Source organism: Rattus rattus, chromosome 1 (assembly GCF_011064425.1).
Source record: "Rattus rattus isolate New Zealand chromosome 1, Rrattus_CSIRO_v1, whole genome shotgun sequence".
NCBI lineage: Eukaryota > Metazoa > Chordata > Mammalia > Rodentia > Muridae > Rattus > Rattus rattus.
In genome coordinates this window covers 201,511,472-201,648,574 of record NC_046154.1, presented here as the reverse complement: position 1 = coordinate 201,648,574, position 137,103 = coordinate 201,511,472, and the positions used below count along the sequence as shown (strand labels likewise).

The 137,103-nt window shown below is 39.6% G+C and overlaps 1 protein-coding gene and 1 non-coding gene across 5 annotated transcripts; one reads left to right on the top strand and one right to left on the bottom strand.

Moving 5' to 3' along the window:
- Positions 1 to 43,715: 43,715 nt before the first annotated feature.
- On the top strand, positions 43,716 to 135,719 carry Usp15 (ubiquitin specific peptidase 15). 4 transcript variants are annotated; one of them, XM_032913272.1, is made up of 22 exons: positions 43,719 to 43,855; positions 59,066 to 59,193; positions 64,982 to 65,112; positions 70,067 to 70,193; positions 72,820 to 72,965; positions 77,626 to 77,687; positions 88,256 to 88,342; positions 94,457 to 94,601; positions 115,063 to 115,236; positions 116,722 to 116,880; positions 116,965 to 117,189; positions 119,996 to 120,079; positions 120,169 to 120,263; positions 120,357 to 120,548; positions 121,997 to 122,112; positions 122,285 to 122,557; positions 122,898 to 122,968; positions 123,314 to 123,429; positions 123,840 to 123,989; positions 126,176 to 126,279; positions 128,725 to 128,813; positions 133,754 to 135,719. In XM_032913272.1, the coding sequence occupies exons 1-22, from the start codon at positions 43,767 to 43,769 to the stop codon at positions 133,934 to 133,936; spliced, it is 2,946 nt and encodes a 981-aa protein (XP_032769163.1). In that variant the 5' UTR covers positions 43,719 to 43,766; the 3' UTR covers positions 133,937 to 135,719. The 4 variants fall into 4 exon arrangements, with proteins under 4 accessions (XP_032769187.1, XP_032769163.1, XP_032769172.1 ...); XM_032913281.1 differs by lacking the exon at positions 88,256 to 88,342 and having other exon boundaries at positions 43,720 to 43,855; XM_032913287.1 differs by lacking the exons at positions 43,719 to 43,855; positions 59,066 to 59,193; positions 64,982 to 65,112; ... (3 more) ...; positions 88,256 to 88,342; positions 94,457 to 94,601 and adding an exon at positions 107,298 to 107,401.
- Positions 111,596 to 111,721, bottom strand: LOC116890477. The gene has a single exon (XR_004386666.1). It is a non-coding gene; the product is annotated as a small nucleolar RNA SNORA19 (small nucleolar RNA).
- Positions 135,720 to 137,103: the final 1,384 nt, after the last annotated feature.

The following is a 137,103-nucleotide window of genomic DNA, read 5'->3' as shown; positions in this document are numbered from 1 at the left end:
TCAATTGTGCTTCGTTCCCAGTTGCATGTGCTTCTTTGAGCATGACTACTAGAAACCACAGCTCTCCTTGAATGCTCAGCCACCACCAGCCCTGCCTATTTGTGCCTGGCATTTATATGCCACTCTAGTCCCCCAGAACTCCCAAATGTCACTGAGAAACTATACTGCAGCTGGCAAGTAGGCAATCAGCTGCTGCAATCTGAAAGCTTAACCCCATATCCCTACACCTGGTTAAAACAAAAACATGCTTTTGCAATATTTTCCGTGTTTTAAGAGATCCAAAATTCCAAAATCTCTTTCTAAACCTCCATTAGACTTGTTGGTCCAAGAATTAAAAAGTGACTCCCCCAAAACAATGTAGACTTTGGCTGTTGCCCTTATTTGCCTCGGAATTGAAGGTTAAGTTCACAACAGCTGAAGACAGTGCACTGGAAACAGAACTCCAATTTTTAGCTGGCTTTCTAATCTCGCCTCGCTTTCTGTGGTCTGGCTGTTAATAACGGCAGAAAATGGAGCACTATGCCAGAAGTTGCCAAGGGAGAGGATCAACAGTGTGATACAGTAATTCCTAACCTAAGCGGGAAGTGCTGGAGAATGTCCCTAGAGGCGGCAATAACTTGGCAGTAGCTAATATGGCTATCTAATGGGACTTTCAGCACCTCAGCAGGAAACCATAGCTGGTAGTAAAAACCTACCCAGAATTACTGGGTCTGAATCTTAGAAGAGGCTACTGTATCACTGCTTTAATAGATGAGCATAATACTTTCAGTACATTCTTACCTTATATCCACAGACAGTGAGCACCCACCCCTCATAGAAAGAACATCAGAAAACCACCACAGGTTATAATGTCCAGATCAACAAGATTAAATGGAACCTGGTCATAACGGATAATATGTTGACCACGGCTCCCTCTACCTCAGGCTCAGTAACATCTCAGAGTGGGAGAAGAGCCAAAGGACCAATCTGATCTGTGATTGTGTCTCTAGCAATGACGAGGAAGCTGCTGACCCCATCAACAATGTGTCGACTAAGCTTGACCTGAGCAGGTGATATGCCAATAGACATTAACAAGGGAGAAGTCCCTCAGGATGGCTCAGACCAAGGGACTTACTGACTGCGAGACAGTCTGTCCCAGGATAGGCACCCTCATTGACTGGAGTCAGCAGGCTGTCCATATGCATTTGTTTCATGCAAGCTAATCCAGTGGAGCCATTGATTGGGGGCATGGAAGGGGTTTTAGAAGAAGATTATGAAAGGAGCCGCAGGGAGGAGGAGAGGAGAAAAGTGAAGCAATTAGTTGCAATTAAATTTTATTCTTCTTCCAAAAGTGGAAGTAAAAAAAAAAAAGACAACTGAGAAGGCTGAGGCCTAAAAGTATCTAAGAATGTCAATAAATAAGCACAATTATGCTACAGAATCATACACAGTTGGAACGTTGAGATACCAGATTTGATCCTTCAGCCCTTGTTTTTTAAACCTGCTCACCTACTAACAGTTGTTTGTAAATTCTCAAACTCACACAGTATTTTGGTCATTTGTGAACTTGTCCATACAGTATCAGAAAATTAGGGTTATGATGCAAACATTTTCAGCTAAGAGCCAAACTAGAACTTAGGCTTCCTCTGATTGTTAGCCACTGTAGCCACAAGCATCCTTTTGTGATCCCATTTAGCCCCCATCTTGCCCTTTTGTTTTTCTGTAACAATTTCTACTGGCTATACTACTTTGGGTAATACATGCATTTAATTAACACCAGCTGCCAAGTCTATGGGATGTGTCTGAGAATCAGCGTATTACTAAGCTTCACCCAGACAGCGAGTTGGTGTTTATGCATGACTTGAGTTCAATGTTGACAAATCAATAGCCCTCTACAAATAAGGCAATTTTTAAGGGAAACACACTCAAAACTGGGTTATACATTATTTAAGTGATGGAGATATCATGCAAGAACTAAAGTAATTCCCAAATTGAGAGCATTCATCTGTAGATTGGAAGGTCCCACTGTCCCTAGCATAGAAAGTAAAAACAAATCTACCTTAGGTGAAAACAAACCAGCACTGATAAGTGGCACAATAGCCCCAAATGCTTGGGTACCCTAGTTGCCTAGAACAAATGAAACTCAAGACGGATGATCAAAATGTGAAGGCTTCACTCCTTCTTTAAAAGGGGAACAAGAATACCCTTGGCAGGGAAGAGAGAGGCAAAGATTAAAACTGAGACTGAAGGAACTTACATTCAGAGCCTGCCCCCATGTGGCCCCATACATATAGAGAGCCACCCATTGGACAAGATGGATAAACAAAGTGCAGACCGACAGGAGCAGGATGTGGAATCGATCCTGAAGACACAGCCAGAATACAACAAATACAGGCGAATGCCAGCAGCAAACCACTGAACTGGGCGGGACCCCCCCGTTGAAAGGAATCAGAGAATGAACTGGAAGAGCTTGAAGGGGCTTGAGACCCCATATGTACAACAATGCCAAGCAACCAGAGCTTCCAGGGACTAAGCCACTACCTAAAGACCATACATGGACTGACCCTGGACTCTGACCTCGTAGGTAGCAATGAATATCCTAGTAGAGCACCAGTGGAGGAAGCCCTGGGTCCTGCACTAAGACTGAAATTTTAGTGAACTAGACTGTATGGGAAGGCGACAGTAAGGAGGGTGGGAGAGACACCCACTTAAGGAAGGGGGAGAGGGATGTTTGCCGAGCCGGGGAAAAGGGAATAACACTCGAAATGTACATAAAAAATACTCAAGTTTGTTAATATAATTAAAGTCCTGTTAATTTAAATTGAATATATTTACTTGCATGAGAACTTCGTAGTGAAATGCCTATTTTATAAACGCTTCTGAAATATCAGCTCATTATTTTTATCCTTGTATTGCTGTAATATTTGAGACTAAATACTTACGTTTATATGCAATAAAATCTTTGTCAATTTCAAAATAATAATAAATAGAATTGTTATTCATTGTCAATAAAAAAAATACTCAGAAGTTAATATACTTAAAAAGAAAAGCAAACAAGCCCAGAAGAACCCAACTCCTATATTTCCAGAAAATAGTTAGTATTTAAATTCAATGTAAACTCTACTAAAAGAAATGACTTTAAGTGCTGGCTCATCAGAAATAACAATTGATTTGGGGGGAAATGAAGATATAAATTATTGATTGAAAATCTACAGAAAGGGGTTGAAGTTGCTCAGTGGTAGAGAAGCGCTTGTAGCAACCACAAGGCCCTGGGTTCGGTCCCCAGCTCCGAAAAAAAGGAAAAAAAGAAAAAGAAAAGAAAGAAAACCTACAGAAAAAAAAAAAAGACTACTAGAATTTTCCAACTCTCTATAAAGTTAAACTGATTGAATTTCCCCAACATACTTTATGCTTGTTGTATGGAACAAGTATTTTCGTTATAAAGACCAGCCTGACCCATAGGAGAATAATAAAGGCCATACTTACCTGAAAAGGAGAGCAATGTGCCAAGGGATCCAGCTCAGTTCCCGGGGACTGAAGGACCAATTAACTGGATCAGCTCCTGCTGTTTCTAGTATAACCCCATGAGAATAAATCCCCATGAACAAAACTTGGAAGGGCTGAGACTATGAACAACAATACGACCAACCAGCCAAGGCTTCCAGGGACTACGCCACTACCCAAAGACTATCGCCATGGACAGCCCTGGGCTCCGACCTGCATGGGTAACAATGAATAGCCCTAAGCTAAGAGCACTGCCAGTGGAAGGAGGCCCTTGGCTCCTGCCAAAGACTGAACCCCAGTGACGTGATTGTTGGAGGCGGAAATGAGAGGGAGAGGAGTTGAGAGAACACCCATAGAAGGAAAGAGGGAGGGAGGGGTCTACAGGGGATGTTGAAAGCGGGGAAGGCAGCGGGAGAAATAACAATCAAAATGTAAATAAGAAATACTCAAGTTAATAAAGATGGAGAGAACAAAAGAATCGTATTTGGGGTACAAGATAAATAGAAAAAGGAGGAAAACTCTCAAATCAGCCATGAGGATGGCCTCAACAGACGTTTCAAAGGGCAAACAGAAGCTGAAACAACCAAAGAAGAAGTGCATTTTCTATGCTCAGGAAAACTTCTCCTCAGACATTTACCCATCTGAAGGTTAAATTGAATTTCAAACATAAGAAGGCTTACAAAATGTTTTTTGCAACAATTTTATTGAAATGTTTACAGAATCTAAATATACTGAAGGAAAAGGAAGGCTCTTGCTAGTGGAGAGAAAATACCAAGAATGGTGAGGCAAGGAAATGGCAACAATTGAGACCAAGTAAAATCATCTCTACGGACAAGTGACAGACAGGCTCAAACAGAAATTGGCTCAACACATAGAAGAAAAATAAAAGATGGCAGGTACTGAAACTGGAAAAAGCCTTTGCTGGTCGCAATGAGAAAACTTGGAGAAGGATTAGTGCTAATAGTAAAAAGCCATGATAAAACCATGTGCTGAAGACACTTGACTGAAGCTGAAAACCTTACTGAGACCTACACATTGAAGACGGCAACTGATTCCCCACAAGTCATCTTCCGGTAGCACACCCACATGCACTAAGAATTTTAAATAAATATATTGCAAAATTAAGAGAAACAGTAAATTGAAGTTTATCATTCCGAAAAAAGAAAAGGAAAACTATATATTTTACGGTTGTTGTGTGAAGCTCGGTATGAATAACCCACATAGTGATCACAGTTACAACACTGAGAGACTCAAGCAAAATTGTAGAGGAGTAACTATACTGTGAAAATTGACCCTTAGGAGAGAGAGAGAGAGAGAGAGAGAGAGAGAGAGAGAGAGGAGTGGGGAGAAGGAGAGAGGAAGAGAGAGCTGTGCATAGGATTACCAAAGAGGGTTCTTTGTTCAATGAGGGTTTTATTAAAACATTTATTATTTAATAATTCTATACATGTATAAAAACATTCTTTCCTCCATTTTTTTTCCTGTTAGGAGTTAATATAATAAAATTACAATATTAGGTATGAAGGGAGATAGGCCTTGCATACCTTCCCTGGCAGTGAAGCAGGAAGGATCCTGAGGTTCAAAGCCAGCCTATGCTGTCAGTGAGGATCTTATCTGAGAACAGCGAGGGCGGTGTGGCAGAGTGGCTGAGGACATACCTGTCGACATGCATGGGGTCAATTAAACCTCCACCCTCAAACTAGGTGCAGTGGTGTTCTTTGGGGGAGTCTGAGAATAGATGGGCACGTCTCTGTTCCTGGGAGTGTCACTCTTGGTCTGATTCACAAACCCTCTGCCAGGAAGGAACACATGGAGCAGGGGTACGGGTAACCCAGGATTTAAGCGGGATCTTTGTTTTGGATTTCTTTTTACTGTTTACTGGAAAGGCTTTCAAAGAGAGAGGAGATCAGGCTCTAGCAACTGAACAACAAGTTGACAGATTAATAAGAGGTTTCTGAGAATGGTCACATGAATTGGAAGCCGCTGATGCAGAATTCTACTTTTAGACTTTACTAAAAATGAATAATGATGGAGCTTCTGAGCCACCGCCTGAGGTTAGCTATATGAGATGACTAACAAAACAAAAAGAAAGAAACAGAAAACCAACCCAAACAGAAGGTGGAGAGATGGACCAGAAGTTGGTATAGATGGCTGCCCTTCAAGACACCTGGGCTTTGAACTGGCTCCCAAAACCCTTCAGGTAGCTCACCCTGCCTGCAATTCCAGCTCAGGGAGTACCCTGGGCCCTTCCACTGCTGCCTCCTCAGCACCTCCACACACACAGTGCAGCATACATACTTGGTACCACCCCACCACACACACTGTGCTAAATCTGTTTCTAAAAATAAAAAATATGTAATGTAAAGAAGAAAAAAGGGGCTCATGGACTTCCCTGACTTAACCTGTAACCAGGAGTTGTGAGCTAAAAAACCCCTTGCGTTGGTTCTTTGTTGTAATGGTATTTAAGTCAGAACAAGGGAAATGAAACTTCTACTACAGCAAGGCAATCTAGGGTTAGGATGTTGCTTAACACTAAAAAAAATGGTGAAGGGGAGAAATGTGACATATCGGATGAATGCGTTAATATCTAAAAGATATGCGGGCTATGAGACTACACACAAAACTCCAAATGGTCAAACAATCAATAGCACAACGAGGTAATTATCAAAGAAGAGATACTAACCATATTAAACACTGGAAAGGTTTTAACATCCAGTGATCATCAAGGAAATAAATTAATCTGCTCAGAGTATTAACTATCATCAAGAAAACAAATGACAAATGCTGACCAGAGGTATGGGGAGAGAAACCTTTCTCACTGCTATGTGAAATATAATTTATTATAACCACATGAGAAAAAATCAATGTAACTTGTTCAAGAGCGAAAATAGAATCATCTTCAAACCCTCATAGCAAGATAACACACATCCCGTATTCTGGGTTATATGAAACCACTATGCTTTGAAAGGAGCAGATCTATGTCCATCAACAAACATGAATGGATAAAAGAAAATGCTGAAACATATTCACAAAGTAATGTTCTGTGGCCAGAAAGAAAAATCAGACCAGTATATATCTGGGAGAAAATGGGCATACTGGAATTCATGTTAATCAAAACAAACCAGACTCAGAAAGACAAATGCTGTATTGGTTTGCTCATACTCAGAACCTATATTTGAAGTGTGTGTGTGTGTGTGTGTGTGTGTGTGTGTGTGTGTGTGTGTGTGTGAGAGAGAGAGAGAGAGAGAGAGAGAGAGAGAGAGAGAGAGAAAGAGTGAAGAAAGGGAGACCAAGAGGGGGAGGAGCTCTTAGGGGAGCTGGGAGAATGGGGAAGGGGGTATTGGGGAGCAGAAGAGGGACCGATCAGAGGGAAGAAAGGAAGCACTGCTGAGGAAGAGGGCATGGGAAAACACTTGAGGTACTTTGAGAGAATGAGGGAGAACAAGCTGTACCAGCACATATGTGCGAAGATGTATAATAAAACCCAAACTCCTGTTGATAACCTGAAACAATGGTTTAAAAAACCAACCAGCTGGATCCTGCGTGCCATCCCTTTTCCTACAAGGTCTAGTCTGCCAGATCCTCCCCATACTTCAGGCTTGGACCAGCATGAACATCCTGCACCAACAGTCCTCCTATTCCACCCTGACTTCATTCAAACGTGAAGGCCCACGTCCCAGGCTGGGCGGTGTGCCCATGTAACCTCTCTTCTGCCCAGCCTGCTCTATCCCACATCAGACACAGAACCATAAAGGGGTTCACAGGTGTAGAGATCACTGCAAAAATATAAACAATATGAAAACTCAAGTCGGTCCACTCACTCTCACTTAACCTACCGGGCCCTTAATGGAAATGTTGTCAATGAGGTGACCGAGATGAGCCCTGGGATACCAAATTTAAGAACTTCTCATGAGCTTCATCAAGAAGTCAAAAGGGATTAGAAACCCATGACACAAAGAAGTAGCTCAATAGGTAAAGACCAGAACTGAAGAGAACAAGCCGGAGTGATACCCAAGACAACACACACACAAGATGGGCTGATGCATGGAGCGTGAAGAAAGGCAAACCACGACTTTCTAGCAATTTTAAATAGAAGTACAAATACTGAAGAAGGACTCAGGCTAAAAATGAACATAGAACTGGAAGTCAATGACTGAGCTAACTTACCCGAAAGGAAAAACCTTACGAAGACGGAGAACAGCACTCAAGGATCAATATCCATTTCTAAAATAAGCGATTACAACAGAATTTAAAAATGAAAGAAAGGAACATACAATAATGTGGGCGCCACAGAAAAGAACCAAACCTTCAAAATGCGTGCGGGCGAGGAGGAGAATTCTAAGATCTTTAAGATGCGTGAGAAGAAACTTCTCCAATCTAAGGAAACACATCAAAACAGGAGGCATCCAGAGCGCCGAATGGACAAGGCCAGAAGAGAAAATCTCTGGCATACCATAATCCAAAAATACCAAAGGAAGACCTTTTAAAACGTGTATTGACAGCTGCAAGATTAAAAAGCTACAAAAGCTCATACCAGAGAAAACTCAAGGAATAACCAGCAGTTTCTTAATGGGCTTTGAAAGAGCCTGGAACATTACATTCCAGTCTAAAGGTCACATGGAAAACAGCCTGAACTGTACACTCCAGCAAAACTATCACCATGGTGGAAGGGAGAAAGGAAGAACTTCCCATGAGGATAAAGTCTTAGTAAAATTATATCAACTTACCAATTCTAAAGAAAATACAGAAAACGATATTTTAGGCTGAGAAAAGGAGCAAGAAACAGCCAAGAGACTGTGGGGAAAATACAGGGTGATATTTATTAAAACAATTACCACTAAACCTAAAACAATCCACCAAGTCCAGCAACGTGATTACAAATTAACACACATTTCAACAATACTTTAAGGTATAGCACTTACTTTTCCCCATCAGCAGCAGCTAGACGGATCAGAAACAAAGCTGTAAATCTCTAAAAATACGCACTGTAGCCTTAGAATAGGAAGTGCTCAAGAAAATGGGATCAGGAAGCAGGAGGCATTTCCCTCTCTGTCTGACAAAAACAGACTTCAGACTAAAACTATGAACCAAATGAGTCATTCTTAACCGGGGGACAGCTAGCTGAAAGTTACTGCAATTATAATAGTGTGCCAAGCTCAGTAGAACCAACTACCAACTGGCTGTTGGTTTAAAGACAGATTAACTTGTCACCCCACATTGTTGGTAGGTTTCAATGCGACACCGTCTCCAATAGTGGGCCATCAGGACAAAAATGAGCATCGAGGCGTCATTTGTGCCACACACCAAATGGGCTTAACAATCATGTGTACGGAATAGCCAATACTTACAAGGAGCCAAATACACATTCTGCTCAGCCAAACACTGAAGCTTTTTTAAAGGGACTGTCTGGGACACCAAAACAAATGCTACTGCGGATTCAACACGGTGTGATGGGTGAAACTTAAAATAAACAGCAAGTAAATCTCTAGTAAATACACCCAGGTCATGGAAGTTAAACAGTATGTTGGCACGAATGGATCAAGAAAAATCAAGAAAATAAAAATCTCTAGAACTATAAATAAAGAAATAGAGGGCAGACAGATCAAACAGTCCTACAAGAGAAATTTAATAAAAAAATCAAACTCAAAGAAATAACTTACTGAAGTAGAGCTCAAACTTTGTAAAAAATAAGAACAAACCAAATCCAAACCCGATGAGTGGTAAGAAATCATAAAAATCAAACAGAAATTATTAAACAAAACACTACAAAAGAATCAACAATCAAAAAGATTAGGCAGGATGGAACAGACCATTGGCCCAACTAACCAACAGGATCAGAAATGAACAAGAAAACATCATGACAGACACCAAAGAAACTCCGAATATTGTAGCCAAAATACTTTAAAACCTAAAAATAAATGGATAAATTTCTAGATTGAGCAAACTATCAAAAATTAAACCAAGGAAGGAGGCCAACGGCAGGACCCTGACAAGGGAGGAGGACTGAAACAGTAATGAAAAGTCTTCGGCTACATGGTCAGAACTACATGGAGAAGCAGAACTCACAATTCTACTTTCTGGTTCAAAAAGAAAGCCACAGCGAATACTTTTAGCTCACTGCCACACACACACACACACACACACACACACACACGTATATACACAGAGAGAGACAGAGGACAGAGAACCGAGGAGAGCAGAGGCAGGAGGACAGAGACACAGGAGAAGAAACCAGGAGAAGGACACTCCAAACTCCTATAAAGTCAGTATTGCTATGCCAAAATGAGTAAAGATGATACAGAAAGAAAAAAAAAACTATAGGTTGACATCTCTGATAAACAGTTTTCAAATGTACTCAATCAAATACTTACCAAACAAAATACAGACACACAACAAAGAAACATCTGCCATTACCAGGTTGAGCTTTATTCTTGAAATGGGATGATTCACCATACACAAGATCAATCCAGTAACTAATGACTGTATAAATGGACTTCCGTCACAGGATCATTCAATAGATGGAGGAAAAAAGCCTTTGCCAATCAGCATATGATGTGATGGGGGTCCTAGAGAATACAGAGTCCTACCAGCATAATAAAAGCTGTATATGAAAATTCACAGCCTACACTGTGGAAATGGAGAAAGAGTCTGAAGCCATCCCACTGAGTAGGAACAAGACAGGAGTGTTACTATCGACTTTAATATTATTGCTGGAAGTAATAAGGCAAGAAGATGGCAAGGAATAAAATTTAAAAAGAAAGACATTAAACTATCCCTACTTGCAGATGACATTATATATTAGAGATCCTCAAAAATCTGCCAAAAATACTAAAACTTGATAAGAAAAATTCAGCGAAATGAGAAACTGCAAAGACCAACACCCATACTAACGCACCGCTTTCTATATGAACAACAGATATTCAGAGGACATTATGGTCCACTTTCCATTTACAACAGACCCAAAAGGAAAAACATAATATAAGTGTTGAAACCTAGCCAAGGGCAAAAAAACCTCTACAATGAAGAGAAAAGAGCAAAGACACTGAAAATGGGAAAGACACCAATGCTAATGGATTGGCAGAATTAATATTGGGAAAATGATCATTTTACCAAAAGCTACTTACAGATTCAAGGTGATCCCAATCAAATCCTTCTCATTTCTTTCCCGGAAAAAAAAATACCTGCCTAAATTACGGAACCACAAGACTGCAGAAAAGCGAAAACAATTCTGACCAAACAAAAACAGCAGCTGAGCAGCCGCAGGTTTAAGATACTACTGGGAAGCCCGCGGTTATACAAACATGACACTAACTTCTAAAACAGACATTAGACAGTGGAACAACAGAGCTTATATTTACTCTAACTTCAGCCATGTAGTGACCATACCAGATACCAAGCGTCGCTGAGAGAAGTCATCCTCACTGGCCGTGCTACAAGAAAAATGGAGGCAGCCACAGGAAACACTCAGATAAACCATCATCTATCACTTTTGCACCACTAACTCCCACATGGATCAAAAGAACCTGCAGATGTGAGAACCCGGGACACACCAATGGTGCTCGGGAGACACACCGACGGCGCACACAGAAGAAACCTGAGGAGGGAGGGCTGTCTGATCAAGCAAACAACTAACTTCAAGTGGAACCCTCCTCACTGAAAAACTTCTGCACACCAAATAAACCTAATTGGGAGAGGGAGAGCCCACAGAATGGGGGATACTATCTTTCCCAGCTACACGTGACGTTAATATGCAGAATATATAAAGAACTACCTTTAATCCCAGCACTTGCCAGGAGGCAGGAGGCGGGCAGGTCTCTATCTACAAAGGCCAGTCTGTTTCTCACTTCCAGGTTGAGTTTCTCAGGACGCAGATCACCACACGACTCTGTCTCCACAAACACTTACGGTCCCAGCTCGGAAACCACCCAAAGCAGAGTATCAAAGATTCCTATCGATAGGAAATACAAATCAAAGACAGCTTAACTGAGATTTTATTTACCCACAGTCGAGAATGACAAAGTCAGACAATGGACAACACATGCTGGAGGGTTTGAGGAAAGAGACCCTCATTTGCTGTGAGTGGGATTACTGCCTTTGAGTGCAGCCATAATCAATGGAAGAATTCTCACACTTACAAATTTCCACTAAACAACAGACTAGCCATAGCTAAAGGGATAAAAGGATTAATCAGATACTGCAAATTATTAGACACTGATCAATTTAATAGCCTTGGGAATGAATGTAGCTGCTATCTCATGACCTTCTGATGAGTAACATTTCCTGAGATGAGATAGATCCTGGCCTGATTTTAAAACATAAATCTTTTAACTTAGATATTCCATGCCTCACATGAGCAGTTTCACCATAGAACTATTTTCAAGAATCCAACTGTCCTGTTTCGCCTAGAGGGAGCTCATGCAGACTGATCTACAGAACACAAATGCAGACTTCACTAATTCATCCAGAAAAGCTGCATGCAAGGTTGTAATTCCACTACAAAGGCCGTGCAATGGGCAGTCGCTCTGCTGGGGTTTCTGAGACATTTCCCTTACAACAGAATTGACATAGTTGTATACTGCCAGGGAGTACCATGAGATCCCGTTACCTTATCATGTCAGAAAGCGAAATGTAGCCTTTATCACGATTTCCTAGCAAACCCTTCAGAGCTTGTTTTAAGCCTTTGCCTCATTAATTACTCTAAAATGTTTCGCTCAAAACAAGTGGAAAAGTTATCTGCTCTTTCCCGTAATTATGCCTTTCTAGTACCAAAATGTACCCATTATCCTGGCTGAAAAGAAGCTACAAAGACCCTGGACACAGACAAAAGTCTATGGCATGCCTCCTCGGTATTTGTGAGTATGATGGTCACCGAGATGGTGCAGGCAGTAGAGCTTATTCCAATGGTTCTTGGGTTTGTTGGGCCTACCTCTCAGTTCTACTGCTCTAGTGCTTTGACCACACTGCCAGCCTCCTTTCTCCCTCTCTTTCCAAGCACTACTATGTCCAGGAAAGTCAAAACAAGCATGCCACTCCAACTTGAAGAGAGGTAACTTCCTGTGTGCTCCTGTACATGACAGGCCAATCAATGAGCAGTTCGTTGGAATAGAAGCAGTTGTCTCCTGCAAATCAGATGGCAATCTTTCATATTCAAATGTATGCATTTCATAGAAACTCATGTTCTAAACTTTTTAAAATGTACATTTTCCCTCAAGTCTGATCATCCTGACTACTCTTAGAGGCTCACGTGTTTGGCTGGGTTTCGGACCTAGAAGCTCTCAACCTGACAGACGGCTGAGTGAGCATGACAATCTCTTCGGCCATTTTCCTTCTGCTTCCCTTTAACTTTGATCAGCATGCAAAATTTTGATCAACATATCAGACTTACTCCCTGCTGAAAAGGTGGCTCATCCTGAGTTTGACTGAAGTCTCTGACACTCAAAAATCATGTTAATCCTCTATACATCACACCCAGGAAAGAATTTGAGTCTAGCATGCCGTGGAATACTGCTGCTTTCAGTCACTCCTGCAGCACTTCCATTTCCTCCTATGCTAATCTTTTACTTACAAGGGATGCCCCTGTCACTTACATAATCACCTAGCTCTTCTTGGGTCTCTTTGCATGTTTTAACTTATCGAAATTGTATTATTGCTAACTGAAATTCTAATTTGGTTTGGTTTTGGGACAGAGTCTCAAAGGCCATGAGAACCCTAGTTAGCCTAGAACTCAAAGATTCAGAAGTGTTGAGAATTGAGAGCCTGCAGTGCCCTCTAAGCCAGATTACCCTAGAGAATTCTCCAGTTGTGGACAGGACTATATTTTCCTTTTCTTAGCTGACATTCCTATCTCTATGTCTGGTTTTCTTGGAGATCAAGTGAAACCTGTCTAAAGTTGTCCTGGGTACACTTACCATTTTTGTCTTAAGTTTTCCATTTGCTGGCGAAGAGAGCACCATGACCAGGCAGCTCTTATGAGGAGAAACCTCTAAAGTGAAAGTTTGCAGGTTCAGAATCCATTAGCATCATGATGGGTAGCACTGCAGTGTCCAGACAGACTTGGTGCTGGAGAAGGAACCAGAGTTCCATCTCGTTGATCCTGAAGGCAGCAAAGGGAGCTACTAAGCTGCTGCAGGCATCAACTTCCCCCACTTGTCAGAGCGCAGGCTCGAAGCAGACCCTCAAAGCACTGACAGTGACACACTTTCTCCAATAAAGCCACACTGCCTAGCAGTGCAGCTTTCATGGGGCTGATCATCACACCACATTCATATTTGTAACTCTTACATCATGATTATGCTAGTCTCAGGTTGTAGGCTTCCTTCTCTGGCCACAGCCTTTCTCTGTTGCGATTCTCTCCTGGAACAAAGGGTGGAACTGCACCAACAACTCGAGGTTTAATTTTAGCTTGAGTGCAAGAAAATTTGGCACAATCTACAACTATTTACTGTGCGTGCATGCCTTAAGTTTGACGCGATAACGCTACACAGCCCTTCTTGGCAAGGCTTAGATTCTCAGCATGAAGATAATGTGCATGTGTGCTCCAGTCTCGCATGTGTTTAACCAGGGAACCTTCAGAGTACTGGCTCTATGCAGGGGTGCCTCAGCATCTCAAAAAGGTTCACGTGAACAGCCTGGCAGTCTGGCACTACAATGGTGAGACAATGGTTTTTAGGATGGCCTGATAGAGTCTTGGGTGATTTCAAGCATGTCGCTATAGATTCTGGCTCCCTCCTCCCACTTTTCCTCCACACCCATAGAATCAGATAAGCATGGCTTTTACCACACAGCAGTGATATGCTGTCTCAACCCACTGTAAAGCCTGCAAGATGCCGATTGATAATGGAGCAGAAACCTCCAATAAGTATAGACTGCCCCTAATAAACCTTGCCTCTTTATAAACTGACTGTCGCAGATACTTGCGACAGGATGGAAAGCTAAGCACAAAGCAGCTGCAGACATGGAAGGAGAATACACGTGCACATGTGTGCGTGCATGTGGAGGCTGGAATGGATGCTGTGCCATCTTCCTCATTTGCATCTCACCTGTTACGAAAGGTCTCTTTGCTGAGACTCTCCAGGCCAAGCTGAGACCCGGCAAACTCCAGCAAACCTGAATCCTGCATCAGCCACCAAGTGGCATACCATGAGAGGCTTCACCACACAACATGTCCACATCCCATCTCTTTAAAATAGCAGGTTCCTAAGATCAAACTCAAGGTCCTCAAGCTGCTTTGACATAGCAAGCACGTTTACCAACAGAATCAACTCACTAGCACATGGACCTATTCTGGTGCGGTAACAGATGATTGAACATGGGGGTAACATTTTGTGTTAACAGATGTCATTAACTAGACACCCTAGATAGCTTTCAGAGTGAAAGGTCCATTTATTTTGATTTTGGGTGAGGGAGGGCATGGGACGTGTTGTCTCCTTGAACTTTATTAGCTCTGGGACTAGAGGTGATCTTAAAGCTTTAAGAGTCATCCAACTTTTTACCCTTTCGAGTGCTGGCTTTTGAACAATGGTGGTTCTTATATTGTGCTGAGTAGTGAGATACAGGAACTTTATGAATGACAGATGATCTCTAAAGTCTACATCCAGTGCTTCAGATTATTTGATTTCTTTGAGAAAGGGTCTAACTAGGTAACTAAGACTGGCCTCAGAGTTACATGATGCTTCAGCAAGATTTCTGAGACACTGGGACTCAGGTATAGAACATGATGCGTGGCTTTAGAATCATATTTCACTGACACTGTTATTTTAAATGTAACCTAAGGGTACACATAAATTCAGACACAAAATTAGATTAGAGCAAATTAGAGCTAACTCTAAAGTACCAGAGGAAATAACACAATAGTGTGTGTTATTATTTATTAAAGAAAGTAGAGGACACAATGCAAAAGACTTGGGTTTTTAGCTTAATCTTTCCTCCATCATCACTTTATTAACTTGGGTATTTCTTATTTTACGCATTTCAGTTGCTATTCCCTATCCTGGTTTTCACAGCCAGCATCCCCCTAACCCCCCCCTTCAAGTTCTTCCAGTTCTTTCTCTGATTCCTTCAACGGGGGTCCTGTTCTCAGTTCAGTGATTTGCTGCTGGTATTCGCCTCTGTATTTGCTGTATTCTGGCTGTGTCTCTCAGGAGAGATCTACATCCGGCTCCTGTCTGCCTGCACTTCATTGCTTCATACATCTTGTCTAATTGGGTGGCTGTATATTTATGGGCCACATGTGGGGCAGGCTCTGAATGGGTGTTCCTTCTGTCTCTGTTTTAATCTTTGCCTCTCTATTCCCTGCCAAAGGTATTCTTGTTCCCCTTTTAAAGAAGGAGTGAAGCATTCACATTTTGATCATCCGTCTTGAGTTTCATGTGTTCTAGGCATCTAGGGTAATTCAAGCATTTGGGCTAATAGCCACTTATCAATGAGTGCATACCATGTGTGTTTTTCTGTGATTGGGTTACCTCACTCAGGATGATATTTTCCAGTTCCAACCATTTGCCTATGAATTTCATAAAGTCATTGTTTTTGATAGCTGAGTAATATTCCACTGTGTAGATGTACCACATTTTCTGTATCCATTCCTCTGTTGAAGGGCATCTGGGTTCTTTCCAGCTTCTGGCTATTATAAATGAGGCTGCTATGAACATAGTGGAGCACGTGTCTTTTTTATATGTTGGGGCATCTTTTGGGTATATGCCCAAGAGAGGTATAGCTGGATCCTCAGGTAGTTCAATGTCCAATTTTCTGAGGAACCTCCAGACTGATTTCCAGAATGGTTTTACCAGTCTGCAATCCCAACAACAATGGAAGAGTGTTCCTCTTTCTCCACATCCTCGCCAGCATTTGCTGTCACCTGAGTTTTTTAACTTAGCCCTTCTAACTGGTGTGAGGTGATATCTCAGGGTTGTTTTGATTTGCATTTCCCTTATGACTAAAGATGTTGAACATTTCTCTAGGTATTTCTCAGCCATTCAGCATTCCTCAGCTGTGAATTCTTTGTTTAGCTCTGAACCCAATTTTTTAATAGGGTTATTTGTCTCCCTGCAGTCTAACTTCTTGAGTCCTTTGTATATTTTGGATATAAGCCCTCTATCTGTTGTAGGATTGGTAAAGATCTTTTTCCCAATCTGTTGGTTGCCGTTTTGTCCCAACCACAGTGTCCTTTGCCTTACAGAAGCTTTTGCAGTTTTATGAGATCCCATTTGTTTCGATTCTTGATCTTAGAGCATAAGCCATTGGTGTTTTGTTCAGGAAATTTTTCCAGTGCCCATGTGTTTAGATGCTGCCCTAGTTTTTCTTCTATTAGTTTGAGTGTATCTGGTTTGATGTGGAGGTCCTTGATCCACTTGGACTTAAGCTTTGTACAGGGTGATAAGCATGGATCGATCTGCATTCTTCTACATGTTGACCTCCAGTTGAACCAGCACCATTTGCTGAAAATGCTATCTTTTTTTTTCCATTGGATGGTTTTGGCTCCTTTGTCAAAAAATCAAGTGTCCATAGGTGTGTGGGTTCATTTCTGGGTCTTCAATTCTGTTCCATTGGTCTGTCTGTCTCTGTACCAATACCATGCAGTTTTTATCACTATTGCTCTGTAATACTGCTTGAGTTCAGGGATAGTGATTCCACCTGAAGCCCTTTTATTATTGAGGATAGTTTTAGCTATCCTGGGTTTTTTGTTATTCCAGATGAATTTGCAAATTGTTCTGTCTAATTCTTTGAAGAAATGGATTGGTATTTTGATGGGGATTGCATTGAATCTGTAGATCGCTTTTGGTAAAATGGCTGTTTTTAATATATCAATCCTGCCAATCCATGAGCATGGGAGATCTTTCCATCTTCTGAGGTCTTGTTCAATTTCTTTCTTCAGAGTCTTGAAGTTCTTGTTGTACAAATCTTTTACTTGCTTGGTTAAAGTCACACCGAGGTACTTTATATTATTTGGGTCTATTATGAAGGTGTTGTTTCCTAATTTCTTTCTCGGCTTGTTTCTCTTTTGTGTAGAGGAAGGCTACTGATTTATTTGAGTTAATTTTATACCCAGCCACTTTGCTGAAGTTGTTTATCAGCTTTAGTAGTTCTCTGGTGGAACTTTTGGGATCACTTAAATATACTATCATATCATCTGCAAATAGTGATATTTTGACTTCTTCTTTCCTGATCTGTATCCCCTTGACCTCCTTTTGTTGTCTGATTGCTCTGGCTAGAACTTCAAGAACTATATTGAATAAGTAGGGAGAGAGTGGGCAGCCTTGTCTAGTCCCTGATTTTAGTGGGATTGCTTCAAGTTTCTCTCCATTTAGTTTAATGTTAGCAACTGGTTTGCTGTATATGGCTTTTACTATGTTTAGGTATGGGCCTTGAATTCCTATTCTTTCCAGGACTTTTATCATGAAGGGGTGTTGAATTTTGTCAAATGCTTTCTCAGCATCTAATGAAATGATCATGTGGTTTTGTTCTTTCAGTTTGTTTATATAATGGATCACGTTGATGGTTTTCCGTATATTGGACCATCCCTGCATGCCTGGGATGAAGCCTACTTGATCATGGTAGATGATTGTTTTGATGTGCTCTTGGATTCGGTTTGCCAGAATTTTATTGAGTATTTTTGTGTCGATATTCATAAGGGAAATTGGTCTGAAGTTCTCTTTCTTTGTTGGGTCTTTGTGTGGTTTAGGTATAAGAGTAATTGTGGCTTCATAAAAGGAATTCGGTAGTGCTCCATCTGTTTCAATTTTGTGAAATAGTTTGGATAGTATTGGTATGAGGTCTTCTATGAAGGTCTGATAGAATTCTGCACTAAACCCGTCTGGACCTGGGCTCTTTTTGGTTGGGAGACCTTTCATGACTGCTTCTATTTCCTTAGGAGTTATGGGGTTGTTTAACTGGTTTATCTGTTCCTGATTTAACTTCGGTACCTGGTATCTGTGTAGGAAATTGTCCATTTCCTGCAGATTTTCAAGTTTTGTTCAATATAGGCTTTTATAGTAAGATCTGATGATTTTTTGAATTTCCTCTGAATCTGTAGTTATGTCTCCCTTCTCATTTCTCACTTTGTTAATTTGGACACACTCTCTGTGTCCTCTCGTTAGTCTGGCTAAGGGTTTATCTATCTTGTTGATTTTCTCAAAGAACCAACTTTTGGTTCTGTTGATTCTTTCTATGGTCCTTTTTGTTTCTACTTGGCTGATTTCAGCTCTGAGTTTGATTATTTTCTGTCTTCTACTCCTCCTGGGTGTATTTGCTTCTGTTTGTTCTAGAGCTTTTAGGTGTGCTGTCAAGCTGCTGACATATGCTCTTTCCTGTTTCTTTCTGCAGGCACTCAGCGCTACGAGTTTTCCTCTTAGCACAGCTTTCATTCTGTCCCATAAGTTTGGGTATGTTGTACCTTCATTTTCATTAAATTCTAAAAAGTCTTTAATTTCTTTCCTTATTTCTTCCTTGACCAGGTTATCGTTGAGTAGAGCATTGTTCAACTTCCACGTATATGTGGGCGTTCTTCCCTTATTGTTATTGAAGACCAGCTTTAGGCCATGGTGGTCTGATAGCATGCATGGGATTATTTCTATCTTTCTGTATCTGTTGAGGCCTGTTTTTTGACCAATTATATGGTCAATTTTGGAGAAAGTACCATGAGGAGCTGAGAAGAATGTATATCCTTTTGCTTTAGGATAGAATGTTCTATAAATATCTGTTAAGTCCATTTGGTTCATGACTTCTCTTAGTCTGTCTACGTCTCTGTTTAATTTCTGTTTCCATGATCTGTCCATTGATGAGAGTGGGGTGTTGAAATCTCCTACTATTATTGTGTGAGGCGCAATGTGTGTTTTGAGCTTTAGTAAGGTTTCTTTTATGCATGTAGGTGCCCTTGTATTTGGGGCATAGATATTTAGGATTGAGAGTTCATCTTGGTGGATTTTTCCTTTGATGAATATGAAGTGTCCTTCCTTATCTTCTTTGATGACTTTTAGTTGAAAATTTATTTTATTTGATATTAGAATGGCTACTCCAGCTTGCTTCTTCTGACCATTTGCTTGGAAAGTTGTTTTCCAGCCTTTCACTCTGAGGTAGTGTCTGTCTTTGTCTCTGAGGTGTGTTTCCTGTAGGCAGCAGAATGCAGGGTCCTGGTTGCGTATCCAGTTTGTTAGTCCATGTCTTTTTATTGGGAGTTGAGACCATTGATGTTGAGAGATATTAAGGAATAGTGATTATTGCTTCCTGTTATATTCATATTTGGGTATGAGGTTATGTTTGTGTGCTTTTCTTCTCTTTGTTTTGTTGCCAAGACGATTAGTTTCTTGCTTTTTCTAGGGTGTAGCTTGCCTCCTTATGTTGGGCTTTACCATTTATTATCCTTTGTAGTGCTGGATTTGTAGAAAGATATTGTGTAAATTTGGTTTTGTCATGGAATATCTTGGTTTCTCCATCTATGTTAATTGAGAGTTTTGCAGGATACAGTAGCCTGGGCTGGCATTTGTGTTCTCTTAGGGTCTGTATGACATCAGTCCAGGATCTTCTGGCCTTCATAGTTTCTGGCGAAAAGTCTGGTGTGATTCTGATTGGTCTGCCTTTATATTTTACTTGACCTTTTTCCCTTACTGCTTTTAATATTCTTTCTTTATTTTGTGCGTTTGGTGTTTTGACTATTATGTGACGGGAGGAGTTTCTTTTCTGGTCCAATCTATTTGGAGTTCTGTAGGCTTCTTGTATGCCTATGGGTATCTCTTTTTTTAGGTTAGGGAAGTTTTCTTCTATGATTTTGTTGAAGATATTTACTGGTCCTTTGAGCTGGGAGTCTTCACTCTCTTCTATACCTATTATCCTTAGGTTTGATCTTCTCATTGAGTCCTGGATTTCCTGTATGTTTTGGACCAGTAGCTTTTTCTGCTTTACATTATCTTTGACAGTTGTGTCGATGATTTCTATGGAATCTTCTGCTCCTGAGATTCTCTCTTCTATCTCTTGTATTCTTTTGGTGATGCTTGTATCTACGGCTCCTTGTTTCTTCCTTTGGTTTTCTGTATCTAGGGTTGTTTCCTTGTGTTCTTTCTTGATTGCTTGTATTTCCATTTTTAATTCCTTCAACTGTTTGATTGTGTTTTCCTGGAATTCTTTCAGGGATTTTTGTGACTCCTCTCTATGGGCTTCTACTTGTTTATTTATGTTTTCCTGGAATTCTTTCAGGATTTTTTGCGATTCCTCTCTGTATGCTTCTACTGGTTCTCTAAGGGAGCTTTTCATGTCTTTCTTGAAGTCCTCCAGCATCATGATCAAATATGATTTTGAAACTAGATCTTGCTTTTCTGGTGTGTTTGGATATTCCGTGTTTGCTTTGGTGGGAGAATTGGGCTCCGATGATGCCATGTAGTCTTGGTTTCTGTTGCATGGGTTCCTGTGCTTGCCTCTCGCCATCAGATTATCTCTAGTGTTACTTTGTTCTGCTATTTCTGACAGTGGCTAGACTGTCCTATAAGCCTGTGTGTCAGGAGTGCTGTAGACCTGTTTTCCTGTTTTCTTTCTGCCAGTAATGGGGACAGAGTGTTCTGCTTTCGGGCGTGTAGTTTTTCCTATCTACAGGTCTTCAGCTGTTCCTGTGGGCCTGTGTCTTGAGTTCACTAGGCAGGTCGCTTGGAGCAGGAAGGTTGGTCTTACCTGTGGTCCTGAGGCTCAAGTTTGCTCGTGAGATGTTGCTTATGAGCTCTCCCGGGGGCAGCAACCAGGAAGATCTGCACAGCCCTTTCTGGGAGCTTCCATGCACCAGGGTTCCAGATGGCATTTGGTGTTTACCTCTGGAGTCAGAGATGTGGGTGGCGTGTAGTCTCTTCTGGTTTCCCAGAGATGTCTGCCTCTCTGAAGGTTTAGCTCTCCCTCCCATGGGATTTGGGTGCAGAGAACTGTTTATCCGGTCTGCCCCTTCAGGTTCTGGCGGTGTCTCAGACGCAGCGGACTTGCTGCTCCTGTGCCCTTATCCAAGGGAACCCAGAGGCCGTATACAGTTTCCTCTTGGGCCAGGGATGTGGGCAGGGGTGGGCAGTGTTGGTGGTCTCTTCTGCTCTGCAGTCTCAGGAGTGCCCACCTGTCCTGGCTCTCTCTCCCACGGGGTGTGGTAGCAGTGAGCTGGAGGCAGGGAGCGCGATATTGGGACTCCCGCTAAAAACCAGAAGTGTCCGGTCCTAGAGGAATTTTGCCTCTGTGTGTCCCAAGGCCCCCAGGCAGGTCGCTTGCAGCAGAAAAGTTGGTCTTACCTGTGGTCCCGAGGCTCAAGTTTGCTCGTGGGGTGTTGCTTATGAGCTCTCCGCGGGGGCAGCAACCAGGAACCCTTATGTCTATTTATGTGCTGAGTGACACTACTTGTGGTGGTTTGACTACGTTTGGGCCAGGGAGTGGCACTACTAGGAGGTGTAGCCTTGGAGTGGGTGTGGCCTTGCTGGAGTAGGTGTGTCAGGGTGAGCATGAGTTTTAATACTCTCATCCATGCCTGGAAGTGAGTCTTCTCTTAAACTCCTTCAGGTGAAGATGTTGAGCTCTCAGCTCTGTCTGCACCATACCTGCCTGGATGCTGCCATGCTCCCACCTTGATGATAATGGACCGAACCTAACTAAATGTCATCCTTATAAGAATTGCCTTGGTGAGAGTGGGTGAGTGGGTGGAGGCTCACCCTCATAGAGGCGAAGGGGAGGGGGAGGAAGAGGGATGGGATGGGGGCTTGTGGAGGGGTAACCAGGAAGGGGGATGTCTTTTGAAATGTAAACAAATAAAATGATTTAAAGAAACAGAGGTGCCTTGGTCAGGGCGTTTGTTCACAGCAGTAAAACCCTAACAAAGACACTTGTGTATGCTGAAAAAACTTGCATGCTTGAGATGAAGTCGATTTGAACATGCTGTTTGATCTTTATATGTTCTTCAATTCAGGTTGACAGAATTTTAAAAAGAATTTTTTGTCTATGTATTCACCAAGGATCTATAATTGTTACTGCTGCTGCTGTTGTTGCTGCTGCTGTTGCTGTTGTTGCTGTTGCTGTTGCTGTTGCTGCTGTTGTTGCTGCTGCTGCTGTTGCTGTTGCTGCTGTTGTTGCTGCTGCTCCTGTTGCTGCTATTGTTGCTGCTGCTGTTGCTGTTGTTGTTGCTGCTGCTGCTGTTGTTGTTGTTGTTGTTGTTGTTGTTGTTGTTATTGTTGGATCCTTATCTAATTTTGGTGGTAAGGTGATGCTGACTTCATAGATTAATATGGTAGTGTTCCTTCCTTTCTATTTGTGTAAGTGCATGAGTTTATGTGTTTGTATGTGCATGTGGGGGTGCAAACACATATATTCATTTGCAAGGGGAAGCAATAGGTTGACCCTGGATTTCTTGCTCCACTACTTATTTTTGAGAGAATATCTCACTAAACCTATACTTCATCTGCCATGTAGACTAAGTGGACAGTGAACCCTAGGAGTCATTCTGTCTCCACACACAGGGTTCACTTTGAAAGGAGAGATGTGTGTAGGTTGATATCATTATGCAGGAAGGCAGGTATAGGATAGAACGAGGCCTGTCATTGGACGAGAAAGAAGGATGGGCAGGAGAAAAGTTTTAGAGAGGAGAAAGGGAAAGGAGCTGAGAGAACATGGTGGCAGATATTAAGATTCCTCTCTGCACATAGAATCAGGTTGTTATGACTATTTTTAAAGGATGGGTGTGTACAGGATTTTGTGCTGTCTAGATGGGCAAATTATATCTTACCAATGGTGTGGTATGTTCTTTCATGTGGTGACTTAATTGAGTTCACAGTAGAAGAGCCACAAGATAGGTGATCTCTGTATGAAACTGGCATGGCAGTGACGTGCCTTGGGAACCAGATGGGTAGAGAGATTGATGCCAGGCTCAGAGAATAGCCGAGGGATGGAGCTGTGAGTGAGGGCTGGGTGCCACGCTGGAATGGCTCTCGGACTGCCCTTGTCAGAGGGAGCCTGGGAGAGAAGGTGTAGAGCGGTATGAGCAGGAACTGATCCTGTGCCTTTTTTATTTTTTACCACAACAGATGTGTAATCTGTTTTCTGTCTAGAGTGGATGCAGTGAATAGGTCAGTGATCTTTGCATTAGCTGTGTGTCCAAGCTATACCAGACACTTGTCATAAGCTTGTTTATCTTAAGCCTATTCTCAGTTAATCTATAGAACCTGTTTTAATGGGTGATATCACTTGTATTTTACAGAGAATTTCAAGGTAATTAGGTCATAAGCTTTACTGTGCACATAGGATTTAGTTAGTTATCACCAGGAAACTTTTGTCCAAATAGTGCTGTGCTTATTAAAGTTAACCACTCAAGGTCAGATTCTCAAAGTTTGAACCATGCAGACTGCTGAGTCACCTTGACCTAAACTATCTTTTCTCTTGTAGAGCTACTTTCTTAGCTCTTGCCGATCCTGACTCTGCTGGCCATGGTGGTTGGGGAGTCCCTCCTAGTCCAGTGCTAGTGCTACACTCATAGACCCATGACACACACCGGTCTTTTTTTTTTCTTTGTGTGTGTATGTGTTTTGACTGTTTTTTTTCTTTTTTTTTTTTTTTTTTTTTTGGATTTTTAAATTTACATTTCAAATGATATCCCCTTTCCCAGCTTCCCCAACAGAAGCCTGCTATCTCCCCCTGATTCTATGAGGGTGCTCCCCTGCCCATCCACTCCATCCCCCCTCCCTGCCCTGACATTCCCCTACACTGGGGCATCAAGCCCTCACAGAACCAAGAGCTTCTCCTCCCATTGATGCCCAAAAACGGCCATCCTCTGCAGCTAGAGTCATAGGTCCATCCCTGTATACTCTTGGGATGGTGGTTTAGTTCCTGGGAGCTCTGAGGGGGTCTGGTTGGTTGATATTGTTCTTCTTCTTATAAGATTGCAAACCCCTTCAGCTCCTTCAATCCTTTCTCTAACTCCTCCATTGGGGACCCTGTTCTCAGTTCAATGGTTGGCTGAGAGCATCCACCTCTGTATTTGTCAGGCTCTGGCAGAGCCTCTCAGGAAACAGCTATATCAGGCTCCTGTCAACATGCACTTCTTGGCATCCACAATATTGTCTGGACTTGGTGGCTGTATATGTCATGGATCCCCAGGTGGGGCGGTCTCTGGATGGCCATCCCTTCAGTCTCTGCTCCACACTTTGTCTCCATATTTTCCCCTGTGGTATTTTCCTTCCCCCTCTCTCTAACGTGAGTAATATGGATGGAAATCAGGTCCCCCCCCCATGAATTTGACCAACGGAGCCATCTTCTCAGCCTCCCCCTTTCTATTTTATGAGCATTTGATGAGAATTTATGGCAGTTCTTCTTCAAGGGTTTGGTAGAACGTGGTCCTTGGTTCTTTTAACCATAGTTGTTTTAGGGGGATGTAAAGTTCACAGATGTGTCTTCATACAATTTAGAACTAGTTCTTCCAACCGTGTTTACCCCACATTGGTGTTCTGTATGGTGCTATAAAAGGTAACATCCAGAGCAAATTGAGTCAGCACAGTAGGCAAGAGGCAGCACTGTACACAAGTCTGCTTCTCATTCAGTTTCACCTAAGAGCCATGACTGGCAGAACATTGTAAAACAGTTGCCTCTGTTGTGTTTCATAGAAAATCTCATTGGGCTCTCCTACATTATCCTGCACTAGAAATCAAGTGTCATAAGATAGAAAACCACATTTTTCCTCCTTTTGGGGATAAAATAAACAGGGGATTTTCAGTTGTGACCTGGACTGTAGTAATTTAAAAGGTTAGTTAGTTTCATCAAGATACTCAACTCCTTGTTGCAGAAGATTTTTGGGTGTTTTTCTGCCCCTCCAATCCTGTTATGTTTGTGTATTTTAAAGCTGGTTCACCATTCACCCTGTACTAAAACTGTAGTTCTTGGTTTTTTTGTTGTTGGGGTTTTTTTGTGTGCAGTGGCGGGTGGGGAGGATAAAAGCTTGAGGCATGTAAATTTTTTTTTCTTTTCTTTTTTTTTCGGAGCTGGGGATCGAACCCAGGGCCTTGTGCTTGCTAGGCAAGTGCTCTACTGTTGAGCCAAATCCCTAACCCCTTGAGGCATGTAAATTTTTATTAGTAACAGTAGTTTGTAACGAAGTCAAAGATCTCTGTAACCTAGGTTTTGTTTTTGCAGAACACATCTCTTTGAATGTTGAAGAGTAAAATAAACTGGTCTAGGCGCTTTAAAAAAAAGAGAGACAATTCTAACAGTCATTATGTCATTATGTCAGCTGTGACCCAACACTCACATTCTAAAATTGATTAGGCTTATGGAAGAACACATAAAATCTTCTAAGAACCGAGGTTACACTTTGGATGCATTCCCAAATAGCCTGATCAAGCAGAGGACATGGTCATTTTATGTTTGATGTTCAATGGTGAGTCTCTTGCATGACTTCTTCGTAGGCTAGAATTTGAGGTCTTGAGACAACAGCATCTTACCAAAAAAATCACTGCCTTTTCAGCACACTTGCAAAGTGTAATCAACTTTCAGTACTAGTGTTTGCTGTTGCAGTGGTCCTTACATCCAATGTGATCATTAATACTGATTGTCAATTTGACACAATCTAAAACCACCTAGGAGACAAGCTGCTAGGTATGTTATGGTTTGAATATGCTTGGCTCAGAGAGTGGCACTATTTGGAGGTGTGGCCCTGTTGGAATAGGTTTGTCACTGTGGGCATGGGCTTTAAGAAGACCTTCATCCTAGCTGCCTGGAAGTCAGTCTTCCACTAGCAGCCTTCAGATGAAGATGTAGAACTCTCAGCTCCTCCTGCACCATGCCTGCCTGGATGCTGCCATGCTCCTGCCTTGATAATGGACTGAACCTCTGACCCTGTAAGCCAGCCTCAATTAAACATTGTCCTTGTAAGACTTCCCTTGATTATGGTGTCTGTTCACAGCAGTAAAACCTTACCTAAGACAGTCTGGCTGTGAGAGGTTGTCTAGATCAAGGCTCAGTAAGGTGACAAGGCCCTCCTTAGATGTGAACAGCATCATCCCACAGAAGGGAGAAACGAGCTGGGCATCCGACTCCTTGTTCTCTCTACCTCCTGACTATGTAATGTGACCAGCCTGTCACACATGCCTGCCACCCTGACCTGCCTGTCATGATGGTTCATACCCTTCAATTGTGAAGCAAAATGAAGCCTGGCTCTTCTTTCAGCAGCTTTTATCTAGTATTTCCCCTTACCTAAGTATAAAGGAACTACGTATAGCAACTGTCCTGGGTTTTGGCTTTTTTTTTTTTTTATTAAAAACGACACCACAGAGAGTCTCTTGAGAAGAGGGAGATTTAATGGAGGAACTGCCTCCATCAATTGGCCTGTGGTCATGTCTGTGAGGGATCTATGATTGATTAGGAGGGCTCCGCCCAGTGGAGACAGCTCCATCCATGAACATTTAGGCCTGGGTGTACAAAGAAAGTAGTTAAATGTACTAGAGAAGATCCAGCAAACAGTATTTCCCCATGGTTTCTGCTTGAAATATCTACCTTGAGGTCTAGTCTTGACTCCCATCAGTGATGGTTTGTGACCAGGAAGTATAATCTTATTTGTTGAGACTGGGACCTCAAAAAAAGAAAAAGAAAAAAGAAAGAAATGTGACTAGGTAGTAAAATAAATTCTTTCTTCTCCATGTTGCTTTAGGTCAGAATGTTTTATCATAGCAACAGAAAGCAAGACAAACAAGTAAATAGGGCTATGGTCCTAAAAAAGCTTTAGTACTTACAAGATTTTGACATAGAAAACCCACTCTGTGACACATTTACATCAAAAGCAGATTAAAGGAGATGCTATACAAGCATTTTATCCTTTCCGTTTAAATATTAACCTTTGTTGTAAATGCCTGTGTGTTTCATGTTGCGTGGCTGCAGGGATTGAGCTAACTGAGGCAGTTAGGGAATGAAGAAAGGACGGACACACTGACACTGACAGACAACCTGGGTGGGGGCGGATTGGGCTCTTAAAGGGCAAGCGGCCCATCCAGGGAGCTTGGTGTGTTTATTATGTGCAGTTGAACAGGGTGGCTGGGTTATTGCACACAGCTGAACGAGGACGCAGAGTTATTGCAGACACCTGAAGGGAGATGCAGGGTCGCTAACCTCAGCAGGAGCAGTCTCTGTAGAGGACCAGTCTTCAGGCTGTAAGCATCTGCAGGGAGAAAACTGTGGTGGACGTTTTCTGCACACACTGTCACTATTCACGATCAGAGCAGAAGAGGGCTTTGCCATCTCTGTGAGTCTCCCCTAAGGAAGGCTTTGCCATGTCGATGGGGATGAGGTATTGGGGTCTTTGACATGGCTGTGTCCATACAACAATGTACATTCACTCAGGAGTTCGCTCCCTCCCTACACTCGTGTGCTATACAAAATTCATTGTCTATACTTGTGTAGCATTTATATTTAATCGGTTATTAGCAAGCTTTAAATTAGATATTTTATACAAAATACATCTCTTTCAACAAAATATTACCTTCACACTTTATTTACTAAAAATATTTATCATCACACAATTCTTAGCAATTACTGTGTCTCAACTCAAATAGCTACGGGTGCTGAGCAGACGGCTCAGGTGATAAAGTCTTTACCTACTGTGGAAACATGCAGACCTGAGTTTTGGATCCCCAGGATTCACATAAAGACCAGGTATGACAATATGTACCTGAAATCCCAGCACTGGAGCAGAGAAAGGCTGATTTCCAGCACTTGATGGACAAGCAGTCCAGCCAATCAATGAGCTTCAGGTTCAGTGAGTGACCCAGGACCAACAAATAAGATTAGAGGAAGATACTCAATATCACCATCTGGCCTCTTCACACAAACCTACAGTTTCTCTCTCTTCTCTCTCTCTCTCTCTCTCTCTCTCTCTCTCTCTCTCTCTCTCACACACACACACACACACACACACACACACACACACACACAGACAGAGAGAGATAGACAGAGACAGAGACACAGAGAGAGACAGACAGGGAGAGAGAGAGACAGGGAGAGACTGAGTTACTAAGAAAAGTTGCTAGAAGGCTGTTTAGCATGGATTTGTTTCTTCCTCCACGTAGCAGGAATGGTGGGGCCATCTCTATTAAAACGCTGGGGGCCATGTAGCCACAAAAGCATCACCTGCTCCCAGAGTCTATGCCGTTGACTCTGCACCACCTTGCCTCCAACCCCAAAGGGCAGGTAGGGTTGGGCGGCTAGTAGTCCAGGGCATGGGCAGCACCTCCAGACATGACATGTTTATCCAGTTGCCATCTTGGAATAGATACAACGGTAGCCTGGTAGGGACAATGATTGTTACATACGTGCAAATGTAACGGTGCATGGGGTGGAGAGAGGGTCGGTGGTTAAAAGTGAACACAGCCCTGGCAGAAGACTGAGTTCATTTCCCAGAACCCATGTCGGGTATTTCACAACCACCTTTAATTCCAGCTCCAGGGAATCTCATGGTTTCTTCTGTGGGCACCTGAACAAAGGGTACACACACACAAACACACACACACACACACACACACAAACACACAGACAGATACACGCATATACATAACTAAGAATAAAGTACGTCTTTTAAAAGGTGATGGAAATGTTAACACTCCATAGTAGAAGGGGTAGGAAGAGTGTCACTGGACCCTCACTTGGCACTCCAGCTCTTATCTCCCCCACCTTACCTATTTGCCAGATGCACATGATTTGGGGATATGTTGAGTAGATGAGACGTAGAAGATTGTCTAAAAGCTGAAATTTATGATATTACTCCTATGTCATCATCCACCAAGGGAAAGGACTTTGTAATCATGTAGCTATTTGGGGATAGGGAGTTCATATTATACAGATTGACCTAAGTTGTATTTATATATATTTATAAATATAATATACAGTCATGAATTTGAGAGTGACTGATAAGAGTATACATGGGAGAAGCTGGAGGAAGGAAAGGGGTTGGTGGTGTAATTATTTCATACTCTAAAAAGTTTTAATATAATAAATAGTAATGAGGAAGAGGAGGAGGAGGAGGAGAATTTCACTCCTTGGGTGCATTTCTTCCTGGTCTAAGGGCTTTTGTTTTACTCTTGAGGCACTCCAAAGTTTACTTTATGGTGTCCAGGTGTAATCTTAAATAGTAAACACTGTTTTTACTTGACCTACACAGTCACTTGCTTTTTACTTCACATAAATTTTCTTTTACATCATGATAATAAATATGTAATAAGTGAAAGTTTGTAAGTTCCCTTAAGTGAATCTTTCTGTACTTGAAGCTCATATACTTTCTTTAACAGAGTGCTGCTGCTGCTGCTCTCTTCAGAATTACCAAAACTTGGAGTCAGTCTAGACAGTTCTGGATAAAGAGAATGTGGTACATTAATACAATGGAGCAGTCTCCAGCCATTAAAAAATTAAATTGTGAAATTCACGGCTAGATGGATGGAGCTAGAATATATCCTCAGGGAGGTATACCAGAAAGACAAGTATGGGATGTGTTCACTTACATGTGGATGTTGGCTGGAAAGTCAGTGATAACCAAACTACAATTCACAGAACCACAGAGGTTATGTATAGAATATGAAAGGGGTGGAGAGATCTTGCTACAAAAGGGAAACAGAATAAGTAGTTATAGATGAATATGGGGGGCCTGGAGTGGAGGGTCAAGTGAAGAGGTGAAGAGAAGAGACAAATGAGAAAAAGAACATGGGGGGAAACAGCTTAAATTAAATTAAAGGGCAATATAAAAACAAACAGTGGAAACTTCCTAAGATATAGACATACACAAAGGTGATCTAATTGAAATTATCAAATAATGGGGGAAACAGAGCCCCCAACTGCCCATCTCTTGTCACTAAATGAAGCTTCTGGTCCCTGAATTGGATCACATTTAATTGAGTTGCTTGCCTAATGGCTCCCATAGGGATCCCCAACTAACCCTGGTTGTTGCCAAGACCGTGGGTTGCTCTCCACAAACTGACAGTGAGGCCCCATTATGGAAGACAACCGACGTAAAACTCACTGAAGACAGAGAGGTCAAGCCGGTGCCTACATTTACCTTTGGGTTCTAGTGTCTTTGGTACAGGAAGGTACTCTGCAGGCTACCATAAGAGACATGTAACCTTTGATCTCCAATGCTCTCCTGCCTGCGAGATGTTCTAGAGCAATGGTGGTGCAAAGCTTGTGGGAGTGACCAACAGTGTCTGATTTGACTTAAGGCTCATCATTGAGGTGTATCCCATACCTGACACTGCTTGGGTGATCCAGAGCCTGAGGCTAAATAGCCCAGGGAGCTAGGGTAAAACCAAATACTACTATCCTTAAAAACAAAAGCAAATAAAAAGTAGCAATAAAATGGCGCCTAATGACTTTCTCCTATACCCGTAGGTCAGTGTCTTTCTCAGCCGCCATCAGAGAAGCTTCTTCCTGCAGTAGATGGGAAAGAATATGGAGGCCCACAGTCAGATATTAGGCATTGGGTGAGAGACGTTGGGACACTCAGCCCATAAACAGTGTCTTATCAAATTCCCCCTTGTCGGGGCAGGAGTGTAAGAGCCCAAGGAGATGGAGGACACCAGAATAACAAAGCTCTCTAAACCAACATGATCAAAGCTCTCATGAACTCTCAGAGACTGGAGCAGCATGCACAGGGCCTGCACTGGTCAGTACCAGGTACCCTGTGTAAATATTATGGCTTCCAGTTTACTGTTTTCATGGGATTCCTGAGTGTGAGGATAAGTGGGTCTTTGTTTCTTGTGCCTTCTCTTGAGCTCTTTTCCTTTTCCTTTGGTTTGTCCTGTCCAAACCCAGTGTGTTCATTTTTATTATATTATATTATTATTTTGTCATAGTCCCCTAGAAGCCTATTTGTTTTCTAATGAGAGACAGGAAGGGAGTGGATCCAGGTAGAAGGGGAGATGAGGAGGAACTGGGGTTAGAGGAAGAGGAACTGGTCATTAGGCTACATTTTGTGAGGGAGGAAAACCATTTTCAATAAAAAGGAAAACAAAACAAAAGAGCATTAAACTTTTTTCAAACCTGAAAGACAAATGTATTATTTATTGAACTTACTGTATCTGCGCCTGCACCCCATTCATAGGAGCCCAGCTCCACACTCTTCTGAGAAGGAAGACACTACTGTTCATAGCATCTGAGGCTTCTGACTCACGGAAAGAACTCTGGAAGACTCTCACTGCTCCAGTCTCCAGGACTCACCAGAGGCAGCAGGCAGGGGGACCCCTTCACACTGCAGCCACCAAGCCCCTACGCTTGGGTGAAACGCGATCGTTCTGCAACTGCATGCTGCCTCTTAAGACTTGCAACTCCAGAGACCTCCCAGAGAAAGGAGTCCCACAGCTCCTGGACTCTTCAGAAACCTGTTTTCTGCAAACTTCATCTGCAAAGAATCTCTCGGTTGGCACCCAAGGCCCTCAGAGAGCAGAAACACCCACTGTTTACCCCCTTACCTGGCACCCTGAAGCCTGCCGAGAGCTCAGGGCCATCATGCTCACAACTTCTCTTGGTTGGCTCTCTACTACCACACAGGGGTTCAGAGTTTCTGTTTTCCCATTTGAACTTTCACTTCCTTGAAGCAAATAACGTTCCCTCCTTTCACTCTCCACCCACTCTGTTTTTGAAAGGAGGGTAAGAGTGCTAGGTGGGACCATGGGCATTTTGAAACAGACTCCCACTACATACCCTTGTGGGCCAGCCTGGAATCCTCTGTGAAGACTAAGGTGGCTTCAACCTTGTGTTGGTCTTGCTCTGCCTCCCCAGGGCAGAGATTACAAGCCACCAAGTCCAATTCTTGTTTCTTTTCAGAATTGTTTCAACAACCTGAAATTAGTGTTTTCAACCACGGACCACATTAACAGTAGAAAATTTGGGAGGTGTCTATTCATTCTGAAAGTCTGACAGCTCTTCCCTGTCTTAATTTTGCAGTTTGATAGTCGTCTCGTGAAAAAAAAAAAAAAAAAAAGCTTAGCAGTTGTTTTTCTCTCCAAGGACCTAGAGAAGCTCATTGTACGGCATCACTTAGAGAAGACATTCAAAAACAGGGGGAACGCTACGGTCTAAACCTGCGGTTCTCAACCTGTGGGTCAAATGACCCTTTCACGGGGGTGGCATATCGGATATCCCGCATATCAAGAACTACATTACAATTCGTAACAGTAGCCAGCGCAGTTATGAAGTGGCGATGAAAATAACTTTATGGTCGGGGGTCAGCACAACATGAGGAACTGAATTGAAGGGTCGTGCAGGGTTAGGATGGTTGAGAAACAACTGATCTAAAGGGTGTTTTACCTCAATCATTGCTCTAGTCAAAACACAGGGATTTTGGTGCTGCTCTTTTTTTCTTATGTTGTATAGCAATTTCCTCCAAACTGAAATATTTCCTCCTGGAGGAAGCTCATTACAACTCAAGAAGTCCTAAAAGATTCAGGAAGTAAATATCCTTAAGTCTCAAGAACTCGCTGAAACTTACCAGACACCCAAGCTCTCTCTTCCACCAAGGTTTTGTGAGCAATACAGACTGTTGAAGTGAGGATGCTCCTCACTTGTAGAGCTGCCCATGTGATGTGCAGAGAGCTCATCTTTCGCACGCACATCGTCAGCCGTGCTGGAGTGGGCCTTTGCTGACTCAGCACCCCTGAGCCACCCGTGCTCCAATGAGCAACCTCTTACCTCTGCTCGGTACGTACCGCACAGATATTTGTTCCCTGACCTGGTCGTTAGTGGTATCGGAGCTCTGCTTTGCTGTCAGTTCTCCATCTAGAGACGGTCTTTGCTCAAGCTTCTATAGGAGAGTCAGATAATACTTCGATCAGATTCTCCATTTGAGCACGTTAAGTGGTCGGTAGACCTAGAATTAACTTCCCTGCAGAGTCAATCACTCAATAAGGGCTCACCAAGAAACCACTGTCCATACGCAATTGTTATCAAATGCCTTTGGAGGTAGAGAGGTTTAAGAGGAGGAACGGAGGGGAGAGAATGAGAGGAGAAAATGGTACTGTTATACACCGACATCGATTCCTAACCTCCTTTTTCTAAAGTGGCGTGATATCCTGGTCTATGTGTATTTATGGATTCTGCTCTCATAAGTCACCTGGCTGAGTTTTCTCCGACTATAATGCGCAACTGTGATGGTCAACTTAAGGGCTAATTGACTGTGCTAGAAGTCCTCGAGGTTAGTAAAAGTTATCTCTGGACATGTCTTTGCAGATGTTCCAAGAATAGATTAGCATTTGAATCTACAGGCTGAGTAAAAATTACACTCACCGATGAGGGCAGACAGCATCTGAAACTCTAAGGGACAGGCAAGAACTAAAAGGTGGAGGAGGTGATAAGTCTCTCTGCTTGAAATAGGCTATCCATCTTCCCTTGTCTTCAAGGCTTAGCTCTCCAAGTACTTGAGCCTTCAGATTTAAACTGGGAGTTAACGTTACTGGTTTCTACAGCTGTCAGGGCTATGAGCTTGAAAAGAACTTGCAGTTTCCTCATTTCCAGTTTAGGGACGGTAGAATATGGACTTCTAAATTGCCAATCTTCCATAATAAATGTCTTTCTCTGCCTTTCTATATTTCTATACCGTCTATGCCTATGACCTGTTGATTCTTTTCTCCTGGCAAACACTAATACAATGAGGTTCATGGGGTTCTAACTCCCTTGGCCTGCTTCAGAGACTCGACTGAATTCTTAGAATTCAGAATTTCTTGTGCGCGGTGCATCGTCCATTGTGCTGTGGAAGCTCATCTAGAAACTCTTTGGCTATCAGCTGTTATTTATCCTTGGCTTCTGCCGCCCAGCTGAAATACACTCAGCATGATTTATAAGCTCTAGGCGTTCCTTGTTAAGGGCCACTTACTAATATTTGATGCTAGGAATTCGATGGCATTGCCTCTGAACGTTAAAATAATCCCATAATCACCAGAGTCTTGTGTGTGCCGTAGCTCTCCACATTGTCCTTTTCAGAGCTCATTGCTAAAAAGAAATGTCTTCCATATTTTTTTCGACTTGTAACCCAGGGAATATCAATCCAGTTTCTTCTTAGTTTTTGTCTACGATACGTCGCATATCTGTTTAGTACTATGATAAGTGCGTACAGTGACTAATCTCAAACCTGACTAGATCTTGCTTTGTTTTTGTTTCCCTGAGGTACTCTGTTGTGCAGTTTATTAGTTTTCTACTGCTGCAACGATGAACTGCCAAACGCCTCCTGACTAGAGATTGTAGCAGAGCACTGTCACTTAGGCTTCTGACGCAAATTTAATGAGGCTAAAATCACAGTATTGGCGAGACTGTGCTCCTCACTGGTGAATTTGAAAGGGAATTCATATTGCCTGGCCCTTTCCAGCTTCTAAAAGGGCATCGGCCTCAGTAGCTCATTGGCTCTTTTCTCCCTTCTTCTAAGCTACTTCCTCATGTTCTTCTCGACTTATAAGCACAAGTGAAAATATTTCATTTTCTTTTGTGGTTAGCCTGGACTCAATGGGATAACTCCTCATTTCAAGGTCTGTACCCTTAACCACATCTACAAAGTTCCTTTGACTCTACCACACTCACTAGTTCTGAGATTAGAACATGGAGATCATTGCAGATTCACTATTCCACCTTCCAGGCAATCAATCCAAGGTAAAATCATGTCTTTTATCTGTCATGCTATGGCTTAATTGGAGAATATTCATAAACGTATAGAATATGCTTTATCCTGTCCCCATTATCTGCTTCTAAGGGCATTGTTTTATCCATGAGAATTCTTCATACAGACTTCGAGTTGTAGCACAGGTTTTAATCCCAACACTCAATAAGTGGAAGACAGTCGACGGGCTACATGGCACATTCCTGCCATGCTGGCCTGATGCCAAGACCGTGTCTCATAAAAACAAAAACAAGGCAAAACAAGAATCACACAAAAAATCATTTTGAGTAAAGTTATACTTACTATCCATTTTAACACTTTCAATAGCTGGATGTCTTTGATATGGTCTATTAGTTTTCTACCTGATATTAACTAAACTGTTTGCTATTATGTAAGAATTTTGTGATCTTAATGAATATAAGTTTGTTCAAACATTTTCATTTAGTAGCAATCTAGCAGTGTATACTGAGGTCTTCAAGTAACTTCCTATTCAGTACTGAATTCAGGTATTGAACAAATATGAAGTTATTTTTCATTTAAAACAAATCAAGCCAAATCTTCCAGTATTTTAGTACTAGTATGCAGAAGGGGAAATGTATATGATTAAGGAAGTTGGATTTTCTATAGAAATATACAATCATTTCTTGCCCTTCTCATGACTCTTTGGTTGGAGAAGCTCTGTCTAGTAGCAGATTGTAGCAGTCTTGGACCATCACAAGTTTATAAAAACATAATTAACATAATCCAAGAGATTATAATCCAATTAACAATGAGAAATATTTTTATAATATCACCAAGTCTGCTGTATGTTTAGTAGTGTCTGTTGTAGGATACACGATCACTCCATGACCCCCGAGACCATGTTATTTACTGAAAAAACTTGTTTCTTGTTGTGGTGTGGGTCAGCCCTTAGAACACAACTTTAGTCCCAAACAATGAAGATAAAGTTAGTTTGCAGAATGAGGTACCCATGTTTGAAAGTGATGTCTAATTGAGTGGCAGACAAAGTGAGGAATCAGACAAAGATTGGACAGAATAGGAGATGCCCAGCTCTCACAAGAAGAAAGAGGAGAAGGGAGCTACTTAAGGGTCTGCGCAGAGAAGGAAGGAGGCCGTTTAACTGGAGACGTTATAAAGAGACAAGTTGCAGAGAGAGAACAAGCTAGACACAGGTGAAGACAGAACGAGCCAGAGAGTGAGAAGGAGCCAGAAGATTAGAACAGATGGCCAGACTTAGTTTGAGACCAAGCAGAGCAATTCAGTTAGAGGCTGAGAGAGAAGTCAGCTCGAATCCATCAGCTCAGAGAAGAGTTTGAGCCAGAATTCTGAGCTGGGTTGACCAGCCAGCCAGAGTTCAGAAAAACCTAAAAAGGGTGAGCTTATTCAGCAGTAATCCTCAGAGGCTGGAGACATTCTAGGCCTGGATAAGATTATATGGAGGCTAGAAGCTTCCAGGATTAGGCCTAGGTTACCTGACCGAGGCAGTAAGCCTCAGAGATGACAATTACACCAGGTGAACAAAAGTGACTTTTACAAGTGTCCGCTGCTGAGTGTCAATGGGAAGGCAGTATTGTGAAAAGCGCCTTTTCAATGTTCCAAAAGTATTGGATCACACATAACTTTAATAATTACTGTTATATTCATCTAAAACTCTCTGTAAGCAGTTTACATCTTTCCGATCCTCCAGCCAAATGAAGAGAAGGACTGTCCAAACAGAAAAGCTGAATAATTCAGCCCTCTCTTGGGAGAAAAACAATGCTAATCTCTCTGGAATCTGAACATTTGCTGAATCAGTGCATCGTTAGTGTCTCTACTTCGCTTTGGTAGTTTGGGTTTCATGGTTTCGCCCGCACAGGAATGCTGTCAGACTCTTGGAGGAGATGATAAAAGTACAAAAGATGAAGTACAAAAGGTCAAAGTCATGGACTGTTCAAATGTAAACGCTCAAACGCTCGAGGTTAGCATCTCCTAAATCACTTAGCTCTCTGTGCCCTGTCCACTGAGTGAGGCTTGGGAAAGAAGCCAGAGGCTGCTACTTAAACATTTCTAGTTTATCATTGTTATTGTTGTTATTGTTATTAATTATTATTATATAATTCTTAACAACCTTAAAGTCTATCCATTAAGGTAAATAACAAAATACATACAATAGAGGTTGGAGAGGTGGTTCAGCACCTAAGAGCACCCGCTGCTCAATTCCCAGCATCCACCTGGTAAGTCACATGACCATTTGTAACTTCACTTCCAAAGGGTCTGACACCCTCTTCTGACCCTCACAGGTACCAGGCATGCACATGGTGCACACATACATGTACGTATACAGAGAGACAACACTCACACAGGAAGTAAAATAAGAACATTTTTTAATTAAAAAGTTTACTTTTCTATTACCAGCTTTGATTTGGTTTACATCGCTCTTGGTTGGACAGTGTAACTTATTTCCTTTTTGGAAAAGTTACCCGCCGTAGGCCAATATTTCACCTAAAATATATAGAACCCAGAGACTATAATCTCTATTAAAATTCTTTTGCTATTGATTTAAACCTATCAGGCTAGATCTAATTTATTGATTGAAAATCAGCCTGGTTTTCTCATCATTTGGCAAGACGTATAGGAATTCTGCTGCCTACATTTAGGTGAAGTGTAACCTCCCAAGTCATTCTGTGTGTGCTTTGGGGAACGCGGGTACAAGTAGCAGCCAACACCAGTCTGTAGGACTTAGGCTCGTGTCAAAATTCAACTTCCCAGCTCTTATAGAACAGGAGATATTTTCTCGGTTCCGGTTCTATTTAATACCTTTAGCAGGGCACGTAGCTCAGTGGAGTCCCCAGACTCCACGCTCCCTCAATGTGAGGTTGCCTCATCCCTTTATATGAGGCATTATCTGAACTCTGCAAGCACTTGCGCCTTAGCCGATGCTTTTAATCACCTTATGATATAAACAGAAGACGAATGCCCACAGAGATTAAATAGCTTGGCAAAGGTATTTGGTATGTGAGTGGCACCAAGCCAGAGTCAAAACCCAAGTAGTCTGGCGTGGGGGCACTGTGTTCCTTTCACTGCCTTCTCATTCTTTTTATCAGAGCCTAACATTTGACAGAGGAGCGGGGATATTTCTGAAGCTTTGAAAGTGGCGTCGTGGCGCTTACAGTTTTTATTCACACTCCCAGTTTCAAAATATCATTAACAGATTAAGCATCTTACTACACGCTATTTCGGTGTTTGCACTACTCCCCCGCCTTTTCAGCGTCTCCTGGCTGTTCAGGGAGCTGGTGAGGAGAGGGGAAGTTACAAGATTATATAACAGGGGAAAGGGTTTGAAAGATGAATGAGAATGCGTGGGCGGTGGCGGGGTTACATGAGGGAACAACTCCTGGAAGAAGCGAGGAGAAGAGAAACGTGAGACTTCAGGTAGATGCTCTCTTCAGCTCTTTGAGCCAGGACTATAAAACTGTAAAGTTGGCAAAGTTAATCTTAGCACTTGTTGTTGTTGTTATTGTTTAATCTTTTTTTTTAATAGTCCAGTCGTTATCCCCCTTCCGGTCTGCCCTCTGACTGTTCCTCACCCCATTCTTTCCCCAGTCTCCAAGGGGATGTCCCTACTACCCGTCATACCCCACCCCACCAGACCTCTCCATTCCCTGGGCCTCAAGTCTCTCCAGAGTTAAGATGCGTTTTCTCTCACTGCGGCCAGAACAGGCAGACTTCCTCTGAACATGTGTTGGGGGCCTCATATCAGCTAGTATACACTGCCTGGTTGGTTAACACTTGTCCTTACTTCCATTTAATTTCATTAATAAACACAATTATATATGTTCTCTGTTCCTCCCAGACTAAAAAGATGCTCCTCTTACCGTGTGTGTGTGTGTGTGTGTGTGTGTGTGTGTGTGTGTGTGTGTGTGTTGTGTAGGGGATTGTTCTTTAAGGACCAACCAATAGGGCTGGAGAGATGGCTCAATGGTTAAGAGCACTGACTGCTCTTCCAGAGATCCTGAGTTCAAATCCCAGCAACCACATGCTGACTCACATGTGAGATCTGATGCCCTCTTCTGGTGTGTCTGAAGACAGCTACAGTATACTTATATATAGTAAGTAAATTAATTAAAAAAACAAACAAACAAAAACTTGGACAGTTTCATAGGCGTAAGTAGATAACACTTTCTAAAAGCCAAAGTTTATGAGATGAAAATTCCAGTACTAGGTGTAGAATACCTCCCTATAAGTTTTGGTCAGAAAGCCCCAGAAGCCACCACAACATTACAGGCTAATGCCAAGGCCCTGACTTTTAGCCACCTTGCAGGGGTGGGAGTCAGTCACCAATGTTCTTTCCCAGTTGTGGACCCCAGGAGCCACAGCAATTACCTATCTGGTAAGATGCAGCTACTGCTGCAATAGTAGCATGACAACTGTAGGAACGTCCCACTGCTGTGAAGAGACACCATGACCAAGGCAACTCTTACAAGGACAACATTTAATTGGGGCTGGCTTACAGACCCAAAGATTCATTCAGTCCAGCACCATCAAGGCATGGCAGCATCCAGACAGGCATGGTGCAGGAGGAGCTGAGAGTTCCACATCCCCATCTGAAGGCTACTAAGAGAAGCCTAGCTTTCAGGCAGCTAGGATGAGGGCCTTAACGCCCACCCCCACTGTGACACACTCACTCCAACAAGGCCACACCCACTTCAACAAGGCCACACCCACCCCCACTGTGACACACTCACTCCAACAAGGCCACACCTACTAATAGTGCCACTCCCTGGGCCAAGCCTACTCAAACCATCACAGGGAGTAACCAAGTACTTTCCTATTAGACTTGATGTCTGCTCCACAGTGTGAAACTCACTCCTAGTACTATAAAACTGGCCAAGAACTGGTGGCAGAGAAGGTCAAAGGTTCTGGAGAACCTGCCGCTGCTGTTTTGCAAAACTGACACCTTGTTTTAAGCCTTATTCTCTTCTGGAGTATTTATATGTGAAGCCTTATCTCTCCATTGCTCAGAACAGAAATCTGTCAAGGTTGAACAAGGGACTGTTCAAATATGAGTAGAAAAAAAAGAGCAACTACAAGATGAGAAAAAATTCTCCCCAGAAGAGCTCTAATTTCAAAACTGGCACATTTTACAAGTTATCCACTTTACTCAGAAAGTCTTTCTTCTAAAGCACCCAATATTCTGAATTCCTTTCTCCTACCCAAGTCCCTAGGGTTCTTAATGAACAAGAACAGTACAGAGTCCAAGAGAGTAACAAGTAGGGATGCTTGCTGTGATGTCATGAGGACCACAGTGCAGCATGCACATGCCTATCCCATCCCAGCATGCCTGCTCCAAGTGGGGCAGGGGCAGGAGGTTGACTGCGACTTGACGGCTTCCAACATACCCAAGAAAATGCAAGCCTCCGGTTCAAAAAGAGACTCTCTACCTCAAGTAAATGAGTGGAGAATGAGGGAAGACCCCTGATATTCTCTTCTGGCCTCTGTTTGTACACACATGTGCACACACTTACACAGACACATACACACATAATGAAATAAAAAAAGAAAATGGCAGCCACTAACTGAAGATTCCAGTGGAAAAGGTCAACTCAAGGAAGCAACTCGAAGACAGTACGTTGTAAATGAGCTGTAGTAATCCCTCACTGAGTCACATTTCTGTGACGGAGTGCAGTGCAGGTGGTAGCTGCTAGTCTCGCTGAAACGAGGCGCACTCTAGATTCAGAGAGACTCCCTATCGCAAAGGAATGAGGCAGAGAGCAACAGGGAAGACCCGATATTTGTGTGACTAATAAGTGAAACACTGCGTGCAACCACTTTATTGACTGTGATACAAACTAATTAGGGCTCCGAGATGATCTCATCAGCCTGATGTACGCTGTGAACTGACGGCTGAACTGACATCTTTGACAAGGGCCCACACCCTTGAGCATAGTGTAGCTGAAGAGTACTGTGGCTTTGTTTTTTGCTTGTTTGTTTGTTTTTCTGCATGGCTATGGTCTTCAGCAGTTCTGAGTGAAGGGCGGGTGAATGGCATCATTACTTCTTGGTTCTGTTGGGCTTGTGAAATAACAGATGACACAGTTTTGCCTTTAAAGCCTTATGCTTTGTTAATAATAGTTTTATTGAGATATAACACAGATACTATATAACTTATGCTGATATCAGTTCGATTCTTCCTACTAACATTTGTTGATTGGCTATTGAGTCCCAGGCAATAAACCCATACTGTTTCATTTAAATTTCATTTTAAAAAACAAAGTTCTTAATGGGGGCTAGAGATGGGACTCAGGCAGAAGAGTGCTTACATAGCAAACACAAAACCCCGGGCTAGATGCCCATCACTGCAGAAACATGGCAGCACTGGGGAGGCGGAAGCAGACAGATCAGATGAGTTCAAAGTCATCCTCTGCTGCACTGCCAACCTGGAATGCATAAGGTCCTTTCTAAAAAAATAAAATAAAATAAAATAAGAAACTGTTAAAAAGTCTAGGTTGGTAGTTTGGCTCAGCAGGCATAATTGTGACTGACCCAAGTTTGATCCCCCGGGACCCACATAATAGAGAGAATGATGCCTGCAAGTTGACTTGTGATCTCAGCAGTAGGTTGCCGGCCGCACACACTCGACTCATAGAAAATAAATGCAATATGTGCTTTTAAAATCCTTTAAGATAAGATTATAGTATTCAAATTTGTAAATAGACTACAGATTTAAGTTTTGGCAGCTAGAGGTCTGAAGTCCTGTGTGTATGAGGATACGTACGGCATGTTCTTTGTGTACCAAGTTATCTCTCTTTGGAAACTTCCTTTGCTCTCTTTCACAGAATGGTGGAAGGGGAGGTGGGGTGGATATATAACACCTTGAGAATGTCCACAGGTAGGAAAACTCGGTTTTGCAATCAGCAGTGGTCAAATAACGTAAGAAATAGCCATAAATGGAAATTACTTTAACACTCATTGAGGCTGAAGTAATACAAAAGAGTACTGTGCAGAAACAAGCAGTCACAGTAGTGACTCACCCAAGATATGACACCAGTATACTCAGGTTGTACGAGTCTGTTTGCCATTGCTGTGACAAAACATTCTGACCAAAGGCAACTTGAGAAGATCTGGGTGGCCTCCACTGTCACAGCAAGAGCTCGACAGGAACCTAGAGCAGAGTCCAGGGGCCAACGCTGCTTACTGGCTTGGCCTCATTTTCATGGCTTGCTCCCCTTGTTTTCTTACGCAACTCAGGACCACCCGCCCACAGTGGGCTTACCACACTAATGGTGGATCATTAGACAAGAAAATGCCCCACTGACTCATCACAGGCTACTCTAAGGAAGGCAACCCCATAATTAAGGTTCCCCTCTTTCCCAGTGACTTTAGTTTCTGTCAGGCTGACAAACACTAACCAGGGAAAGGATGTTTTCTCTTGGAAGGGTCAGCACTTCTAGCTAATGCAGCCACACCCTTCCTTACCTACATTTCCCACCATATAAACTAGGAGGCATTAAAAATGAAGGGACCATTGCCCATCTTTTAACTTGTCATCTACTGCTATACTGGGCTGAGCGTCTTCATTCTTAGAAACAGCAATTTTGTCTCAGTTAATTTTGAAGCATTTACCTCTTTACATTTGGTGTAGAATGGTACTAGACACAAGCATAGAAATTATACCGCTGTGCACACACACACCGAATTATAAAAAGAACTCAGTTCCAGCTCTTACAGGGTTTATATCTTAATTCAGTCTTTCATGGAGGTATTGAGTACTTGGGATTTGAAAATTGGACGATAACCTTGCATTTCCAGTTGTCGTGTGACCTTGGCATTTGATTTTTAAGAGGCTCAATTTCCCCGTTTGTAATTGTTGCCTTCAAGTGCAGCTTGTATTATCCAGTCTAACTTTGGGCATATACACCAAGGAAATTAATCTAGGGAAATGGTAATTTGACGCTGATGAGGTTTCTCTCTTTTCTGACCACCTTTAGTACCTGGCCTTATTCAAAACATCTTTCATGCCCGTTCACCTAGAAACTGGGACGTGTTTTGCACTGCAGCTAAGTGTGTGTGTGTGTGTGTGTGTGTGTGTGTGTCCGCGCGCGCTAGGAGGCGTCACAAAGAGCTTATGAAAGATCGGAGAGGCCCCTACCCACAGCAAGCTATGGGAGAACTGTGAGGAACCTAGGAAGGGCGCTGCGCCCAAACCTTTGGTTTCAGGGCCCTCTTTGTGACAATATTCAGTGGGCTTGGGCTCTGCGGCTGGAAAGGAAAAGCCCCAAGTCACGGAACTGCGCTCTTTCTGCCATGTCTCAGCCGGCCCCTCCCTCCAGCAGGAGTGAACCCGCAAAAAAAATGGGTTCGGAGGCGGCTGCGGCAAGATAAGGGCCAGCAGGACAAGGAGAGTCCGGCTAGGGCAAAGGCAGGGAGAAAGCGCCGCGCCCTGGGAGAACCGTGCAAACTCAGAGGTCTAGGGCGGCGGCGACCACGCCGGGCTGCCGGGCGCGCGAGGACCCGAGGGGGCAACAGAGCGCAGGCGCGCCCACACCGCGCTCCCCCGCCGAGCCACGCCCCCCGCCCCCCGCCCTCGCGTCCCATTTGGTACAGACCTGCCGGCGGGGCGGGGCCGCGGACGCCATTCCCACAATGCTCCGGGGCGTGCCGCCGCCGTCGCTGCCGCCTCCGCTACCGCTAGTGGAAGAAGATGGCGGAAGGCGGAGCGGCGGACCTGGACACCCAGCGTTCTGACATCGCGACGCTGCTCAAAACCTCGCTCCGGAAAGGGGACACCTGGTAAGGGATGGGGTCGCGGGGCCCGTGGGGGTCTAAGGCGGGCGGAGAGCTGGGCGGGAACGGCGGGCTGGTGTCGCTCGCTGGTGACAGGTGCGGACAGGTCCGGCGGCGGCCGCCCGGGCAGCAGATTTTGGGGGCAAAGGTTGGACCGACGCAGAGGGCCGGGGCTCGCGGTGGGCGGTGCGCGCCCGGAGCTGCGCGGAAGCGGCGGCCGAGGCTCGCGGGGCTCCGGGTCCTCCTCCCTCCGGCAGAGCCGCTCCCACTTCGGGCCTTCGCGGAGCTGGGGTGCAGTGGCTCGGCGTGAGCCTGCCTCAGTTTTTGACAGATCCCGGTCCCGCCGCTCCGCCTCGCTCGCCCCGCTTCTCCGGTCGGTCACTCCTTCGCCGGCGTCGTCCTCACCCAAGTTCCCCATTATTCTGATCCTTGTAGTCTTCCGGGACCCCGGCTTCAGGATGTTTGCGGCGGGGACCACACAGGTGGTCTGTGTCAGGGCTCCGCTGAAAAGGAAACCCCTAATTTCCACTTCCTTGTCCAAAGGAGGGAGCGGTGTAGGGACCTTGGGTTTTTTGAGAGACACCACGTGGTCCTGTGCTTTGCTCCGGGCTTGATGGGAGCCGGCGGCACTTCTGTTTAGAAGTGCAGCCCTTCCCTCCGCTTCGAAGGATAACGTAGGCCTGCAAAAAGTAGATAAGTCCGCTCGAAGCTGAGAAGCTTGCTAATATTCAAACTTGTAAAAAAAAAAAAAAAACCCAAAAAAACAAAAACCGTACTGTATGTACCCAAATACTAGAGGAAGCATGTACAAAATTTAACACTTGTCAGCCAAAGCAGTTGACTTACAGAATTATTTAAATAAAGGGAAAATACTGCTTTAGGGGAAGGGCAGTGTGCCTGTGTTATTTATCTATTTTTTTTAAGTTACTTTTCCTTCCTTCTGTTTCTGTATCAGTGGTTTACAGCGTCTCAAGTGCTTGTTAGGTACTCCAGTGTGGCTAGTGGAAAGAGACTTAGACCTGATTTATTCACAGTTCTCAAGTGCTCATTAGGCACTCCAGTGTGGAGTGGTGGAAAGAGACTTAGACCTGATTTATTCACAGGTCCACCTCATACTTTGCAGTGTGACTTGGAAGCAGATTCATCTAAGCCATTGAACCTCCGCATCTCCATCTGTTCAATGAGCGATAACAATTTTATCGGGTTTGTTCTATATTGATTCTGTTAAATATTCTGAAATATCTGGTATTCATAAAAAAATACTAAGTTTTAGTAATCCTTTTATTTCTGCTATTAATTCCAGACAAGTGCTGTGGGGTTGGTATCATTTTCGAGGAAGCTAATAGGTGACAGCTTGGAAACCTGAATTTAAGTACTTCGACCCTTAGTTTGTAAGGCCACATACTCTTTCTATAATTAAGACCCTTGATGATGTGAAATACACTTGTTGCATTATAGTGTTTTAGTGGCTTAAGTCATTATTGCTTATATTCTAATTTTCTTCTTACCGAATTTCTTGCCAAGGAAAAATTGGGCATTCCCTAGAGCACCTATGCTTTCCTTGCCCTGTGCTGTAAACTAATTCACTCATTTATTGCTTCATACAAATTTAAATATGGCTACCAATAAAATAGAAATCTTTTTAAAATGAGGATTTTTTCTCACCAATGTCTTTGTGTTGAGCGATAATCAGATATAATTGGTGTTCATGGTGATGTATGATTTAAGAAATACGTGTATTGTGGCTATTAAACTACTTTTAAAGTTGATTGTTTTAAAGCGAGTATTTTTTTCTTGACAGTTACTGTAAGCCATGTTAAAATGTAGACATTAAGTCCATATTTGAGTTATTACAATGCCTTAACCTCAAGAAGGAAACTGAAGGCAACTTTTACCTCTTTTGTGTAAATCAGTGGTTCTCATCCTTCCTAATGATGCTACCTTCATGCTGATTCTGCTACTAAGAAAAAAAGAGATAGGCCTTCCATAATCTGGAAATCTTCATACAGATTTTTGAAATTATAGTCAGGTGTGTTAAATTTCACCAAGTTAGCTCTTCAGTACTTTGAAACTAACTCAACCACCTAGGCAAATATATCGATTTGATTCTTCCTGAATACCCACTTCTATTTATTTGTTTATGGGTGGTGATTTTTTTTTTTTTTTACTACAAATTGAGTACACAGTCTTCGAGAACAAAAAACATTCTGTATAACTGGTACTCAATTTGTAGTAAGAGGTCCAGAAACATTGATACAAGAGTTATACCTATAAAAGGTGAGACAGCAAGGTGGCACTCACTGACAGGGAATAAACTGTGAGTCTCACAGTGCTAGATGTTAGTCTGTTTCCGTTCTGATAAGACAGTGAAGAAACCATAAACAAAGTTAAATTAGAATTTAGAAAATTCAGAAAAAGAATTGAGAAACTCAAGTTTATCTTAGGATAAATTAAAGACACCTTTAGGATATACATGGTGATGGATTTCCTGGTAAGATAAAAGTGTGCTTAATTACTTGTAAGCTCTTTAGGAACCTAAGGAACGGTAGTTGAATGAAGTACAGGGAAAATTGTGGGATGTAAAATGTTCCTTTTTGAGATAGCTTTCAAATTAGATCTGCCATGAATAGATGTGTATATCATCATCAAAATAATTCCTTCAAGTTTTGCTAAATTATGTCTGCTAATCATTTTCAGTCATTTTGTGTTATGTTAATAATAATTCGTTGTTAACCAAAATAGCTGTGTTGTTTTTTATTTATACAACCCCTAGTAAGTCCTAGTACATTTAAGGTAATTTTGGAGAGTAACCTTCCTTTGGTGGTTAGTTATGTAGCATCTCTATATTTTTGTTTCATTACATTTCCTAAGAACCTGATCACTGATATGTGGACAGGAGACATTGGTTCAATGTTTAGAGTCCCTCTGCTCCTCTGTCTGACCTGGGAGCCTCTGAGGCTTTAGTGATTGTTTAGGCTTATGGAATGTGAACTCTTAACGACATGATCTGACAGACACTAAAGGAAATGTGTGACCAGTTACTGAAGACATCCTTGACATAAATTGCAAAGTACATACTTAGAAAAGAAGTTAAGTGTTTGCCACCAAGTAGTCATGTATTATATATTACACGAAATGAAAATAGAAAGCAAAACTTGAAATATTAGCATATTAGCAAAAATTAAAACAGAAAGTAGTCACATTAAAGCATATTCTTCTTATTTTAGATGCTTAAAATAATAGAGAAGAAAGTTTACTTCTTTAACCCCTGACCCTAAGCTTGCTGGTGAATCAAGGGCTAATGAGGCCTTTTGGGCCAAAATCTAGAGGTATTCAGTGATTTATTTCATGTCTGTCGGGCTTCTTGTTCCCCCCAAATTATGCAATCTCCCCATTAGTACATTTAGACTATTAAATGATTTTTTTGTTACAAAGTGGTTTTTGTGACAGTTACTTTTCTTGCTTGTATATTAAGAAAATTTTAGCTTGCAAAGCCTGTAGCCTACAGTTTTACGTTTCAAAACATTTAGGCACCCAGGAGCTGTTACAAGTATATGTTAACTTAACTTCTCGTTGCTAAAATTCAGGGAACTGCTACTGTTATTCGAATTTGACAAAATAGGAACCCTAGACTCAGAAACCTTCACACAACTGTTGGATTTGACCATGAAAACTAGTTTGAATCTTAGGTTCATGCCCTTAAGTCACTGTTCTAAACTGCCTCTTATTTTTAAAGGTTTATTTAAAATAGTTCTACTTTAAAGAGGAAAAAAATAACTTCTTTTCCTCTTTAAAGAAAGCCCATTTTATATTTAGCAACAGAATTCTAGCTTTTTATCCCACACTTGTCTCTGTGGCTGTTTGTTTAGATGTGATGGTGTATGTAGAATATCTTAGCATCTTGCTTCTGGAAATTAAATAATAGTTAAAGATTGACAGGCAAATAACTGAATATATAGGACAATTGCCGTTTTGTTTGAAAACTCTTGAGACCAAATTATCTATAATCATTACTGAAAGCAGGCTTTTGAATTTTAATTATCAGTAATCGTAAATTTATATTACAGGTGATAAGGCCCATTCTCACTATTTTGCAGAAATATCACAACAAACATGGTAGTAAGGTCTTGTGGAGTATTTTGTTTTAGTATTCTGTATGTATTTTTAAAGCATTACCATGTGAAAAAAAGTTTGGTACTGTTGTAATGAACTCGTAAAGGCACACATTTTTAAGAGAATGGAAGGTGTAAGCATAACCATGCTGACATGTCGGGCATGTCCTAGAGATCTGACAGGGCTCATGGCTCCATGGCTGCCGAATAGTTCCTTGTGCTGTTGTCATCATTGCATGTCTGTTTCATTTTGAGTGTGAAAGATGCTTTCTTACCTGAAGAATCACTTTATTGTTTGCTGTTATGTCATTGGAAGGTTAAGTCTAAACTGTTGGGCGTAAGTCTTTCCTCTGGGTGAGGGATTTGAGAGGAGTAGATCACACAGTAATACCACTGCAGATGAGCATTTATTGACGTGCTTAGCCATGCCAGCCACTGTTTTCAATGTCTTCAATGTGTGCCTTAAAAAGCATGCCCTTAAGTCTGTTGGATTTCTGAGTTTGTTTAAAGAACTGGTTGTAATTCTAAAATGATAGGTGCTATCATTTTCCCCTAGTATTAATAATGTGATGGTGTTACTACTAAATGTAATCCAGACAATGGCTATTCTGTTTGCTTCTTAGTTCTCACACAGAAAGTTTCAAATTGCTAGGGTTTTGGCTTTGGTTTTTCTCTTCAGTAGTGTCATTCCGGCTTGTCCTTTCTGGTTTCATTCTCTGGGTTATCATTTAATTCGTCTGTCTTGGGTATTTCTCTCAAGTTTCTTCTTTAGGCTTTCCTATCTAGTCTTTACGTAGGGAGATGGCTACATCCTTAAATTTTATCATCTAGTTCAAACAAACAGACAAAAATCACTACTAAAGAAAACTAGCAACTAACTGGCCTTGGTTTTTAGTACACTTTATAGCATGTAAGGAAGGCATCAAGCATTGCTCTTTGGAAATAAATTCAGATTGTTAAATAAGATAGAAAACTCCTTTAGGAATTTGTAATGTGTATTTAATTACTGTTTGTAATGGTTTCCTTCATCACTAAGGTTTACATGAATTTGTTATTTTTTGTTCACCGGAGTGAATGTGGACATGTGGATGCCATGGGTTCATGTGGAGGTGGGAGAATAGCCATGGGGGATGCTCCTGGACATCTACTTTAACATGGGCTGTTCATCTCTGTGCATGCCAGGCTGGCCAGCCCCTTCTTCCAGGGATTGTACTGTCTGCCTCCTTCCTCCAGGTCAGCTCTGGGGGTGAGGGCACAACTCCTCAGGCCCATGAAGGTCCTTACCCAAAGTGAGTATCTCCTCAGCCCTACCTGGTTTCTGCCTAGCTTTCCTAACAAAAAAGGAGAGCATTGGGCTGCCTGCTCTCCTCCAGCAGGAGAGCTAAGCATAGTGACTGTCCCTTCTACCCACCCTGTTAGCTTGACAGGCCCAGGTTCTAGAGTGAATTCTCCACTCTTACTGAAAATTGTTTAGCAGAGGTATCCATTAAAAAAAAAAAAAAAAAAACTCCCTTTGTAAAAAACAAACCCCCCAAAGACTCTCAGACAACCCAAAGAGTATTGAAGGGCAGGCTATTTTAAGTTCTAGAGATGGTTATATCAAAGCCTGGGAGTGTTCAAGCAAAATTAATTACTTGCATGAAAAGAGGAGCAGGGTCCTTTATTTTGGCAAAAAGATAATTTATTTGATATTTTGGGTTCGTTTTCCTATTAGTTCTGTTTTTACATCTGGACAAAGTAACAGATAAGTTAAGAGGTTTATTTATCATTGATAGATATAGAAAAATCATGTTCATATTGAATAAATTTAATGTTGAACTTTCTGGTTCTAAGAAGATACATAAATCTGTGGGTGTGGGATTACAAAAATATCACCAGTGTATTAGCAGTTTTCTTACATGTCTGAAGTAAGTCACGTTATTTTTATAGATAAACTGAAGAGTTAAGTGTACACAGTCATGTGGTGGATTAGTGAGAGGAAGGATTCTGACCTAGTCAGTCTAGCCCCCAGAAAACTCTAGCTATATTATCTTCCTATGAGAGACTTGAACCATACTCAGATTAACTCTCTAAAAGTAGATAATTTAAAAGTATAGAAATCAAGAGGTGCCAACTTTGTCGTACTAGTTAAACATTTCATCTGTTATCCATATAGAGGACCTATAGAATTTTCTGTCTTCACAGTTTATGTCTTACACCTTCTGACTTGATGCATGTGGGTTTTGCCCTTTCCTGTAAATTATGTACTACTTCCTGCATTATACTGTGTTACTGTACTTGGTGTTATGTTTACTTCAGATACATCTTCCTGATTCTTTTCTAAAAATTTCATCACAGGTTTATTGTGCAAGTGTGTGTGGGCATGTGTGTCAGTGCAAATGTGGAGCTCAGGACAGCTCACTGGATTCTGCTCATCCAGGTCTCAGGGACCAAAGCCAGGTTATCAGGTTTCTCAGCACCTGTGACTGTTGGGCCATCTTGCCCTTTTTCTTCTTTCAAGACTCACTACTCAAAATTGAGCCCTGTAAAGGCAATTCTTAATCAATATAGATATGTAATCCCTCCAAATTTTGACTTATAAAAACACATAACATCAGCTTTATTTCAATATAATTTATGTACTACACAATATTCCCTCTAAAAGTGGATAGCTTTCTGGATAGCAGTGTATATATACATATCACAATCAACTTTAGAGTAGTTTCATCATTCCTAAAGAAACTCCATATAACTAGTAGTCACCTCCCATTTCTGCCCAAACTCCTCCAGCAACTTTGTTTTAGTTGTTTTGGCTTTCCTTCTTCAGTATGATAAATTAAAATTATGTAATACTTTAAGTATATGTCAGTATTTCTCTACACATTATTAATAATCTTGTTAGCAGTTTATCTCCTCCCCTGTATTTCGTAGTGACAGTTGACAGTATTTACACAGTGAATGTTGTATATGATAGCTGAATGATAGCTGAATGATAGCTGACAGTATTCACACTGTACATGTTGTACATCTTTTAGCCCAGACATCTCCTGACTTTTTACCGTATATGACCTAAAGGTACAAACACTACTCACTGTGAGAGTAAGCTATATAAGAGGCAGGAAGGTGCCTGAACAGGTAAAGGAGTTTGCAGGCAAACCTAGTGACATGTGTGTCTTGGGACCCACATGATGGAGAGAACCAGCTCCTTTAAGTTGTCTTTCTACCACCACATGAACATTGTAGCATGTATGCACCTTCACATATGGGGCAGTGAGGATACATAAATGGATGCATGGATAGATTATGTAGTTAGATGATAGGTAGATAGATGGATGGATAAATGGTTGGGTCCATGGGTGGGTGGATCAATGATGGATGGATGTGATAAAATTTAAAAGAAAAGGAAGATAGGTCTTCTGACTATCAAAACAACAAAAAAGTTTTCAAACACTTTAACACCCTCACTAACTGGAAATTGTGTGGCATCTTACATGGGTGCTTGACCCACATTAATTCCTCTAGTGGAAAAGCAGTTATTCACACTTGAACTTTGAAAACATTCAATAGACTATATATTGGGTTTGGAAATGCAGTTATGTTTTTAAAAACTAAACATTTATGGAATAATAAATGTTAAATTCAGGGTAAGAGTATGCAAAGAAAAGGGTCCAGAAAGGGCTGTGTGTGGTGATGTTTGGTCACATGATTTGATAGTATATTAGGACTGGAGTCAGGACTATAATGTGTGCCTGCAATGAAGTCATTTTTAGGGAGGCTGTTGTCAGGACTTTTGTTTAGAGGCTGTCCTAATATGTCCTAGCATGTTTCCTTTGTTAATTCCTTCCCTTCCCTCCTTACTGTCCTCTGTCCTTCATTCTTCAGTAGAAAGAGAAGTCAGAGTTCGATCAGAGAACTGATACAGTAAAGCCCAAGCATTACTAACATTGTTTCTTTCCTGCTTATCCTAGCTTCATGTCAGGTAGAGTTGTGGGGTCATTTAGTTGTGGCTCCTCCATTTCGAGGTATCAGTGAGTGTGTATTTGCTTTCTTGATGAACAATTTAAGAACAATCATGTTTGGCCTCCTTCTTGGATTCCTTATTTGTGTTAGCTTAGGCTTAAAAATGGGTCATTCAAATTAGTTCTTTCTCAGTGATGGAGTTAAGGTACAGAGCAGAAAATAGGTTAGAAATACCTGAAATCTGAGGGATAAAGAGGCAGTGAACCAGGCCACAGATTACCTGAGAACTACTTTACAGTTATCTTTGCTTTTTCTAAAGCACTAGAAGTCTTTGTTCTAGTGTTTGAGTTTTTTCTTTTTCTTTTTCTTTTTTTCTTTTTTCTTTTAAAAAATCTTGCACTGGGTCTAGTGAGGTGGCTGAACAAGTAAGGGTGCCTTACCACACACCTGACAACCTGAGTTTTATTCCTGGGAGCAGCATGATGGAAGGAGAGAAGCAACTCTCACAGGTGTTTTCTGACTTGTGCTCAGTCAGTCCCACCCCCACCCCCACCCTCAGAACAAAATAAAAGCTTTAATAGTCTGGAGGCAGAATGCAGAATAAATAAGTAAGAAAAGTCAGGCGCAGTGAGAAAAATCAAACAGCATTTACAGTAATTTGTGCCACTAAAAGTGAGGGAGTGGGGAAGCTCATGTATGATGCTTTGGATAGTAAAGAGGAGAGCTACAGTGGTTACAGTTGTCCTGGACATGCTGGCTACTGTTACATAGTATGCAGCCAGGCGTCTCACTTAGGTCATTAAATCACTGGGGAAATACTGTATTTGAATGATAGTAAAAATTAGTAAAGATAGAGGTGAGGAAGATTGGGGTTGAAGTTTCTATGGAAAATTCTAGTTGTATGGCCTGTTAACTGGAAATAACAAGCAGGGAGAGCTAGCCCTGCTATGCAGGTGTTGGGATCACTGGTGTGAGTTACAGTATCCCAGGAGGGTCTGCAGTGATGGGGTGCACAAAGTATCTCTTTCTGACACTGCTGCTCAGGTAGGAACAGGCTAAAAAGTAACATTTATCCCCCAACCCCGCAAAATCAGCATGACAAGTTAAAGTTACAGGATGGGAAGGTTTGTAAAATTGTGACACTCTTTGTTTAGTTGTCTGTTGACTGTGTGTGCAGCTGGTTTTGGCATAGAATGATCAGCCTCCATACTTGGTTGGAGAGGAAGTAGAAACTGTGGAAACCGAAGGTTGACAGTAAAACCCTGTCAGAAAAGAGAATGAGGTGGGAATGCCTATATGAGTTGAGAAGTGAACCTTCTGTATGCTGACAGTTTAAAAACCCAAAACAACAAACAGACAAAAATGGGGAGAAATAAGAGAAGAAGCTATCTGCTGGGAAAACCTCCATGGAGACAGGGGAGCCAAAGCTCAGCAGTCAGGTAGTTGGCCTGGAATTTGAAGAGTTAGACTGCCCACTAACAGGAAGAACGACATTGGGACGAATGTCACACTTCTAGCTTTTCTGCAGTACAGAGTGAAGCGGTCCACTGTCCTCATGACATAAGACAGAATTGTCAGAAGGAATGTAAGCACGGTGTGTGTCTCTTCCACCTGCTTCCCCAGTCCACCACCTTTCTGAAGTGGCTGTCACTGTCTTCCCAGCCTCACGAGTATTCCATCCATTATAATTTTATGCCATCTCTGCTGTACCACAGTGTGTGATCTATAAACCACCTTGCTATGCAAAAGACGGCAGGGGTGGGGCTGGAGAAGTGATGCAGCAGTTAAGAGCACTGGCTGTTCTCCAGAGGACCCAGGCTCGATTCTCAGGACCCACCCGGAACTCCAGCATGCTCCTTAGCACTGCATGCATGCTCACAGACGTAATAATGCATGCAGAATACCCATGCACATTAATTAATACAAATTTTTAAAATTACTAGACACATATAGAATTGGGTTTAGGGTACAACACTCAAACAGAAAGTATATAGTATTGGGCTTAGGCTATCTATACAAGCACATCTTTCTGTCAGTGGACTTTTCTAAAAGCCTTATAAAAGTTATAACACAGTTTTAATGTTGTGGTTAAGAAATACACAAATGCCACAATAAATAGGAAATTTTATTGTGAAAGATAAGATTTGCTTATAGGTGGCACTGAGAAGTATTATAGCTTGTGTGTTACTGTGAATTGGTGCAAGGTGGATTCTCCAGTAAGTACCAGAAAGATTTAAAAGCAGGTGAGACGTTTATGGCTCTAACAGAGTCATTAAGGTAGGTGTCTGAGCTGTGTGCACTTGTCCATTCCTTAGGCCGAGTCCAGCCGGCTGTTTTCAGGTTCACAGTGCTACAGAGTTAGGTTAGGGAGTGGCCTCTAGAACACTGGATGGAAGTGTGGCTCATCTTCCGGCTCCACAGACATGCCACTTGCTTCCCCTGCTTCTGCCTGTTTATATATAAAATACCACTAAAATGTACACTGCACTTTGCATTGCACCCAAATTAAACCATCATCTATTAAATATCATGATAAGAACTTTTTAAAAAGCATTTTTCTTACATTTATTACTAATTTAGGGGTGGTATGTGGGCAACCCACAGCACTTGTTGAAGTCAGAGGACAAGTTAAAGGATTAGTTTTCTTTTCTTAATTTTACTTTTCTTGGTTATTTTATGTGTTTACATTTCAGATGTTATCCCCTTTTCCCCTTCTCCCATCTCCTCTCCCCCTTCCTCTGCTTCTGTAAGGTGCTCCCATTCTGACCCACCCACTCACACCTCAACACCCTGGCATTCCCTACACCAGGGAAACGAACCCTCACAGGACCAAGGGTTTCTCCTCTTATTGATGCCAGACAATGCCATCCTCTGCTATATATGTGGCTGGAGTCATGGGCCCCTCCATGTGTACTCATTGGTTGGTAGTTTAGTCCCTAGGAGCTCTGGTTGGTTGATATTGTTGTTCTTCCTATGGGGTTGCAAGCTGTCCTTCAGCTCCTTCAGTCCTTTCTCTAACTCCTTTATTGGGATCCTGTGCTCAGTCTGATGGTTAGCTACAAGCATCCTCATCTGTATCAGTAGGGCTCTGGCAGAGCCTCTCAGGAGACACCAATATCAGGCTCCTGAGATGGCTTAGTCGCTAAAGGCTAGGCTCACAAACAAAACTATGAGGGTTGGTTTTCTTGTTGCACTGTGTGTATATCAAGGATTGAACTCTGGTAGTCAGGCGTGATAGTATATGTCTACCCACTTAACTGTCTCATGGCCTTGTGATAAGAACTCTTGACATAAGATGTGCCTTGCAATAAATACAGTGTTGTTAACTGTAAGCACACACACAACTCACCTGAACTCAGCCCTCATGCATAACTGAGACTGTGTAAGCACTGAACAGCAAGTTATGTCTCCTCTCGTGTCTCCTGACACCTGCCATCTCTTCTCTAATTCTGTGACTATTTTATGTACCTCATGTAGGTAATCCTGGAGCATTGGTCTTTATGACTGGTTTACTTCATTTAGCATAGTGCCCTCCAGCTTACCTGTTATACACACGACAGGATCTCCTTCTGTTACACACAAGTAGTGCACCATTTTTCATTCCTACCAAAAGCTAGAGAGTTCTACTTTCTCCTCATCCTTTCCACACCCTCCTCAGCTCTTGAACTAACATTCATTCTAATAGGTAGAAGGTGATATTCTCGTTGTTGGTATGAGTCACCTAACAATTGCATTCTAGCAGGTTAACTGTTTCCAAAACGTTCCTACATAATTCCATAAATAAGCTCTAGAAGCATACAGTAGGAGTGTAATCTTTAGAGAGAAACTAGTGTTGAAAGTAGTTAAATAACAAGAAAAAGCCTATTATAGAATCAATATATAGACAGTTAATACTGCTGCATAAATTCTACATTTCTTTTTTTTTTTAAGATTTATTTATTGAATGTGTATGAATACACTGTAGCTGTTTTCAGACACACCAGCAGAGGGCACCAGATCTCACTATAATGGTTGTGAGCCACCATGTGGGTGCTGGGGTTTGAACTCAGGGCCTCTGGAAGAGCAGACAGTGCTCTTAACCACTGAGCCATCTCTCCAGCCCAAATTCTACATTTCTTAAATTCAACATTTTTATTGTAGGACATTTTAAATTATGGTATTAATAGCATCTCAAGTTCACACTTTTGTTTTTTAATGCTATAGGTATTTAAGACAACTAGTTGGAGAATCTGTTTAAAGGTAAAAGCCGGAAGTATTTAAGAAAATTAACTAGTCATGAAAACAAATGTCTCCCCAGCAGTGATGTTAGTAATATCAGCTGCCTAGGGATGACCATCCCCATCCTCACAAAAGTAGCTTCTTAGAAATAAAGAAATGAAAGTTACAGAAATTTTAGTAAAAGAATGAAATCATGGTAAATGCAGAAAATTTTTACACAATACTTAGTCATAATACTATAAAAACACGTTAAATATAAGATAGTTTATCTAGCACAATAGCAAATTATTTTATCAAATGGTAAAAGTTTAGATAGCCCTATTTAAAAGAAATGTTTTGGCTGGATGTGGTAGCACAGGGAGGCCGAGGCAGGTAGACAGATCTCTAGAAGTACTAAACCAGCCTGGTCTCCATACTTAGTTGCAAATGCACCAGAGTTGCAAGATGACCTTGTCTCAAAAATAAAAAAGTTTCTTTCTTCCACCCTAATGTAGCAGTCTTGGTCAGTACTTAGATAAATGAAAACTGAATTAGAAAACTATTTAAGCAGCAACATTGTTTTATACTCTACAATTCAAGAAGAGCCTAGTATGCGCTAGCTTATGCACTAATCCCAGCACTCCTGAGGCTGATGCAGGAGGACCATGAATTCCAGGTTAGACTGGGCTGTATGTTTGAAAGAAAAGGAAAATCTCAGGGGCATATCCACTCAGACAGCTGGTGGATATGAGATTGTTCACTTTAAAGAATATTTCTTATAAACAGCCTTTATTGGGTAAAGAAAACGTGATGCAGGTACACAGTGCTTCCCATAAGAAAGGATAAAATCCTGTAACCAGCACAGACATGGTAATAAATAAAATAAATAAGGCAGGTATAAAGAACGATAAATTACTCAAGTGTGGATCTGAAAATTAATCTCATAGTAGTTAGGAGTTAAATGTTTATAGGATAGGGAGAGTTTGGTCTGTGGACACTAAATTGTTTGGACTAAGTTCTGGTGTTACACTGTAGTGTTAGAGATACTAATTATGCAGGCTTTATTTCAAAAAGCTAGAAGAAAGCACTTTATAAAGACTTGAAGAAATCCTATTCATGCTGATGTAAGCATTGTACTATGTACATGGATAATACATCACAGGGTACCCCATAAACAGTTTCTCAGTATCAGTTAAAAATGACAAAACTACCAAGAACTATAAAATATAATTGCCAGAAGTTAATTTTGGTTTGGTTGGTTTTGAGATACCATGTGTGTCTATTGCTGGCTTGGATATCCAGGCTGACCTCAGACTTGCATTCTTCCTACCGAGTCTCCTAGGTGCTGGCAGTGCAAACATGGGCCACCATACCTAGCTGACAAGATACGGCAGAAACTGAGGTCTATGGTTTTGCCAGGTTTTGCTCTATAGACAAGGGTTTTTTGTGAATTTTTAACATTTGAATGTTTTTGTAAAGTGCAAAGGGGATTGTTTTTCATTCTTGACCCAAGTATTAACTACTATTTAACAATGAAATACTTTGTATAATGAAGTGTTTTCTTCCAACAAATTAACTTGGATTCTTATGGGGAGAAATGCTAACATTTATTGAAAGATATTAATAAAAGCTAATTGAGAAATAGTCCATTCCTGTGGATCAGAAGACAAAGCCACAGTTCTCCCCCAATCTTTTCATTTCAGTGTGATCCAATCATTATCTTATTTTTTGGTAGAGCCTGATAAAATTCTTTTGAAAATACAACACATATAGCTAAGGCAGCTATAACCATGATCTGAAGGCAGGGTTTTATACAGTGTCTTGATTAAGGTAATTAAAACCTGTAGACTTGGGACAGTGATAAATGTGTAGATAAATGAAATGGAGAAGTGTCTCTTAGTGTGACATTTATCTCAGGAGAAAGCAAGCCACATGTTTTAGTATCTTAGCTAAATCGAAAAGGCAGAAAAAATTTATTGAGTGATATCCATTTTTGATGTATTTATTGGCTTTTAATAAAATTTAGGTGGGGAGGATCATATTTTCATGGGAAATTTTTTAAAATATTGTACTGTGTGATTTTTAAGCCAAGTATAATTTTAGAAATGGGTTTTCTTAAGAATTACTACCTCAGAAAGTTATCCAAGGTGAGGAGGGCCTTGAGTTGCATAATTGCAGTGGGATTAGGGCACTGCAGACTTCTTCATATCCACTTTTAGGGAAGTAAACTGTTCATGACTATTCTGTAAGAATTAGAAGGTTTTATTCAGTTGGTGCCTTTGCTTTAGCTGTTTTCAGACGTAACTGTGGGTTTTTCATTTCTTTAGTGCTGTATATGGAGAGCCCAAAAATGTTAGAGTGGTAGCCCTCAAAGTTGCCTTGCACACCAAGCTTTGAGCATCTGCTGGTGTGGCCTGCAGTTGGGCCTGGCTGAATGATGATGTCCAGAGATTTTACAGCACTGATGGATGTGGGAAGTCGGTGCAAAGCAGTAGTGTGGAAAACTTGGTTGATGAACTATTATTTCTAAGGTTGAGGACAGTTAACATAATCAACTTTTAAAACCCTTAGTAACAAGCTTTCCTTTCTTAAAAACACATTAAAGTATGCTATATACATATTGTATTTGTAAATCTCTAGTAGAGCCATTTTTAAATCTTACAACATTGTACTTAAATTCTTAATGTTTCTTACAAGTTTTGTTCAACTGACAAGGGTTTTCCTTTCCATTCTTACATCAACACATGACCTCAAGTAGTAATTACTTGAGAACAATGAAACTATTTTGTACAAATGAAGTCTTTCCTCCCAGTATTAAGTACAGTGCACCTGTAACTACAGGGTACCCTTGTTCTTAATCCCTTGAAGTAGACATTCTCTTTTAGTACAGAACAGAGTAACGGAAGCAGATTGTTGTTCTTCTTGTATTTGTAGGCATTTTAATTAACCAGCATCTTGTCTTTTTTAGGTATCTAGTAGATAGTCGGTGGTTCAAACAGTGGAAAAAATATGTTGGCTTCGACAGTTGGGACAAATACCAGATGGGAGATCAAAATGTCTATCCTGGACCCATCGATAACTCTGGACTTCTCAAAGGTATTATATTCTTTAGCAAAGTTGTAACTATGTTAAGTTTAATGGGTAAGTATCCATGGGTATAATAATGGAGAAAGTTAATGTAAATAAACTGATAATTAGAAATTCATTATATGTGGTAGCACACACCTGAATTCCTTGGACAAGAAGCCAAAGCAGGAGAATCACTAACTGTTCTCAGTCTGCCTCCAGTACAGAGAGACTCTTAGAGAGAACGGGGGTGGGAGGGGAGGAGAGAGGGGAGATGGGGGAGTGGAGATACTTTTTTGCAGATCATTCTGTAGTTACTTGGTATGTATATGACACATTGCTCTTTCATATTTATGATGTCATGATTTAGAATTGAAACGTTAAGATGAAGCATGTAAATTAAAAGCACTGTTTTGCTGATTTGGGGAAATGGTACTGTGCCTGTTGCTTTTTTAATGGATATATGACATCTTCAGAGTTAACGGTCACCAGTATATGGTTACAGTCTTGACTTTTACACTGTCCTCTTTCAATCCTCCCGATTTGCCAGAGCTCCTCCAGGTGTCAGTCCCGCACTCACACTGTGGTCCAGTTGGACCGCAGACCAAGACCATAGACCTGGATACGTGACCCTCTAACCTCCACCCATGATCCACACTGTGACATGCGCCTGCACCATGTGTAACACAGCGATACATTTTACAATTATTTTTAAAGGGATTATATAACTATCAACTGTCTTCGTTTAAGAGAAAGACAATAAAAAATACGTATTTAACTTCCCACATTTGAGTTTGGTTAGCCTCTAAGCTCCATTCATGACCACGTTGATGATGTTTTACCCCACATGGAGCCCTGAATGGGCCAGGCTAGTTCTGACGTCTGAGAGCTGTTCACAGAGGACAACAGGACATGCTTGGCTGCTGCACTAGAGTGCTCCGAGATTGAGGCTTTCTGCCAGGACGGCAGTAAGAAACAAGGCACATTCCAGCTTCTTGACTTGTTGGTGGCAGTCACAGGACTGGTTTCTGTTTAAGCTCCATATGTAGACACGTACTGGTGTGATTGGGATGCCTAGAAATGAAGCACAAAGGACACTTGCTTTGGTTGCCACAGCCCTGTATATTAGACGTGGCAGAACTAGATGATGTTCTCCCCAGTAAAGGAACAGACTAAGCCTGTTTCCGTGTGCTCACATGGAGACTGGCTTCTGTTGGCCTCACTCAGGTGCTACTGGTGGCAGCTTAGCTCTCATAGAGAAAGCTAAAAATAAGAGGCAGTGTTTGCTGCACCTAGCACAGCTCTGCAAGATGAAGGAATGCTCAGACCAGGGAGTTTTCTCCAGAAGGAACAAGAAGAGTAGAGTATGCCCCTGGCTTATGGTTTGTAAGTTGAACATTAGAGTAAGATATTATAGGATCCTGGACAAAATTTAAAATAAGAAATAAACGAGTCCTTGTAATTGGTGATGTACCTATGAAGGACAGAAAAGACACGTCCATAGGAAGACTCTGAGAGCCTGAGAATCTTTAGCCAAACTGACGGCTATATCTGAAGAACATTTAACTAAGCGGGCCACATTCTAGGTCATAAGTCCTGTCTCAATAAAGTTAGAAGCATTCACATCATACAAGGTATATTCTCTTCCCATGAAAGAGTCAAACCTGCTTTTAAGAAAACATTAAGCCCAGTGAAAAAAGTAGGCAAGAAACTTGAGCAGGTCTTCGCCTTTCCTTTCCCAGAAGAGGTGGGGCTGGGCGAGTAGCAGAAGAGTAAAGCTGTTACTGCACGCAGATGAGGACTTGACTCTAAGCCCCATGTAAGCAGCCAGGCGTGCTGGTGCACACCTATGGTCTCCATGCCAAGAACCAGGAGACCTGGGCTCGCTGGCCTGCCAGTCTGCTAAGTCTCAAGACCACTGTGACACTGTCTTAAAGGAGGTGTCAGCTCCTCAGTAAGAACAGCCAGGCAAGCCTTCCCTCTACATACATGCACATGCAACTGAACACACATGAATATACACATACAATTTGTGCATCCGCATACTACTATGCCAAAGAAGAAAATATTTTTCCAAAAGAGTATGTATAAGTGTTCATCTTTATATTTGTATTAAAGAAATGGAGAGTGTATAGACTGGAGAGATGGCTCAGCACTTGACAATGTGTTCTTCTCTTGCAAAGGGCCCAGGCCAGTCTGCAGCACCAACATTATCAGCTCACACACACACACACACACACACACACACACACACACACACACACACACACTGAAAAATCTTTTTATGAAAATGATGTCAGTGACAGGTGACTGAGGCTGTGCCACCATGATAAGAGCATCAGCATACGTGCAGCCCTGGGTTTAATGCACGGATCCACAGTTTGGTGCCACTACACATGTATAATTTAATTAAAACTTAAGAGAATCACTCTTGACACTTGCTGACTAGGACAGACAACAAATAGATTTAAAGTTAAACATCTGTTAGGCATAGTACCCAGTCCTAGTATGCGAGTATTTACCTAAGAGACGATGAAGAATTAAAACATTTGCTCATAAGAAAAGTTCCACATGAGTGCTCACATAGTGTTATAAGTAATAGAAAAATGTGCCAGCAACCCAAGTGCCTGTCAATATCTGAATGGATAAGCAAATGACAGTATGTTCATATAATGAAACCCTACAAGCACTTGAAAATGAGTAAATAACTGATAAGTATCTACAGATCTCAAAAGTAATAGTGTAAGTGACCGAACAAAAGAGACCATGTTGTTTTGTGTGCATTTATAGGGGATGTAGATTAGTTTACAGGAACAAAAGACGGGTAATATTTCATAAAATTCTAGGAAATACAAATTAGTCCGCTGTAATGCATAGATAATGATTACCATAACAATGGAATCTTGACAGGCAGAGAGATTACGAGCCACAGGGGAGCTTTTTGGAATGAGTTATCATTTCCCATTTGTGTAGCTAGGACAGAGCTTATCTCTGCTTTGCTCATATACTTGTGGCATGGGACACAGCTTCCTTTGCCCCTGCACCATGTGAAGACCCTGGCAGCTCCTGCAATAGAAGAGTACCGGAGCTGTAGAGAAAAATGCCAGGATTCGAGACGTAGAGAACTAAAGGAAGGGTAAGATGGTCTTGAAACCTCCTAGCAGTTGAAACACATAGACACGGTTACATTTGGATTGCACAAGGAGGATCAATCACATCCTAGGAAATTATGTCTTATCTATACGGAAGAACCAGAAAGTGGGGTTTTCTGGTTCTACTACAGCCTATCCTTAAAAACAAAAGTCATTTGAACATTCAGACCAGAGGGGCTCTTTTGACTGTGGAGCCATGTTTGAAAGGCTTGAGTGAGCTCAGTAATATCATCTGGCCCAGGCCAACATACATGACTGTAAAGATGAAAAGGCAAGTAGAAGTGGCACTGTCTTCATGATATGTACAACCCAGACTTGGAATCTGTGTGTTCTGTCTTGTAAAAGGATCAAAGGATGTGGCTCTAGCTGTTAGCCCATTACAGCCGCTGGAGCCAATGCGAGTGTAGCCTAATACATCTTCTCCTCTGTTCAGAGAATTACCAGTTCCTGTAATTTAAGTAAATATAGTTTATTTCAATAAGTTACATCTCATTAGATACAGAAGTGATAAATCAAAAGCTAATTCATCCCTTCTGTTTAATTTGAAAGGTATTCTCTACATACACACATGCACACATAACAAAAGTGGTTATTTTATTCTCTGTGAATTCTGACACATAGACTGTTTACCTAAACTTAGATATTGTATAAAGTAATACTTAAGTCTTGTTTTTTTTTTTTTTTTAATTCCTCCAAAGTTTTCTTCCTGTTATATTTTACTATATGGCAAAGCACATGGAATTAGAATATATACACTCATGTTTGAATTCAAGTCTCTGCAATTTGTGTTTATTGAAACTTGAATAACTTATCATCTCGGTCTATTTACTAATGAAGATTGAGCTACCTAATAATGTTACTCTGAAAAAATAAACATAGAATAAAATAACAAGGATTTTACCCCTCCTCTTTTTTCTCCCTTCTAAGCTCAGGTTGACCTTTGAACAGAATACACTGTGTAGCTGCTGACCTTCCTTTCCACCTTCCTAGTGCTGGGATTGAAGGTGTGCACCACCACCACACCCAGCTAATATCAAGATTTTCTAGAATACAATGCTCCATCCATTGCTCTTGATTTTGTATGGTTACCCTAGGCAAGTTACTCAGTGTCTCTGGATATATTCTTATAGTAAAGACACCCATCTATCATGCAAGGCTTTTATAGAGACTTCACAGTAGTATGTCTGCCATAGTTCCCTGCTATCTCATAGTACAGCTTAGCATATGTAATTTTCTTTCATCTTTGGAGTTTCTGACAACATATCCAAATTTTATTTGCTGACAATTTAAAAATTACAATCACAGTTAAAGAAGCTATGTTTAAAGTTCATACTCAGGGCTAGTAAAATGGCTTAGATGGTAAAGGTACTTATCACTAGGACTGAGAATAAAAATTCAGCTGTCAGGACCCGTGTGGTTGAAGGAGAAAACCAACTCCCACATGAGTGCCTCTATATGAGTGCCATGATACATACAATAAATGCAATTTTTTTTTTTTTTCCGGAGCTGGGGACCGAACCCAGGGCCTTGCGCTCGCTAGGCAGGCGCTCTACCGCTGAGCTAAATCCCCAACCCCCAATGCAATAATTTTTAACTAGTACTTGTTTTACTTCTATTTTTGAAGATCATATAAAATTCCGACATTGTCAACTTTTGTTTCTATAACAAAACATAAAACATAGCTCTCTCAAACTTCAGGAATCTACCGATGAATTCTAAAAGAATAATATTCTGTTTCTCTCCTGAGCTTTTGTTCTGCAGGAGTAGTATATTCTTGTCATATAATGCCACAGAAACCAGTGTTCCTTCCTTTGATGATTAAATCAACTCAGGACAAGAGTATCCTCTTTAGGTTAGTTGTAACTCATTGAGTTAGTTCTCTTTAGTACTTTGGAACCTCAAATAACCAATTAATAAGTGAGTCCCAGAATGGGACAGTGACATTGTTCTGACTCAGGAAATTATTCCTAGGTTTCTACTCTGAATTATACAAAAATTCCAAATTTAACTTAGACATTTTAAAACATCTCAGAGTTAATGTTATTTCTGTGCAACTACCATTGTTTTAGTTTGGGGATCAATCTAGACTGTGGATCTTCTGGAATAATGTAGGTGCTTTGCAAAATAACTTCTTTTAAAAAAAACTTTATCACGGTCTCCAAGCTTATGTATACTGGAGTCATTTAATATGTTGTTAATTTGATACCAGCTTGTAGCATGCCTATACTAACTCTTGGAAGATCATGAGGCAGGAGAATTGTAAATTCTTGTCCAGCCTGGACCTCATCAGGAGACCCTGTCCTAAAAAAGAAAAAAGTTAGTGACTTACTCATGAATTTCCTGCACTTAATTATCTAATGTAAGGATGGCTCCCACTGGACCACTGATACTCAGAATATTTGAGGAACCTCTTCTGTTGGTGTCTTAGTTAATATTCGTGCGTTAGAAGTTTAGGAATCTAAAAAAAACAGTAGAAAGTTTTTCAGGCAATGGTTTATGTTGAAATATGTTGATTTGAACCTTCTTGGCGTTTTTCTCAGTTTTCATTATTGTAAAACTTGAAATTGTACTCATGAGTTTCAGCATTTATGTCATGTGTAGCCGTGTATTGAGAGCTGTGTACTGTGCTTTCCTGCTCTGTGCTGAGTGTGTTTTTCCCTCTGTAGATGGCGATGCTCAGTCACTTAAGGAACACCTTATCGACGAGTTGGATTACATACTGTTGCCGACTGAGGGCTGGAATAAACTTGTCAGCTGGTACACGCTGATGGAAGGCCAAGAGCCAATAGCAAGAAAGGTATATTTGAGAGTTAACTGACTATAAATATATTTTTGTTGTAGCTCACATTGGTAATTCAATGAGTTCTCTAACCTTCTTAACATTGGGAGAAAAGCCAGAAAAATCTTTCCTTTGCACTGGATTCTAATAATAACTGACCCCAAATATAGGCTCTTACCTACATTCTCACCATTCTAAGGACATATCAATGCATGAGATTAGCTAGTTGACCCAGAATTAATGTCATCTTTATTGTATAGTTGAAGACATGAGAACAAAATAGTTACACCGCTTTTTTCCTAAGACAATTTAAAAAATAAACCAAAAGTGAAGAGTGGTTTTTAGAACATAAAATATTTTTAAAAATAAAAATGTAATCTTTTTCAGCTTTTTTTGATGTTTTAAAATTATAATTTATAGAAATGAACATTTTTTTTTTTTAAATAAAATGGGCATTACTCCTGTAAAATACAAAATTTCAAGCTAAATGAGCTGACTTTATAACTGTTGAATAATTTATTTGGGTTAATATAATGTGTAGGTCCTTTTTTTTTTCTGTCATTTTTGGAGAATCAAGTGCTCTGACCTGTTGGACAGCCCTATTACCCTTGAAATGGCACTGGAAGAAAAACTTCTTTTGTTTGTTTGTTTTAAAAAACATTTTTCTTTAAAAAAAATTTTCGGCAATTTTATATGTAATGCGTTGTGAGTATATTTACCCTGCTGTCTTCTCTTATCCCCCAGAACTCACTTCTTAAAGGAAATGTGTGTGCGCGTCTTCCTTAGGAGCACACTAGGGGATCTTTGCGGTACAGTCATTTGTACGCTGCAGTCTTCAGTGTGGTACTAGATCTACCAACCAATTTACTGACTTCTAAAAGGTCTTAGTCTTTTTAAAAAGATGTTTGGTTTTTTGAAAACTATGGAAATGAAAGAGCAAAGAAAAAGAATCATCAAAAGTTCACAGAATAAAGAGAAGCTTGAGAAATCTGTTAGAGGGTCATGCTTTTTGTTTTAATAAAATGAAAACTTTTTTTAAAAATGCAAATTTTCAACATGTAGTTTTCAAATGTCAGTATACCTGAGGTTGTTGGGATGCATCTTTGTTAGAGATGTGTCATTGCTCCACATTAAGTCAGTAGGCTAAGAGGGAAGTTGCTTTAAGAAATAAACACTGAGGGCTGGAGAGATGGCTCAGCGGTTAAGAGCACTGACTGCTCACCCAGAGGTCCTGAGTTCAAATCCCAGCAACCACATGGTGGCTCACAACCATCTGTAATGGGATCTGGTGCCCTCTTCTGGTGTGTCTGAAGACAGCTACAGTGCACTTATATATAATAAATAAATAATTTTTTTAAAAAAGAGAACTAAACCCTAACTTCTTAAGAGTCTGATTCCAGTCCAGAATTTTATGAATCTGGTTACATTAAAGAATCCATGCTACATAAACAAAGTAATTATGTTCTGGGAACTCAGTCTTTGACGTATTTCAATTTCAGTGTCAGCTGCTCAGTCTGAAAAACAGACTGACCAGAAAGCAGGGAAATAGGAGAGATGCAGTGTGGCCAAACTAGAAACATACCAGTAGAGAGGGCGCGCTCAGAGTACAGCTAATGGTGAAGCTAGACTTAGTGACAATTGAACAGTAGTACAAGACTGTTAAACAAGATCCCAACACTTCGGAACCTAATAAATAATACACTTACATTCGAGTGCAGTGGTAAACAGTGAAAAGTGAATCTTTAAACCAGTCTGTGTCAGTACAAATATACAGTGTGTATTTATAGCAAAAGACCAGACTGTCTTCAAAGAGCATAGTTGTACTAGTATGGTGACTAAGTCTAACATGCGTCCCCATCACTGAAATCCCAGGGAGAAGAGTGGAGCAGGTAGAGGAATGCCTGAAGAGGGAACAGCTGAAGCTGTTTTCAAACAGAAAGAGATACAAATTCTAGTCAGGAAACAGTCTCAGACTGAAGAGACATAAACGCATATCAAAAGTTCACAAGACCAAAGATATTCCTCAGAAGTTCTGGACAAAGGGATACATTGTCCTCAAAAAATGCATAAATCAAAGAAACTTGTTTCCCACCAGAAGTAATGGAAGCCAGGAAACTGCACTGCTCTCAGAGGACTACAAGAAAGTAACTGCCAACCCGGGATTCTGTGGCCAGGAAAGGGAGTCTTCATAAGGAGAGGAAGATAGAAAGACCTTTAAATTCTTTATCCTCCTGTCTGTTTTCCTGGTTTTAGGATTTTAGGATTACTTGTGTGCTTTCCTATACCTGCTGTGATATATTTTAAGATTAGGTTATAAAAAACTCTGCAGTTTATATCTTAGGTGTATTTTTTCTCCCCTTTCCATTCCTCTTAGTTCTCTGTCTTGGGAAATTGCGCTGTGCATAGCAAGGATATGCAGATACTCTAGGACAGGAATGTGGATGTCTAAATGAGTCTTCTATAGCCCAGGGCTTGACAGGACTTCAAGAGAAGTCTCACCCCAGATCAGGATAGCTTAAATCTACAGGTTTTTATCCTCAGAAATGATGTGGGTGTCTCCTGTAAGTCCAAGATAATTTGTCATGTAGTGGTAGGTTGTTCATGATAGTTAAGTTACCTGGATGCTGTAAATTAACACAGCAAGAAATGTGGCTTTGGCTACACAGTGAGCAGAAACTATAAAACATAAGTATCAATAAAAACCTAGTGGGCCGTAAGCAAACTGAGGAGAATTTGGGGTTGAGGAGAATGCCAGTGAGTACTTGAAGGGACAGTAGGGAGGCCCTGACAGCTGTAGGAATATAACCTTTGCAAATGTCTCTACTATAAACCGAAATATTAAAAACACTATGTCATGGATTTGGTGATTTGCCAAAGTAGTGCCCAATATCTAATTGTATTGCCTATAGTCCTTGTATAAGGATAATAAGCTAAAAATGGAATCTTTAAATATAACAGAGCAATATTTTGTTAGCTTTGAGGATTTTATTACTTTCAGAATTCAAATGGCAGTAAAAACCAAGAAATATTTCTGAAAACATGGTCTTAAGAATTTAAAGCCGAAGCGTGCACTGTAACATTACCATAGGAATGTCAGAGATGACTCACAGGAATATTTTAACAAGATCCATTAGGAATTAAGGATGCCATACTCTTAATAATGATCACCGGTAAACTAGTAAAATATCCTGGGTCATCAAACTCCCAAAATAACATAAAAGAAATGATCCAGTATATTTCCAAGTCCCTAGTAGGATTAAACTAGCAATTAATAATGGAGGCACTTGATAATCCCCAACTGCCAGCAGAAACACAAGAATCAAAATTTAAAGTAAATGATAATAAAAATTAATTTATAAAAATGATTGAAAAGCCTACTCTGCCTCCCAAATACTGAACATTAAGATCTCCAGTGGAGGGGGGCTTGCTTCAGCTACTTGATGAAATTCTTTCCATTGCTACAAAGGAAAAGAGAAAGGAATGGGTAAAGTCATTGTGGAGAGTGTTTACAACTGAATACAAATATTGAGAGAAAGGAAACAAGAGCAGTTTTTTTCAAGTTAAATAGAAATTTGGAGCTGGAGAGGTGGCTCAGTGGTTGAGAGCACCTACTGCTTTTCCAGAGGTCCTGAGTTCAATTCCCAGGAACCACATGGTGGCTCACAACCATCTGTACTGGTGTCCAATGCCCTCTTCTGGTGTGTCTGAAGACAGTTACCGTGTCTTCATACATAAAATAAATAAATCTTTTAAAAAATATAATGTACATTTAAAAAAAGAAATGGAGATTTAATTTTAGTAAAAAAATACTATAATGTAGACATCAGTGAAGTAAAATATAATTACAGTAGTATAGTATCTTAGGATTTTACTTGGCTATTAAATCCCAGTCCCAAACTTGTTGGTAACAATATTTGATTTCTAGTTTTTTAATTATTAATTAGCTACAAGAAAGTTATAAAAATTCAGTATATTGTTACATTCTTTAAACTCTGCATCATTCTGTGTAAGAAATTTAAAGCATCTTAGTTGAGTCAAAATTTAAGTTTTACACTGTGAATTAAGCCTATTAAAATTAGAGACATGTAGTCTGTGAGACTATTTTATAGATTTGTAACAAACATAATTAAGAGAACATATCCAAGGAATTAATGCTGGATTTTACAGCAAACTTCAGATAGTCATTTAAAACCGTGAGTTGAGACAGGTTTCCTGGCCATGAAAGGGAAGTTTGCCATTCCTGTATTGAGTTTGATGCGGCTGCTAGTCTGTGTCAGTCATTGGAGCCTCCCTTTGCCATGTCTGTCTAAGTGTCATGTATCAGGCCAGTTACTATCTTCAGAAACAGTGTTCATGACTGAAATCCTACAGTTAACCTTTAGAAGAGCAAAAGGAAATACACTTACTTGAAAGGTGAACCTAATATCTAGTTTATCATTTTATACTTTATTTATTTGCATGCTTGACTACTTTTTATTTGTTTGTGTTTTATATAGACTTACTAAGTGCACATTTGAAGGTCAGACAAAGTCATTTTAGACTATTACAGGGCCAGAGCTGTCATTTTAAAAGACGTAGGTTAGCATAAATACTGGTAACAGACCTCATAGATAGATACATAAAGTTCAGAAGTACTTACAGTTACATGTAAGTTTTCTATCTCAGCATTGTTAGAAAGTAGGCATGTCTGTATCTTTATTCAGAGTTTACATGAGTTGGATAGAGTAGACTTGTGTATAATCATTTTCATTAAACTGGAGTAAATTTATTGTTTATGGTATACCAAAATATTAACAGATCAGTAGAATGCCTTTCAAAACTGTTAATGTTTTAAATTATGATTATACTTGCTAATTATATTTTGTTGGCTATCTATAGTTTTTTCTAAAGCCTTGTTACAGGTATGTGTTACTGTGAGAATGCAATGTATTGATAGACTTCATACTAATTGGTTTCTTTTTTTTTCTTTAAGGTGGTAGAACAGGGCATGTTTGTAAAGCACTGCAAAGTGGAAGTCTACCTCACAGAACTGAAGCTCTGCGAGAATGGGAACATGAACAATGTTGTAACTCGGAGATTTAGCAAAGCTGACACAATAGGTAATGGAGGCTCCTGTCCCAGACCACTGCCTTAGATGTTCACCCGGGAACTCCTGATTGGACTCTAAACCACTGCCTTACCTGTGACTCCTGGTTGTAGACTACTGGGCTGCTCACCGCTTGGGGGTTTATTCATAAACATGGAAGTAGCTCAGCTTCCTGGGCCATGCGGCTTCCAGTGGGCCAGCTTGTTTCTCACTGTGTTCATTAAATGAATTTAATGTTTGTGCCAGTTTTAATCTAAGAAACCACATATATTTTAAAATTAGCATTTGAAAGAAAGGTGTGCCATGTTTATAGCAACAAAATATAAACTTAAGTAGACCTTTAAACGAACCATATTTAAACAAACCTGGTCAAGTATGGAGAAGAAAAAGCCAGTTGGTATTTCCTTCATTACAGGTCAGTAGCTGAGGCTGCAGGCTTGATGTTACTGTAGCATATTGAGGGTTTGTTCATGAACAACTCAGCTCTCAGTGGACCTACTTCTCTGTAGCCATAAAAAATATAAATATACAAATACTGACAATGAATTTAACACATTAAATTTTTTAATTACACACATTAATTATATATATGCTAGTAAGTTTAACTGAAATGTTCATATATGTAGGTGATATAATTAGATTTTATTTGCCCCCATTAGCCTGTCTTCTCTTATTACCTTTATAATGTACAGTGTTAACAAAGAAGAGCACATTTATCTTCTTTATAAGGTATTTATTAAAAAGATAATAATAAAAGTGATCTTGTTGGAAATATAAGCCAATAAGAGACTGTACTCACAGTTATAAGAAGAAATACTGTAAGGCAACTGGACCAGTTTAGCAAAGTAGTAATAGTAAGTCATCATGTAGGGTGTGTGACCGTCCAGCCACAGGTTCTTGGCTAAATGAACAGTGCCCAGCATGGTTTTGTCTGTTGAGTGAGCCTTAATTCCAATCAGACAGTTATGGGTACCTGTAATCATAAAATCTCTTGCAATTTATAAATCTTTATTTTAACAAAAATGTTATAGAAAAATCTGAGTCCATCAGAAACTTTTGTGATTATTTTACTGACAAACTCCAGAAATCAACTGGTTTTAATTTCTACATTGAAAACAATCATTAGGAAGTTTTTACTTGACATACTAAATAAAAATTTACAGAGGATAAATGTAATTTATGCAGAATATCTATTTATCAGGAAGCTTGATGTAACACAGATTTTAACCTACTTTAAATATACTAATACTTTTTAAGGGTACAGACATTGAATATATGTCACAAAATTGTAAATGAACTAAATTTTTATATAACTTGAAATTTCTTATTCTGTTAAGTGGATGTTTTTCACATTGCTTGGAATTAGGGTAATAAGTAAAACATGGAGATATATATACTTACCATTGTGGTCTTTTAAAAATGTGATTGAAACTGATTTTTTAAAAGCTTTACTAAATTGTCTACCTAAAATTAGAAAATTAAATCTCCATTTTCATGTTGCTACTAAATGAATAAAATACTCTGCTTTCAGCTTGTACTGCCCATATAATTTATAGTAAAAAAAAAAAAACAACAAAAACCTATTTAAAATAGTTTGGCATCTTAGGGCTGAAATACTTGTCTTTGATGTTTTACTTCTAAATTGTTGTTTTGGCACCGAGCATGTCCAGTAGAAGATAAAATTCAACATTTGAGGCCAAGTGCTAAGAACATAATTTTGTTCAAAGGCTTCCTAAAAGTTCTTTGTTAATAAAGATTAATAACAGTTTTCTAATTTTCTGGCTTAAAGTATTATTTTACTAATGTTCTACCCAGCATAGCACTCTTACTTCCAGTCTCAGCTATCCTACATCTTCACATATGTGATAGGAATCTTAGTTATCATAAAGTCAGACTTTGTCCCCTGCTGAGAAGTCTTCTATTCTATGTTCTTCCCTGCATCAGTAACTAACTGCCTGGTCTTGCAGTTGCTCAGGTAAAAACCTCGGAGCACTGGGCCAGCGACATGGCTCAGCAGGGAATGTTGTACTTGCAGCCACACTGAAGCTTAGTGTGTGTTCTGCCCACAATACCCATGCATGCTCATGCCTCCTCACACGCAAGTAAAGAAACGCATTAGATAAGTGTAACAATTGTCTTCCTGTTTAAAAAGAATCTTTAAGGAAAAAAAATGTGATATTTGGATGTGTTTTTACCACCCACACACAGTCTCAGAGTGTAAAGGGTATGTTTCATGTGAGATATTCTTAAATTCATTGCATATGAATACAAATATTTTCCATTGCTGGTATCTCCTTACCATACTTTAGTTTCTAACTCCTACATAGTCTTAGAAACACATTGATTTTATATTGTGTTAAAAGTTTATTCTGTGGAACAAATTACATTTTAGTGTTAGACAATTTTAATTTTTAACTTTTACAACCTTAAATTTCTCAAATAATCATGTCGGTATTAAAATTATCATTGTCTCCCTTAACAGACACAGCATTTTGAATTCTTATTTATCTGGTTTTTTGCTATTTTATCCTTATTTTAATAAATTTATAATGCTTAGTCTGGTAAGAATTGAGCTCTCTGTAGCTAATAAACTATTTTTAAATTACCGTATTTACATATCTTCCCTTCTTAAATTTCAGACACAATTGAAAAGGAAATAAGAAAGATCTTCAATATTCCAGATGAAAAAGAGGCCAGACTATGGAACAAGTATATGAGTAACACATTTGAGCCACTGAATAAGCCAGACAGCACCATCCAGGATGCCGGCCTATACCAAGGACAGGTATTTGTTAGCAATCATTTCTTTGTAAGATTTATTGTGCTTTATGTGTATGTTTGAGTACCTGCGTATATTTCGATACCACATACATTCCTGGTGCCCATGGAGACCAGAAGAAGGCATTGGAGTCCTTAGGACTGGAGTCACCGGTACTTGTAAGCCAACTGGGTGCTGGGAACTGAACTTAAGTCCTCTACAAAAACAGCAAATATTCCTAAAGGCTGAGCTATCTCTCCAGACCAAGACTGATGTTTATTTTAAATGCAGCTTTTGCAATAAAAGACTTTGTGAGCGTTGTGTAATGTATGGTGAGTTCTGTCTCATGCTGCTTCTTTTTAACTCTTCTCCAGCCTCCTTGGTCAATAACAGTGATTTCTAACTTTCTTCTTGCACTTGGAAACACTCTATTTCTTAAGAATGTTTTCGGTAACAAAAGCTAATATTGTAAAAGCAGATTTCCTATAAAGGATCAAAAAGTGTTTTTGTCTCTACTGGCCTTACATAAAAAGGCCACTGTGACTCTCCCATATATATTAACAGTGTAAATGCAGCTAGACACGGTGCATACACCTGCCTTACAGTAACTCAACAGAGCTGTGGGCTAAATGAACCTTAGTATGCCCATCCCTTATGGGTCTACCAGCTCTCAATTCCATCTTCCCTTCTGATGTAATTCAAAGAATTCAATATATTGAGAAGATAGGGTGTTTAATTACAGTGAGGAACTGATCCTACCTTGTAGCTTTCTCTTTCTTTCTGTCCCTGTCCCAGCACAACACATCTCGCTACCTCTACTTTCTTACATATTTACAAAGTCCTCCTTTACCAGAATTCATTATGAAATGCAAATCTAGTTATTTGGCTTTCATAAATATTCTTTGAGTCCTTAAGGGTTATGAAGTCCAGAGCTCTTAGCCAGCATGCAGGTCCTGGGTGAGCCTCTCATCTGGTTGTCCATCTTTAGATTATTCTTGTCTTTTGATTACTGTAGGATTCCTACAGTATGTTTTTAAACGCATTACCCATCTGCCTGATGTACTAGTCTTCCCATTTCCCTGCATCTGTCCAGTAAAATGTTCTAACAGTTCAAATGTTCATAGTATCCATCTCATCCCATTATGTAGGTGCATCAGATCACATTAATTTACCCTTCAGATTCCAACCCAGGGGTCATAGCGCCTCTTCAGCTGTCCCTCTTTTTCTTAATACCCACTGATCTTTAAAGAATTTCTCCCCTATATACTTAGGCTCTAAGCTTCATGTTTTGATTAGTTTGTTTTTTTAGTAGCTAGTACCTAACAGAGTGACTGGTGATTCTGCGTGTAGATGGCTTTCTTTTGCCAGCTTATTTGAAAATTATTATTAATATCAATAATGTGATAGAGTTATAAAAAAACTAAGATAAATTAATTGTTAGTAAATGCCTGCTATATGTCAAGTATTATACTAGGCTAGCAAAGACAATCCTTTTGGGAGCTGAGGAGCTAGTCCAGTGTGCCAAGTGCTTGTATGCAAGCATAGGGACCTGAGTTTGATCCCCAGCACTGGAGTGATGGAGACAGGCAAATCCCGGGTCTCCTTGTGTAATTGGCAAGCCCAGGTTCCAGTGAGACCCTACCTCACAAGACAAGGTGAATCATACTGAAGAATAATAGGTGAATCTCTATTGAAGAATGATGCCTTCCATGGCCCTCTGGCCGCACAGCATGTGCACACATACAAGCACACCTGAATGCAGACAATTAAAATTTTTTAAAGAATAAAAGAAATGGTGCTGTTAGCCATCTACCTCCCTCCAGAATTTCAGAAACTTCAAAGCAATGATTTTCAAACTCATTTTAACCATTATAGTTTTAAGCGTAACTACAAATTCAGTACACGCAGTAGGAAAGTTGCCTGATTAACAATCAAATAAGACCTAGTTAGTCTCCTCACAGATAATGAGTTCCCTCCATCCCCACCAGTCACAAACCCTACTCTGCTTACCATCTGTTGGTACTTGAAGTAAGAGCACTATTTGAAATGATGTAGAGTTAATTCATTCAATGTTTTAGAAGCCTTATCTAATGGATGTTATTTTCCCCAGACATAGAGAAAAATGGTCTTAGAAAGTTAAAGAATTCGATGTTGTTGATAGATATACATTTGTCAGTCTGAAGATTAGACTTAATGAGAGAATTAAGCTAGTTTAATGAGATTAAATATTTGTGATGACTTCTGTTCATTTGTGAGGAGGTATGATTCAAAGAATATACACTAAATTTTTCAAAATAAAAATATTGTGTATGTAATGTGAATACAGAGACTAGAGAAGAATATCAGTGTCATTTTCTTTTTGTTTACCTTATCTCTTGCCAGCGCTCCTCGCTGAACTGGTAGGTGGGTGCTTTGAGTTCCCAAAATGTACTTTTCTCATCCCAGTACCCAGCTCCTAGTGCTGGGATTCTAGGCAAATACAGTCCTGCCCAGTCTTATTATGTGCATGCTGAACATTTGAAATCAGAGCATGCCACACTCCTATTCACTGAGCTGTCTCCTTAACCCTCATTTGATCCTGCCCCCTCCACTCTTACTGTAAGGTAAAGCACCTTAGAAAGTAAGAGAGAATAGGATTCAAGACATGGCTCAGTGCTTACAGAGGGACCTGAGCTTGGTTCTCAGGACCCACATTGGTGACTCACAACCATCTGTAACTCCAGGTTCAAAGGATTCCAAGCCTCTTTGGGCCTCTTCAGGTTCCTGAACTTGTGCATATACCAGTACATATACATAAAACTGTACATTACTTAAAAATAAACAGGTAAAAGAAAGGAAGAGAGAGATTATTGAAGTTTGCCTGCTCATATTGATTGATTTTTTTTCTCCCTGTCTCCCTTTAAGTATTGGATTTTTCAAAACTTTAACAATAAGCAAAACTTAACTCAAAAAACTGATACATTTATATAAAGGAGTGAATTTTATTATTTCTTGTGGCTTATTAATACTATCTATAACTTTAAAATATGGAATATTGAAATGTTGCTAAAGTAGTAAATGTTAACTGGGACTTTTTAGTAGCTGAAATTCTTTGTTTTATACCTGATTTAACTCCTTCAAATGATCATAATATTTATGTATATACAGATATAGTTGATAATGTATCACTGTACTTGCAAGTTTTAGTAAAGAAAATCTTAAGCTGTGAATCACTCAATAAATTCTACTTAATAAGTCTTTTAAATAATATACTTCCACACTGAGATGATATTTAGAAAATTGAGATCGTGCATAACTGGTAGGCAAAGAAAAGAATATAGAGAGGTGAGGGTGCCAGCTACTTAATGTACTTAGAAAGCTACGCACACAGCAGAAAGCTTTTCTGAGTGTGAAATGAGCTCTTTTAACAAGTTACATGAGTGTTTGGATGAATATGTCAATATCACTTACACTTCACACTTCATGCTTTACCCATTATATTTTATCCGTTGCATTTTATGTGACTAGGGTCAAAAAGCCAATTTATAAAAGGTTTGGAAGCACACAGTCCACCAAAGAATATCACTGTAGTAGGTACAGTACTTTGTAATTGTAAATATAAGAAAAAGTTAATGAAACTAAATATATAGAATATATTCAAGTTTGTAGTTAACTATATTTCAGTTCATGTTTATTGTCTTACATTATAGTTTTACCATGAAAATTTAGATTTTTAGTTTCTCGCTAGCAGTATATCAAACTTCTTTAAGTATTTTTAATTTTTTTCTTCCTTACATAGACTCATCCTTAATAGGAACTACAAGGAGGCTGCTTTGTTAATCTAAACATAAAGGGAAAGAGCTGGGGACGTTTTAAAGTAGCTTTGTCTTGGCATGGATTCTGTATTACTAAGATGATTTTTGTCTACCTGACACATGCTGCAGCAAGGAATTTGAGTATTCATAATTTTATTATGAGATTCTTCTAAATGTGCCTGTCAGTTATGTACTAGAAATTTCATAATGTAAAGCTGGCAAGATGGCTCAGTAGGTAAAGACACTTGCTGCCAAGTCTGACTCTTTGAGGTCCATGCACATTACTGGAGGGAGAGAAATGACTCCTGCAAATTGTCCTCTCATCTCCATGTGTGTGTACACCAAGGCACATGTATGCCCATATATCATGGGTATCTACACACATTGGAGCTCATACACACTACAAATAAATGCATAAAACATTTAAATAACAAATAAATAAAAACATTTCTAAAGAGGTTTCAGAATTCATATAAATAATAAAAGATGAACACTAACTTCAAATCCCAAAATAAATTAGAAGTAATGTATTGTTTGGAATTATTTTTGCCACAGTTTCTCAGTATTTGCATAATAATAATGAAATCATATAGCCACTGATAGGTCATTTGTTAATTGTGCAGTCTATGTTTCAAGTACAAATAAATCTTAAAAGTATACACCTTAAACTGAAACAATGTATATTATGTTATTTGGCTTATACTTTCTTAAAGTTATAGAACCAGTGATATTTTCCCCTTTTTTCTTCTTCACTATCAATGCTGACTTATTTCAGACCATTTTGTCTTGTGTCCTTTAATAATTGGTTACTATAGTCCTTATCCACTTGTCTCCTGAAGCTGTTCTGCCTTCATAGCTGTGGAAAAACACCCTTTGTTGTGTCGTGTTTGCAGGTGTTAGTGATAGAACAAAAAAATGAAGACGGAACGTGGCCCAGGGGTCCCTCTGCTCCTAAGTAAGTGCTCCTCCTCCTCCTCCTTGTGGTCTATTGCATGATGATGCGTCTCCTTCAGATGCCGAAGTCCACAGTGTAGCAAAGCTGACTGAATTGCAAGAACACATGTGTTCTTCATCTTTCCTAGTTCACTCTTGGAGACATCTTCTAAGTTTATACTTACACTTTGATTGATGTGTTACAGATTTCAAGCCTTCAACGTCAAATCACTTTTAGAATAAGTCACAGTGTAAATAAATGTTGCATTGTCTAATATAGTCAGATCCTTAAGCAGTTTATGTTTTCTTGATTTTTTTGTGATGTATATCTGTTTTTTAAATGCTTCTTTATGAAAGGCAGTCTGGGGGTGAGAGTAGTATTTTTATTATACAAATGTTTTAGAGTTTAAGTGAATAAGTAGAGATAGTATCTGGAATACTGAGTGCTTTGAATGGTAAACAGAGTTGAAAATGTTTTCAAAATGATAAGATTTACATTATGAAAAACAATCCTATTTATATTTCAATACATAAACTTCAGATATCTGAGAAGTAATCCATGTGTCTATAGTTGTACTATTTCTGTAGTGTAAAGAGAGCATCTACATTCACACTGAGGTTCCTTCTGCAACTACTGTGCTAAGGAAGATGAACGAGATCTATGGACAGCTTCATAGCCATTCAACCTTACCTTCCGCTAGATAACTAACTGGAGGGTCGTTTAATTGTCTACAACCCTGAATTTCAGATTCTCTGGTGAGGGATTGTAGATCTGAATTTTGAAAAACTTTAATGACTTGTAATTAAATTAGTAATTTATTACGTGCTGACATAGCAAATCTATAAAACAGAACAGCCTTGCTACTTGATTGCAAGTTTTCTTCTAAAGGAAATGCACCTTCAGGAAGAGGTTTTATCTTTTTTATATTAGGTAAAGTTTTGTTGTTATTGTTTAAATTTCTTGTGAGTTGGTTCTTAAATATATTAATTTCTTAGAGGTGTATATTGAACCCTGCTTAGTTGAACATACTACATGGATAAAATTTCGAATAAAAGTAGAAATTTTAATAGGAAGAATTAAAAGCCTATGAGTTGAATCATAGATATCTTAACAAGTAGAAATTTGGAAATTATAGACTTTTATAAATATTCATTTTAGTGCTTAATCAAAATCGTAATTGTTTTTCTCACTTAGTTTATATTGTTATATTTTTACTGAATCTTGAAACAATTTTAAATAATAAAATTTGCTTATGCTCCGATATGAGCACTAAAGTTTGGAAACCTTTTCTGTATAAAATTACTACATTCTCCTGGCTGTCTTCTCTACCATTCCCTCTTGTTACAAGAGACTGCCTATGCTGACCTTGAACTCAGGAGCTCACGGAATTCTTTTGTGTCAGCTTCCAAATTAGGTGGGGTTACTAGCCATAGACAGCATTCAGTCCAGATCAGTTTTTCATAATCATTACATCTCTTCACATAACCAGAGTATTTGTAGTTTGTCAGAGTAGAAAACAATTTCTCAATACCTAATACACCATACTCATGTAATAAATCCTGGTGAATGACGATGTAATAATGAAGAGGCATGGAAGTAAGTACACTTAGAGTGTTTTTAAGTTCAGTAAGTAAGGATGCTAACAAAAATTTAAGTATTGCTTAATGGAAACCATAATACTACACTAATGTATTATATTGTCAAATGACAGTGTCAGAATATAAAATGTTTAATATTTGCACTTGTGTACGAAAGGAATCTTAGAAAGCTAACAATAAAAGAAAATTCTCCTAGCTTAAGAAATCTTATGTAACCAAAATCAGTAATAGTAAACAGTGTATTTCCTTGTGAAATACGGACACATTTCAATTAAGACAAAAGATAGATAAATTTACTATTCACACACACCGTGGAAGGGCCTTGTAACACGAATGACCAAATATCTAGATGGGAAGAGCACATCAAATGGTCACTCAGTGTCAGGTGACCATCAAATGGTTGACCAAATGCCAAATGATCAGCCCTGAAAAACATACATGCAAGGTAGCATGAGATGTTTGTATATACATATATACATAATAATAACTAATGACGGATGAAGCTATGAACCTGAAGGAAAACAGGGAGGGGTATATAACAAGGATTGAAGGGGAAAGAGAAGGAAGAATGTTATAATGATAAGATAATTCAAAGAAAAATAAATAAATTGTCTAGATCTACAACCTACTGAGAGCTGTAGAAACTGACAGGCTGGCATATTATAAATCAGTAGGCCTTGTCTGTGCCCAGGCCAGCGATCTGTTCTTGGTAGGATAACTGATCGAGATGTTCAGTTTCATGGATCATCTGATGTACAGCTCTGCCGATGTGGCAAGCAAGCACCCTTAGCATTGTTATCAGAAAGCTGTACTGTATTACAGCAATGTTTTATTTATATGTAAGCAAAAGGCTTGAATTTATAGACTAATACCAAACCATGTAGAAAATAAACCAACAAAACTGTAAGTAAAGATGCAAAAATTTATCTAGTAGATAACAGAATTAGTACAAAACTAAGTAAAAGACCTCTAATGTTACACTACTCAAAATATAGGGGATGGGGAGGAACCATAAAACAGGCAAATGACCTAGAACAAATGAGAGAGCTCAGGGCAGTCTGGTTGTTTAAAACATCAGAGGATTATTCTCTCTGGAGTATAATGGGGTTTTGTTTTGTTTTGTAGTTTTGTTTGCTTGGTGTTTGGAGGCATGTCACAGGGTTTCTACTAGTCTGATAAAACACCACCAAGACCTAAAGCAACTTGAGGAGGAACTCAGGAAGCAGAAGGCAGAAACTGGAGAGATGCTGTTCATTGACGCTCCAGGCTTGCTCAGCCTTCTCGCTTAGGCTATCTTTGACCACCTGCTCTTGGATGGCACCAACCCTTGTCATCAGGGGCTACCCACATCAATCCTGAATCAAGAAAATGGAATACAGTTTGCCTGTAGGCAGGTTTTACAAGACCCGTTTTGATCATTATTGAAATTGTTAGCATTTATGTTAAACCATTAATTTTAAGTGGCACTTGAAGAAATGTTAAATATTATAAATATTAAGGAGAAAACATCATTTTGCGTAAAACAGCTAAAAGATGCATTTAAGTTATCATGAAAAGAAACCCAAAATCTGTTAGAAATCTAAAAATATAAGAACCCCTCAAAAGTGATTTAAATTTTCACGCTAAATAACAACATACAATTTGATGTTTTGATATATATATATATATATATGCAATAAATTTAAAATATCCCATGTTTATTAGTTGCTTTAGAACTTGGATGTATAATCCATGTCTGAGTGTACATTTTCTTATACTTCCCAAAAATGCCTTTTGCAGTTTTACCTTTAAAAGTTTCCTCCTAAGTTTCTGTTGTGTTTATTGTGTCTTCTTTTCAATGACCTTAGCATTAGAGAACAAGCTAGTGTAAGTGCATGGATGATTAAACTGTGTCAAATAGGAAACTGTAAGATAAGATAATTGTGGAAGGCCTGGCATTCCTAAAAGAAAGAGAAAAATATATCAGTATAACCAACAAGAGAAAAACGGAAAGCACTTTATCCCTGAGTTCTGACTTCTAGGATGCAAGTTCATTTTGACTATATTTGCTATTCTAATTTATTCTCTACTATCTAATTTAGGTATAACTATTTTAAAATGCTTTAAATTATTACAATTATATAGCAAAGTAGGTTAGATTGTTTTTCTGAACTAGTAAAAATTCTTGTTTGTGAAAATAACATCAGAATTCATTCATTTTTATTAATTACTAAAAAAAAAAAAAAAATCCTGACAAAAATGTGAGAAGGTATTTAGTGGGAAGAAGTTGAAAACCGTGATGGTTCTGTGTCTCTTGGACGAATAAACATCAGAGTTCATCAGTAAAGTATGTGTGACTGAAAGATAAACGGTGCCAACAATTGTTTTATGTTGTGAGTGATTTGCTGCATGTTTATGTATGTGTCACATGGGTTCGTGCGGAGGTCAGAAGAGGGCATTGGATCCCCTTGGGACAGAAGTTACACGTGTTGTGAGCCCTCATGTAGATGTTAAACAATCTGTAAGACTGAGTGCTCTCGGCTGCTGAGCCTGCCTTCCATGACAGTAGTTGTTAACGTTGCATTGTCTCTCTGTTCCTTACAGTGTTCTGATGACAGAATGCTGACGCAATGGCAGAAACTGTAGAGCATAAACTTAACCCAGTATTGTAGCATCTTATATCATTGTGCTATGAAAGAAGAAACACTGTAGGTGATGCAGTTGGTACAGTCGCTCATCACGTTCTCGCTTGGCTACATGATAGGCATGCAGATGACTGGTAATGGTCCTGTGCTTCTATGCCACTGTATAAAGTACTTCTGTGGACATGTAAGAGAAGAAGCCACATTGTGTAACCAGAAGGATAAAAGGAACTGGTACATAGAAGTCACTGAGTTAAGGGTCAGCACAAAAAGTGCCCATTCCCTTTAACAGTCACACTGTACTGAGACGGAGCAAGTTGACAAGTTGTGTTTTCCTTTTGAAGTAAGAATGTCAGCTTAGTATTGAATTGCATTCATTAATTGAAACGCCATGTTGGGCAGAAAATTCAGATTCTACAGGTATGGTACTGTTGAGGTTTAATTTCCTCTTAAATTGGCATCTGACCTTTCTGACTTTTAAAGAGATAAATACAATGTCTTATATTGCATGTAACCTACACTGGCCAAAATTAGTTTACTGCTAGATAAATGGATTGATATCCAGACAGTCACAATGTAGTATTCCAAACATTTCCTTTGTTCTCTGTAGAAAACCACTGGAACAGGGACAGGGTAGTTTTTAAATTAATCATAGTGAGAGCCAAGTGCCACTGGTCATCCTCAGAAGACTGGCTAACTTAAAAATAACATGGCATCAGTTCTAAAATTTAGCTAGAAAGGGCTATGTGAAATATGGTTTAGCAGTCTAAATCAATGCATGAGCTATGGTCACTTATCAATAATGCTTTACTAGCAAACTTCAACTTTATCTGTAGCCAATCTCTCCTTTTTGGTCTAATTTCCTTGATCTTTAAGGATAACCTTTACCTGTTTTTGTATCGGAACATCCTAGACTTTTCTTTGCTCTTCTCTTACTAATTCATCCTTCCTGTACATACAGTGCCTGACATACTATCCATATAGGAGCCCCACTTTATCTTTGTTTCTTCTCTAATGCCATTTGCTTATAAATAAAAGAAAATCTACCACATTGGGAAACAAACCTTCAATTTCTCCCAAGTACCTTTTGGGCTCCTCTTTGGTGGACTTCCATCACCCCTTGCCTGTCTTGAAGACATCTAGCTGTTGCCAAGGCTGTCCTTAACTACTATTCACAATTTAATAAAATCCTTGTTTCTCTTGGGGAGGGATCATTCACATTGAGTCTGAGAGACTGTCCCTGCCTCCACAGAGTCTATGCAGCAGCTATCCTTACACCTCTTACATGTGTTAGTAATCCTCAGATTTATATAAAGTTCTTTCATTCATAGTAGGCACTCAGAGACAAGAGGTGGTTCATGCTAAACCTTTCTCGTAAGACAAGCTAATAACTGTTCGTAGTATTAGGATTTACAACATCAACTTGTTTTTCCTGATAGGCAGGACACTGCATCTATTTGAACCAGATAATTTGTTCTCTGTTTTGCATGCCTAAATATATACATCCCCTCATCGATGGATGTAATGAGGCACCATTCAGAGATCCAGATTTCTTAGTCACACACTCTTACTAAAGAGCCCATCGCCCAGGTACCTGGAAGTGGTGACTGCTAAGCACTGCTGTTGTCTCCTCTTGTTTCCAACCACCCACAGAACTCTTATGTGGGTTTTATGACTTTATCATAATTAAAGTTAAGTGTAAAATATTTATGAATAGCAATATTGAACAGTTTTATTTTAACCTCAGAACATATTCATAAATTTAACTATTTTAAAATGAAGGTACTTTGAGAGTAGCATTAAAGCACTTTGGCATAACTTTTTATTTGTATTCTTTTTTATATAGTACATTCTGATCATATTTTCCCTCCTCTGATCCTCCCTGATTCTCCTCCCCACTTCGCCCACACTCAGTGCCTGCCTGCCTTCCTGCCTTTATAAAACGAGCAAACAGACAGAAGAAAGAAAAGTGAACAAGAACCACCATAAAACACTTATATTGGAAATCATAATATGCAAGCAAAAGATTAATAAGACAAAAAAAATGTCAAAACAACAGTATGAGGCAAAAAGTTACACAAATACCATTATGTTCACCTTGTGTTGGCCATCTACTACTGGGCATGGCACCCACCCTGAGGGAGGCATCCTTAATACTCTCAGTGAGAATATTCAGTTAAGTGTCAGACAGCTAAACTCTCAGACGTGTGTGTAGTTTACTGTGACACACTGTCTGCATAGAACACATGAAGAGTTCATATGGACATGCAGTTGGAAAAGAAAAGCACTTTGCAGATAATCAACACTGGACACAGGTGGTATACATTTCAAAAGATTCATCACAGTATGGAAATCTGACAGATAATGACTTCTAGTCTGACACTAAGATCTGTATTTGGCTATACTATTAGTCATTTCAAAAAGTATTCTCTAAGTTATACAGGCCTTCAGAACACTGGTGTTTATAGTACAACTTTCTTGTAAGCTCACATTTTAAAAAATTGGTTTTATGGGAAAAGACTGAAATTAACATTATGAATGGAAAGTTTGTCACTACTAGTTAATATTTTCATTCATTTTCCTTGGAGTATAAGCTGCTGCCGCCTATTTTTGAGAGAATGTCCTATAGGCACACTTGTCTGAGCAAGCACAGGCTGTCATTGATGAGGAGATGGGTGAGACCTAGTGACTAGTTCACACTTGGGTTCACACTGTCTGCCTGCTTCAGCATGTAACACATTTGCTTTATGCAGGCTTCCACCGTGCCAGACAGTATGTAAAGGGAGTTTGTAGGCTCAGTAGTGGAGAGTACATACTGTTCTTCCAGAGGACCTGAGTTTGGTTCCCAGCACCCACTGCAGGCACCCCTCAGTTGACTAGGAGTCCACTTTCAAGGGATCTGACACTTCTGGCTTCTGCTGCTACAGGGAACTGCACTCAAGTGCACACCCCCACACATCCAAACCTACACCTCAGTAAAAGTCCTTCTGAGGTGCTTTCTTTTCTTCTTCTTCTTTGTTTTTTGTTTTTGTTTTTTTTGTTTTGTTTTGGTATTTTCAATGAGGTTAAGGAAGATGAACTTGTCAAACAGTGTTTTTCTTTTTAACATACTGATGTTATTTTTACAGGAGAGTTTCCATAGGTTTACAAGATCAAATCTACCAAGCCTTCAGTCTGTTCCCATGGCCCTGAGACATCTCTCTTTTCATAGTACCAGTCCTATTGCTTGTGCATTGAATATCCTCCCCTTTCCCACTCAAGATTGTCCCAATTTTTGTCCCACCCATTCCCATCTTCCAGACCTTTTCTCACTGCATGCCACATGTGTATTATGAAGTGTTCTTAGGAGCCAAGACTTAGAGTAGTAAAGACCACAGTTAGGGTAGTATGTTTTAATTCATCCACGTGTGCCAGGAGTTTGACTTAATATTGACTTTGATATCAATCCAGAAAAAGCTATCAAATAACATTCCAATGTCTCACCTCAGACACCACGAAAATGTCTTGGTTCTTCATCCCGCTTCCATGCACACTGCTCTGAGACTGCCTTCTAGACACAAGTTTATTGCCCTTGCTCCCTCCACTTTCGTAATTCCACCCTCTATTGAATCCCCCTTTGTCGTCTGGATAGTTTCCTGATCTATACTCTGTTCATCACCTATTTCTCTCCCCTAGTAAATGATCTTATTAGGATGTAAGTCTGATTACATTGATGAGCCTCATTAAAATCTCTAATGTTCCAAGAGTTGGATGAAACTTTGATTCCTTCATAGGACATAAAAGGCTCCTTATTATCGTCCCTATCTTAGTTCCTCCTCCTCTTACTACCATATACCTATTTCAGCCAGGGACAGGTTACTGTTAATTCTCTAAACACAATTGTTTCTACAATCCCACACATTTACATACGCTGTTTTTTCCTACTTTGAATACTTCTAATTTCTTTATGTATATATACTTTTTTTTTTTTTTTTTTTTTTTTTTTTTTCCAGAGCTGGGGACCCAACTTAGGGCCTTGCGCTTGTTAGGCAAAGCGCTCTACCACTGAGCTAAATCCCCAACCCTGTGATGTATATATACTCTTAACCACCATTTTTCCAGTTGTTTCTTGGCACAGCTACAGAGTTTTTCATTAAAAGTTGTTAAAGTACTTAGTGTTTTACATCTATTTTGCTTACATCCCCCCCCGAACTCCAGCTTGCTTTAGATCAGTGCTGCTTTCTTCCTCTTCTTCTTCTTCTTCTTCTTCTTCTTCTTCTTCTTCTTCTTCTTCTTCTTCTCCTTCTTCTTCTCCTTTCTTCTTCTCCTCCTCTTCCCCTCCTTCTCCTTCTTCTCCTTCTTCTTCTTCTTTTCTTTTCCTCCTCCTCCTCCTTCTTCTTCATCTTTATTAACTTGGGTATTTTTATTTACATTTCGATTGTTATTCCCTTCCTGGTTCCGGCCAACATCCCCTAACCCCTCCTCCCCCTTCTCTGTAAATGGGTGTTCTCCCCATCACCACCCTCCCCCAACAATCATGTTCACTGGGGGGGTTCAGTCTTGGCAGGACCAAGGGCTTCCCCTTCCACTGGTGCCCTTACTAGGCTATTCATTGCTACCTATGAGGTTGGAGCCCAGGGTCAGTCCATGCATAGTCTTTGGGTAGTGGCTTAGTCCCTGGAAGCTCTGGTTGCTTGGCATTGTTGTTCATAATGGGGTCTCCAGCCCCTTCAAGCTCTTCCAGTCCTTTCTCTGATTCCTATATTCTCAGACTCACTAAGAACAAAGCATATAATAGTAATCTGATTAATGTTGTAATTCAGCTACTCATCAGTAGTAAAGGCTCTGGACAGGCAGCAAATGTCTCCACTGGATTAGATGGAGCCCATCTTTATTTTCATAATTTTTACTCAAAGTAAAATGGAAGGGAATTCTGGAATGTAATACTGAATTGAGTTTTGAAAATTAATATATACAATTCATTGCTGCAACTCAAACTCTGATCCCATTAGATTTTTTTTTCCCTTCTACTTAAAAATGTTTAAGAAGCGGCCAGTATGGTGGTGTGCACCTTCAGGCCCAGCCCTGGGGAGGGAGGCAGAGTCAGGTGCTCTCTGAGATGGAGGCCAGCCAGGTCAAGGCTGCATACGGAAACCCTGTCTCAAAAAAGCAAACAAACAAAAGACTTTAGTTATCAAAGGCAAAGATATTTCTGTTTATTAATATTTGGGAAGTACCAGCTAAAATGTTAGCAGCATCAAAGCTTTAAAATGTTCTCTCTACCATATTTTCTCTTAAAACTATTTTCTATTTTAGCTTAGCACAGTAAAATATCATCCTTTTGGAAAGGCACCTAACATAATCCATCAATACGCAATTTTCAGCAAAAAGAATCTTCACAAAGAAAGGCAATTTTTACTAGTATTTTTTAAAACGTTTACACTTTAAAATTTTTTCTTCTATTTTAGAAATTTCATTGCCCACCATTTATTTCATGTAACATGTGTGTTTCTATAAAGGCTAAATGTAAATTTTGTAGATTATATTGTCCTGCCTGTTCAGCACCTGAAGAGAGGCGGAGATTCAAAGTCTGTCCATCACTTTGGGCCTCGTTTAGAACTTCCGTGATTGAGTTAGCACTGCAGTGTTCAGTCACCAGCTAGATTTTACATAGGAAATATAAATTGTTTACAGAACTCAAGGACAATTGAATCCTTCAGGCAGCTTTATGAACTTTAATTATTTGTAATAGATTTATTGATTTTCCTGTCTGCCTTTAAAGTACATTTACTATCTAAATGCCAGTCATGGTAGAGATTAACACCCCCAACCCAAAAAGATTATGAATTAATGAAGTGAGTATCATAAAGTCCAATAGATATATGGTCTTCAGTTTTTCCAGAGACAGTTTTGTCCACACTTATTTCTTGGGATTCCGTTGGAAGTTCTCCTTTGCTCTTTCCAAGTGACATCAGGATTTATGAATCAGGTACATTCTCTGAAACTGCCTGTGTCAGCACTGCGTGTAACTACAGCACCTTAGCACCTGCAGAGAAAATAAATAGCCTCATCCCTTTAAATGCAGACACTGACTGTAAAGTGCTAGGAACTCTACCCTGAGAAGTGATATATTGAGTTAGTAGATTTATAGGAATAGCAAGTTTTATAATTTCATAAATTTTATTTGAAAAAGTTCCCTTTATACCATTATATTTCAAATGAAAAATACATTGAAAATTAGAAACCAAATGATACTGTAATCAGTTTGATCACAAAAATCTGACTTCTAGTATTCATTTACTATAAACATTGTCATCTGTTTCTTTTCTTTATTTCATAATTTCATAATTTTTCATTTTTTATCTAATTTGACATTTTCATATTTTTAAAGGTCCCCAGGTGCATCCAATTTTTCAACTTTACCAAAGATCTCTCCTTCATCTCTATCAAATAATTATAACAACATCAACAACAGAAAGTAAGCACTGAATCTTAAAACCTCTTTGTTTAATTGGTTGGCAAAAAGATATCTTGTATCTAAATTTAGGGTAAAAGTCTTCGTTGAATCAAAATTTGCTTTCCTTTAAATTACTGATAGTTCTTTCAAGAGTCACTTCACAAGAAATAAACACATTTTTAAAAACTACTTGACTTAATACAGAATAGTATAATAGTTGGCTGAAAAATAATAAAAAGAACTTTCAGAATTTTGTATTCTAAAATTTAGATTCTACCTTGACATTTTTATAGGCAGATATAACTCGTTTGTCATCTCAGTCTGGTCAGCCACCCGTAATAAGGCATGTGTCAGTGAGTCTTACCTGGAAAGCAGAGGCCACGGGAAAAGCACTTTTTAAATACTAAGAAGGGTTTTTTATGTTAAGTGATATTTAGAATTATGTAGTATGTGGAAATATGTGCTTTGCTTACTTGTATTTTAAAAAGTTGATAATCAGGTGGTCCTTCCTGTATCATGTGACTTAGGGACGCTGAACTCAGGTTGCCAGGCAAGCTTCTGTGCTAAACAGTTGGCGTGCTGAGCCATCCTACTGGGGAACTTCCCAGCCCAGGGTTGAGAACTCTGATGCACATAAGATCCCCTGTCTGTATTAGTGGGTGTGATAGGTACCCGTGGTTATGTGTTACCTTTACACTCTAGATGATTTGACTTGCTAGTGCACTTCTCAGATGGCATCATACTTATACATTTGAAAACACTAAAGCAGTTTATGAAGTATTCATAAATCAAGCAGTAATTCCATTTACCATCTTAACATCCCTGTTGAAATTCTTATGTTTTATAGGAACTTGGTAAAGTGCTTCTGACATGTCTGGGTTTTAAGTAGATGATAAGAGCTAAGATGATTTTAAAGGGAAAAATAATGAAAAGGGTTAGTTCTATGACATACTAAAAAATAAGTGTGAACAGCACAGTTTACCAAAGAGTACACTTCCAGGTCAGTGGATCAGCAACCCAGACCATCCTTAGACGGAAAGTAATGTTAGCATTGCAGAGTCTTCTGCATGGTTTCTCTGTAGAACTTTTAATCCATGATTAATCAAGCATATAAAAGAAGGTAAAGAAATAAAAAAAACTCATTTTGTTTTTCACGGATAAACACATTTGTAAAGGTGAGAAATTATCTGAAGCAGAAAACTAAATGATATAAGTGGGTAATAGAAGGAATTGAGTGTAAGTATTTTACATTGTCAAGCTTCCCACTAATTAGTTTTGTAAATTAAAACCATAAAAAATTAAACAGTAACATCTGTCCCTAGGCTTTCTCTAAGTGGCTGGAATATTAACACACCTTTTCAGTGATATTTCCCAATTCAAACAGTCTTTAAACATAACTTCATTTCATAACTCATAAATTATGCAATATATACTAGCATTGCACTGTCACATAATAAGTCCATAATAAGGAAACATGGGCACTGCAGCACAAAAGACTTAGAGTTTTAATTCATCAAAATTACTTTTTGTTGGGGATAAAATTTTGTTTATACTAATTGCAGATGGCTACCACATTTACTATAAAATAAGTCAATTACAGGTGTACTATGCCCTTACGCTCATCTCAACAGGACATAGTGGTATTCACTAATAGACACTATTTTGACTAGCGTTATTGTGCTGGTGTATGTGTCTCTTGTTTTTCTGTTTTAGTCTTATTTTTCCCCTTCATAAAATAAAAATATCCTAATGCACTCTAGTCTCAGACCCTCTGAAACAGGAACTCCTGAGGGGAGCTGGAGATTATTTTAGGGGCTTGTAACAGAAGCTGCCTCCTGAGACGTTCCTCTGTGATCATTTGTGAGCTTGAAAGAAAGTTGGATGCATGACTTACCTTTCTGAGGAATGAACAGAATTGTAGGTAGGTGTGTGTGTGTGTGTGTGTGTGTGTGTGTGTGTGTGTGTGTGTGTGTGTGGTAATTTGAATTAATATACTTAGTGACTGTTTTACATAAGGCTGTCTTGATTTTCACTTGACGTGAAGAAGAAATAGGCAGAGACTTCAGATAGAAATGGTACAGTTTCAGTAAGAGTAGGTTGACAAGCAGAGCTTTAAAACTTCCTGAGTAGACACTCAGGAAGATTTAAATTGTTAGAATTTAAATGTTAGAATCTAGAGTTAAACTGCAGAATTATATAGATAGGATTGTATAAAACATTTACAACTACAGAAATAACACTTATTGGAAATAGGATAAAGAACGCTTGCAATTACTTCATTTAAGTTTTATAAAATTGAATAAAATCTGGAGTATAAAAATAAATAAAATAAAAAAAAAGAATTGACACCTTATATAAAAAAATTGTGAAGCGTCTGTTTTTAGAGTACACTTCATTTACCCTGTACAGCAATGTTACCTCTTAGGTGATAAAATATTTTGCCTCAATTATAACTTATAAACATTTTTTAAATCTGCCAATTTTCTAAAATATTAATGGTTTTATTACCTTGTTTTTCTATACTACTTTATTTGATATATTACTAACATTGTTACTCAAGGTATTTTAATGATGTACTATCTAGATTTTAACACTCCGTATCAAAATAGGTGTTTTGTTAATTTTATTCAGTCTCCTTTGAAATGAAATGATGCCCTGTATGAGATTAAGTCATAGCAGTAATTGTAGATTTTATAGAAATCTAGGACATGCCATCTGTTTTTGTTAAATACCCTAGTTGAACACATTTTCATTAACTGCAGAGTAAACTTGATCATATGTTTACAATGTCAAACAGCAATACTGATTGAAAATTAATCTGCAAGTTATATTAAAAAGTCAGATCTGATTCCATTTTCACATATTAAGGAGTTTACAATACAGACTCAACATAGTATACTTTTTGTTTGTTTTGTATTTTTTTTTGGGAGGGGTTGGCATTTGTTTGTTTGTTTGCTTGATTTTGAGACAGGGTCTCTCTGTGTAGCCCTAGCTGTCCTAGAACTTGCTCTATAGATCAAGCTAGCCTCAAACTCAGAGATCTTTCTGACTCTGCCTCCTGAATGCTGGGATCAGAGGCATGCGCCACCACTACCGCCCCCAACACAGTATACTTTTTAAAACTCCTATTAATATTTCTGTAAATTTAATTTTTCAAAGTAGCATATGCTTCAGAAATGATGACTGGCTTCCAGTCACTAGGAAAACAGAGAGAGGCGTCTCTAGAGTGCAGGGACTTTCTCAGTTCCTGCATATTCTGTTGACTGGATAGCTTCTGTACTTTCTTTGCCAAGCATTAATGTGGCATATCCATCAGCAGAGGAGGTAACTAGTGAAGTGTTTGGAGTCCATTGGCTTCCACTATCATCTCTGAGCAGGTAGATTGTCATAGTCTCTGAGTAAACATTACACTAATGCCCATCATTTAACCAGAGCATAGACACTGCTTCAAAGAGTCGGAGTTTAAAACAGAGAGACAACTGCTTTGCTCAGACCGTTTTCCCATTCTAATAAGTAAAAATTCTAGCCCATCAAAATAGTCTGTTTTACTTTTAGCATAAGACTTATTATCATTCTAATGAATAAAAAATTTCCAACATCTGTGTTGCTATAAGGAAAGAGTGAATGCGCGAACACACACGCACACACACACACACTTCTCAGATAAGCATGAAGATGTGCCGTAATTGGGGGAGGGTGTACACATGAGCACTCAGGAGTATATAGTGAGCGGACTTTGCTCTTTTGCTGTAGCTACTTAAATTTCACATTTCATAGCCAGGGTGTATGTGCTTTCCCTTCTCTGTTATGTGTAGAGATGTGCAACAAATACTGGCCTTTTAAAAAACTGTATAGAAGAGCTTGATTTTAATTAAATTCTGGTGATACATTAAATTGCCAACATGTACCTGGCAAGCTTTTAGTTACTAGGACTATAAAACAGAAGTAATAAGGCTAGTAATTTTACAAAGAAGAAGAAACTTGAAGTCTGTGTGTCTGCTTTCTAATTAAGTTTGAAACAAACGCTACAAGTCCTGAAATGTGAATTTGATTTCATCAAGCTTGCATTTCTTTGGACCTTGATATTTTTATTTAATCTTTGAATAGATCCCTTTTAGGAAGACTGGGAGCTGATATTCATTCATTCATTCATTCATTTAGAGGGCCCTGTATTTTTTAACTGAAAAAATATGCATGGTCTCATTAAAAAACTGTCTCAGAAGGATGTTTTTATTGGATTGTAATAGAATGCAAGAGAAAAATTACAGGATAAACAAGCTGAAAAAAATCTCAGTATCAGCTGGGAGTGTGGAAATGAGCAACGGGAAAGAGAAAGCTGTGCTTTTAGAGTTACAGATAAGTCTACTGACTGCAGCAAAAGATATGAAAGTCCTTTACAGAAAGAGTGAGACCACCCTCTCTGCTAGGTCAAACATGCTTAGGAACTGGGATTGTATCAGGAGAGAGCCGGAGAGAGAGAAAGGTCAGGATCTCTGAGACAGGCTTAGCAATTAAGATGTGTAAGCAACTGCATCAAAGCAGGGGCTTCTGGAGTCTCTAAGTGCTGTCGCATTATGGAAGAGGACCTTTTTAGTGTAGTCCCTCTTAGAAAAGGGAAGGACAGTAGTATGTTTTTGTGATCTTGTAACCTTTAGGGAAGTTTAGAATATCATGTCTCCTTTCTGAACCAAAGATAAAACTCTACTTCTGTTGACTAAAACTCACTGACAAAGGATGGTTTAAAAGTAATTAAAGAAAAAATTAAATAAATATGTAAAAGTAGCCAGGAGGAAGAAGCTTTCCTATAAAGTTCCTCAGCCAAGCTCTGACTGATGGTTCTAGTCCTGGAGACAGGAATTGAGATAATTTCCTTTCTTAAAATTAGTCTGTCATGGTGGACGTGCTCCAGTGTGATCACAGGAGTTAAAGGGTGTGTCCTTGATGACCTCCAGCTGCTGATTGTCTGACAAGCTGCCTACCACTTGTCTACTCTTGGGCTGTCCTGTTCTGACTTTTGTATTATCTGTTTGCTGTGGTGTGTGTATGTTCACTAAAACCTTTTTAGAATAAGCAGTAATGTAGTTCATGTAAACTGTTATAATACCCTAGTGAGAGTTCTATAGTTATAGAACAATAAAATGAAATATTTTATTTTGAAATGAGCTAACCATCAGAAGTAAATTATAACCAATCAGTATTACTAGTTACTGGTTTATTATATTTGTAAAATTGTATTTTATTTACATCATCATTTACTTTTAGCCCCTGACCTTGATTTGTATTCAAGTTCATCCTAAGAAATAAAAAATCTTGAAAAGTCTGATATTTTTAAACTGCTCTAAAGAATTTCTTATAAATATTCTTATAAAACAGTCAGTCTCTAAAAAAATAATCACCTTTTCACAAAATTATATGTAAAAATAAGATTTAACCTATTGACTTAATTTTTTCTGAACTTACTCTGCTTTGCTCATTTTAGATGACAGAGTGGTTTTAAACAGTTTAGAGTTGATAAGGTAAAAGTGTGGTACAGCAGCAACTGGAAGAAAGAGTGTCCACTGGGTCTCCTTGCGCACGGTCCATGTCCATTCAGTGTTCTGATCAGGGCTCTTCTCTGCGTTGCAGGGCTGGCTTTGCTAGTCTAGCATAGAAGCTACAAGTAGAACTTTCGGTGCATCTCAACAGTGATGTCACAGTGACCTTGGGCTTCTCAGTGCTCATCTGTAACTAAAGCCCATCTCTTCATGCCCCTACAGTCCTCACCCTTACACTAGCAGACTAATTCAAAGGGGACATACATGAGATGATTTATTGCTGCGGCTGGTGTCTAAAATCTGAGTGTTTTAATTTTGATGGAGCAATGCAGAATGGAGCAAGCCATGATGCTGCTCCGATTAACCCAGGGTAGAATGTTATAATAGTGGGGTTTATTGAGTGACGTGCTATGATACAGTGTTCTGTTGCTTAGATAAAGAATGCCGTAATTTGAAAATGCTATCTCAGAAAGTACTAGTTGAGTGTCCAGGAAAACATATTTATTAATTAACCACATATCTCATGAATAGGTTTAAAGTACTCTTTATTGTAACTATATTGTGATGTAATTAGCTGCATTTTTTAAATTTTTTCTTCCAGTGTGAAAAACTCCAATTATTGTCTCCCATCATATACTGCTTACAAGAACTATGATTATTCGGAACCTGGAAGAAACAATGAACAGCCAGGCCTGTGTGGCCTAAGTAACTTGGGAAACACATGTTTCATGAACTCAGCCATTCAGGTAGGTCTTTCAGAGCACAGGGAGCCCTGTGCTCACAGAGGCATTGCTACAAGAAGACTAGTGATTTGTCTGTGTCTTTTCATGTTGGTTCCAGAGTAGTAGGTGTTTTGACAGTCTGTAGTTTATGGGATACTAGGCATGTACATCTGGCTCATAGACTGCTGCAATTAGGATGTCATCCTGTCTCTCAGTTAGGGAGTGTGGTTCATTGCTATATTCAGACTGATTGTTACTTCCTGCAAAACATCATTTCAAGAAGGAAACTTCATTTCCCAAAGTAGAAACAATGACACTTCTTTATTCAGTAGAACTCTGTTACTTTAAAAAATATAATGTGAAAACCGTAACTAGGGCTTGATGTTAAGAATGAGACATGTTTCAGCCACCTTCTCTTCCAGAGCTGTTTTTGGGTGCACAGAAAGATTGCTGCTTTCCTCCCATGTCTCCTGTGGAGCTTTTCTTTGTGCTGTGTTTTGTGTGGTCTTCGTATTTGTTAGATATTGATGTTTCTAATGTGAGACAATAAAAGAAATATATATTGAGGTTGCTATCATATATATATATATTTTTAGAGCAGGTCGTTCCATTCCCTTATTATAGATAAAATTGTGTTTTTAAAGCCCAAAGTAGGGATAGACTAAAGTACAGAGCATGGGTGGTGAATTCCCACAAACCACATGGCTTTGTCATCCAGACATTACCATTAATCCAGCTGAATCCTAAGTTAACCCTTCTCTACGTAGCTTCTTGGCCAGTTACAGTTTAGCTGAACTATCTAGTCCAAGAGTTGACAGTAAACTAGAGGAAACAGGGACTTAGATCTGTCTAAAGATAAATTAGTAGACTCTTCTTTAACCCTTTTGGGATAAGCGAATTGTTATCCTGCTTGAACGTGGATTGTTTTATTTTGTTACTGTTCAAGGATCCTTACTGACTGGACATTATTTCTCAATCCCTTACCTTAGACTTTTCAGTAGGAATCACAAAGATCGTTGATGGCCATTTCAGCAGCAACTGTGTTAAATAGTGGATAGTATTCAATGCTTGGATCTTGATTTCGTTGAAAACTACACTTTCTCTAAAACAGAACTCTTCTAATCAATTAGAAAAAGGAAAAAATGATTTTATTTTATTTATTTATTTTCACAAATATTGGTGTCTTGCTTGCTTTTACATCTGTGCTCCAGATGCCTATCTGGTGCTCACCAGAAGAGGGTGTCAGATCCCCTTGGACAGGACTACAGATAGTTGTGAGCTGCCGTGTGGTTGCTGGGATTCAAGCCCTTGAGAAAAACAGACAGTGCCCTTTCATGGGAGCTCTGTCTTCAGTTCCCCCAAAACAGTTCCCCCAGTTTATTTTTTGTGCTGGTATCTTTTAATATATATCCAGGATCTCAAAAGTCAAACTTTAGCTATATTCTTTTCAGAGTTTCCTCACTTACATTTTGTTTTTTTCTCTTTACAACTTTAGAATTGAAGCCCACTCATGAGCTTCCAAACATTGTAACAATTTTTCTCATGATGAATTTTTTTTTTTCTTTTTTCTTTTTCTTCGGAGCTGGGGACTGAACCCAGGGCCTTGCGCTTGCTAGGCAAGCGCTCTACCACTGAGCTAAATCCCCAACCCCTCTCATGATGAATTTTAATGTAACATCTTTCAGGAATTCAGATGTGTGCAAAAATTAGCTTTTTGAGAGACTGGGTTATGTTTAGCAATGACATTTGATCGCCAATGGTTAAAAAATTAAAAATTAATGATTTAACATCATTTTAGTTATTTATACTCAGCATTTTTCTAATATAATGATATATTAGCTTTTTCTACTGCAGAGCCTTGCCATGTAGTTTTATTTGGCTAAAATTTATTTTTGTGAAATACTTTGGGCAGTCTAACTTGATTATTATGAATACTATGTTATAGGTATTACAATATCAATTTTTGTTTTCTAATTATGAAATCTGTTCAGTTACTATGTTAAAAGTTTAATCTCGTCCTCAGTTATTAAATGAACATGATAACATTGCTTAGTTTGTATGGAGTTCTGAGAACCCTATCCCTAGTTTGACACTTTTTCCGTGTTGGAAGTGACTTGACTAGCATTAGATGAGCAGGTTTCAGGAGCTCCCCAAACCCTAGTCGTTTCCTGGAAGCCAGGCGCTGTGGATGGATTTGAAGCAGGGAGTGGTAGGCTATTCCCACTGGAAAGCAGCTCAGCCTAAGGTGGTGTTTCCATCCTCTTCACAGACACAGCGGGGCTCCAGACAGATTCTAGGAAGTTAGTTTTCTTGTCTTAAAATATAAAGTGAGTTATATACCAAACATTTTTAAGTCAACCTCTTTTCTCCAATCTGTTGAATTGGGAAAACATATTAAATGATAACTAGAAGATAAATAAAATACTTTTCAAATAATATAAAAAGTAATGCTATACAGAAATAGCATTCTTTGGGGCCAGTGGAATGGATCAGGGTAGGTGGGAAATCTGTCATCAAGCCTGTGACCTAGATTCGGTCCTAATGGTAGAGAGAAGGGAGCTGGGTCCCATAAGTTGTCTTCCGTCTTGAGCTCACACCTTGGTGTGCTCACACAGGTACACACTCTGCCAGTGTTCCTTAAAGAAATGAGCCAGCATATTGCAGAACAGCAGGAAAGTGCAGCTGACACATTCTTCTGTGTTATCTCATGGCTTCAAATATGACTTGTTATGACCCCATTTGCCTTTCTTGAGGACTTCTTTTTCATTGTTGTGACACAAATCTCAAAGGTCCATTTTAATATGAAACTTTGTAATTTTATTAGTTACTGGTGTCCCTTGTGGTCAGGACTAACCTAGTACTTCACATAGTAGGCAAGTGTTTTACCACAGCACTCCTCGGCCCTCTTTTTAATTTTTGTTTTGAGAGAAGGTCCAGGTTGGCCTTAACCTTGCTCTAGGTTGCCAAGTGGCTAGGATTTATTACAGGCTGGCACCACCAGTCCTTTTCCAACTTTATATTTTAACTATTCTTCCCCTCAAAGAAAGAATATTTATCATTCCTGAGACATAAGAAACTTTAAAACAATAGTTTCAGATCTTTTAAGAAAATAGTTCTGATAATCTAAGAATGTAGCCAATTTAAAATTCAAATCATACTTTCCAGGACAGGTGTCTAGAGTCTATGCCTAATTATTATATTCAGTTCCTCCTCGGGTCCTTCTACAAAAACTATTATCAGGACCACTTGTAAGACAGTCCACGTAGTCAGAGCCTTTCTCAGGTCAGGGGCTCACTGTGCAAAATGTGTGCAGGGGTCTATGTGGTCACTGGTCCTCTCTGGATTCAGGCAAGGGGGATGTGCCCCTTCCTTTACAAACAGGATAGGGAGGAAGGAGAGCCTGTGATCCACACAGGTGGCTTTAGGAAATACTGTTTCTGTAGTATACTAGTGTGAGACTTTAATCTTCATAACTGTAGAGAAGAAATTGTGCCTCTAAAACAACATCCTGCAGTTGTGTGGCTCCACTGATAGTGCTTTCTTGTCCTGAAAATAAGTCTTTGTTTCAGCTGAGGAGAAAGTATGTAACTTCCCCGTCCTGTCCTTCACTCTCTCTGTTATTGAGCAGATTTCTCTAGAACCCGTGCTTTTATTAATTGATAGAGTTAAATGTTTTTCTGTGTCATGAGAGTGATACATGGTTATAGATCATAGAAGTAATATTTTAAAGAATGATAAATAGTGCATCAGATTCTGAAATACAGAGTGTCTGTGCATTATCCTGGCTAACATGTCAGCAGTGACTTCAGAGTCTAGTCAGCCTTCCGTATCTGAGAGTTCTCTATCCGCAGACTCAGCCAACTGCAGATGAAAAATATTTTTAATTTGTATATTACTTAGCACTATCGTTGTCTTTATCCCTGAGACAGTGCCATGCAGCAGCTGGGCAGCTGTGGCATTGCGTTGCTGAGCATAAGTAATATAAAGATGGAAATTTACAAAGTCTATGAGAGAATGGATAAGTTACATGCAAAATCCCGTTTCTTGTAAAGCACTTGAGCAGCCCCAGGTTTCGGCATCCATGGATATTTAAGAGCTGACTGCTAAATGAATCATAATGGTTACATCTGTTAACAGCCCTTCTCAGTATCAGCAGGCTGAAGCAGCCTGACTTTTTTAAAGTTATTTTAATGTAAGAAAACTTTGCCTCTAAGTTTTTTCACATTAATTTGTGTGTGTGTGTGTGTGTGTTTGTGCGTGCGCATAAATTAGAGAACAACTTGAGAGTCAGCTATCTCCTTCTGCCATGTGGATTGAACTAAAGTCCCCAAGCTTGGTGGCAGGTGCTCTCCCTTGTTATGCCACCTTACCAGCCCCCATTGTATGGTCTGTTTGAGGAACTAGAAAACAATGAAATATAACTTATTTGTATAATTAAAATGTCATTTAAACCAACCTCCTTTACCAAATGCTTTTCAGCATCAACTCATTTTTAGGGAAGGATTTAAGTTTCAGACTTAGATTACTTTTTTCCTTTGAAAGTAAAACATAGTTACATCATCTTCCCCTTTTTCTCCTTCCAGTCCCTCCCACTCAACCCTCCACTCCTTCTTAATTTATAGCCTCCTTCTCTGTTACTGTTACCAAATTACCATGCATATATGTAAACAAATAATCAATACAACTTGCTCAGTTCATTTAGTGTTACTCATTTATATATGATTTAAGGGCTATCTACTCGGTAGTAATGGCCAGTTAGAGGTCCTCCCTGAGTAAGACTATCTTCCCACTCACAGCCTTCCTTTGGTGCTTGGAGCTCTTTGTGTAGATCTGAAGTTCCATGTCATGTTAGCATGCCTGTTGGTCATTGTTCAAGTCAGGGTTAGGCAGCCATGTCAGCAAAGTATCTTGGATGAAGCGACCCTATCCTTTCTGGGACATAGGATCTGAGCAGATCCCCCAGAATCTCAGAGAGATCCCCCTGCTCTCAGAGTATTCTCTCCCCCTCGTCTACAATCAGCCCTACAGTTCTACTAAATAATCACTATAAAATGTGGTAGATTTACATTGGTAAATTCTTGAAAGAATGAAAACCATACTGGGTCCATCGTACTCTGTCTTTGAACTGCATATGTTTCAATGCTAATTAATTCGGCATATGCTTGTTGACAGTTTTTAATCCCTTGCTTCCCCACACACACACACACTTTGTTCTTGACCCCATCTTCTTTCTTTTTCGTTTATATCAAGAAACAGTTTGTGATTGTGCATTTTACACAGAGTCAGCTTTCTGAGTTCAGTATTCTTTGTATTTTATGTACAAGCTGTATACTAAATAATGTCAACCACTGTTTTACAGTGACTAAAATACTATAGTTTGAGGCAGGAGAAAAATTAATGAATTTAAGGGCTTACTGGGACCACAGTCCAGTGAATATCTACAAATGAATTACAAACTAAGCCATGTCATAGAGAGACATTAACAGTCCATGGCTGAATTGAGTGTCAGCTAATAGTAACAACTGTGGTCTGTGTGCTACAAGGATCCATCCTCTGTGCTGTTTTTATGTCTTAGTTTCCTCTCCAGACAGGTCAGTTAGGCCTAAGTGTCCCTGTGTGACTATAAGGAAACAGAGACAAGGGGAGTTTACATGACTGAGTTAGAGAAATGAGTCAAACAGAATTGTTATTTAGAATATTCTGAGATAATTTTTCAAAGTTATACAAATCAGGGGCTGGAGAAATGACCAAGCCATTAAGTATTCTTGCAAGGTTTGGTTCCCAGGACCCACGTAGAAGCTCACAACCATCCTTATGTCCAGTTTAGGAAGTTCCATAATATAGCACTCTTGTTTTAAGTCATCAGAGCAGCTTCCTTGAAAGTTCTGTGCACACATAATGATTTGATCAGAAGCATGGTCGAAATAGTTCACACGTTCCCTTGGGATCTCATTTGTCTCATATCATTGCTATTTCTATTTCACTTATGATAACATTAATATTTTAGATTTATATAATCATGTGCATGAAGTCCTAGTTCTCATTAGGTTTAAAATAGTTTTGAATATATCTGTATAAGTCAGGTATATAATTAAAATCAATTTTCCTATAGTTTTTCAAAAACCAAAAGTTATTCTGACCATTATGTTCAGAGTATTATATGTTAGCAACACAGTACGTTTTCAGGTAGGCTACATCTGTGATGTCATTTGTTAATTTACTCTGCAAATATTTAAGTCCTATTGAGCATCTTTCACTCTGATAGGTGCTATCCTGTGGCAACAGTTTTGTTTCTGTCAGTAGAGTGTACAGTAGGGGAGATCAGAAGGAAAATAGAATATTATTGCAGCAAGAGTCCAGATATCTCTTAACTGATCTAAGTACCATGCTTCTCAGGCATCCTCATTTGAACTATGACCAAACAATGAGGGTGACATACGTATATGTGAGTTCAAGTTAAATGCAGTAAAAACGTGTCTAAAGCCCCTGAAGTTCATCAAGTGTGAGAAGGACACAGGAGCACTCAGAGTAGTAGTGAGTGAGACTTGGGAGGAAGACATAGGAGCACTGAGGAAGAGTAATAGGTAAGGTTTGTGAAGAGGACACAGGAGCACCACGGAGTAATTAAGTGAGGTTTATGAGGAGGACACGGGAGCACTGAGGAGTAATAAGTGAGGGTTGTGAGGAGGACAGAATGAGCTGAACAAAAGACACAGAGCCAGGTCACAGGAGATTTACCTGAATGTGTTACAGAGATACTGAGAGTTCCAGGCTGCCAAGTCTCATTTCTTCACTCTTTTCATTGTTTCTACCTACAATCCTATCTGTAAAGAAAGCAGAGTTCCTTTCAGACCTAAGGAGACTTCCCTGCTCCTCTGACTTGTCACAGTGTCCTTTCAGTAGCCAAGCTCTGGGCACTAGGGAGGTGGCTCACTGGCTAAAGTATTTGCCATGCAAGTTTGAGGACTTGGGTTTGGATTCCCAGGCACCCAAGGAAAAGTCAGGCGTGCAAGCCCACTGTGGAGAAGGAGGTAGAAGAGGCCCAGGGATTGTCTAGCCAATCAGTGAGCTCCAAGTTCAGTGAGAACTCTGTCTAAAGACAAGATGTAAAGCAGCTGAGGAAGACACCGACCCTGCACCTCAGGGCTGCACAAAGGTGTGAGATCATGTCTGTGTGCATGTACACATACACTCACAAAATAGCCCATCCTCAGAACCATACGGAGTCCTGCATCATCTAGGCCTGGTTTATTAGAGCCCACCATTTTGAGTCTACTTTATCTGAAATGCCTGTGTGTTTCTGCCTCTCTGTCTCTGATAATTCCTCTGTGTGCTGCATCTCTGCCCTTTAACCCTGCTAGGTCTCTAATAGCCGCAGGCCTACCCCCAGCACTCTGTAGAAGAGAGTAACTGCTTTCCTACAAGCTGAATACAACTGGTGGCCAGCTGATGTGCTCATTTGTATTTGAGAGTTTTGTTCCTCTCTCTCCTGTTCCTAGCTCACAACACACATACAGCATGAACAAATAAGGTTTTTTATACAGCTAATTTTAGTTACCATTATATCCCTATTACCTGGAATAACATCGCACATATATCAAAAACACTAAATTTAAGGAAGGATAAAAGTCTTAAGTGTCTGAGTGTGTCTTGTGCACTATAGTAATGAATATTAACATTGTTGAAATCTTAGTAGTGGAAAACAGGACTACAGTTGAGTGAGGGAAAAATTGTGAATTAATTATAGGTGTGTTCATTTCATGGTGCTTTATGAAACATACAAATAAACATATTATAAGTAGCCAGATATTCTTGTTTGGGGTATAGGTCAAGAAACTTAAAGTGGAGGAAGGAAATGGGTATAAAAAGGAAGCTGTTATATCTAAAGAGGACATCTTTAAAAGCCCTACAGTATTTGTATAGAGGATGGGCACTAAGTTTGGTAGGAGAAAAAAAAGAACTGTGAATGCAAATGTTTTCTACATTTTGCAATGAATTCTTTTTCTTCTGAAAAACAGCATTCTATCGTTGGTAGAAAAGGGGCTCAGTTGGGCAACACTAATTTAGAATGGAATTCATTCACTTGAAGTTTTTCCCAGCAAAATGTAATTATATGGTACATGAGACAAATTGACTAAATGCATCTAGGAAAAAAATGGGCAAAGTTCAACTGAGAAAAGGGTGAAGCAACTAAGAAAAATAAAATAATTGTTTTTACTATTTATCTGCTCAAGAAAATATTCATTGAATATCTATTCCAGACATTACTAATACAGAATTCAAAAATACATGCTTGTCTCTAGGAGTTCATGCTCTGGTGAATGCATGATCTTATGAATACCTAAGATATATCAGAATATATGATCTATATAATGTTTTGACAAAGAAGAAAAGAAAGCCATCAGAAAATAAGTGAAATGTCACCAAGAAGTGGGTATTTTATTGCTTTTTAAAAAATACTTTATTACTGCCATGCACATGTTAGGCAAATATTCTACCACACGCAAATGGTGAATTAATTTTAATTTTAATTAATTTTGAAATAATTTTAATTTTATTTGGTAGAGAACGTTATATCTTGATTCGGATACTATAGCAGAAAATTACTAGACTTACAGACTATATGTTATACTTCATATCTACTTCTATTTTTTCTCTATAGAAATCTCTGTGATAGAATTCTACTTCACCACAGTAAAAGCATACCATTCATACACTTGATACATGTAATAGAACCCCCCATGCTAGTGAAACTTTTTACACTTAACAAGTGCACATTAGAACCTCCATGCTAGTGATACTTTTTACATGTTAAAATGCTCTTTTAAAAAAAAGTAGCATAAGTATTTAGAATAGTTACAATGCTTATTTATAATGCTTCAGTTATATGCCAGATTTTGTGTATACCAGATTGGACTGCTTCAGGTATACTGACATTGATATAATATAAGGGTTAAGAATAAATTGCTGAGTTTTTCTAAATATTATGTCATTTTGTCAAAAGAATTATTTCAGTATTTATTTTTCAAAACAAACAAAAAAACCATTATTACTTCAAAGGAAAAGTCTTCTGAGAGAAACAAAATCTAATTCCAGATTTCTTTTACACTCAAAGTACTATCACCCAATGCTATACTAACAGTAGTAGCACATATGTTGCCGTGATTACACCACCACCTTCCTGGAATCTCTTCTGTTGGCATTCCCAGCACTTTAGCTTCATTTCCTTTCTCTTCGTTTAAGCTCATCCACAATTTCATGTTTTCCAAATGGAGCATGAGTAGGATGACCCATCTTGAAAGGAGTGGTCTGTTTCCTTCTGTTTTCTCATCTCGGTTTCAGTGGGCAAATGCACAGCTCTCTAAACACACTACCAAATTCAAACTGAAGCTCTGCCACTTTAAAACTGCATCATCACCTTGAGTAAAGAAACTTCATCGTTTCTTCATCCATTAAAGATAAAGAGCTTAATGATGTGCTCGACACTCCATGGACTGTCTGCTAATGTTATTCGGTACACTACTTCACAGAGATGTCTATATACTAGCATATTTCAAATCTGTCCCTAGTGTAATTCTCTCCTCAGTTTCAACTTTAACATACAATGTAAAGTGCAGATTTGTGCCAAGGCAGCTTGCAAATGACTCAGACTCAACATGTCTACTAAAGCTGACCCTGATCTTGATTGGTAGGTTGTTGTTGGTCCCTGTCTTGTCACTGACCTGGAACTTTCAGTGTAGACCAAAATGACACTGAATTCATAGCAGTCCTCCTGCCTCTGCCCCCCAGGTGCTGTGGTTATCAGTATACAACCACACTGGAAATCCTTTTTGTTTCCTTATAGTTCTTGATAGATAAAAAGTCAAAACCTGAAACTCAACATTCCTAGTCTTGTTGACTACATCATCTTGGCTGCTTTTTCAGGTGTGAACCATCAGAAAGTTCTGCCAGTCATCTCTTACACCACGTGTCATCCATCATCCAGGCCATTCAGTATACTGCTTCCAAATTCATAGTTTGAAGAAGCAAATAGGATTATGATATGCTTACATGGTTTTAAGTCACCCAAATGATACATTTTATATTGTGACCAGCTATCTCTTAAGGCAAATCCATGTAAAGGACTTCCTGTTCTTTGTATACACTGTCAGCACTTTCCCATTCCTTCTGTGACCGTGTGTGAGTGAGCTACAGAGGTCATTGTGACAGCACAGGCTGCCCTTCATTTTCTTTCATATCTTCAATATTTAGTATGATACCAGATAATAATGATGCCAGCACAGTGATCCTCACAGTTCATGATTTGTCTATGATGTCACTGGACCAGTCAATGATGAAAAAGGTTTAGAAATTGTAAGTGATCCAAGTGTTTTCTGTCTCAATTTGATAGAGTTATTTTATACTTCTATAATAATCAGACTTGGTTTTTGTATGGTGTTTTTAATTTTTTCCTTTTGTTTCACAAAAGTGCCAGTCTGGTGATTTGAAAGTTGCTTTGTTTTCTTTCAATTGATCTCTCCACAAAATTGATTTAAGAAATACTGCATTAGAAAAGATCATTTACCTGAAGTGTACCTGGTTTGTACCTGATTAGCAGTATTTCTGGAGCTGTCAGATTGCAAGAGCACAGTAAAGTAATAGACCTGAAGCATACAAAATTAACTTCTTCCAACTGAGAAATGGAAGCACTATGAACAGGAAATACTGCTTCAGCCTCACAGTTTGCACCCGGCAAGTATGACCAGTGTAATGGCAGAGAGCTCGCACTGCCTTGTTGGTCACAGTGTGACAGGCTGGCATGCCCTCATGGTGTTGTGGTGAACACTGTGAACGTAACCCTCCAGAGTTTTACTCCTCTCACTACAGTTCTCTTGAAATACCGAATTCCCATAATAAATACTTTTAGAATGATCGCTTAAAGCTTTTTTGTTTTCTTTTTTACAAAAACAACTTGATGCTTCACATTTCAAACTGTTGTGTGATGCTTCAGCTTCTGTTTAGTGCAGTGTGGACTTGCTGTAATGCATTACTACAGAGAAGTCCATGACTTCATTGTTCCTCTTAGAGAGTATACTAAATTAAACTTTTTCACTCTTTAGTTTACTCCTTTGAAAGAGTTAAGAAATAGGTCATTTAACGTTAAAATTAAATTAAGCTATGAAAATAGCTAGAATTTACACTATTTTTAAAATTATTCAAACCACATGGTTTTGACTTGATTTCTATAAAATCGTAAACATAACTCATAAAATCACTCATGAATAGCTTGCTTGTTAAAAAAAAAATGTTTTTAATTAGCCAATTGCTGTGGAAATCTAGTAGTGTTAAAGCCTCATTAAAGTATTCTATACCCAAAGTCTGTGGTAGCCTCCTAGCCTTGGTGGTAGTGTAGTCATCACAGACATGTATGTGTGCATATCAGAAGGAATCCTCTCCAGTTTCCTTTGCTGTTCAATATGCGGAGCATAATGTTAGATTTTTAAAATAGTGACATCCATAAGTAAGGGATAATCTTACTATAAGTAATCTTTTTGCAAATTTAGGATTATTCTCAGTCTTACAGATTAAAGAGGAGGAAAGAAATTAATATTTCTTTGCTACCCAAAAAAAAGTGTATGTCATAATCCCAGAACTTTGATAATAATACACTATGAAGAGACGTCATAAAGAAGGGTAACAGTGAGGTGAAGTTGAAGAATGTCAGAAGCCTCGGGCTACACTAACAGTGAGAGGGCAAAGACAGCATCTTTGCCAGAAGCTTCTGTTGAATGCAGATCTGCTCACTAGATGTGGCACAGACTGCTGCAGTCACAGGGGGACTCAGGCATTAAGACCAGTCTGAACAACCTAGCCAGACGCCATCTCAGAAAATGAGAAGAGAGGTCAGAATGGGGAGAGAAGGCAGTCGGAAGGGGAGTTTATCTGATGTAAGATCCCAGCATTGTAATAGACCTACTTCTCACTATACTTACTACTTGAAACGGGAAATTATAGCAAAAGACAGAAAGAAAAGAAAAGTAAAGAAAGAAAAGAAAGGAAAAAGTATATCTACCTTTATTTACCTAAACTTTAAAAAAAAAAAAAAAAAAAAGGCTTGGACAAATGGAAATAAAAAGCTAAAAAGAGGCTTAGTTATGTTTGCCTCTCAAAGTCTGTGAAGAGCCTTAGAATTCTTTTCATGGGTGTTGAGATCTTGCTCTTCTAGAAGAAATTTTACAAAATAAGTGTCTAAAATCTCTCTTTTTAGTCTAGCTGACAAAGCCTTGTCTGTCCTGCTCGTCACATGGATGGTTGGTTATGTGACACTTCCCAGGGCCTAGAGTGGTTATCTTGCTAGTCTTAGAGTGCTGCTGCTCACACAATACCATCCAAAATCTCACACAGCTGTCATAACAGATAGGACAGCACTGATTGAAATAATCTAAAGATTCCTCATTCACCTAAGATAAAATCAAGAAAACGTACTTGAGAATATTCTGAATGATTGTAAACATGGATAACTTCATGTTTTATTTTCAAAATCATAAGAAAATACAAGCAAGTCCCTTACTTTGGATTGGGTTTTTATCTTTAGTTTGAAGACATGGCTATTCTTTAAAAATGTTGAGTGACATCCGTTTTGATCAGTTACTAACTCAAAAGCTGTAGGTAATGGAAACTTAAGTGTGTTTTCTCTCCTGTTCTAGTTACCGGTTTTCTAAAGTAGTGAGCATACATGAGCACTTGAATCGGGTACTGGAGCGCCTGAGCAGAGAGGGTTCATACTCAGCATTACAAAAGACAACTTTCTCTTTTTGAAGGGGATTGCTTTGACTGTTTTCCAGGTACTGGGGCAATTCCAGATTCATTACAACTTATGGGATGGCTATTAACTATTTATATGTTGATCTCAGACTTGGTTGGGTTGTATAGTAAGACTGAGTTCTTCAGTTTGACAGAAAACTAAGTAGAAGTTTATAATTAAGACTCAACATCCATTAACTGAAAGTTTTATCAGAGAATTCACAGGGCATCAGTCTCACTAACCAGAGCATACTTAATAAAAGAATAAGTCTTTTAAAAGCTAATGTGGGGGTTGGGAATTTAGCTCAGTGGTAGAGCGCTTGCCCTGGGTTCGGTCCCCAGCTCCAAAAAAAAAGCTAATGTGAATTATGAAAGAATATGTGTACATAAATGAAAATTAGGTGCAATCCCTTCCACCTTTTGAAAAAATATTTCACATGGTATTCCAGTTCTAGCATGTTGGGCTAAGGACACTTAAAACTGGGTTGTTTTTCATAGGCAATGAAATACTTGAAGCTTTCTGTATTTGCTTATAATACAGTTCTTGGAGTTGTAGTAGGTACATTGAAGCACATAGCAGAATGCCCAGGAAATAAGACATTTGGGTATTTAGGAATCTGTAGAAGTTTTGCTTAGTTTCTGCTTACAGATTTCAAACAACAGTTTTAGCTCATACACATGTGGCTTGGCAGACATTGAGGTGTTGACAGACACTGCTTTCCCTTGTTAGGAAGTGTGCATGGTGTCTCTAGGCATTAGAGGACTTTTTGAACATATATAACTGTTGGATAAGAATTATAACCAGGAGCGATTTAAGAGTCCTTTTGGGTGCCTTCCTGTGCCTGTCCCTTCTCTCCTGGGACTGTTTGTGTCTCTCCCTTCTGTGCTGTCTGTCACTCACTCAGTTAACATTGGTTTAGGCTGTCAGGCCAGCACTGGACTGGATGCTAAGGCAAATGGTGATAACACGCCGACTCTGAGAGAGTTAGAAGTACAGGTACCCAGAAGAAGGAGCATCGGTCCCCCTGGATCTACTGAGGAAAGTAGAACACTGAACACCAGAGGCCCATGGATTTCTCACAGGAAGGAAGACATGTAAAGCTTCTATTCAGTACCTGAAACTCAGGAATAGACATGGGAATTCAGACTACTAATTCAGTCAATACTAATAATTTCCAGTATTCATTGTAAAATATGCAAGCACACACAACCCCTTCGAGAGACAGATAGTGAGCAGTCACTTCTCATCAATTTGTTTATATCCTCATATTATTTATTTTTAGTTAGTTCTTTGGGAATTCTGTAATGTATTTGCTCATGGTCACCCAACTCCCCTATCCACCTAACTTTGTGTCCTTTGGTTTTTGGTTTTGTTGTTGTTGTTGTTTGATTTTTTTATTAGATACATTTCTTTACTACATTTCAAACGTTATTACCCTTCCCGGTTTCCTGTCCATAAACCCCCATACCCTCCTCTCTCCCTCCCCCATACAGGTATTCCCCCTATACATCCCCCTTATGGCCCCCCCCATATTCTCCTGCACTGGGGGCGGGGGGAGTCCAACCTTGGCAGGACCAAGGGCTTCCCCTTCCCCTGGTGCCCCAACAAGGCTATTCTCTGCTACATATGCAGTTGGAGCCCTGGGTCAGTCCATGTATAGTCTTTGAGTAGTGGTTTAGTCCCTGGAAGCTCTGGTTGGTTGGCATTGTTGTTTTTATGGGGTTGCAAGGTCCTTCAACACTTTCAATACTTCCTCTAATTCCCCCCAAGGGGGTCCTATTCTCAGTTGGGTGGTTTGCTCCTAGCATTGACCTCTGTATTGGACATGCTCTGGATGTGTCTCTCAGGAGAGATCTATATCCGGTTCCTTTTAGCATACATTTTCTAACTTCATCAATCTTATCTAGTTTTGGTGGCTGTGTATATATGGGCCACATGTGGGTCAGGCTCTGAATTCCTTTCATTGAGTCACTGCTCTAAACTTTGCTTCCATATCCCCTCCTATGGATATTTTTCCCCCTTTTAAGGAGGAGTGGGAGCATCCGCATTTTGGTCATCCTTCTTCTTGAACATCTGTGGATTGCATCTTGGGTAATTTGAGCTTTTTGGCTAATATCCCCTTATCAATGAGTGCATAGCAAGTGTGTTTTTCTATGATTGAGTAACCTCACTCAGGATGATATTTTCTAGTTCATTCCATTTGCCTATGAATTTCATGAAGTCATTGTTCTTTTTGATTGTTTTTTAAACTCAAGTCCGATTTGTGTTGTCATTTTATTTCTAGATGTGTGGACTGTCCACTTAGCAGGGACTACACTCTCAGAGGAAATTCCCTCTCCATTTCCCAGTATTTGTCACTTGTCACTAGTTCCTTGGCCAGGGGTGGGACTCCATGTCACTTCCTTTTTTCATGCTGGGGTTTGTTCTAGCATTTGCTGGCCTAGTCTTGTGCATGCTCTCATGACTGTCATGTCACCTCTCCTTCCATGTCACTTGAGTCAGTGGCTTTCTGTAGTGCTCTTCATTCTGTAACAAGAACTACATTAGAAATGTACACAGATGACCTTATAGACACCCACCATGGACAAATGAGATTGTTCATACTTAAATGTCTGTTGTCCTCGACAATTTTGTATACTGTTAGCTTACACAGAGACTAGATATTTAAATATACAAGTGTTTAGCCTAGTTGCCAAGTACTTTACTATTTATTACTTTAAGTTGCTTACTTTTTTCTTCTTTTACATTAAGAATTGTAGATACTATTAAGAATCTCTTATATCTGGTTATTGCGTTATTTTTTAGTTAGTATAGATGTTTCATACTTGATAGTAGCTTCATCATGACATTTTCAAGAATGGTATTGCTTCCTTTTTAACTTTCTCCTCCACTTGAGGAACAAACTCTTCAGCCCAATTATAATTAAAACAAATCATGGCTTGAGGTCTCTGTGTTTTATCCCAGTGCTGAGAAAGCTAAGGGAGGGGAGCGATGGGGATTTCATAATCAACCTTGGCTATATAATAGGACCATATCTCAAAAACATAGAGATATGTGGAGCTTACTAACAATACATTTCCTCATCTTTGGGCCCCATTTTATTACAGATAATTAGGAGATCTAATTTTCTTGATTTTGATATTTGATGGTGTCAGATGGTTAAGTTTCAATAAATTAACAGAGACCGGTAGGTATCATGTCAGAAATTTCCAAAGCAGTAGATTAACTAATTCTGTTTGTACATTTGTATTTTCATACAACATGCTCATGTTTTGGTTTTGCTAACCACTACCATATATCTTAGGCAGCTAGAGTTGTCTTGTTCAATTTTATAGTCACGGCAGTATTTAGCCTCCCAGTAGAGTCTTAACATTAGACTTTCAGTCCATATTCTATCAACCAAAGGTCTTTGTGGTAAAAGGAGAATTTCCTGCTTTAAATGTGAAGAAATGTACATATGTGTGTGTTTAAGGATGGACTGTACACGTGTGTATATTTAAGGACCGACTGCACATGTGTATATGTTTAAGGACGGACTGTGCACATGTGTGTGTTTAAGGCAGGACCTGTTCTTTAGAGCATTGTGTTTAATAGCAACTGTCTCAGTCAGCAAAGACTTTAAGACAGGCTCCTATGAACACTCTAAATGATGAGTCTCATATAATAACTTCAGATCAAACAGCAACACAACCAAAGTTTAAAAACCAGTTTCATCTCTTCTCCTAAAATGATGATGTTGAATGTGGATAGAACAGCTCCTACAATATGGAAACACTTGGCTGCTTGACCTTTATTCTAGCTGTATCTTGAAGTCTGCACATAAAGTTATAGTAACTTGTCCTTACATGATTTAAAGAACATGACTTCTGATGTACCAGTATTTTCAAGATTCAGAGAATTTTCTGATATCACTTTACTTTTTTTTGTTTTAATGCACAAAAACACAGGGTTAGTAACAGCTACTACTTAATCACTTTTTCTGTGCAATTTTATGGTAGCTACAGAAAGCACAGAGTATGCCCATTGTTCAGAAGGGAAAAACTGAAGTTCATACAATTCAGCCTAGCAACAGACTACTGGAACTAGGGTTTCAACCCCAGATTCCAAATCATATGCTATGACTACATTATATATTTCTGAATTTCCAATTTCATACATGAAAAGCCTAATGGTCACATAGTCATACATAAAGGCCTGCTACTTACCTAATACAATTATGTCCATTTTACTTCTTTTTTGTCTGAAGGGGACTGGCAGAATTACTATATGCAGTTACTCTGCTAATTAACTTTCCACTATTTGTATAGCACATAAGAAATAACAGTGCTCACATCACTTTACTTCTTAAGTTATTGTGATTTATATTAGTCAAACAATAGCTATTGGACCCCTTTAACATTATATTCAGCAAGCAGAATGTTTAAATTTGAATATTGATTAGGACACCTCTCCATAGGTAGTATAGGCCCTACCTGTTAAAAGTCTTTGTATTCCATTATTTAGTTTGGCAGTGCTGAATTATAACGAGTTCAAATTGACATGTGTCCTTGGGAAAATAAATGTTAGTCTAGAAAATCGGAAGAGACTCACTGTAAAGCCAACAGAAAGTCAGACATAGAGGTGTGGTGTTTTCAGTGCATACTGTCGTTTTGTTTCATCCTTGGGCTTTTGAGGTATTTTTGATACCTTTCGTTATAAGCAAATACTTACCACATGTGTGAAGATTTTGTTTGACAAAAATAGAATATTGTGTTCTAAGATTGAGAGGAAAAGAATTAAGGCTGAGAGAATGTAGGCATTAGTAAATCCTGGCAGAACATTGTTAATAAACATGTGTACTTACTGTGCATGGACTAAGTGATAGACTCAGCGCTGAGATTACAAACGCTGTCATGGAAGTCCCAGCCCACAAGTCATAGACCAACAATAATGTTATGATGTGTTAAAATATCAGTGCTGGACTCAAAATGATCACTAAGCAGTGCACAAGCACAGCAGGAAACATTGTTGAGGAACTGAGAGCCAGTCCCCAGTATGCTGTCTGAATCTCAGTCAGAGGGTAAGGCAAGAAGCTCTGTTTTGAGATTGGTGAGGCTGTACAGGGGTGCTCCGCAGAGAGAAGAGCGTCAGAGGTTACGGGGCTGGTAATGCGAGTAAAGGAATTGTCAGGGGACAAGGGCTAAGAAAGAGGTTCATCTAGGAACTGGGGGTTCCAGTATGATTGCAAGGATTTATTGAAGGTTTTATAGCCAGGCATTAATATGATTAAACACATATTTAAGAGATCACTAGCTATGAATAGAGAGGTAATTTTTCTTCAGTTGTAGTTGAAAGATCTTGCAAGTCAAGGATACATAGCACATGAATAATTAAGTAAAAACTGAAGTTCAGAATTTATTCATGTTTGCAACATTTGTTTTTGAATTACTTTTAAAGCCATAAATTTGGTTGATTATATGAGTATAGTAATAGACTTTAGTGGAACCAGCATTAATATAACCCTGACCAAGTCACAAAGTGAGGATTTGCAAACTAAGTGTTGTCAGATACTGCTGTGACTAGCCCCTTTGCCCATTGTTTATTTATTGTTGATCCTGCTTGTGGCAGATCCAGGATACCGACTGCTAAGTAATGGCTTCTGTGTCGTGGTATGATCCATATGGCCTGGCCCTTCTCCAGTGCTGGGTTTGTAATTAAAGGGAAGTGTAATACAAGAGAAGAAGATGACACTCAGGAGGAACATAGAGACTCAGGAAGGAGCTTAGGAAGTATCCTTTGTCCCTTGACAACCTGCTCCATTATTAACCACCCTATGTGTACCTTTTAATAAAGACAAAGGTTAGACTGTAAAAGACTCTGAAGCCCTGCAGAGCCAGCCCAGCCTGAATCACAGAGTACAATGAGACCTAGTGCCGCAGCCCTGTAATGCTAGCTGCTCTGGGAGCCAAGGAAAGAAAAGTAAAAGTTCAAGGGTCTGTGATACAGAGTGAGTTCAAGGCCAGCCTGGGCAACTTAAAATCTTGTCTCAGAATCGAAAGTACAGTAAGAGGGTGGGAATGGGGAGGTTGGAACTCAGAATAACCAATTACTCTCTGGCAGCCCAGGGACCTCAGGAGGGGAGGGAAGAGTCAGAACAGTAAGTTCTATGATAAAGTAAGTTCCAAGTTCATCTTGAGGGGTCGGGTAGAAGTCAGTGTAGATAACATTCAGATTGTATAGATATTATGACTACTCAGTAAACATACTTTTTTAAATAAATAATCAAGACAAAACATGAGTAACATAACTTTCTTGAAAGAACTAAATAAAAGTAAAATATGCTTATTTGGGTGTTTAACCGAACTACGTAGTACGGTCATAATTTAAATTACTTGTATGTACACCCCGCAACCTGATCTTTTCATAGCTACGAAGCCTATTTAAGTTAATGCAACTTGGTGGCATACCAGGTCTCCAAAACTTTGCTTTCCATGAATTTTAATTGAGATTCAACAAATGGATCTTTAAAACTTTGCATGCAGGCAACTGATTTCCCAATCAGCACTTTGTCACTGACTCTAAGACACATAAACTCCTACATACAAATATGTGTGTGGGTATGTATATGACTTACCTGATTATATATGGATGTGAGACATTGCATATTTGAAACATTCATTAATAAAGCAACATGGCATTCTCTCTGAGCTGGAATCATATGGCATCATCAATTTAAAATTATTTCAAATAATTTTGGAATATTATAAACATTACAAGTTTTGGAATAAAATATTGTGGAAAATATATCTACCACCTTTTAAATTTTTTAATTAGGAATTTATTCAAAATAAAGAATTGGAGAAAAACTTTGCAGTTTTTCATAAACAATAATTAGATTGTTATTGTATTAAGAGTTTCAAAAGAACATATCCAGAGTTTGCCTAAAGTTTGTTTTCAATAGGTTTTCCTGGTCAGTACTACCCTTTCTAAACATCACTACCAGCTGAATGACAGAGTTAAACACTGTCATTTATGATTAGGTGCTGGCTGCAAAAGCAGTAAATCCATTTGTTGTGGCATTATCCGTGGGGTGCTGCTATCAGAACCCACAAGTACACAGTGCTTTATAGTAAGAGGTTTACAGGGTCACATAGCCTGTGTATGTCCTCCTGTGTACTGTAGATCATCTCTAGGTTGCTTATAATACCTTTATATTGTACTGGCTAAAGAATAATGACAAAAAAAATTTTTGTTCAGTATGAATGTAATACAATTTTTTTCCAAATATTTTCCTATCTGCAATTGATTTGAGTCCACAAACCAACCTTTTAGTTGATTTTTTTGCCTGCACAGTATCTCAGTTTTATCTACTCTGGCTACTTTGCAGCTGCCTGGGATACTTAGACGGTCCATATTTCTACCAATCAAGTAAAGGAAGGAAAGAAAATACTGAGCTTCACTCCCAGTTAACGGGTAGTTTGCTGTGGTTAAAATTATGCAGATTTTGCAGCAACAAATATTAGTGGCTTTGTTTTTAGTAGTAGCTGAGAGCTTGGGAACTAAGTGATCTCAGTGCTCATCTGAGTGTTTAACTGCTACTCAGGGGAACCATGTATATTTCTCTGTGTGTTACAGCAAATTGACTTGCTTCACTCTTCATTGTAACATTTTAAGTATGCATGTGGTTTCTTTTGCTCTAACATATGTTTTTGCTCCTTGCAGTGTTTGAGCAACACACCTCCACTTACTGAATATTTCCTCAATGATAAGTACCAAGAAGAGCTGAATTTTGACAATCCCTTAGGAATGAGAGGTGAAATAGCTAAATCATATGCTGAACTCATCAAGCAGATGTGGTCTGGAAAGTTTAGCTACGTCACTCCAAGAGCATTTAAGGTTAGTATGGGAAACTTCCTCTCAGCAAGTGTGCTTGTGTCCCCAAAGGATCAACAAACAACAAAGCCCTCGGCTGAGGGGGCGGGAGCCCCATCACAGGGCCTCCTGGCCTCCCAAAGACACACATGGCGTCGAGCAGGGTGGTGATAGGATTTTTTATTTGGGTTCTGTTTTCTTATTGTCTAGAAATGGACTGGAGAGATACAGCTTAGAGGTTAAGAACAATTGCTACCCTCCCAGAGGACCTGGGTTGGGTTTCCAGTACCAACCTCAGGTGGCTCAGAAATGCCTCTGTAACTCAAACTGGAGTAAATAAGATGCCCCCTTCTGACCTCCATGGGCATTTGCTCTCGTGCACATGCGCGCGCACACATGCAGTTACACTGATGTGGTTTAGAATTATTTAGACTGTCTCTGGATACCCTCTGTGCATGTTTTAGGTGTTGTAAAGAGCTTCCTTTAGATATGCTATTAAGTCTAACTAATCTAGTTTATCCTTGTGGCCAGTTGTAGACTATAAAATAAATCAGAATGAAACTGATTTACAAAACAACCATCAAATGGTCACTGACTGTATTTTCAATCTGGTTCTCACGCGTGGGTGTTTGTATGTATGAGGAAGTTACTTAAATCTCACCTTTAGTGAGAAGATGGTAACATTCCTAGAACATCTAAGAAATATTTGTTGATCATCTAGCTGTTCCTAAAATATGAATCGAACTGAAGAGATGGCTGTGTGGTTAAGAGCACTGGCCACTTTTCCCGGGGACCAGGGTTCAGTTCCCAGCACCTGCCTGGTGGCTACCTACCCACAGTCTGTAACTCCATTTCAAGCAGGTACTGTATGCAAATGCTGAAAGGCAGTGCAGGCAGAACACCAGTTTTTTCACAAGTTATTTTCCACTAAGTTATCACAAATTAAAAGAACGAATACAGAAGCACACTCCTGGGGAAGTGGCAGATTCGAGTCCACCAAGCCTCGGTCACATTGTCATCAATTACTGAATACATCCTCTGTCGCACGTGTGTCTGTTTGAAAACTCGGGATTTATTATATATGGTTGACACATTAATACTGATTTTCACAGCCAACCCTATAACCCATTGCTTAACAAATGTATCTAATTGTATTTTCCCCATAGAGGACATGACTACCTCTGTGTCTGTGAACCTAGACAACACCTTAGCACTCTGCTTGGGAACTGTTTGAGGCCCTAGCTAGTACCAAGCACTAAGTGAGAGACAACACTCAGACAAGTACAAGACGATGCTGAAGCCAAAAGGCAGTATCGAGTGCCTTCTTCCAGGAGGGGTGTGTGCACATCAGTAACAGTTTTACTGGAACATACGTTCAGATAGTTTAAAGTGTATCACAACTTTACTCAGAGCACAGAAGTAATTTATAATAAGTAAAAATGAGAACAACTGTGTGCTTTTTAAGGAAACCTGTCACTAGCTGATTTTGTGGTTTTGCTTGTCTTACAGACACAAGTAGGACGTTTTGCACCTCAGTTCTCTGGATATCAACAGCAAGACTGCCAAGAACTACTAGCTTTCCTATTAGATGGATTACATGAGGATTTGAATAGAATTAGGAAAAAACCATATATCCAGTTAAAAGATGCTGATGGGAGGCCAGACAAGGTAAATGAATGAGCTTCATGGTATTATTTTCTTCATTGTTAAAATTTTCTAACACCTTTTAGTAACTGTTTATTTCCTTTGTAGGTGGTTGCTGAAGAAGCCTGGGAAAACCATTTAAAAAGAAATGATTCTATCATAGTAGACATATTTCATGGCCTTTTCAAGTCTACGTTAGTGTGTCCTGAGTGTGCTAAGATCTCAGTGACCTTCGACCCTTTCTGTTACTTGACACTTCCATTGCCTATGAAAAAGGAACGTAGCTTAGAAGTTTATTTAGTTAGAATGGATCCACTTGCTAAACCTATGCAAGTAAGTAATGACTTCTTTCTTTACATTTGTTATTTTTACTTCGTTCGTGATGGGACCATTTTAAAATTTGTTGCTTTCTCCAGCACTATTCGATTATAAAATTTATTGGATAATAGATTTCATAAGATAAATACTCTGGAAGTTACACCTGTGTAGAATTATGTGAAGTTGAGGGATGTCATAGAAAAATAAATTTATCAAGTTTGCACACCAAAGACAACCAAGATGTTTGTTTTACAATTTGGAATGGATATCCGCTTAGAAAGATTAATAACAGTATTATTGTCTGTATTTTTTCTATCAAGAATTTTTAAATTTATTTATTTTATATGTATGGGTATTTTGCCAGTATATATCTCTCTACCACATGTGTTTTTGGATCCCTTAGGCCTGGGTATTGGATGATTGTGTGTTCCCATGTGGGTGCACAGAATGGATCCTGGCTCTAAAGGAGGAGCAGCCAGTGCTCTTAACCACTGAGCTGTCTCCTAGCACTCCTCTAGTCAAATTCATTATGTTGTTGTAGGTTTTTCCTGGTCACTTTTAGAAGTAAAGCTACTATTGTTTTTTATTTAATATATTTATTATTGTCTATGAATGTGTCTACTATGTATTTATTATTTATTGTATTTTCTAACTCATATGATCATGCATAAGTAGAAGTAATCTTCAGGCATTTTAAAATTGTTGATGAGAAATAAAAAACGTATAAAAATACTGGTTCGGAAAAAAAAAAAATACTGGTTCAGGGCCAGCGGGATTCCTCAGTGAGGTGAAGGCAGTTGCTGCCAAGCCTGATAGACCTGCGTTCAATCCCTAACACTCACTTGGTGGCAGGAGAGAACCTGGTCCCACAATTACTTTCTGACTCCCACACTCATGATGTGACATGTACATAGACACAGTAAAACTTTAATAATAAAAATACTTGTTTAGTTGCTGTTCTAGTCTTTCGGACTTTAAAGTATCATGCTGTGCTTATTCTATGCAAACTCTCTGTGGCACACATTAATGTCACTTGGTGGCCTGGTTCCTTTGCTGTGTGCTATCCCTGGGTTCCTCAGTGCTTTGTGAGGAAATGCTACATTTTCTGTTTTTAAATCAGTTATTCCTTCACATTTGACCCTGTTCTAGTGACAGCTCCTCCTTTGCTCCTCTAAACTCTGTTGCAGTACCTCAAAGATTTTAGTTTCCCCTTATCTTCCTTTCTCACCTACCCAGGGCTTTGTAGGCAGGGAGCCTGTATTTCCAGTGCTGTGACTTGTAAATATTAATGCAGAAGTATATCCAGATGTGTGTTACTCACTTGGTGCTTTTTTCCTCAGACAAAGCAGATTCCTAGATTATTTTCTTAGGGTCTGGCCAAATATCTCAGATTTGTAGATACAGAGTAGAAGTGAAGTCTGTGAAAGGTACCCTGTGAACAAAACCACCTTTACTTCCTCTTAGCAAGAAGAGTGTCTGTGCACTGTTCTTAAAGCAGCTAACCAGCTCCTTCATGGAGAGTGATGCAAAGCTCCAGGCCAGCCCGAGTCTGTGTTCAGTGTCACAGTGTTGGGAATCTAAGGAGGTAGTCAGTGGTCCTTAAGCTTGTGTGGTCAGGCTGATGAGAAACTGCTTAGTTCCATTTGAACTCCAGGGGATGAGGACAGTGATGGGGGAATGCATTAAGGTCTGTTGTGTTTGGACATTGGGGTTAGTTGTTGTTGTTGTTGTTGTTGTTGTTGTTGTTGTTGTTGTTTAACTTCAAGTTAAGGTAAATATAGATGGGGTGATTGCTGGGTTTGGGCAGCAAAGGAAGGAGAAGACAAAATTCAGGCCTGGGTGCTAGGGTCAGGTGTGCACAGACACAAAGACGTGTCTTCCCATTAGGCTCAGAGAGAGAAACAACCACCTCTGGATTCAAACTGGACTTCCCTAATCAAAGCAGCTTCCGTTTCCTAAGTGAAGTGTTCTGCAGCTAGTAAGAAGAGAAAGAGAAAGACTGGTGACGATTTCAAATGGTTCCTATAGGTTGAATAAGCCAGTAACACAGAGTGTTCCCAGGCAGTAGGAGAAGTGTCAAATTAGACTGTCATTTGTGGCGCACCAACGCTGAAGGAGGAGCATCTCCTCCCTTCACAAACAGCTATGAGAAAGTTGGTGTCTTAGTGAGAGTTCTATTGCTGTGATGAGATACCATGACCATGGCAGCTCATTTACAGTTTCTGAGATTTAGTCCATGGTTACTATGGTAGAGAACATGGTGTCATGCAGGCAGACGTGATGCAGGACAAGTACCTAGGAGTTCTATATCTAGATCCACAGGCAGCAGGGAGGGAGAGCCCTTGGGCCTGCCTTGGGCTTTTGAAACTTTAAAGCCTATCCCTAACCTCCTCCAACAAGGCTACAGCTCCCAATCCTTTCAAATAGTACCACTCCCTGATGACCAAGCATTCAAACATGGACCTACCATACCACCACCGTTCAGTAAAGCATAGAACCAAGTTTTGTAGCAGAGATGTTGACAACATAGCAACATAGAGTCATCAAGATAGCAGAGAGAAATCCATCCTGGGACTAGAAACCTCTACATAACCAAGAACAAGTGAGCAGCCTGTTGGGTTAGGGTAGCAGAGGTGGAACAGCTGCAAGCATAGGCTGGCTGTCAGTCAGTGAGCCAGGGCAGAGCGCAGCCAGCAAAGGTGTCCTGTGGACACTCTTCACCCAGGCACTCACAGGCCGAGAGAAATGCTCTGGGCCTCCTGACTGTGGGAGCCCATGCTCAATGTAAGAAATTCATTGCAAATGTCTGTTTGTTTTTCAGTACAAAGTCATTGTGCCCAAAATTGGAAATATACTAGACCTTTGTACAGCACTGTCTGCTTTGTCGGGAGTACCTGCAGATAAGGTGAGGTGTTTCTGAGATTAAATAGGTAAATTGGTCTTTAGTTTCTCAGTATTGTAAAACCAGCTTAATAGATATTTCTTTCCTTCTAGATGATAGTCACTGACATATATAATCATAGATTTCACAGGATATTTGCAATGGATGAGAACCTGAGTAGTATTATGGAGCGGGATGATATTTATGTGTAAGTATAATAATCCATTCACAGTCTGTTGTTCAGGGGACTCTGAAGAACTAACACAAAACTGAGAGTTTGTGGTCATTCTTGCCCTCATAGGTTTGAAATTAACATCAACAGGACAGAAGACACAGAACATGTGGTTATTCCTGTTTGCCTCAGAGAAAAATTCAGACACTCAAGTTACACTCACCACACTGGCTCTTCACTGTTCGGCCAGCCTTTTCTTATGGCCGTGCCACGGAATAATACTGAAGATAAACTCTACAATCTCCTGCTCTTGAGAATGTGGTGAGTGCCAAATGAGTACAGTTGAACAAACTGAGCACAGTAATGGAGAACGTCTAAGGAACGTCCTCATGCAGGGCACTACCAGCCTGCTAAACAAGCCTCTCCTCACTCCTTAGACAGGTGGTGAACCAAACAGTTCAGATTAAGACCAGGGATGGGGGTGATGTACACCTGTAGTCTAACTAAGCCTTAGCTATGACCAGTTGCATGAACTGCTCTTAGGATACATACCTATAATCCCAGCACTTTTGACATGGAGATGGGACCATCAAGGATTCTTATTCTGCTTCTTTTACATAGCAAATTTGAGGACAGCCAGGAAAAAAAAGAGTGCCTTAAAATGCCCAAAATAAATAATAAAATACAAATAAAATTCTAATCCATTGACTTGGTCACATATAATTCATTACTGATGTCATTTCAAATGTAAAAACACAGTTCTTAGCTGTTTTATACTAATGGGAAGTTAGTTTTAGTTGGCAAATGACTAACATTAGTTCAAAGTAGAAATCCTAGTAAATCTCACATGGCCCTTTTTATGCATGTGGCTGGATCAAGACTTCACAGCAGTATTAACGATGACATCATGGTGAGACAGTGCATGCGCACACACACACTGCTTCTTTATAAACCTTAATGTGAATAAGGTAATGGCAGTACCGCTAGACACCTTTCTCTCATCCTTTATAGCCATATTTTATTATTCCCTATATACCAAACCATGGCAATTTCATGACCATGTATAAAGATATCAGTACACAATATAAGTATTCCTTCCTAGCAACAGTACACACCATCTAAATGAGGGCTGTTCGTGAAGTTCTTGCTTTAAGTTGAGAAAAATCCACTGTGCTGTACCTTTAATACACAAAACATGGAAAACCCAAGATGAAGAGACAATTCAGTAGGTAAGATAAGGCTGCTTGCCAGCAAGGCCCGCAACCCAAATCCAGTCGCTGAGGCCCATGTGAGAGAAGGAAGAACAGTGACTGCAGGTGTCCTTGGGCCTCCATCTCCACACGTATGATGTTTGCACATGCACGCACACACATACCCACCCCAACCCACCAACACCAACAAACAAAAGTGTAATTAAATTAAAGCAGAGCGTGCCGCCAGGTGTGGTTGCACTTACCTTTAATTCCAGAACGGAGATGGCAGAGCCAGAGAGCTGTGAGCTTAGCCTGGTCTACAAAGAGTCGAGCCAGCCTCGGTATACAGTGAGACTTGTCTCAGTCACAAACAGAAACACCGGGGGGCGGGGGGGAGCTAGAAGTAAATAATCACTTTTTGATATTAAAAACCACACAAATATAGGTTATTACTCAGCTTTACTTGAAGTGTGAGGTCTCAGGTTTGAGTTAAAACAGCTGGTTTTCTTAAGTAGACTGGAAAGTTAATTTTATAACAAGCTCATTTATTACCTGATTTTCTTTCTTTGTTAATAGCCGGTATGTCAAGATGTCTACTGAAACTGAGGAAACTGATGGACCCCTGCGTTGCTGTGAGGACCAGAATATTAATGGGAATGGTCCAAATGGCATACATGAAGAAGGCTCACCAAGTAAGACTTTCTAGTTGTGTTCTCAGTACTTCTGACCTAGACAATATTGCCCCAAAGACAAGCTTATGATGTGGATTACTAAACTAAGGCGCATGAGTGGATCTGGAAAACAGTACTGGTGATTTTGAAATGCAGTACGGGTTTACTTAAAGGTCTCCTTACTTGCACTAAGGTGAGATGGAGACAGATGAACCAGATGATGAGTCCAGCCAGGATCAAGAACTTCCCTCAGAGAATGAGAACAGTCAGTCTGAAGATTCAGTCGGAGGAGATAACGATTCTGAAAATGGATTGTGTACTGAAGAAACATGCAAAGGTCAACTGACGGGACACAAAAAGCGATTGTTTACATTCCAGTTCAACAACTTAGGCAACACTGATATCAACTACATCAAAGACGACACCAGGCATATAAGATTTGATGATAGGCAGCTTCGGCTAGATGGTGAGTATCTGAGAAATGGCTTGAACGCTGAACTTGAGTAGAGCAAATTATTTTTCAGGTGAGAGACCATACATACTATACATAGTAATTAAAACCTTAATGTCTTCAGTGGTGACAGTATTTACAAAAGGGGGGTTAGTCTATGAGTGCTTAGGCATTTATCACTTTAAATCTTAGATTGTGGCAGTGGCACGGAACAGCCCATAGTGCTTGCCCTGACCACCTAGGGCAAGTAGAAAGCATGGCAGTTCCTTTTCTGTGGTGTATATGTTGGCACAGAGATGCCTTTAACATTTCAAGCTAATGACATTTTTAATGAAAAAAATTTTTTTCACCTCAGAAAGATCTTTTCTCGCCTTGGACTGGGACCCTGACTTGAAGAAGAGATATTTTGATGAGAATGCTGCAGAGGTAAGGCCTCCCCCTGCCTCCTGACCTCATTGTCTTCTGCTCTCTCTTTACGTGACTAAGAGTTAATGATACTCTTCTTTCTACTCTGACTTCTACATATATGTTGATTTTAGCAGAAAACAAAGTTAACCTTTTTAGTCTTTAAGACAGAGTTGATTTTGAACATGTTTTCCATGAGTTTATTCAGCCAGAGGTTCACCGAGAAGTTGCTGCATGCACCTGTCAGCTGACATGAGTGTGTGATGCTTCTCAAAGTTTGGGTTGTCGTAAATGTGTGACTAAGAGTAGTTTTGTTTCATTTGTTCTCGTAACTGAAGAGTTACTCAACTTCATACTTCTCTTTAGGATTTTGAAAAACATGAAAGCGTGGAATATAAACCTCCAAAAAGGCCCTTTGTGAAGTTAAAAGACTGCATTGAGCTTTTCACAACAAAAGAGAAGCTAGGTGCTGAAGACCCCTGGTAAGAAACCGAAATGACTGTCTGCCTCCTCCGTCGGGCTTGTCCTGAGCACGCTGGCCACTCACTGAGTTTCCTTGGCATTGAGTGAGGTAGTCTTATATAATGAGCTCTAGTCTAAAGAGGGTGCTAATATCTTTTTGTAAAGTACCAAAGTGGTAGCCTTTATTCTCATGACTGTGTTTTCTTTTCCCTAATAAACCGGTTTCATCATTTCTTTGACTATATAGCTCATCTGAAAATGTGGCAGATTAATGTAGCGAGGAATCGCTTGCATGCTCACCTCTGTTAGGGATACAGTAATTACTCACTGATAAAAGGGGGACTGCCCAGACGGTGACTTTGATTCACAGTTTTCATTAATCTAGTCATGGTTCTGCCTCTGTCAAGCATCATGATTGTCTTCTTGATAGGTATTGTCCAAATTGTAAAGAGCATCAGCAAGCCACCAAGAAATTAGATCTGTGGTCCCTGCCTCCCGTTCTTGTGGTGCATCTAAAGAGATTCTCCTATAGTCGCTACATGAGAGACAAGCTAGATACGTTAGTCGATTTTCCCATCAGGTAAGTTAAATTCAGTAAAAACAGGCCTTCCTTTTGCAAATGTATGTGATGATTTCCTTATTTTACATTAGTAAGCACCAGGTATAATTAGACCAGTTTAAACATTGAAGTTTTGAGTAGTTGTAATAATTTGTTAGAATAATTTGTTAGAATTAAATTCACAAATTTTTTTTGTAGAGACTTTTCACAAACCAAAGGAAAAATACATTTGTTGGTTTTTGGTTTTTGAAGATACATTGTAACTCAGCCTGTACTAAAATTACCTCATGTTGTGGTGTCATTGGAAGGCGCTTTGTGGGCCCTGTGGCTCTGACTTCCTATTAATCATTTTATTATCACCCATCAGTCACTCTGAAATATGCTTTTCTAGAAAAAACTAAATAGTACAAAAGTATAAGGGAAGGCTTAGAATAAAACATCAGATGCTATCCTTAGCATTTCCTTCTTATATGGTATGACATCATGTGTAAAGAGAGAACAATCTGAAGGCAAAAATAAAAATTAATTTTCAAAAATCTGAGGCCAACATCTTCCTGGGGTTTTTTGGTTGGTTGGTTGGTTGGTTGGTTGGTTGGTTGGTTGGTTGGTTGGTTGGTTGGTTGGTTGGTTGGTTTTTACTACACAAAATTGGAAATTGAGAAAGTGTAGAATAAGTATTTGCCTTCCATAGTGGATTATACAGCTAAGAGCAGGACAGTCTCCTGTGTGTAAGAGGACATGACAGTGCTGACGGCACAAAGACAGTTGGAAGGCTATCTATTGGTAATGTGAACAGGGAGAGGTTTCCTGATTGACAGTGTTTTGCAATCACTGAGCATGACAGGGTTAGGGTTGAGCGTATTAGTGTGCTGCACCTCCAACCCCAGGCCTTGAAACAGTGTGTCACGATCATGTTCAAGGCCATTGTCTATAAAATCAAAAAAGGCATTTTTCTCTTAAAATACCAGGCTATAATGTTTCAAGAGGATATCATTTTAACAGTGTAAGTATTGGAAAGCTAGACTCAGTAGCAGTATGTTTAAAATTGAGAAGCATCATCCCTTTTTAATGATGCAAGCGTAGGAATGATGCCCAGAAATAAGGTGGTTTTGTTCTCTCTCGCTTTGCACACAGTAGGTAATAAACAGTATGTCACATTCAAAGGATGCTGCCCATTTCTAGTCTATAAGTCAGTCAGACCACAAAGCATAAAAGTCTTACATTTTAATATTTTCACTCATTCTTTGAAAATGTAGCGCAATGTATTTAATCATATTCAAGACTCTTCCCAACTCCTGCAAATCTACCCTCTCCTGCACACAAGGCCCCCTTCATGTCCTCCTTTTTTCTTAAGATTTATTTTTACTTCATAGATGGTTTGCCTCCTAGGTCTGTCTGTGCAGCACATGTGTACAGTGCCTGCAGAGGCCAGAGCTGCCATGTGGGCACTGGGAACTGAACCTGGACACTCTGGAAGAGCATCAGTAGTCCGACATGCTGAGCCATCTCTTCTGCCCTACCACTCCTGTCGTTGTTATTATAAGACACATCTCTTACACACACACACACACACACACACACACACACACACACACACACACACACACACACCCGCCATGTTGTTCCTGTGATTTAAGTGCAGAGTTGGGTTGTAAATGCATAAAGAGAAAACAAGCGCTTCACACAAGTTGGTCCATTGGTCTCCACATTTGACCAGTTGTGACTGGATGGAGCCACCCTCATCTGTGAGTGTAGAGCACTGTGTAGAGTGCAGTTAGAGGTTACACTGCAGCAGCAGGGGGGTTCGCCAAGTTTTTAATTTATGAATATTTATAAGAAAGTTGGTTTTTACTTTTTAATTTTTTCCTCTGGAACACTGAAAGTTAATGTGGTAGCATGAAAACATTAATCAGAATAACATTCACTGTTGAATTATTAACCTCTAAACAAGGATTTCCCAAAACAGTAAAATGTCAGGGGTACATGTATAATTTATTTGGTAAGTTATCTCTAGGTAATTTCTTCTATGAGGGGTGTGTGTGTGTGTGTGTGTGTGTGTGTGTGTGTGTGTGTGTGTTGTTGTTGTTGTTGTTGTTGCATGAATACATATAGGAGAGTCAGTATTAGCAGGAGGCACTATTGCTTTAAAAAAATATTTCACCATTTTTAAAGAAAGCATGCCTTACCTCTGATTTCCTTTTTAACAGTGACTTGGATATGTCGGAATTCCTAATTAACCCAAATGCAGGCCCTTGCCGCTATAATTTGATTGCTGTTTCCAATCACTATGGAGGGATGGGAGGAGGACATTGTAAGTTGACACTTTACATTTTAACCTTTTCCATTTCATAGACTTTTCCTGTAACATAGTTAATACTTTTTAAAGTAAATAAAATATCAGATGAGTCTTTCTCATAATCATTGTTCAGTACTTATAAGTGAATGAGTCGCCTGTATAACTTGTCTTTTAAAAGCCAGCTCTACAGAGGGATAGTTACACTCCTCAGCTGAAGGCCAGGGAGTACATGTTGTCTGCTAAGGTGCTGCCCCAACCCACTCTTCATCTTCTATCCTTCTCAGGTATCTAGGACTGTGTTCTTCTCCAAGTCTTTGCTTTTTTAAGATTTATTTATTATGTACACAGCATTCTCTCTACCTGTATGCCTGCAGGCCAAAAGAGGACACCAGATCTCATTATAGATGATATATGAGCCACCATGTGGTTGCTGGGAATTGAACTCAGGACTTCTTGCTGCCAGTGTTCTAACCACTGAGCCACCTCTCCAGCTCCTGTGTTCTTTTCAACCATGTATATTTATTTAACTTGAGGAGTGGGTACTGTTGATCTCAGTAACTCACTTGTCTACTTTGATCTTTTGCTTTTTATGATTTAGAATTATGGCATTTATCTTTCCACTCCAAATTACACTTAACTTTCTACTATTGTAAGCCTGAAAAAAAAGTCATTATTTATAGTCTGTTATCTAAGGATTCCTTTGAGCTATTCAAAGTGACAGTTCTTCGCATAATGAGCATGCCCAATTGTAGTTGAGGTTGACTGTAATAGTTTACACTCCACTTGGCAGATTTTCTTTCCTGTGATATATCCTTTTGTCCTTTTCAGTACCTGGTTGATTTCATTAACTGAGTAGAATTCTTGACAATTTCAGTCATAAGTGAAATTCTTTTTTAATATATATTAATAATTTCACTTTGAAATCAAATCTAGAGTCCTAAAACAAGCTACATTGCATCTGCTTCTCCTTCTGAAATCACCAGAACAGTATGGGAAGTAACTATCCAGGTCTACTGGAATCCATCCCTACATCTGGGCTGGACCCCAGAAGGCTTCTGGCTTGTGTCATTATGGACTGTCAGTCGTTGTCGTCTCCTCCTCCTCTTCTTCCTCCTCCTCCTCCTCCTCCTCTTTTTCCTCTTCCTTCTCCTCTTCCTCCCTCCTCCCTCCCTCCTCCCTCCTCCCTCCTCCTCATCCTCCTCCCTCGTCCCCCTCCTCTTCCTCCTCCTCCTCCCTCTTCCTCTTCTTCTGTTGTTGTTGTCGTCATCTACTCTGGCATTGTGCAGTCCACCACTGCACCCACAGTCCCACTTATGTGTGACTGGCTCTTCATGGCCACTCATGGACTGTGTCTGTTGGTTTTATTATTCTTGCCTTACCATTGCTTTTTAGTCATCCTCTCCAAAGGTCTAACTTGCTAATATTTCAAGGAATTTTACTAAACCCTTTATTTAGTCTATCTCATATATTCCAAATTTTCTTTAAGACTGAGAATGTTTCTTTTGTAAGTGCATTGTCTGCGCTCCAGTTCTCTTGAGTTCAGATTGGCAAGCTCAGCACATGCAATAGGCTTCACTCAGCTGAGCAGATTTAAGAATGGATACAGAACAAAAGAGGCTGTCGCACACAGACAAAAGATGTACACAGCTGTTTACTGTGACTCTGAGTGGTTGGAAGGAGGAAAAATGACTGAAGGCTACACAAGGAGCCTATGCTACCACGCTGTTTCTCAGCTCCTCATAATGTTGATCATAATGTTGTATACGTATAACTATGGTTGGAGAGTGTTCTGTTAGCACATGGGAGTTGTGAGTGAGTAGTTTGTATGGAGCATGGAATAAAAAGTAGCACTTTTTATCCTGCCCTGTTCTGTACTATGCTAAAGACGGAAAAAAATTCTAGTGTGTAAGAACCCAGGTGAGTAAGCAAGGTTGTCAGAAAGGAAGACGTCATAGGAAACTTAAGTAATAAAGATGCTGGATGTAGGTCTCAGACATAGCCTGGGTTTAAGTCCAGCTCAGCTGCATGACAGCTGCACTGCCTGGAACAAACTGTCTTTTGGAAGCGTAAGGATTCTAGCTCTCCAGTGAGCATAGGGATGATACCTGAATGTGGGTGCAGTGCACAGCGCTGTGCCTTCTTACAGAACCACTGCATAAATGAAAGTATCACTAATTGCCACTGGTTAATTTTTTCTGTGAACTAAAAAAAAAATCATAAGTATATTCTTCTGAAAAAAAAGTCACAAGTTTATAACTTAGAAAAAAAGTATTTCTTAGGCGCTTAAATTGCTAGAAATGATTCGCAAAACCTTTTGTCAAATCAAGTGAATGTGTTGTATAGATGCTTACCTTCAGGTGAATGTGCTAGCCTCACACCATGCCCTTAGTGGGTATTTCTTATGCACTGATTACAGTTGTGAGGGTTCTAGTCACAGAAGCCATTGTCTTCTTTCATTAGATACTGCTTTTGCAAAGAACAAAGATGATGGAAAGTGGTACTATTTTGATGACAGTAGCGTCTCCACTGCATCTGAAGACCAAATTGTGGTAAGTAAGTCTTCAGTTTCTCAGGTCACAGGGTGAGCCTCTTAGGAAGATTTGTAAGTTAACAGAAGGGAAGACAGGGCTGAGATTTGCTCATGTACCAGGGCCAGGCATGGCGGCCCATGTCTTTCGAGGCCAGCCTGATCCACAGTGAGTTCCAGGACAGCCAGGGCTATACAGAGAAACCCTGTCTCGGAAAGAGAAAAGGAAAGGGGGCCACCACAACATAGTATTTTGTATCTAGCAGCTTGTTGCAAATGGTGTTCATTCTGTCTTCAAGAAATAGAAAATTGCTTGTGTAGAAATTTATCTTGAGAATCTTCTCATCACGAAAGTTGCACTGTGAACATTTCTTGCCATTTTCAGATGAAACAACTTTCTGAATGTGAATTTCCAATACAGGTGTCCATGATGTAAGAAATGCTGACTCCTGTGTTTTCCAGATTAAATACTAAAGAGTAGACAGTAGTTTTTAGTTTATAATATTTCAAGTGTTCAGCTTCTTAAAGCAAATTAATAAACTTCTGAACCCATTTACTGGCGCAGATTTACTCTGTGAAACAAATAGGTCTAAAATAACTTTTTGTCTCTTTTCCCTCCTGTCCCACCTGACGTGTGTTTGTGCGTAGGCTATACAGTCTTATAGTGTCCCGAGAATGTGTTCTGAAGCAGTGTTGCCATTGTAACAACATCAGAATGTCCTCACACAAGCTTGTGTGGCAACACCTCCTACATACCTAGGCACTATTCCAGCTTAACAAAACATGTTAAATCCTATACTGTCTTTTAAAATAGGTAAATGACTCCTTTAACATCTCCCATCAGTGTTCAAATATGTATCCTACACTTCAATTCTATTTCTCTAATCTTTTCAGCCCAAAAATGAATTGCCCTAATCCTGCCTTCAAATAAAAATTTATCTTGTTTATAAAAGGTTTGAGACAGATAAAAGGCCATCAGTTGATAAAGGCCATCAGTTTCCACACCCCACATAAACCAGACTTAGTGCTACAGTCCTGTAATCCCAGAGCCCAGGCAGTAGAGGCCGCACATCAGGAAGTCCAGGACACTCTGTGACAGAATGAGTTTGAAACAAGCTTAAGCTGTGTTGTGACCTAGCCCCAAAAATAAAAAATGAAATTGATGTTACGTACTTTAGCAGTGATTCTTCATTTAGTCAAGTAATATTTGAGTATTTGTATATGTGTTGGGTAGCTTAGCTCCATTCTAAACAGCTGTCTGTAGTTCACTGTCTGTACCCTTAACAACCCAGATACAGACAAACTAGCTATCATAATGTGGCAGTTACCATTAAATATGTTTGTTTGAGACAGAAGGGGGTGGCTATGCTTAAGGAAATAAATAAATACAGAAAACTCAGGTCTGAAGGCAGTGTTTGACCTACCTCTGCTCGTACAATTAAGCGTGTATTAAACAAGTATCACAGATGTTCCAAACACAAGAACACCTGAAAAGACAGAGGCATGACAAAGCATGACATTTGGAGGGATTAGAAGATCATTTGACATGACTAAATGAGGGATGTGGAATTTGGGGATAGAATTAGACTAAAGGTCAGATTAGCACTCGGGTAAAGAATGTGGCACCCTAATTGTCCTACAAGCTCAACTCTGATTGCCTCTAAGGCAGTTGATTGGCAGATAGTGTACCAGCATTGTGTATTGCATCTTCTTATCTCTCTGAAATCACTAGAGCAAGGGGGCTGGAAGGCATCGAGCCAAAGAAAGCCTACACAGGAGGCTGGCAAGTGATTTAAGCACTTAAATTATTCTGCTCAAAAGAAAGGGAGCTTGTGAAATAGTTGGGTAGTATTAGTAAAAGATGACTGGAGTTGCTTATAAAGGTAGAAATGCAGTGATTTATCAAAATTGGAAGGAAGTTTGCCAGTGACATTTGGTGTCACTGATATCAACTAGGTATGACAGACTAGTTCTAGAACCAAATTCAGTTCAGGGTGAGAGCTGGATTATTTTTAGCCAGGATAACCCCAGCCTGCTAAGTGTGAGGGCATGAGCTGTTATTTTCAGCTAGCAGTTGAAACCACAGGCTCTTTTGAGATGCTGGCGAGGGACACAAGCTGAGACAGAACAGGGTATCTTTAAAGGATTTAGTGAGGCCACAGAAGAATTTAGTAGGAACTTGAGGAGAGAAGATGTAGGGAGAGGTAGTGTCACAGAAGGCTGAAGTTACTGGAGAGAAGGCCGTGAAATACAAAGTACTGAAGGACAGACCACTTTAAAGGCACCCAGGTGACCCTGACACTGTTGACCCTAGCGGAAGCCATTTTGTTAGGATGGTTTGGACACGTTAGGTTACATTGAATTAGAGCTGATGGTTAGGTGATGGGTATATTCCGTCAGCCTAGTGGAGGAGAAGAGAGGTTGAAGGAATGTGGAATGGAAGTTCTCATGGTAGGGCTTTTTGATGCAGAATAAAACAAGTAGTGTTTAAGCCAGAGAGGCATGTCTGGTGCAGTAGATAATGCACCACATTGTGGCACGTGTCTATGATTTTAGCATTTGAGACTCAGGCTGGAGATCACAAGTTCCAGACTGTCTTGTGCTACATGGCAAATCCTATGTCAACATGGACTATGTTATTAGCTTACAGCATATCAGATCTCATTATGACATTCCCTGCCCTTTGCACCCCAGAGCTCCAGGTGTCCTGTGTTCTTCTGCCCAGAACCTCGTGTCCCTTTCTCATGGCTGCCATATGGTTTCACTGCCTGTGTCCACTCTTCCACACCCATGGAACATATATGAACATACATGTACATAAAGCATTAAAAAGTTAGGATCTGCTTATGAGGATTATGTTTATCTTTTTGAGTCTTTTTGTCTCACTTTTCCAGATAATTTATTTTCATAAAAATTTATTATTTCATTTTTCTTGATGGCTGAATAAAATCTGATTATGTACATATACCTCATTTGCACTATCCGTCATCTGTTGATGAACATCTGGACTGGTTCTGGTTCACTCTAGTGTGAACGTAGCAGCAGTAAACATAGATGTGCGAGTGTCCCTGGTAAGATGTGTGGGTCCTTGCACATGTTCCAGCAGTGGTACAGCTGGGTCTAGGGCACTTCTCAGCTTAGCATTTTAGAAAGCTCCATACTGAGTTCCATAAAGGGCTGTACCAGTTTACACTCCCGCCCGCCTGCAGGAAGTGAAGCTTCCACTTTCCGTACATCCTCAACAGCACTCGTCATGTGCATCTTGATCTCAGCCATTCTTACTGTGGTTAGGTGGACTCATAATTTGCATTCTTGTTGGCTAAGCGTGGCTCATATTTAAAACTATTGTTTATTGTTTCTTTTGAGAACTGTTCACTGGCCCATTTATTGGTTGACACTTTTGTTGTGGGGGTTGAATTTTTGTAGTTCTTCATTTAGATTTAAACCCTGTTTGAAATATATGTAGTAAAGATTTTCTCCCATTCTGTAAGCTGTCAATTCACTCTGCTCATTAGTTTCCTTTGCTCTGCAGAACCCTTCATCTCCTGAAGTGTCCTATGTTCATTCTTGGTAGCCTGGGCTACCTTATAAAGTGATAAAGGGGCCATGAAGATGCTCAGTGGTTAAAAGCACTGGCTGCTTTTCCAGGGGCCCTGGGAACTCTTCCCAGAAACCAAATGACAGCTCACAACCATCTAACTCCAGTTTCAAGGGATCCAGCACCCTCTTCTAGCTTCTATAGAACCAGGTTCTCATTGATGCTCAAACATACTTGCAGACCAAACACCTATACAAAGTAAAAACAAATTTAAATAAATTATAAAAGATACACCTTTTATTGGACACTAGCTCTCAGTCAGGACATGAAGCTTCAGCCTCAGTTGAATCCTTCATAGATAGGGGTGGGGCAGGTGGTCATGCTCAGGTGCGCCAGGCCCTCCGCAGTGACCCCTCTTTGGTGGTAATTGAATCGATCATAACCTCTATGCAAACCTCCAGCAGTGCCGTGACAGGGTAAAGTTCCACATCAGTACCCAGCTTCCAAGTCTAATCTCCAAGCTACTTCTCCTCCAGTGGCTCAGGCCATGCCACCCTGCAGTCCTGGGTTAGCAAAGCCCAGTTGCCTGCAAGGGCTGCTGGGAAGGGAACGCATACCCTTGAAAATAGTCCTTTGAAATGAGTATTTTCAAGTTGGGAATGGTAGCACACACCTTTAGTCCCAGCACTCGGGAAGCAGAGACAGGCAGATCTCTGAATAGGAAGGCAGCCTAGTCTATAGACTGAGTTTTCCAGGACAGCCAGGGCTACACAGGAAAGCATGACTCAGAAAACCAAAAAGAAAAAGAAATGTCTTTCGCATATGTGAATTATACAGGAACAGGTTTCTGTATGACATTTCAGGGGTGTGAGTAGTGTCCTTCGGTAAGCTTTATTCTCTGGACTTGTCCCATCTACTCCTGCCCTTTTCTGTTCCTGATTGTCACTTTTGTACTTTTTTTTTTTTTTTTTTTTAAAAATCAGTGTTCTCCTAATAAATACTGGAGAAAAGTTCAACATGTTTAACCACCCGAGGAAATGTTATATAACAGGAAAAGTTGCACTAGAGGTCCAGCATAAGCTGAAACACTTGTTGTTAGATAGAAAGATACTCAACCTTCAAGTAAATAGAAAAACTATTGTGTTTTATATTATGGTAAGTATGTTAATTTATATTTTGACTATATATATATTTCTTAGTCCAAATTATATAGAATTAACCTGTTTATTTTTAAATATAGAAATAATTATTTTAGCCAATTTTAGTTGCTTCCTTATGATCATGTATAGTTTTGCTATTTGTTTTTTTTGTCACTAAAATTGGTTATTAGCTAAAACTTTGTGCCAAATTAGCTAAAACTTTGTGCCATATCAGCTATGATTTTTGTGTGTTGCCACCATTGACACACCTTACTTGTTCAACAGTCCAAAGCAGCATACGTGCTCTTCTACCAGAGACAGGACACTTTCAGTGGAACTGGCTTCTTCCCTCTCGACCGAGAAACTAAAGGTGCTTCAGCTGCTACAGGTGTCCCCCTGGAAAGTGACGAAGACAGCAATGATAATGACAATGACCTAGAAAATGAAAACTGTATGCACACTAATTAACGAAAGTCCAAGAAGCCATACGAGAGAGAGAAAGAGAGAGAGACTTTCCTGCCGGTGGTATCTGTGGAGACGGAGTTACCCACCGCATTAAACAGAGGTCTGAGAGGAGGCGTTTCAGATACCCGAATGTAAATCCTTTATCAGATTTTAACTTGTGCAGTACTTGAAGTGAAACACAATGAAAACTTTAACAGAAATTGTCTCTTAATACATTTACAGTCTTGTATTTACAAGCTAAATATATATAGGAAATCACAAATAAATCCCTTTTAAGTTTGCTGCTGTTTTGATGAATTATGTTTTCTTTAATTTTTGGATGTGACTTAATTGATGACAAATGTTAACTTTGTGGATGTTGGTCATTAATTTTGCTCTAATAATACTGCAAGGAAACTCTGGCTGAACTGAGTTCTTGGGTGATCTAGTCCTGTGCGCTAGGCTGCCTGTCTGCACCTCTCGGGTACTTAGCTGCTGTCACTGTGGCTCAGACACTGCAGTGCCCTTGGTACACCAGGTCTCCCAGTCTGTCTGTCCCTGGTAATCAGTGTGGCTCTGTTACCACAACCTGAGGAGCGGTCTTGAGGAAGTTCCCTTTTGTTGTATCATTAAAGTGCAGAACATTACGTTTATCTCACTCACTGTGGGAACACGTTCTAGATTTCACATGCCATCAAAATCATTTTCAGCTACATGTAAGTATCTTTCACTGCAATTGGAATCTATAAATTTTTCAATTTTGTTTTGGTTTAAAATGCTTATCTTCAATCCACTGTTGGTTAAAATGAAAGGTTTTATTTTTGCTGTCTATTATTCTCCACTCCATTTTGGTAATTTGGCAACTTTTTAGCTCTCCCAGTTACTATAGCTTTAAGGCAGGCTGGTTAGTACTCTGTATCTGTAGTAAGAATTGCATCAAAGTTAGGCGAGGTTTTCTGTTCATGTACTAGCCTTTAACTCATTGCTAATTTGACTCTAGAGGTAGGTCTGTTAACTTTCTCTGTGTGTTCCTGATGGAATTCACCATAGCCTTACAGCTTCTCTCAGAAGGTAACTTGTATAAGAGAAATAGCATTTGCATGTTCGTTCCACAGTCAGAACCTGTGCAGCACATGACGCATACAAACCTTGGGTTTCATTTAGCTTCTCACAGTCAAGGATCCAAGACGCCAAATATATATGTGAGCATTTGATATATTTTCATTTGCTGCTTTTCTCTCCCTCTGATCCAGTTGAAAGAATGTATGGATGATTGGCAGGCAATACTGCCTTTAATAGGAAACTAAATGCTGGGGCACATTTCACATCCGACTACCTGAGAAATCGCTTTGTGTCCCACTGTTATTAAAGCAAAAATTATAATGTTCTTCACTTGAACTAATCAAATACAATAGATTATAAATTGTGTATTGTAAATAAAAGTTCACTCTGTGAGTGCACATTTTGGTAAATTATTTATTTATGTTAGCATTTTAAAAGAAAGGGAAAAAAGTGCATTTGACCAGGATAAGTAAGGTATGTTGATCATGGCTTTGCTTTATATCTTGATATTAAAGCTGGTTTTTCATCCTGGTCTTTTAAAAGCTGCTTTGGGTGTTGTTTCTTTTTTCTTTTCTTTTCTCTTTTTTTCTTCTTTTTATCTCTCTCTCTCTTTTTTTTTAAATGTAAACACAACCTCCTGCATGACAGAGGTTAATATTTTGTCTGCACTTGGGTTCACTTGAGTTTACATTTGAAATGTGCATGTTTATTTATACAGATTTCAATAAAGCTATTGACAGCCTTATTTAGTCTTTTATTTCTTACTCTGAAACCATTGAAGTAAGTTCCCTGTTTTCTGCACAGATGACTGTACAGCGACATTATCGTTAGTATTGCAAAGGGAACCAAGTCCTACTGAGGATCTTTTAGACTTTGGTTGGTTTTGTTTTAACTCACGGATTCACTGCACAGACTGCTCAGTTTTCCGCTCACCTTTGGAGCATGAATTTGTTCTGCCCTTGAACTGCCTTTCTTGTGTTTAAAGTCCACATTAACTTCTTATAGACCTAGATTATGGTGTCCACCCTGACTCTCTTTGTTTGTTTGCTTTCTGCTGTGTTTTGATGGTGCTGTTTACTACTTTGTCCATTTGTTTGGTTTCTGAGTGGGTCTCAGTTTGGTCTTCCTCTCCCCTGAAGGGCCAGGCCAGGCCCAAAGGCTTGATCTCCCTGCCTCTGAGGTGCCGGGATTACAGCTGAGCACCACCGTGCCCTGACTAAGACCACATCCTTTCAATGCATGCCATCCATTTCTTTCTCACTGAGAGAAACATTTAGAGAATGCTGTGGATGCCATTGAGTCTGTCAAGTGATAGCTTCATCTGCAGAAACTAACCTTGTAGCATAAACAGAACTACAAAGGAGATATCCACATGGAATACAGGGTCATTAGGAATAGATTTAGACTAGAATTCTACTCGTAACTTTGCCTGTTAGTAATGGTATGATTTTGAACTTGCTCTTTCTTAGCCTGTCGCTTGACCTATAAAGTAATGATGACTCCATTAGCCGCTGTTTATCGAGGGCTTGCTCTAAACCAGTCACTCTATTAAAGTGTTTGTGTGCATTCTCCCACCTCATCCCACAAAAAGCTGTGTGGTAGGCCCAGTCATCATCCTCACCTCCCATACATGTGTTCCAAAGCCCCCACAGTTCCTGTGTGCTGAAGTCCGCATTGTCCCCTCAGACGCACACCGCCTCACTGTGTTACAGTGCCTTTCTCACCAGACAACTCAAGTGGGATCATCTTGTCTTCCAGCAGGCAGGCTTTTGTTGAACAATGTGATACTTGCTTCTGTCTGCATGGAAAGTGCTGTTGTTAGAAACCTTAGCTCCCCTCCCCAGATCCCTTCTCTCCCTGTAGGAAGGATGTCAGCTGGTATACTTAGACTTTCATTCCAAAATGAACCTTATTGACTTATCACATTTTTCACTATTTTGATTGATTAAATGTTAGATATTACGTGGTATATAATTTAAACCATTTCCCTAATTCAAGTCTTTTTTTTTAACCATCACATGTAATTTTTCTGTTATGTTTCATTTAATTCGGGAAGGAGAGTGCATGCTATGCATGGCATGTGTGGAGATCAAAGGACAACTCTCAGAACTGTGGTCTCTTCTCCTACC

Coding starts and splice junctions, on each gene's coding strand:
- Usp15 (XM_032913272.1), top strand. CDS start 43,767: ATGGCGGAAGGCGGAGCGGCGGACCTGGACACCCAGCGTTCTGACATC. Junction 65,113..70,066: donor AAGAGCCAATAGCAAGAAAG/GTATATTTGAGA, acceptor TTTTTCTTTAAG/GTGGTAGAACAGGGCATGTT. Junction 120,080..120,168: donor CGGGAGTACCTGCAGATAAG/GTGAGGTGTTTC, acceptor CTTTCCTTCTAG/ATGATAGTCACTGACATATA.